Source organism: Wolffia australiana, chromosome 17 (assembly GCF_029677425.1).
Source record: "Wolffia australiana isolate 7733 chromosome 17, ASM2967742v1".
NCBI lineage: Eukaryota > Viridiplantae > Streptophyta > Magnoliopsida > Alismatales > Araceae > Wolffia > Wolffia australiana.
Genome location: NC_135851.1, coordinates 8,933,898 through 9,061,782, shown reverse-complemented (window position 1 = coordinate 9,061,782; position 127,885 = coordinate 8,933,898). Strand labels below are relative to the sequence as shown.

General features: G+C 42.3%; 7 protein-coding genes across 13 annotated transcripts; 5 read left to right on the top strand and 2 right to left on the bottom strand.

The window, feature by feature from the left end:
* The first annotated feature begins 9,373 nt into the window (after positions 1 to 9,373).
* LOC144714216 (influenza virus NS1A-binding protein) lies at positions 9,374 to 24,214 on the top strand. The gene is made up of 13 exons (XM_078588914.1): positions 9,374 to 9,554; positions 10,188 to 10,369; positions 10,428 to 10,574; positions 10,962 to 10,997; positions 11,084 to 11,140; positions 12,682 to 12,954; positions 13,042 to 13,302; positions 13,546 to 13,602; positions 13,754 to 14,174; positions 21,208 to 21,407; positions 22,402 to 22,478; positions 22,574 to 22,675; positions 22,808 to 24,214. Exons 1-13 carry the CDS (start codon positions 9,374 to 9,376, stop codon positions 23,451 to 23,453), a joined length of 2,640 nt encoding a protein of 879 aa, XP_078445040.1. The 3' UTR covers positions 23,454 to 24,214.
* A 512-nt stretch (positions 24,215 to 24,726) lies between these two features.
* Positions 24,727 to 61,912, bottom strand: LOC144714233 (Tetratricopeptide repeat (TPR)-like superfamily protein). Of its 3 annotated transcripts, XM_078588927.1 has the most exons (21): positions 61,656 to 61,912; positions 49,899 to 49,934; positions 42,300 to 42,456; positions 42,097 to 42,215; positions 41,939 to 42,013; positions 41,347 to 41,440; positions 41,131 to 41,249; positions 39,965 to 40,035; positions 39,503 to 39,647; positions 39,242 to 39,417; positions 38,530 to 38,738; positions 30,561 to 30,691; positions 29,931 to 30,007; positions 29,716 to 29,790; positions 29,426 to 29,618; positions 28,978 to 29,097; positions 27,326 to 27,464; positions 27,199 to 27,236; positions 26,831 to 27,094; positions 24,993 to 25,709; positions 24,727 to 24,901 (listed from the first exon to the last, which is right to left on the bottom strand). In XM_078588927.1, the coding sequence occupies exons 1-20, from the start codon at positions 61,800 to 61,802 to the stop codon at positions 25,038 to 25,040; spliced, it is 3,057 nt and encodes a 1,018-aa protein (XP_078445053.1). In that variant the 5' UTR covers positions 61,803 to 61,912; the 3' UTR covers positions 24,727 to 24,901; positions 24,993 to 25,037. The 3 variants fall into 3 exon arrangements, with proteins under 3 accessions (XP_078445053.1, XP_078445052.1, XP_078445054.1); XM_078588926.1 differs by lacking the exon at positions 24,727 to 24,901 and having other exon boundaries at positions 24,947 to 25,709; XM_078588928.1 differs by lacking the exons at positions 24,727 to 24,901; positions 49,899 to 49,934 and having other exon boundaries at positions 24,947 to 25,709.
* Positions 61,913 to 64,334: 2,422 nt separating this feature from the next.
* On the top strand, positions 64,335 to 70,208 carry LOC144714433 (biotin/lipoyl attachment domain-containing protein). 2 transcript variants are annotated; one of them, XM_078589177.1, is made up of 9 exons: positions 64,335 to 64,500; positions 65,275 to 65,439; positions 65,852 to 65,925; positions 66,972 to 67,025; positions 67,150 to 67,428; positions 67,505 to 67,567; positions 69,635 to 69,703; positions 69,781 to 69,826; positions 69,948 to 70,208. In XM_078589177.1, exons 1-9 carry the CDS (start codon positions 64,470 to 64,472, stop codon positions 70,010 to 70,012), a joined length of 846 nt encoding a protein of 281 aa, XP_078445303.1. In that variant the 5' UTR covers positions 64,335 to 64,469; the 3' UTR covers positions 70,013 to 70,208. The 2 variants fall into 2 exon arrangements, with proteins under 2 accessions (XP_078445303.1, XP_078445302.1); XM_078589176.1 differs by having other exon boundaries at positions 64,335 to 64,503.
* Positions 70,209 to 85,664: 15,456 nt separating this feature from the next.
* LOC144714515 (GDA1/CD39 nucleoside phosphatase family protein) lies at positions 85,665 to 95,094 on the top strand. 4 transcript variants are annotated; one of them, XR_013584372.1, is made up of 4 exons: positions 85,665 to 85,816; positions 87,099 to 88,952; positions 89,037 to 89,172; positions 90,186 to 90,322. XR_013584372.1 is itself a non-coding variant. In XM_078589263.1 (4 exons), the coding sequence occupies exons 2-3, from the start codon at positions 87,128 to 87,130 to the stop codon at positions 90,455 to 90,457; spliced, it is 2,097 nt and encodes a 698-aa protein (XP_078445389.1). In that variant the 5' UTR covers positions 85,665 to 85,816; positions 87,099 to 87,127; the 3' UTR covers positions 90,458 to 90,491; positions 94,927 to 95,094. The 4 variants fall into 4 exon arrangements, 3 of the variants coding, with proteins under 3 accessions (XP_078445389.1, XP_078445391.1, XP_078445390.1); XM_078589263.1 differs by lacking the exon at positions 89,037 to 89,172 and adding an exon at positions 94,927 to 95,094 and having other exon boundaries at positions 90,186 to 90,491; XM_078589265.1 differs by lacking the exon at positions 89,037 to 89,172 and adding an exon at positions 93,798 to 94,204 and having other exon boundaries at positions 90,186 to 90,491.
* A 21-nt stretch (positions 95,095 to 95,115) lies between these two features.
* Positions 95,116 to 101,152, bottom strand: LOC144714516 (mitochondrial import inner membrane translocase subunit TIM22-4-like). The gene is made up of 4 exons (XM_078589266.1): positions 100,897 to 101,152; positions 97,244 to 97,434; positions 95,978 to 96,050; positions 95,116 to 95,389 (listed from the first exon to the last, which is right to left on the bottom strand). Exons 1-4 carry the CDS (start codon positions 101,048 to 101,050, stop codon positions 95,304 to 95,306), a joined length of 504 nt encoding a protein of 167 aa, XP_078445392.1. The 5' UTR covers positions 101,051 to 101,152; the 3' UTR covers positions 95,116 to 95,303.
* Positions 101,153 to 112,327: 11,175 nt separating this feature from the next.
* Positions 112,328 to 117,081, top strand: LOC144714512 (autophagy-like protein). Its single transcript, XM_078589261.1, has 11 exons — positions 112,328 to 112,667; positions 113,094 to 113,136; positions 113,358 to 113,411; positions 114,932 to 114,995; positions 115,059 to 115,115; positions 115,210 to 115,316; positions 115,407 to 115,445; positions 115,638 to 115,726; positions 115,905 to 115,983; positions 116,495 to 116,542; positions 116,779 to 117,081. Exons 1-11 carry the CDS (start codon positions 112,513 to 112,515, stop codon positions 116,857 to 116,859), a joined length of 816 nt encoding a protein of 271 aa, XP_078445387.1. The 5' UTR covers positions 112,328 to 112,512; the 3' UTR covers positions 116,860 to 117,081.
* Positions 117,082 to 123,881: 6,800 nt separating this feature from the next.
* On the top strand, positions 123,882 to 126,439 carry LOC144714214 (uncharacterized). The gene is made up of 3 exons (XM_078588913.1): positions 123,882 to 123,983; positions 124,080 to 124,276; positions 125,471 to 126,439. Exons 1-3 carry the CDS (start codon positions 123,882 to 123,884, stop codon positions 126,267 to 126,269), a joined length of 1,098 nt encoding a protein of 365 aa, XP_078445039.1. The 3' UTR covers positions 126,270 to 126,439.
* Positions 126,440 to 127,885: the final 1,446 nt, after the last annotated feature.

The following is a 127,885-nucleotide window of genomic DNA, read 5'->3' as shown; positions in this document are numbered from 1 at the left end:
GCCGTTTCCTACTCGATCCATGACTGCCTGGATCTTGGGATTCCACCTGTATCGCTAGCCTCCGGTCTCGTTGCACGACCTACCGGACTTGGGCAATTCTCCACTCGATTCGTCAGGTTCATTGCTGCTAGGACTCCCCCACACCAGGTTCTATTTCGACACCCCCTCTTTACTTTTACAGCAATATTACTCTATCCAGTACTGTCTCCCGCTATCATATTCCATTGCTGCTTATCCGACGATACCTGTGATAGGCTAGCCACCATCGTTGAGCGATAGGTCTCGTTGAGATAGACGGTCAGTCCATATCCGTTAGAGGTGAACTCACTTGGGCAGTCACTCGCCTTCGCGTCGTGCTTGCCGAGTGTTCTTGCGGGTCACTTGGAGTCGACCTGAGCTACTCGCCTCTCGGGATGTCCTGGATTACCGTCCCCTCGTCAGCCCGTCCTCTTCGCTCTACGAGGAACTTTGAACGTGCATCATCTTCGTAATCGCCTCGTATCGCGTATCGCGCATCGCTGTGACATAACACGAGCCGTCGGTCCTGGCGTTACCGTGTTACATCAGTTTGTTTGTTCATGAAATGTTCAAGACTATTGTTCTTCCATTGGTGTTCATGTTTTTTTTCAAACTTTCACACTTTTGGAAACATTTTTTTTTGTACCTAAATGAGAATAATTCCCATGAAGTTTGGATGTCTATGTGGGACAATTCAACGTGGACCATAGTTAAGATCTTGCAGCCTCTTTTAAGGATACTAATGGGATTCTATGTCTCTCTTATCAGAGTCTTGTGTTATCCCATCAACTAATTCCTCGTTAACCATAGGCAATGGCTTGCAAAGGGGGTAGTTCCGAGAAAGTAATCTTACCATGCACTAGCAATGGCATAGCTGTCTTGCTAATGTATTATTATTGACATCTCAAACCAAGATTCTGAACAAGAATACCTGTTGATGGTAGATTGCACCCTCTTGGAATGAAACGGGATGATAAACTCATTATTGAAACTAAGTATTTCAACACTTTGATGAGGAAAGTTCACTCAACTCTAACAAATACCTTCACCATGTCAATTAGGATAATGATTTGATTGGGTTAATTTATGAACTAAGATAATACTATTGTGGATATACTGACCCTTCACATATATGCACTGCTCAAGAGAGATGAGTCTATGTTGGAAAATGCTAAGTCATTTTGTAATGATTTTAGATACAATATAGAATATATTAGAAAACCTTATTGATTGAATGTCTCTGAATTAAACTTTGTTGCCCACTTTTTTCAATAGGTTCAGTAAAATTGGCATCCCAATTTTTTTGGAAAAAAATTGTTAAAAATGTTTCATTGATAGACTAAACTAGGTTTGTGTTGATGATACCCAGATATGATATAAAGAAGTGTCTAGAAAACCCATCAATCCCCAAGGCCTTGTTCCTACTAATTGAGAAGATCATATCTTTGATATCTGGTAATGTAGAAATGGTCATCAGAATGATATTTTCCAGGTTAGTGATTAGGTTTTGGATATAGGATAAGAAGAGTAAGTAATTGATTCCAGCATGTGAGAACTGATCTTCATCTTGATTGTAAGTCTTCAATAGGAACGTAGAGATGAGTATTTATATATCAAATTCAGGTGCAAAAGAAATGAGTATTTATATTACCCTCACTAAGATGCTAGGTATGCAATTTTTAGAGATGGTATATATCTTATCCTCACATGGTCTCATCGAATTGCTCACTATTATCATCGCAATGCATTTGGTTACTTGTCTTGAAGTTGATGCTCAATTGCAGTGATCTCCATCTTTAGGGCAATGACTCATGCAAGCACATCCCTGAATACATGCATATTTTATTACTTCAATTAGAATTTGAGATATCTTAGCTGATAATTGAATTTCTGCATACACAAGGTAGAAATCTTCTTATTGCAATTATCAGGCTCAAAGCTATGAAAAGCTACAGGTTGAAGCCACATGGTTTGAAACCATAAGGGGGAGGACTAGGGACTATAGAGCTCATCTTTGGAATGAGGAGAAATGGTGAGTGATCAGAGAAATAATGAGGTAAAAGTGTAACAAAAATATACCATTACATTGGTCAATGATTAGCTAGTTGGGGCCTATATGTACGAACATCCATATCATAATCTCACTAATAGTCGGTGGTTCAAGTAGTGATGTGTGTTGTAAAATAATATTGACCACTCACATGGATTGAGTCCTAGGAGGTTGTCCACTTTGGTGTTCACTAACTACGTGTATATAATTTGAATCTTGCTTGATAAACCAAGATTAACGAGCTAGGGGCAATCCTGGATATAATGAGTTTAACCATAAGGCCTCCGACACTAGGTGTGGATGAGAGACATAGACGATCGTGAGTGAGTTAGGCTACTAGGGCATAAAACATCAAAAGGGTCATATTGGGGGTTCCTTTGGCGAGTAACCATCAAGTAATTGATGGCCCAAAAATAACCAGGTTTTATTTAAGTAGTAAAAACAATTGTATCCAATATCCATGTTAGAGAATGTATGTTCTCTTGAGTGATCATAGATTAATTAATCCCAAATATTATTAGTTCGTGCACATTGACGAGGGATATGATGTGTGACAGAGTGAGAGGGTTTCCAAGCCCTATAAAATTTTAAATAATATTTGGAATGTTGGAACATGCTAGCTTGATTCACACATCTTGATTGGTTATTGTATATGCAACATGCTAGTGGGTTTCAAAAGTGATTCAATAAGAAACATGTCTATTGGAATTTCCTTCTCTGACAAATTTAGTTTAGTTTATTAGCTCTCCCTTAGCGAAGATTCATGAAGGATGAATTGGAGATGTGAGCTTGGATAAAGGGAGAGGGGATGTCAAAGTGGGGGTTGTTGAAGGGTGAATTGGTGGAAGGGAAAATCAACAAAATATTGGCGAGTGAACGAGTGGTGAACTGTCGGCTAAGATGACTTATTCTTCATAAAATCGCCCAAATCTAAAAATTTTCTCTGCCTCTTGTACTAAGCTATAGAGGGACTGAATGCTTAATGAGTAGAGTCAAGAGCATTTAAAAAATTCAAACCATTGCATGCAAATCTAACTTTCCACCAATCGAACTCCGTACTGTGTCTAGTGGCACTGGGTGATGCAACAATGTGCTGATAAAAGAGAGCCCATGAGTTTGTAATTGGTCCTTTTTCAAGTGCGCAAATGGGCCCTACATACTCGTTATTCATCTAATGACTGATGAGGGTGATGACGAGTCATCATTATCCTCTCATCATCATTCGCGCTGATGGTGAACCCATCTGACAATGTCAGATACTCATCATCTAAGCCCATCACCCTTCTCATGGAGCATCCCAAGATGCCATACTTTTGTAATGAAAGGGAGTTTTGGCAGTGTCTTCTTCTTTCTCATGTCCGCTCTCAATAGAAACTTATCTAGAATTCTCCACACATCTGAACTCGTCATCCATCCACGAGACATTCATCGTCGTCTCGGCATACAACTAATCTCAAAATTAAATGCCAGATGAAAATAACAATATGAGAACCAGTCATTTTACCCACAAATTACAAATTGTCTATAGTTACATATATATATTACAGATAATATTGTTGGGTTCGGTGCCTTGGTTTGTCCATGGAAAATACGTTCCATGGATGCGGAAGCACGTCGATCGATTCACAATCGATCTTTAAAACAAAATATTGAGTGTACCTTTTGGGGGAACTTATTCCACCCTTGACATACTCACTTTGAGATCGTTCTGAAGCCGTTCACGTGTCCGGCCTCTTGAAGTATCCACGTGATCACTTGGCACTTGGATCTCCACCTCTTCCTCTTCAACTCTTTTTGGAGACTCTATCCTTGGTTGATGTAGAGAATCACGAAAGGAAGGGGCTCTCAAATGAGGCTTGCATGGGTGCTTAAAATGAGGCCCCTTTCCCTCTTTCTATTTCACTTAAGGTTTTTCTCAAAAACCCTACAAAATAAAATATATCCACCAATGCCCTTATGACCATGTGTGTGTGACCCTCTAGGCCCATGTATCGTTCTAGTTAATAAATTTAATGGCCCACTAACATTTATTCATCGACCTTATTAATTAACTATATCAACATATAGATTAATTAAATAAGGATTGATTTAACCCAATCGATAGGTTAAGTTTCCAACCCGTGGGGTGCCAAGCTACACCTCGTGCTCTAGAAGATACCGAGTAGACTCGAATTCTCTCATGGAACATTTACCGTCATCAATTACCGTATATGTATAATCCATTCTCCGTAGGAGACTCTCGAACGACATTCATCAAACCCTAATCTGTCATTTTATTAGTACTGATGCGTAACCCGGATCATTGGAAAATGCCTTCACCAATATCCTCGCTACCCTGGCCAGATATTTTTCTGTATCGTCTTCCTTGAGTTAATCTCTTCTTATACCAAGGGCAGATGATCTCGTCTTGACCAATCAATCATCTCCGTAAGCTTCTTATTACATCCAATCTATAACTTATTTGAATTCCATGATTAGAGGTCTGTAAGTCATAGTCAAAATGTAGTCGTCCATCCACCATATGTTCTTCGTATCTCACGTCATTGGATCACTTATACAATTGTGACATGAATCAACATGATTGACGTTTAGGTATAATACCATTTAGGATTCGCACGGATCAATTCAGTGAACTCTTTCTTCAAAGAACGCCCACTAGATGTCCTTAGTGTCGCCACACTAATAGCTACATGATCATCTATACTTATCGTGTAAGTAGGATCAGCTAGTGCTATTATATCCGGATAATTCAATGTCTATCCCAATTATCCATCGAATATTAATATTTAGAATACATGTTTAAAGACTATTGATCACTATATTATGATCTCATCATAATTCACTAAGTCATTGCACGTATTCATGGACTTCATTAAAAATATCACATGGAATAATAATGAACCCAAATATTTTATTCAATGAGCTTTAATAAACATGGTAGTCATGGTAGTGTGATTGGCTTGACGGCCACATAATATCCATCAACTATGTCAACAGAATCTTGTCTAGAATTATTGATGAAGGAGGCCTTCAACCGATCACTCACACCAGTGATCGCCCATGGCCTCATCCGACCATATTTTACGAAAAAGGGATGCCCAATCCTCTCGCACTCCTTATTTGTAGAATACGCCATACTTTTCCTTAACGGAACTAAAAAATCAATTAAGGAATTCATGAGTGTTCTCACTATATACGAGTTGGCTTCTAGCTAGCTCATCAATGCCTCAAAGAGCAGCTTTATAGTCGGTCCATCCACCACCATAAAGTGCTCCCATATTATCCAACATTATACCCGATACACACGAGGATGCCTCCCTTTCAATTATCTTGGATACCCAATCTTTCTCAAACGGGCTAGACATCATTACTTTGATGCTTTGTTGGCCAAAATGAGAAAAAAACTAGAGGGATGAAAACTTCATTTTCTATCCCTTAGACGATGCATCTAACTTATTTGGCATGTCCTCAAGAGTATCTTGTGCATACCCTAGCGGTTCATTCACTATCGCTCACAGTCTGCTCTGTGGAGCGACTTTGTGAACTTTTCTTATGGTTTGGTCACCTCGAGGGAGAGAGTCGCCACCACTGGGTTTCTTGGGAGAAAGACATGCTTTAAAAGAAGCTCGTGTGGCATTCCGTACCACGCACTCCCCATTGGAGAGTTTCATCTCAAGCAAATATGGCGAGTAGGCTCGTAGAGAGATGGATATCCGGGGCCATTGCAGATGGCAGACTTGGCAACGACATTGGCTAGAGATAGCTAAGGTCACACGTTGGCATCTCTGCCGAGGTGCAGTTAGCGCCTGGTATGCTACATGGCTTGTAGATGAACCTTTAACCCATCAGTCCCGCTTTGTACCACATCACCTACGACTGACCGTGGCGTAGTTGCTTACGGGCAACACGCGCCACCTTTGGTAGCAGCATGGCCTCCCAATAAACATGTTATCCCAAGCTCAACGTACTCCCATTGGGACCACTCACGACAGTGCTATTTGGACGCTTACCCTAGATGGGTCCTACTCTTATAGATCTTGGGAGTATTTTTGTGAGAAATCCTCCACCCAGTCCTAGGGTCGTCGCGTTTGGCATCCGGCGATCATTACTCGCGTCTCCTTCTTTGTTTGGAGACTCTTGCATCATGGCCTCCGGATTGATGATCGAGTGACCCGTATCGATCAGTCCCTCAGTTCGCGTTGTCATTGTTGCCCCGCATCTCCCCAGGATGAGACTATGGAGCACCTTTTCTTCCATCGTGTGATATCCCTAGACTGTTGGTGCCACATCACACACCATTGGCGTCCACTCCTTGGTACCTCCTCTACTCTAACACCGTTAGAGTGTTTTGGCAAGATGTATCTCTCACCAACACGCTCTAAATGGAGCCCCTTCCTCCACGTCCTCATAGTTTACTTACTATGGGAGATATGGAAAGGACGAAATTCTTCTTGTTTTGCTAGAATTCCCATGCGCCCCTTGGATATTATGCAATGAGTCAAGCAATGGATACGGCACACCCACCATCTTTTACCACTACGTGCCCACAACTATGCCCTCGCATGCGACCTCTTTTGCTCTTGGGGTATTTCGGTGACCCTCGCCTCCATTCGCATTTGGCTACAAGTTGTTCGTTGGCATCCACCGCCAATCGGCACCCTCAAACTGAATGTGGATGGTACGGCCAAAGGGAACCCGGGGCCAACCAGGGGAGACAATATCCTTTGTGACCATACAGGGAGTGTTATCTTTACATTTTTGACTTTTTATGGCATTCAGACTAGTACAATAGCTAAGGTTATGTCGATACATGATGATTTACTCCTCTACGAGGAATAAAATCTTCACAATATCGTCGTAGAATCGGACTCGCAGGTATTAGTTGACATGCTTTGTGCAGGGAAATGCTCCCAGTGGCGGCTTGAGCATGTATGGCAAGACATCGTGCGGTGCCGCCCTCACACAACTAGTGTTCATCACCAGTTACGCGATGGAAATCAGATAGTAGATGCCCTTGCCAATCACGCGGTACACACACGAACCCCTACCTTATTTTTCCTTTCTTGGCAGGAACTCCCTCCAACAGCTCGTGGATGTTATTGCGTTGAACGACTTGGCTTGCCGGCTCTTGGCACGCGTCACACACTATCGAAGGAGGGGGGGGTAGAGGGAGTGGCGGATTGCATGGAGTGCTAGAGGCGGGAGAGCTCATCTTCTCGCCTGATAGTCCGACTTGTCGCACACCTCAGCGTTGACATCAGTGGACGGCGGGTTGGACTGCGCACACTCCAAGCATCGCATCTGCTACGCCGACTCCACCCACTCCTAGATGTACGAATGATCATCTCTTGGTGATTTCCCCCCGTGATTGGAGTATTGCATGAAGCACGGGAGGCGGGAGTGCACGCTCTCTCGCCTGACTGATGTCCTCGCCACACTCCTCATCGATGCCACCTGTCAACGGTACAGAGGTCTCCGCTATGCATCATAACCGTTGCGGGGGGATTCGGAAAGATGCTAGCATAAGCGACCTTCTCCAAGCACCTAGTAGGTATCACTTATGTATCTTCTCTTTTTCCTGCACATGGGCGTAGACGAGTGGGGTCCGAGTGTAATTGGGATATTTATGCTCGCTCCACGCCTTTGATAAACAATCTACTTATATATAAAATCCCCTTGGGTGGCATCTAGGGCGTGGCTGGATCGGTCTACGGAGACAACTGCAAGGTTGGACGTACCCAGCACCATGTTTTTTGCCAATAAAAAAAAAAGAATTCGTGTCACCATCTGAACTCGTCATCCATCCACGAGACATTCGTCGTCGTCTTGGCATACAACTTATCCCATGATTCTGGCAATCAGAAAATGTCTCAAAATTAAATGCAAGACTAAAATAACAATAGGAGAACCATTCATTTTAGACACAAATTACAAATTCTCTATAGTTACATATATATTACAAATAGATATTATGTCAATATTAACTTGTCTAGAATTCTTCACACATCTGAACTCATCATCCATCCACGAGACATTCGTCGTCGTCATTGCATACGACTAATCCCGTGATTCTGGCAGTCAGAAAATGTCTCAAAATTAAATGCCTGATTAAAATAACAATGTGAGAACCAGTTATTTTATACACAAATTACAAATCGTCTATACTTGTATATTACAGATATTGTGTGCGGTGTAAGGTGAAAAGGGTATTTCCGTCATTTTATGTCTATTTTGAAATAAAAGTAGAAACATTTGAACAAACCTCGGGTATAGTTCAAAAACTGTCGATCATACTCTCTCTGGTAACCATCTTGATTTCACGTGCTTGGTTCCGCTTGATTTCTCTGTTCCTTCCAATGTGCTACTCTTGATCGACGAAGACCTGTCGTCTTGTCGTCTGAACTCTTGTATTTGATTCTTGGGCGATCTTTAAGTTCGTATTATTTTCTGTTAGTTTGATACTCTATGTTTGTTGATTAAGAGCTTCAGTTTGATTTTCTCATTAATAATGAGGATAATCTGTCGTCTGAGCGCATGTACATTATTTTCGTGCTATCTTTAAGTTCGTGTAAGTTTGCGTTTATTGACAACGATCTTCACTTTGATACTTTCATTAATAAGGAGGAAAATCTGTCGTCCTTTCGTCTGAGCGCGTGTTTATTATTTTCGAGCGATCTTTTATTTCGTGAAAGTTTGTGTTTATTGAGTAAGGATCTTCATTACGTTTAAGTTTATTGCCATCTTTTTTAGTTCCACTAGTTCTTTATGTTTACTGATACGGATTTTCAGTTTGATGCCATCATTAGTATGGCGGAAAATCTGTCATCTTGTCGTCTGAAGGCGTCTATCTGATTTTCGTCCGATCCTTTAGTTCGCTTAAGTTTTCACTAGTTCTTTATGTTTATTGAGAACAATCTTCAGTTTGATACTTCCACTGATATTGGGGAAACTCTGTCATCTTTTCGTCTGAGGGCATATACCTTTTTTTCGTGCGATCTTTCAGATCTTTTAAGTTTGCTCTAGTTCTATATGTTTACTCAGAACTATCTTCAGCTTGACACTTTCATTAGTATTAATTTTAAGCGGAGATTGTCTGAGCCCATATATGGTATTTTCGTGCAATCTTTCAGTTCTTGTAAGTTTCCTTTAGTTCTATATGTTTACTTAGAACGATCTTCAGTTTGATACTTTCATTAATATTGATATTGAGCAGAGATTGTCTGTTGACGTGTAATTCTGTAATGGTTGGAATTTTTTTTAGTTTTATTTTGTGACACGTTTGTTATATCTTTGCTCAACAGAGAAATGAAAGCATCGAGGAATAATGCTATTTTTTTCCCGTCCGAGAAGAGTCGGTCCGCAGACGATGGCAATGCAGGAAACTCCAGCGTCGCTGCAAGAAATCTTTCAAAGTCAGATCTTGGTGGAGTTATCTTCGGCTGCAAGCACAATACCATAAACGAGTGCTTATCGAACCAGCTATTTGGTGTGTTAATCTCTGTGGTTTTTGCATTTGTGTATGCTAAGTGTTCCGTCGAGATTGTATTTATTTCTCATATGCTTTGTGGAATGTATTTACAGCATCCTCTCTCTATGTAATCCAATTTCTATTTTGGGCCTTCCTCATTCATAGATTTAAGGTTAAACTTTGATATACGTTATCATATCTTGACTATTACTTGACTTGGAGCCGTAGATGAGTAATTAGCGTTTTCAGAAAGAAGACATTGCTACATTGCTCCCGTCAACTGTTTCTAATGAGTTTGGGGATCATTATTACTGTTTTTATAATTTATTTTTAATGAAATTCTCGAATAATGTTTTTTTCCTGTAGACTGACCTAGAACATCTTTACAATTGAAATTTTGCCTTGTCACCATCAAAAAAAAAATAGTCTTTCTATTTACAGTCTGTCCAACAATCAATTGGAATATTTTTTGTAAACATAGGTTGATGTCGATTATAGTTTTTTTTTTTTGAACTATCTGATGTCGATTATAGTATAGGCTTATGAATATTGAAAGTTATTTTTGTAGTTATGGATGCCGACATCTTTTGAATATTTTTTATGCTGATTAATTCTCTTTCCTTTCTCTCTGCATTCTGCTGGGGTCCCTAGGCTTGCCTGGACCACACTTTTCCTATATTAGGAAAATCGAGCCAGGTCTTCCTTTATTCTTATTCAATTATAGTGATAGGAAACTTCACGGAATCTTCGAAGCTGCTGGCTATGGTCAGATGAACATTGACCCTTATGCGTGGACTGAGGAAGGAAATTCAAGGACTGCCTTTCCGGCCCAGGTACAAAGTCCTTCGTCTTTCATCTGTTTCATCAACTCTTGACTTCCACTTATTTCAGGTTCGCATCTTCACCACTAAATATTGCAAGCCACTTAAAGAAGCTCTTTTCCGTCCTATAATCTCAGATAATTACTACACTTCAAACCATTTCTACTTCGAGTTAGATCATTCACAAACCAGAACTTTGCTGTCTTTGTTCACGCCTGCCGATCCCAAGAATGAAGCAAGCTTATTATTTGGGGCTTCAAGCTGTAAAAAATCTCTGGATTCTAGGCAAGGTAAAACAAGAAATCCAGAATTTGATGCAATCAGAATCCCTGGGGAGCGTGAGGACACCATCTCTGAGTATGAAGCAGAAGAGGTGGTCGCATGTAGTCAAAGCAGTGACGCCAGCAGGGCCACCAAAGAAACGAAGAAAAAAGAACTGGACTTCACTCATGAAGAACTTACTTTTGAGCAGACGAATCCTTCAAGCAGCAGTCAATGCTTAGATGAAGAGAATAGACCGGCAGTGCAACTCCCTACGAATGATAATGGTCAGAGTACCAAGGAAAGGGTTTTGATGAAGCTCCAGAAACTGAAACTTGAGCAGAACTCGTCGCCTGTGTCATCAAAAGACGCTGCAAATGTAGGCGATTAATACCTTAAAAACCCAATTTCCACAGTTATTAGTTTAATTTTAATGATTTACTAGTTTTTTCTCTGTTTTTTCAGTTGGCCCAAATTGTTCAAGAGCTTAAAGAGAGAGTGACGTCGTTGGAGAAGACACAGGCATGATGATAATAATTTAACGATTATTTTTTTTGGTCCAATGTATCTTGTGCTAGTCTTGATGTGTTTCCTCACTGAATTTGTTCAGCAAGTCCAAAAATTTGAGGAGCTTGGAGAGAGAGTGACGTCATTAGAGAAGAAACAGGTATTGATGATAACTATAGGAAGAGAAAGTGCTATTATGTTCATTTTTTCTTTTTTTTTTGAATAATATAGAAGATCACCCAGCTTGGTGACCCTCCGTAACATGGACGGGTCTAGGCCAAAAAGCCCATCCTTCCGCCCCTATCCACCCCCTCATCCAGGACCAAACCAACAAAAAATCAGTCTCTCAACATCATTTTTTGCCCTTTCCACCGACATTGCCGCCCCCTTGAAAACGACCTCCTTGCGGTGAGTCCATATCGCCCAAAGCACCGCGAATCTTAGCCCCCGCTCCTTGTCAGTCCCCTGCTTGCGCCGCGGCAGTGTGGCCCATAGCTGCGAGCTCGACGTAACCTCTGCCAGCCCCTGGCTAGCCCACAGCGCCCGAGCAAGCCGACACTGGAAGAACAGATGCTCGCACTCCTCTTCCTCTTCCGTCCACACAAGGCATAGTGAGGATTCAGCAGGGAAGAACCTTCGCCGTCTCACACGGGTCATTGTCCTCTTCCTGGCGAGCAACCATACAAACACCCTAACCTTTAAGGGAATCTTTTGCCTCCAAATTGAGCGACATGCCCTTAAGATGATTGGGTCCTCATAGTGGTGTGGTCTCAAAATCTGGTAAACACCTCGGCTGGAGAACGGACGCGATGCCCATACCCACCCATCTGTCGTCCCCTCCATTGGCCTCCAGTTGCTCAGAGTTTGCTGAAGGCGTAAGAAATCCTCCACCCGTTGACTAGATAAGATGGCCGCAAAAGTTGGACACCACACTCCATCCCAACACTCTTCCACCAAGGCATGCCGGTGATGGGCAAGGGAATATAGGCGAGGGAACAGATCACAGAGTCGTCCATGCGACGACCAATTGTCCGTCCAGAACCTGAAGCCGGTGCCATTCCCCCATTGAGCCCGGAAAAACTCCTCGACCACTGTCCATACCTTCCTCAACCCTCTCCAAAAATCCGACTCCCCTCGCACATTACGCATCATCTTCTCCCAATCCAAATTGGATCCGTATCTGTCCCTCACCACCTCCTTAATCAAGTCATCCTCTGGTCCCACAATCCGTCTAACCCATTTCGTCAATAATGCCACATTTAGTGTATTTAGGTCAGGCACCCCAAGTCCCCCCTGTTTAGTTGGCGTGCATATGTCATTCCATGACACCAGAGCCATGACCCGTCCTTCCCCCGCATTTGCCCCCTTCCAAAAAAATCTCCGCATGATCCCGCTCAGGCGTTTCTCAACACCCATCGGGATTTTAAACACGGATAGATAAAAAGTTGGAATTGCTGATAATACCGATCGCAGCAGCACTAGTCTCCCCCCTCGCGACAAGACTCTTTGCTTCCAAGTGCTATTATGTTCATAATCTATCCATAATCAAATTTCAGGCAGAGTCAGAGGAAGAAGTTGAGAAGTTGAGGAAGGTAGCAAAGGAATGCTGCTTCGCAACTCAATTTCTGAAGAAGCATGCGATGGAACTCGAAGCCACGCTTCTTGAATCGGCTTCACCACCCGAGCAATTGAAAAACTCAGCAGATGTGGATGAAGTATCTACCACGCCGGGAGTTCCAACCAAGGATAGTGAAGAGAATCCCGAGATTGCATATTCCTCCTCCAATGATACAACGGAGATGATTGCTCCTGTTCTGGACACTACTGAGGTAATATTAACTACTCTAATTTTCTTTTATCTATTCATTTTCAGAAACTGCTCTCATGATCATAATCTACCCATGATCGAACTTCAGGCAGAGTTGAAGGAAGAAGTCGAGGGGTTGAGGAAGGAGGCTAAAGAATGTTGCCTCACAACTGAGTGTATGAAAACACATGCGACTGAGATCGAAGTCGTGCAACTTGAATCAGCTTTGCCGTCCAAACAATTGAAAGACTCTGCTGATGTGGAGGAAGTACCTTCTATGCCAGAAGTTCCAGCCAAGGATAGTGAAGAGATTCCAGAAATTGCATACTCCCCCTCCAATGATACTGCACCAATTCTGAGCATAGCTGAGGCAATATTGATTAATCCAAATTTCTTTTATTTATTCTATTTGTATTGCATAAAAATACTTTCATCTCAGGGGGGTTCCTTTTTGGATTCATCTCTTGATTTGAATGCCCAATGAATCAACTTGTTATTAAAGAGAACAATTAATCAGACTCTGGAGCGAAATATATGGTTACTTTTGGCATGAATTTAAATTAGAAAATTATATATTGAAATAGCATTCGTTTCTTTTGTCTCTTCGTTTCAGTTGGTCGAAATCATTGAAGAGCTTAAAGAGAGAGTGACATTACTGGAGAAGCAACAGGTATTATAGAGAGATGAAACATCAAAGGTTCATGCATTTTTATGACTTTTACCTTTGAATTTGTACAGCAAGGCCAACTAGTCGAGGAGCTTAGAGAGAGAGTGACATGCTTGGAGAAGAAACTGGTATTGATGATGACTATTTTTGAAAGAGAAAGTTTAATGTGTTAAATAATCTACCTGCATGGACCGGATTTCAGGCTGCATCGCAGAAGGAAGTTGAGGAATTGAGGAAGGTGGCAAGGGAATGCTGCCAGGCAGCTCAATATATGGAGCATGCAAAGAGAGTTGATAACAATCTCTTTAATCGGGATTCATCCTCGTCCCTGACCGAGACATCCACAAAAGAAACAACGACGGGCATGTCAGTGCTTTTGGATTCATCAGTTTATATAATAGGCGGCTTCGATGGAGATTCATGGCTGTCATCTCTTGACTCATATTCTCTCTCCCTTGACCTGATGACCCCCCTCTGCCCCATGACCTCTGCCCGTTCGTATGCCTCTGCTACTTCACTTGATGGAAGTCTATATGTTTTTGGCGGTGGGGATGGAAGCTTGTGGTATGACACAGGTAATTCTCTACTCGCTCCTTCTGGTTCTCTTTTTCATTATTTTACTTCATTTTTAGTTTTTTGTCTCTATGTTTTTTGATTTTCTCTCTGGGATTCTTCTCTGCGTTCTCCCTTTCTATGGGCTGTTTGTCCCTCTTCCTCATTTTTTCTTTTAGTTTTTTTTTCTTAAACTTTTTTAAGCCGCACCATTTTTTAGCTGATGAGTTTTCTCGGGGCAATCGACTTAATCATTTGGAGAAGCTCGTCAGCCTCATTGTTGATACTCTAGCTATTCCAGACTTTTAGAGAGTGGGATGGTGTTGATTCCAAAGCTCCTGATCTCCATCGTGACCAGTTTTGTTTTCTGGATATTGTATTTTGTGGTCCTCATCTTCAAACCTAACCCGGGGAGCCTTATTCATTGTTGACTGCCCTATCATGAACTCTATGCCACCTGGATGGCCTTGCATCTTGTGGCCCAAATCTTCATACACGGTCTGTGCAGCCCTGGCCGGTACACTTTGTGATAGAATCTGATACCTATCCCAAGGGTATTTAGGACAATGTCTTTGGTATTTCCCCTTTACAGGTAGCAGGCCTCCTGTGAGAGGGCTGAGAACAAGTGGTTTGGAAGTTAAATTAGTGTTTTAGTAGTTTAAAATGTTAGTGATTTAGCTTCTTTTCTCGTCTCTTTTGTAAATCGTCTTTCCTTCCAGATAAAAGCTTCACGCCTCTGTTTGCAATCAAGGTGGTACTTCGTTCCTCAATCTTGGGCTCAGTCTCGCAGCCTTGCCCTTCTACTACAGTCTGGCACCACTTTCCCATCAGGGCAGAATTGGTCCAACCAATCTATCATTGTATTGGATTGGTTAGATTAAATTGGGGGACTTCCCAAATTAGTCAACCATCCCTCGACTACCCCTCCCCAAGCATGCTTAACTATGAAGTTTCTTATTCCAGGTATCCATTTTGGCACTGCCGTAGTATTCTAGGTGTCTTGGACCTCTATGATACCATTCAGCATGCACCCTAATTGTATACAGGGGAACTTTCAGGGAGGTCACTGCTAAGAACCTTAAATTATTATCAGGAAGAGGACGGGAAAAGAGGGAGAGGACGGCAGTAAGAGCATCACTAAGTAGAGAGGATAGGACCTCGTGGAATGTACGTCGCCCAGGGAAGAGATTGGCAGGACTGACCTCTCATGGGAAGACAGACAGGAGAAATGACAACTTGATATTACATCCTTGCTGTCCTACTAGAGGGAGGGCTGCCCTATTCGAAGGGGAAAACATGAAGGGAAAAGGGAAAAAGTACCCCTAGATGATAAATGATGGAAAGGCCCCTGATGGACGAGAAGACTGAAACGCCCATAGATAGGACCGGAGTTGTATCAGTCACCTATCCGAGATTGTTTCCCCCTTTAGCGCCCTCAACATTGACATTCCTCACTGATTTCCAACCTTAGTTTTATCTTATTTTATATCTCCACCTATTTTCTGTCTGACATCTCTTTCGTTGGCTTCCTCTTTCTTCCTCCTTTCTTTCTCTCTTTCTATTTATCCATCGACCCGTTCATCGACCCATCAATTTATCAATTTATATATGTTAGATCATGGAAGATATGTGTTAGGATTTAAGCTAACCAATGGGCCCGAGGCCTTTGTGTAAAATGTAATAGATTAACTCTAGGATTATGAATAAAAGACTAATCTAAAATGAAGGGCCCATTAAGGGCCCACTAATTATCCACTCAGGGCCCATTAAGGGCCCATTAGTGGGAGGTCCGAGTAAGGCCAATATTAGGCCCTTTATGAGCCTAATATTTACTGGGTCTGAGATATCTCAGGCCCAGGCTCCAACGGTCAGAATTTCTGACCGTTGGACAGCTATCTCCTTCAACGGTCATATTTTTGAAAAAATATGACCGTTAAGGGGATTCTCTCTCTCTAGTTTAAGGTGTATAAAGGGGCCTGTTGAAGAAAATAATGGATGATGTTTTTTGCCCCAATTTCCTGGCTGTGTCACTCTCTCCCCTCTCTTTTCTCTTCATTACTGACATGGTATCAGAGCAGAGATCGATCTGAGCCTGCTGCAGCATTGTTTGAAGCCCTGATCGAACTCTATTGAAGCCCTGATCGAAGTCTATTGAAGCCCTGATCGCAGTCTCCATTGAAGCTTTGTTTAAGGCTCTGTTTGAGCTCAGATTTTTGTGTTCCTTTCCCTAAAATTCTATGGGAAAATCCAGAACCAGAGCAACAGCCAGAGCAGAAAAAGAAGCTGAGGAGCTAGCCTCCCTAGCTGCCTCCACTCCAGCAGCAGCTCCAGCAGTTCGTGTTTCAGCCGCTGCCATGCAGTTCACCACACCAGTCCAGGGAAGGCCTGTCCTGCCCGACCTGGACATGAAGTACAACGGCATAAATGGCCAAACATGGGTCACTATGGCGCAAAGAGCTCTCAAGGCAGCCTATCTTGGGAGACATTTGACAGGAGAAGCTCCATCAGAAGATGATGCCGGATTGGAGGTATGGGAGTCGGAAGAGGCTCTCATTACGAACTGGATGATAAAGAACATGGAGGATGAACAGAAGAAGGATTATCTTTTGATCGACAGCGTCCGAGACCTCTGGTTAGAGGTAAACAGATCGTGTGCAGAAATGCACAGCGACTTTCGTGTCTATGATCTCCGCGAGCAAGAGCGGACACTAAAGCAGGGAAATCTGACGATTTCCACCTATTCAGCAAGGCTAAAGGCGATTTGGCGGCAATTGGATCTCCTGTGGCCCACAGGGGATAAAAATTCCCCCTTGTACATCCGAGAGGTGAAGTTCAGAACTCTACAGTTCCTAATGGGCCTCAACTCCGAGTACGAGACCCTCCGGAGCCAGCTGCTACACCGAGAAAGATTTCCCACATTAGCAGAGGCAATTTCAGAACTCCAAGGAGCAGAAAGCAGGAAGAAGTTAGGTAGCAAGGGAGGAGAAACTCCCAAGCCTACCGTTGCAGCCCACCTAGCAAAAAGAGAGCCCCAGCCTGCGGCACCTCCCCAGCAACCCAAAGCCCCTCCAAAGGAAGGTAATACCTCAGAACTTATCTGCGGGTATTGCAGAAAGCCCGGGCACATCAAGCGAGACTGCCGAAGGCTGGCGTGGAAGGAGGAGCAGATCAAGAAAGGGACCTGGAACCCAGGCCAGCAGAAGAAGGCCTATGTGGCCAGCGAGGGAGACCAACCACCCTCCACCGAGAAGGAGGAAACCGGGAGCGACATCCAGAAAATGATTCAAGCGGAAGTAAGCAAAATCCTGCAGAAAATGAGCTCAACGTCCCTCGTGCAGTCTGGTAAGTGTTTTGCATTTACTACTTTTACAAATTCTCAACCTATTTCAGTATCATGGGTGTTGGATTCAGGGGCGACAGACCATATGTCACCCCACAGATCCTTATTTCGAACTTACGAGTTTGAAAAAGGAAATCTTAAAGTTTTCACTGCCAATGGAGGAGTCTTACCGGTAGAGGGAAGAGGAACAATCCTCATTAAAGGGAAAGTCCTGAAGGGGGTACTCCACGTACCTGAATTGAAGGCAAATCTTTTGTCTTTAATCCAGCTTGTGGAGAATACCGGATGGCGGTTCTCCTTGGATTCTGACTGTTGTTTTTTATGTGTAAAGGACACCGGACAGAAGATTTCATCTGTTAGCCGGAGAGGCGGTCTTCTCCTGCTAGATGAATCATGGGAAGGAGGGGGGGAGTCGATGGTCTATGCTGCCCAGAGCGAGGAGCGGTCATCCTTCTCCATAGAAGATTAGGACACCCTCATTTCATACCTTAAAACAATTGCATCCTCATTTGTTTAATGGAATTTGTTTTGAAAACTTAATTTGTGAGAGTTGCCAATTCGCTAAACTTAGCGGTTCCCATACGTCGATCTGAACCATGAGCCTCCTCGGCCTTATTGTGTTCATAGTGATGTATGGGGCCCCTGTTCCATATCTGGATTATTACACCAGAGATGGTTTGTCCTATTTGTAGATGATTTCACGAGGTATACATGGGTATACCTAATGAAATCAAAGGCAGAAGTACCGTCTATTATTCTGTTGTTTTGCGAAATGATTCAAAATCAGTTTGGAAAAAGAATTAAATGTCTGAGATCCGACAATGCCAAGGAATACTTCTGCGGAGAAGTAAACAACTACATGGAAATGAAGGGAATTGTCCATCAATCTTCATGTGTAAATACCCCTCAGCAAAACGGGCTTGCTGAGAGGAAAATTGGTCATATTATGACGTCGGCCAGGGCACTCCTGTTTCAAGGAAATTGCCCTAAACACCTTTGGACTGAGGCAGTAGCTACGTCCACACACCTCATCAACAGGACAGCATCAAAGACATTGGGACTCAAGGCCCCAATTGACATTTTATCCTCTGAATTTCCTAACATAACTTTAAAGACTAACCTGCCGGCCAAAGTATTTGGCTGTGTTGTGTATGTTTATGTCCACAATGCAGGAAAATTGGATCATCGGGCAGTGAAATGTGTGTTTTTGGGTTACTCTACCACGCAGAAAGGGTATAAATGCTATAATCCGGAGTCAAGGAAAGTGTACGTTTCTGCAGATGTGCAATTCGACGAAGTCAGAATGTTTTATGGGACAGCAGACAGATCTGGAGATTACTTGGAATCAGAGGAAGGAGATGCGGAAGGTGGGAAGTCCAGTCGATTGCTAGAATTAAGGGATAGTGAAGAGGAACGTGAAGAAAACACTGTGCCGGATACGACAGAGAAAGAGGGACCTCACCCGGTAGTGGATGCCGTAAGCGAAGAACAAATATCAGCAGAAGAAGCAAATCAAAGCAACCATGGATGGCCGATTGCAGTAAGTAAAGATACCCGGAAGTGTACGAAGACCAAACTATATCCGGTAAGCAACTGTCTCCTACAGTCGTTTTTCCCCAGAATATAATCAAGTGGTGCAGGCCTTGATAGCTGTGTCTATCCCAAAGAACGTCAGAGAAGCTCTGACATCCCCAGAATGGAGAAAGGCAATGGACGAGGAAATGGAAGCACTTGAGAAGAACGGCACCTGGGAGGTCGGTACCCTTCCAATGGGAAAAAAGGTAGTCGGTTGTTGATGGGTCTTTACGGTAAAATACCACTCAGATGGGTCAATAGCAAGGCACAAAGCCAGACTGGTGGCCCAGGGGTATACGCAGTCATATGGGATTGACTACAATGAAACGTTCGCTCATTGTGCGAAACTAAACACGGTCAGAATTCTGATTGCACTGGCAGCAATCTACAAGTGGAAGTTACACCAGTACGACGTGAAGAATGCTTTCCTACATGGAGAACTTGAAGAGGAGGTATATATGGCACAACCTCCTGGATATCAGGTGAGCGACAATCCCAGGAACGTCTGTCGCCTCAGAAAGTCTTTATATGGACTTAAGCAGTCTCCCAGAGCATGGTTCGGAAAGTTCTCTAGGGCCATGCTGACAGCAGGATACTTTCAGAGTGAAGGAGACCATACACTCTTCATAAAACATGGTAAGGAAGGTATGGTAGCAATATTAATTGTGTATGTGAATGATATAATTATAACAGGGAATGACGACAAAGAAATTCAGAAACTGGAAAGGTACCTATCGTCATCATTTGATATTAAATCACTGGGGCCTCTAACCTATTTTCTAGGAATTGAAGTTGCCTACTCAGGGACTGGGATTGTACTGTCTCAGCACAAGTACATCCTAGATCTGTTGAAAGAAACTGCAGCTGGACTGCCGCCAGCCGCCACACCGATTGACATTAATGTCAAACTAAAGGCACAGCAGCATGAGAGGGATGCTCCAGTGGACAAGACATCGTTTCAGAGACTCATTGGTAAGCTCCTGTACCTCAATCATACGAGACCTGACATTGCATTTGCAGTGAACTCCCTGAGCCAGTTCATGAACGACCCACGGGAGTCTCATCAAGGCGCAGCAGACAGAATTTTAGCCTATCTAAAAGGAACTATTGGACAGGGACTATTCTTCCGAACAGGAGGTGAGCCAAGTATTACTTTATACACTGACTCTGATTATGCAGGGTCCTTCGAAGACAGCCGCTCTACTGGGTACTGCAGCTTCCTTGGTGGTAACCTCGTTACATGGCAAAGAAGCAGAAGGAAGTTTCTCTCAAGTGCTGAAGCAGAGCTTCGAGCCTTGAAGAAGGGGGTCTGCGAAGGCATGTGGCTCAAAGGCATCTTGAAGGACCTACACTTATACAACCGTAAGGGTATGATTTTGCAGTCAGACAGCAAGTCAGCCATTGCAATGGCGAAGAACCCAGTCCAACATGAGCGCACAAAGCACGCACGGGTGGCGAGACATTACATCAAGCAGAACATTGATGAGGGGCATATCGTCCCACAATATGTACCTACGCTGGAGCAGACCGCGGACATCTTCACGAAAGGCATCCCAGGCCCTCAATTTCCGGCGTTGGTGTCCAAGTTGGGCATGATCAACATCTATACCCAACTTGCGGGGGGGTGTTAGATCATGGAAGATATGTGTTAGGATTTAAGCTAACCAATGGGCCCGAGGCCTTTGTGTAAAATGTAATAGATTAACTCTAGGATTATGAATAAAAGACTAATCTAAAATGAAGGGCCCATTAAGGGCCCACTAATTATCCACTCAGGGCCCATTAAGGGCCCATTAGTGGGAGGTCCGAGTAAGGCCAATATTAGGCCCTTTATGAGCCTAATATTTACTGGGTCTGAGATATCTCAGGCCCAGGCTCCAACGGTCAGAAATTCTGACCGTTGGACAGCTATCTCCTTCAACGGTCATATTTTTGAAAAAATATGACCGTTAAGGGGATTCTCTCTCTCTAGTTTAAGGTGTATAAAGGGGCCTGTTGAAGAAAATAATGGATGATGTTTTTTGCCCCAATTTCCTGGCTGTGTCACTCTCTCCCCTCTCTTTTCTCTTCATTACTGACAATATATGTCTGATATCTATCTCCAAGTACATCCTAACTTATGAGGTTATGGTTGTGTGAAGTGGAATGTTACGACATTGAAAGAGACGAGTGGAGGGAATGTCCTCCTCTGGTGCAGGGTAAAGGTAGCCTGGCAGGGGCGACTTTGAATGGAAAGATATTCGCCATTGGAGGAGGCAACGGATGCGATGTCTTCGCTGACTTGGAAATGATGGACCCTCTGCTTGGCAGGTGGATCAAGCACCATTCTATGCTCCAGAAGGTACACATTTCTCATCATTTTCACCTACTGTAATCATCCCCATCATCAATCCCACCTGCTTCGTCTCATCACAAACTTTCATTATCATTCTTGTTCTAGGTATCTTATTCATGGTCACAGGCTTTGCCCTCATGATTAGTGAAAAGTAGTACTTTCATACTCGGCATCTTATCACTCGATCATTATCTCACTTGCCATTAACTTCATCATATCCATGTGACAGCTTATCTTTTTCCTTCCCTTGTAATTTATCATCGACCGGGTATTATCATCTCATTATCATATTCATCTTGTCATTAATCATTATCCTCATTCTCGTTATCATCGATAGTCGTTATCATCATCAACCAGCTACCATAAAAAAATCCTCATTTGCATTTTTATCATCCTCGTCATGATTACCAATTATCTAATCAATCAGGATTGTTCTTCAAGATCATTTGTTCGTCGCCATTATCGCCATCTGCAGGGCCCCGCGAATCAGCATTACTCTTGTATTAATTATCATTTTCTCATCAATCAGGAACAGTCTTCAGTATCATTATTTACATCTAGTCACAAGCTAGCATTATCACATCATCATTCACTACCATCCTTGCGACCATAGCGATATCATCATCTGTATCCTGCTACGAGTCACAACCGCTCTGATATCATCATTGCAACATCATGGTATCTAATCAATCAGGATCAATCATCCAGATCATCCGTTCTGCAAATTTTTCTAATCCAGTCATAAGTCAGCAGCATCATTCTCCGTCATCACATTGTCATACACCCCGTACTTGCCATCATCATCACCATATCATCATTATTTTCAAAAAATCATTTTTTTAAAAATCATCACCATATCAGCATCTGTACTCCACCATGAATCATCACAACCCTGCTCAGGGTCATTTTTTTCCAGTCAATGAAAGTTCTCTCCATCATCATAATCATCAAATTTGATTCCCATGATCACACATTGCCCATGTACATCACCATCATCCAGAGAATGGCACTTGGGGCGGCAGAGCTGGGCGGCGCCCTGTACTCGGTTGGGGGATTCAACGGAGACAACTATCTTAGGTGAGTCATATGAACAATGTTATTTTAACCTTTTCAGAGAGACATCATTTTTGGGACATCTTTTTTTGAAAATGATCATGTTTGGGACATGGTAGGACGTGTGAGCGGTTCGATCCTCGAGAAGGGATCTGGACTAAGATCGCCAGCATGAAGACATCAAGAGGTTGCCATTCTATGGCCGTTCTCGATGACAAGCTGTAAGATTAAATATCTACTTTCTTCGTCTTGCATGTATTTAAAAGGAGATAGATAAATGAAGTTGGGTTAGATGATGATATCATGATATGATATGTTGCTGATATCTATCATATTATGATTGTTGTGGTCAGGTATGCGGTGGGAGGGTATGATGGGGATGGGCTGTCCTCTGGAGTGGAAGTGTACGATCCCCGAGCCGAGTCTTGGTACATTGGTGGAGACTTGAACATGGCCAGAGGATTTGCTGCTGCCGTTGTTTTCGACGGCTCTCTCTACACTTTCGGCGGGCTCACCGCTGATAACGTCGTCCTTGATGAGGTATGCGCTGTCTCTACCTCTATCTCTATACCGTGGCCTCCACCTCCAGCTCTTTCTCTTTCTCTCTCTATCTTTATCTCTACCGTTATTGCTGTCTTTATCTCTATCATTTCCTCTGTTGCTGTCTATCTCTATCGCGATCTCTGTTGTCATGACTGTTTCTATCTCTATCACTATGTCTATCGCCATCTCTATTGTTATGACTGTTTCTATCTCTATCACTATGTCTATCGCCATCTCTATTGTTATGACTGTTTCTATCTCTATCACTATGTCTATCGCCATCTCTATTGTTATGACTGTTTCTATCTCTATCACTATGTCTATCGCCATCTCTATTGTTATGACTGTTTCTATCTCTATCACTATGTCTATCGCCATCTCTATTGTTATGACTGTTTCTATCTCTATCACTATGTCTATCGCCATCTCTATTGTTATGACTGTTTCTATCTCTAGTGTTATGACTCTGTCTATACCTCTCACCATCTCTCTGTCTCTATTGGACCATATGCATGCTCTTTCTTGTCATATCTCTATCTCCAACTCTCTCTTTCACATCTGTTGCCCATCTGTACTTCTCTCCATCTGTGCCTCTCTCTTATCGCATCCACCTCCTCGCCGTCATTTATTCGCGTCCCTTAGTGTGTTGATATATCTGCCTTCATCTGTTTCTATCTGTCTCTACATCTACCATTCACAGTATCATACATCTCTACTTCCCTCAGGCTATTTATATCTTGACCCATTTGAATGCTGCTCCATTTGGTTTGCCTCACGTGTGTTCATCGCACCATCACTCTCTCTCCCTCAGATACTGCCCATCAAATGCTCTCTCTCTCTCTCTATCCCTCAGATGCTGCCTATTAGTGCGCTCTCTCCCTCTCTATCCCCAGATACTGCCTATCAATGCTCTCTCTCTCTATCCCTCAGATACTGCCTAACAGTTCTCTACTCTACTCTCTCTCTCTCTCTATATATATATATATATATGTATATCTCAGATACTGCCTATCAATACTATATACTCTCTCCCTCTGTCTTTCTCTCTCTCTCTCTCTACATATATATATCTCAGATACTGCCTATCAATGCTCTCTCTCTCTCTATATATATATCTCAGATACTTCCTATCAATGCTCCCTCTCTCTCTCTCTATCTCTCTGATACTGCCAATCAATGCCCTCTCTCTGTCTATGTATATACATCTCTCAGATACTGCCTATCAATGCTCTCTCTCTCTGTCCCTCAGATACTACCAATCAGTGCTCTCTCTCTCTACATATACATCTCAGATACTTCCTATCAATGCTCTCTCTCTATCTCTCGGATACTGACAATCAATACTCTCACCCTCTGTCTTTCTCTCTCTCTCTATATATATATCTCAGATACTGCCTACCAATGCTCTCTCTCTATATATATATATCAGATACTGCCTACCAATGCTCTCTCTCTCTCTCTCTCTCTCTCTCTATATATATATATATATATATATATATATATATATATCTCAGATCTATCAATGCTCTCTCTCTCGCTCTATATATATATCAGATACTGCCTCTCAATCCCCTCTATCTATCCCTCGACATCGTCTATGAATGCTCTCTCCATCTGGACCGTCCATCTCCTTGTTCCCATATCACCCATCCATCACATCTCTACCTCTCTCTCTCTTCTGCCAACACTGACTTTGCCCTCTCACCCTATCTTTCGACATCATCGTATTCATGCATGTCTCTATCTTATCATTATACACATACTGACTTATGTTAGCAGAGAATTTATGGTTGATGACTGTATGTTACCAGGTGGAGCGCTACATCGAAGGTGCAGGCTGGACAACAGTCCCCCGCTCCGCCATGGGAAAAAGAGCCTTCTTCTCTGCCATTGTTCTCTGATACCTGCACTCACACACACACACACTCTCTCTCACAGGGTATCAAACATTATAAAGAAAAAAAATATGAAAAAAGTCCATAAACACCTCCTCACCTCGAAAAATAAATTAAAACAAAAAAGAGTCAGCTTAAGGAATTTTCACTGCCCTGCTTCTCGGAGAGAGTCAACACTTTTCAGCCTATGCTCGCAGATCCGCTGCAGCTCGGTCAACGCACGGCGCCGGCTCTGGACAAGCTTCTTCGCCACGGCGGCGGAGTCCCACGACTGCAGTGCTCGGGAGATTGTCTCTCCCATGTTGTCGTCCCCGCCATTGGAGGCCACCTCATTCAACCGCTGAAACAGGGATAGATCTTCCCCGCCGAGACCCGACAGCGTGGCGTCCACGTCAGCTTCCAGCGTGGCGCTGAGCTGGCGGTCGAGCCACTGCTTCGCCTCGTTTAGAGCTGTGCGTAAGGCCCCGGCGGAGGCATGGACAGTGTTGGAGGCGGGAGGTGGCTCGGCGGGCAAGCTGGTTTTCTTCTTCCTCTTGCCGGAGGATGGCGGCGGCATTGACCGGAGGCGGGAGTGGATCACGAGCACGTGCCAGGAACAGGCTTCAGTGATGAGCTGGACCAGCGCTGCCACGTGAGCGCCGAGTGGGCTCCAGGTGGAGGAAATTAGACACTCGCTGATGCATCTTTGGATAAGATTGTTGACGGTGGGCCATGTCACCTTCTCAGCGACTGGTTCTCCCTTCGGACGGCGGTAGAGATTGGAAGCGTTTAGGAAAACAGCCAAGCTCACCCAGCTGGACAAGTCCGAACCCAGGCCCTGGCATTACGAGTCATCACCGCCGTCATCATTGTTACCATCATTAAAAAAATTAACATCATCTGACATCACAATAATCAGCATGGTTGTTAGAATTAGCCAGAGTTGAATCAGCATTGTTTATCAAATAATCACATAGTCAGCCATGATTGTCAGCATGATAGTAATCTTCCATCATAATCATGAATCCATTATGGATCGATCGGTAACTAAAAGATCTACTTTCATGATGATCATCATCAATGCTAGATCCATCATAGTCGAATCATGACTAGAACCAGCTACAGATACCATCATCATCGACAACATCATAAGCACCCACTATCATTTCATCTCATCACCGTCCACCATATCGACATCATCAGCATCATTATCTACCATCACCGTTATCAATATCCTGACAAGAGTCGCATACTATCGACATAATCATGAATCACTATGGTGGACTATCATCATCAGCATTGTTTCTCAGATAATCACACAGTCAGCCATGATTGTCAACATCATAATAGTCTTCTATCATAATCATGCATCCATTATGGATCGATCGGTAACTAAAAGATCTACTTTCATGATGATCATCATCAATGTCAGATACATCATAGTCGAACCGTGACTAGAACCAGCTACAGATACCATCATCATCATCAGCAACATCATAAGCACCCACTACCATTTCATCTCATCACCATCCACCATAGCGAGAGTAATCATATATCACCATCGCTGACATTGTAACTTATAATAATTTTAAGGACTCGGATTACCAAATATGACATCATCAGCATCATTACCTACCATCACCATTATCAATATCCTGACAAGAGTCGCATATTATCGACGAAATCACCGTCAGCACCACCGCTACTAATGATCGTCTACTCGGTCGCTTTGTGCGACTCTGAGCAACAATCATCATCCACCATCACCATGATAATCAGCGATATCCATACCACGAGTATGCTATCATCATACACCATCAATAGTATGATACTCCTCCAAACATCATTATAGTCTTGTTTCGCCATGATCACTAGACCATCATGGCTAAGAGAATCACCCTTGTCGCCGTTAACATAAACTTCATAAATATCACAGGAATGATCAACATGAGATAATACCTCGAGTGGCTTGCATTGTGCAGATACCGAGACAATAGTATTGATGGCCTCCTCCAAAGGTTGACCCAGAGTTGCCGAATACTGCTCCAGCAGAGAATCCAGCTCAGACGATAGCTGACCAATATCGTCCTTGCCTGACGTGGCAGCAGTTCTGCTGACATCATCCTTCTCCTTGGCGGCCGTACGAATGGATAGGTGCAGCAGCCGAGGGATCAGAGACCTCCTCTTCACGGCTTTCCTGGCCACGTCATCCCAATTTTCAGCCTGTTTTTTCAGACAAAACCGCGTGAGCCTTGCCACGTCACCCGTGACCCCACATTAAAAAAAGAGAAAGAGGGGAAAAATAAAAAATAAAAAAAATGTCTGACCGGTTTTCTACTGGAGTAGTAATTGGAATCATAAGGCTCTGCACAAGAACCAAAAGAAAGAAGCCAAGTCAATGACGTCATGTCGCATGGGTTGACCAAAAGGGAGAATGAGTATACATTGACTTACGGAGTAGGAGATTGACATCGGGGGTGGGGGACCACCAGGGCCTAGCTTCCATGTCCTCATTGAAAGTCAACGTCTTGAGCTTCTCATCGGTGGACAGATCAAGAAGCTTAGTGCCAAAATCGAAGCTCTCGAGAGTCCTCTAAAATATTGGAAATTCATCAAGAAAGATATCAGCATATATAATAGAGCTCGGAATCAACCAAGTCTGTAATCAGAAGTCTTTGTATCTCAATGCATATATTTGATTCATCCAGGGTTATTGGAGAGGGGTACCCCTTAAAGCAAATATGAGGCAGGCATAATAGCATTAATACATGGATCAAAATGTCTGACAAAACTCTGTAGAAGCAGGCCGGTCAGGTCCACACAGCGGGTCAATCCATCCCAAAGTCTACCTGAACCCTGACCACCTTTCTCAGACAGGTCCAGTTTGTAAACCCACAAGCCAATTGGGCTGAACCTGATCTGCCATCTTGGGCAGGTCGGGTTAGTCAACCTGTGGGTCTCATGGCCAGGTCTACCCAGGTAAGGTCAAGGGGTTGGGTTGGGAAGGCCAGTTGACCTTACCCAAAGTCAACCACACCGCCGACCTGCCCTCTTACATGGGCCATGTTAGTTGAACCACCGGTCTATCTTACTATTTTTTCTTTTTTTAAGAAAAAAAGTAAAAATAAAGACTAATCAAATCAAACTACCAACATTCCCTACACAATGGGTTGGGTTAGTTTACCTACGGGTTGGTGGGGCCAAATTAACACCACCCCAGGTCGACATGACCCCATTCTGCCATCTTCAACTGGTCAGGTAAGCCCAACCCACGGGTATGGTCTTCAGGTAGATACTGGTAGGGTTGGTCAATGATAGGATCCCCAGCCCTCGTGGGGGCATTCTCGTCATGTTTGGTTTTATGTTCCTTTAAATAGAACAGCCCTCCCTCTAGGGAGGGCAGTCTTGAGTGGTTCTTCTCCCTCCCCTCCTCTCGTCTTGTCCAAGCTCCATCTCCTACTACGATTCCCGTCATCGTGATCGTCTCTCCTTCACCGCGTCTTCAGGCGGCTCGTCCTCGGCCAATCCCTACCCCTCTGCTCGGCCTTCCCCCTACCATTCCCGTTCTCCCCATCACTCTGGGAACTCTCCTTATCCTCGAATCACATCGGAGACGATACGATCTTAGCGGGATCGTATCAGTCAACCCATGGGTCTGGAGATCAGCTCAACCCTGGTAGAGTTTGCGTGGGCAACCGCCGACTACTGGTTGATCTGACCCGATGTTGACTGTACCCTAGACCCGCACTCTTGGACATGCCGGGTAGTTAGTCAACCCATGGGTTGATTTGGCTAACTAAGCCCGACCCCTAACTGCCCCACTGGACAGGTCTGGTTAGTTGACCCACAGGTTTGGTTGTTAGGTTGACCCAAGTTAGGTACGTCAGTCAGATTGGGATGACCGGTAGACATGTCCCAAAGTCAACTTTACCACCAACCTACCCCTTCTGAATGGGTTAGGTTAGGCACCCCATGGGTCGGTTTGGCCGACCGGACTGCTGAACCCCAGATATGTTCATAAGGTCTAAAGCAAAGATTGGGGAACAGGATGATGATCAAGAGGAAAAGGGTAAGAAGAGAAATACGACTATGGTTTTTGAGTTGACCTCGGTTTCCTCAAGATTTCCAGCCTTTTGCTTCAGCTCCAGAATGGAGGTTTCCACCTTAGCCAACAGATACTGCACGGAGTTCTGCAGTTTTTCCTTAAATTGGACGAACTCCACGACCTGAGAGCAAAGTTTAGGTTCATTGTATGAGAAAAAATCGTTGGATGACCCAAAACAATAGAAAAAAAAAGAAATTTCACCACGAAAATAAAATAGATAACTGACAAATGGTTATTTCTAGAGAAATACGGTTCATCTTCAGGCAGCATAAAGTAAATTAACAAGGATATGAACAACAGCTTCAGAAAGAAACGGGGGATCTAATGTTGGAGAGACAAACAAACAATTGACAAAGAAAAGAAAAGGGTCCACACAGAAACTTCTGAGAGGAAAGAGGTATTCTGTAACTAAGATGTAATCACGATGTTGCGTAATTAATTGAACTTACCTTCGTGTAATTGCGATGTCTGTAGGCAAGAAAGGTGTGGTCCGCTGCCTCCCTCATGTAGTCATCCATGAACTTGAGATAATTGCTCAAGAACAGTGAGAGTTCAACCCAATGAGTCGACTTCAGCATCTGTGGTAACGCATGGTGGGACACCGTCTCTAAAAGGATGTTCTTCACATTCAGCGATCCAAATCTTTCATCCCAATTGCAGAGAAACAAAAAAAAAGGATTAACTGAAGTGAAACCGAATAAAGTAATTAAAATTCTGATACTAGATATAGCTTTTTTACCGTTCATACGCCAGAGGTAAAGCTCCCAGGTGTGAATACAGGTGGACCAGATGGATCTTGTACTGCCAAGCATGCCTGCAATTCAATATGTTCCTGATATAAATAAGTGTGTCCAAAGGTTGACCGTGGCTGAAATATAATGAAAAAAAAGAAAAAAACAGATATTATGGCAGTAAAAGTTCATAAAGAATCTCAAGCATTGACGATTGCTTGACCTCCCAATAGTTAAGCCAAATTCCAGAACGATGATGGCTTCCAGCAAGTAAGTGATCCGCCCAGTGCGCCAGAATAACTACAAAATATCAATTTAGTGGGATAAATATTCGACATCAACTCAGAGACAAGTCAGAAATAGGGCAGGAACAGTCCAATGAGCTATGACAGAAAGACTAGACTCTGACAAGGTATATCGAGATGAAAGAGATGCCCAATTTTGTAGAAGATCTTTTAGAGAATGAATTTGGAGATTTGACTAATAAAGTTTCAGCCACCATGAACAACAGTTAACTGACCGACAATTTTTGCTTTCGTATCTAAGGTTTAAATTCGTCGGTATATTTTATTGTATTTAATTGGCCTAAAACTCAATTTTCTAGAGTATTGTGCCAGGTAACCATTCTAACCATGACCCCTGCTGAATGGACGAGTGGAAATTGTAGTCATAATAAAAAGAGAAACAGATAAAAACATTTTGCGAAATATGATACATTTTCTTGATAACCGCAATTGGACGGTTAGCCTTGAAAAACTATTGGAAATATTTTCAAATCGCTCACCAAATAGGAAACTGCCATTGTTTTGCAGAGAATGGGACAGTGAATCATATAGATGAATAAGCTAGATACCTGAGACAGTGCATTGGACGCCATTGTCAGCAACTCCTCGCCGTGCACAGTTTCCTGAGGATCCAAGTCTCCTGATAAATAAAGCTTCTTGCAAAACATGTCCACCAAGTCAAAGGATGCTGCTCGGAGATCTGCAAAAATATATATTAGCATGATGCATAAGCCAAAGAGTCATCCATGCAGAAAGAAGAGAAAACATCATCTTGTGTTTGTCATCTGATACAGGTCTCCCTCAGACCTACTTGGAGAAAAGGAAGAAGAGGGGTCGTCTCGCATGTGCCACGTCAGGCAACGTGTGAGAAAACAAATAGACGGCAGTTTCCGTCCATGAATAAGAGGTGACAGACCGTCAGGACTTTTCTTGGAAGGCGGTTTTGACGGCAACTTTGGCTGAGGGGGTGATCCTCCTCCACGGAGGATAATGGGGGCAATTCGCCTGGTCACTCCATCCCATCTCCCTATCCTGTCTCTCTCCTTTTTGATCTCTATCTATCTTCATCCCTCTCATGGTCTGTTCTCATCAACTACGGTTCTTGAAGAGTATTACCGCTTTTGGAAATTCTTGGTTTTTCGTGGAACTCAAAGTACAATTTGAGTATTGTCAGTGATACATCGATATTCTCCTTGGGAGTATATCATCATCATGATGAGTTGTCATGGCCCCCATAACGTCTTGACAAGACGATGATGATTAAGTACTCATCATCATCAGACTGAGATTAACAGTGGGAGAGAGACGAGATATGATGATGAGAGAAATTTTATCATCATCCTACCTGCAAATGTGAGACAGTGACGATGATGACTTTTCAGATTGAATGATGATGATGATTTCATCATTGCCATTGTCAGCTTAGCGTCTGCGGGCAGGATGACACTGATGAAGGCGATTTTATCTCGTCATGGCCACTTGTCGCTCACCCACTGCTAACCATAATAGGATAACTGTTAGTGAGATAGGTCTCTTATATGGCCAATGGGCCCTGTTCTATTAGCCACTTACTCTCTTTCTCTCTCCTAGGGTATAAATACCCTTCTATTGTAACTTATCTATTATGAGTGTATCTTCTTCCTTACCTCATCGACCCTTCTCCTCCTCCTAACCCTAACCCTAGATTAGGGTTTCACATGGTATCAGAGCCAGTGCTCTTGATCCATTGCTGTGCCCTAGTCCCTGGCCCCTTTGCTGCCACTGTCTGCTAGCCCGACTAACCAGCCTCGCCAGAGGACCTCGCAGCCAGCCCTCTGCTAGCCGCAGCCAGTCCAGCCAGCCACAGCCAGCCAAGCCAGCCGCAGCCAGCCTTCTGCTCGCCGCAGCAGTTAAGCCAGCCGCAGCCAGTCCAGCCAGCCGCAGCCAGCCCTCGGCCAGCCTCAGCCAGCCCTACCCGCTGCTGCCAGCCTTCTGCTAGCCACCCCTAGCCGACCCAGTCTCCGTCTCCTACTATGACGACCGACTCTACCCTCTACTCAGGGAATCTCCCCCCTTGAAGCCACTCCAGCGCCGTCTCCCGTCTTCACGGCCGCCGACTTTGGGAAAGATCTACCATCCCCTAAGATTGGTCTACCTCTACTGCCTGCCCCAGACTGCTGTTGGTTGAATGCTCCGCAACTCCTTGCCTGGATCAAGTTTGTCGAGTCTACGCTGAAGGGACGTCTCCTCCACAAACACCTGATCTGTCCGCCATTGCCGTCGACCGATCCGCACTATGTTGCCTTTGACGCCGAACAGAATTTTGTACTTGTGGGCATGATCCCAAATTTCCTTCGGAGTAGTCAGATGTAGAAACTTGTCGTAGACCGAAGGGGAGAGCGTGTGGAGGATTTTCTCTCTAGTGGAGCGTGCTGGTGCCCTCCGCCAAGGAACCATGTCCATCATGGACTATAGTTTGGCCCACACTGCACTATGGCGGGAAGTTGACTACTATATGCCCGTTGGCGATCCGAACGGCGTTGACCGTCATCACACCCTTCGTCTTCGCTTTCTGTCCTTTCTTGACCGCCTCAACCCCGAGTATGCCGAGGTTCGGCGACGCACACTGCGCACCAAGGGTACACTCCCGGACTTCGAAGCCGTGGTCAAGGAATTGATAGAGCTGGAGAGCAGTCTCCGTCGTGACCGCTCTGAGGTGGAGACTCCTGCTGAATCGACTGCCCTGCTATCCCGTCCTGGTGACTCTTCTGGTCTGCTGCCTCGTCCGACTGAGCAACCCAACCCACTTGCCCCGGACCCGGCCTCGGACCCGCGGGACAAGCTGATTTGCAACTACTGTGGCAAGCGCCGTCATACTGCGAAGCGCTGCAGGAAAAAGCAGCTTGACCTTCAGGCCGCCAAAGATGCTAAAGCCCATGTCGCCGCAGCCCAAGCCACGTCCCCTTCTCCGTCCAGCAGTTCTGTGGTGACCATGGAACAGTTGCAGACTGACCTTGCCCGTTTGACTGCCCAGTTGACTGCTCTGCAGACCCAGCCTATGGCCTCCTTTGGGACGTTTGGTGCGTTACTTGCCCCTTCTCCAGATCAGTGGTACTGTGGACATACGGCTCTCACAGCCCCTCTCGTGTCGGATACAACTTGGGTGCTTGATACGGGGGCCACGGAACACATGACCCCGTTCAATCACCGCTTTGTCTCCTATGAGCGGCATGTTGGGACCCATGCTGTCCTCACCGCCGGAGGTGGACGTCTTCGAGTGGCCGGCATTGGGACAATCCACGTGGATGGTCTCGGTCTCATTCGAGACGTCCTCCATGTTCCGTCTCTCCGTGCCCTGCTTATGTCTCCGCAGCGACTTGTCGATGCGGTTCAGTGTTCCTTCCACATTCAACCTGACGGGATCTTCTTGTCTAACAAGGTGCGGAAGACTACACTGATTAGGCGGGACCGGGGGCTGCTGCTGTTCGATGATGGGGGCAGATCGTGCTTCATGGTGCAGCGAAGTCTTCGACCAGCAGATGATCCTCGCCAAGACCGCCTCCAGCTTGCTCATCAGCGCCTCGGGCATCCACCGTTCTCGACTTTACAGCGTCTGTTTCCGTCTTTATGTATGGGCCTGGACCTTAAGACCGTTGTTTGTGAGGCGTGCCAATTAGCCAAACATCGACGCTCGTCTTTTCCCCCATCTGTTTCTCATACGACAGTGCCGCTGTATCGTATTCACAATGATGTCTGGGGCCCGGCTCCGCAGCCCAGTCTGAAGGGGCACTGCTGGTTTCTGATCTTCGTCGACGAGGCCACCCGCTACACGTGGACTTACTTGCTTCCAGCTAAGTCGGCTGTAGCAGCCACTGTTCGGCAGTTTTGTGCGATGGTTCAGACCCAGTTTGGCCGTCCCATTCAGCGTTTCCGCTCTTACAACGCTCGAGACTATGTCAACAAGGAGTTGGAGTCCTACTTTGCCGAGCAGGCGTTCTCCATGAGACATCGTGCGTTGCCACCCCGGAGCAAAATGGCATGGCAGAACGTCGCATTGGCTATGTGACGTCTACTGCCCGCACACTGCTGCTGAATTATTGCGTCCCCTGGATGTATTGGGGTGAAGCCGTCTTGACGGCTACTCATCTCATCAACCGTCTGCCCTCTCAGCCTCTTCAGTTCAGCAGTCCGATTGATCGGATGTCTGCTGCCTTTCCCGCCGTGACATTGCGTACCAACCTTCTTCCTCGCGTCTTCGGTTGCACTGCGTACGTTCATGACACGGCACCCACCTTGACGAAGCTCGATGCCCGGGCCCTCAAGTGCATCTTCGTCGGCTACTCGTCACTCCAAAAAGGGTACAAATGCTAACACCCGTCCACTAGACGGTTCTTTATTTCTGTGAATGTCACCTTCGCAGAATTTCAACCCTTCTTTGGATCTTCCTCCTCGTCCGGTCCCTCGCTGGGTGAGACTTCTTCGGCTCCCCCCTTGGAGCCCTTCCCTGTCGTGGAGCCGGCTGCTCCCTTTCCTCCCACGGATGTCGCTCTTGCTCCTCCACTCGACTCTCATGATTCTCCTCCTGCGGTGGTCTCCGACCCACTTCCTCCGACGGCTCCCCTTGAGTTTTCCTCTACTCATCCTGAGCTCACCCCTGCTGTTCCTTCGTCTCCGCCATCACCTCCGTCTGAGTCCTCTGCCCCTGCTGCGACATCCTCTCCCTCCACTGCTTCCGCTCCTTCCCCGTCTGGCCATCCCTCTCCTTCGACTTCCCCCGAGGATGATGATGCCTCTCTTGGCTGGCCAATTGCTCTTCGCAAAGGGGTCCGTCAGTGCACTCGCACACCCCTTACCCACTTTCTCACTATCTTTCCTATGACAGACTGAGTACTCCCTACCGTCTGTTTTTGACCCGCATTGCTTCGGTTTCTATCCCACGCCGCCTTGCCGATGCTATCGCTTGTCCTCATTGGAAAGCGGCGATGGACGAAGAAATGCACGCCTTGATCAAGAACCACACGTGGGATGTGGTTCCTCTTCCGCCTGGTAAGAAGGCCATGGGGTGCAAGTGGGTTCATACTCCGAAGCACCGTGCTGATGGGTCCCTTGAGCGTCGCAAGTCTCGCCTTGTCGCTCGGGGCTTTTCGCAGTCCTACGGTGTTGATTATTTCGAGACCTTTTCTCCCGTGGCGAAGATGGAATCTGTCCATCTACTCTTGGCTCTTGCTGCTCATCATGGGTGGTTGATTCGACAATTTGACGTCAAGAATGCCTTTCTCCACGGCGATCTTGAGGAAGAGGTCTACATGAGCCATCCTCCCGGGTATTCTCTTGGTCCTCCGGGCACCGTCTGTCGATTGCGGAAGTCCTTGTATGGACTGAAGCAGTCTCCGCGGACGTGGTTCGGTCGCTTCTCTTCCGTTATGCGTGCTGAAGGCTACACCCAGAGCAACGGCAATGTTACCATCTTCTTCCATCATGGCCCGGCCGAGGTCGCTATCCTGGTGTGGTCTATGTCGACGATATCCTGATTACCGGTTCGGATACTGTTGAAGCTTCTCGTCTTGGACTCGCTCTTGCTCGGGAATTTGAGATTAAGGCACTCGGCCCCCTTCGTTATTTTTTGGGCCTTGAGGTCGCCTACTCGTCTCGCGGCATCTTCGTCTCCCAGCAGAAGTACACCGTTGACCTGCTGACACTGACTGGTATGACCGATTGCTCTCCCCTCCGGACGCCTATTGATCCCAATGTGAAGTTGGGTGAAGGGGGCGACTCCCCGCCGGTCAACCACTATCAGTATCAGCAGTTGGTGGGGAAGCTCCTGTATTTGACCCACATTCGCCCCGACATCAGCTTCGCCGTCAACCTCCTCAGCCAGTTCATGCATTCTCCGCATGAGATCCATCGCCAGGCAGCCAATCGGGTCCTTGCATACCTGAAAGGCTGCCCCGGGAAGGGACTCCTCTTCCCACGGAGCTCGGACACGACTGTGAAGGTATATATGGCTGCTGACTTTGCAGGGTCCATCGTCGACTATCGTTCGACCACCGGGCACTGCGCCTTCGTGTTTGGTGGACTTGTGAGCTGGAAAAGCAGTAAGCAGGACAAAGTGTCCCGCTCCAGTGCCGAGGCAGAATTTCGAGCCCTTGCTGATGGGGCTCCTGAAGGCCAGTGGATCTACGGGATTTTGCACGAACTTCGTGTCAAGTATTCCGGCCCGATCCACTTCTACTGCGACAACAAGTCGGCTATTGCTCTGGCCAAAAATCCTGGCCAGACTGGCCGGATCAAGCACATGGAGAGAGACCGATACTTCTTCAAGGAGCGGATGGACGAGGGCATCTTCGACCTCCATTTTGTGTCTTCCTCCGACCAGGCCGCCGATGTCCTGACCAAGGGCCTGTCTAATCCCCTCCTGGTGCGTGCTGTATCCAAGCTCGGCATGGACGACATCCATACCTCGCTTGCGGGGGGCTGTTAGTGAGATAGGTCGTCTCTTATATGGCCAATGGGCCCTGTTCTATTAGCCCATTAGCCACTTACTCTCTTTCTCTCTCCTAGGGTATAAATACCCTTCTAGTGTAACTTATCTATTATGAGTGTATCTTCTTCCTTACCTCATCGACCCTTCTCTTCCTCCTAACCCTAACCCTAGATTAGGGTTTCACAATAACAAAAGACGAAAAAAAAATTAATCATCATCACCCAAGCTGTGGACAATGAAGAGTTTCTTTAACAAGAGATAATGACAGGTTTTGGATGGCAACGACAATAGTGTTCATAGTCCACAAGAATAGGTTATCAATTAATTTTGGGGTTTAATGACCCCGCTTATAGAGTCCAAGAGGTTTGGATCACACAAAGATATATACAACCCCTTAGCCCAATTAGTAAAATAATAGATAGGTTTAACACTTACTCATTACACATCTCAAAAAACACGACCAAAACAAGTCCACAGCACATGCGTGACATCATGTTCGTGCAACATGCAAATTACACAAAGCTTTGGTCACGTGCACATGCCATGTACAAACCAAATGTGCACGACCTTCAGCCAGTTCTTGGAAAAGATGGAAAGACGAGAGAGAGAGAGAGAGAGAGAGAGAGAGAGAGAGAGAGAGAAAGAAGAGAGGAAGAACAGAAAGAGAACAGAGCATTGAGAGTGAAGGAAGAGAGAACGAGAAAGAAGAAGGCATAGAAAAGTGAAATAACAGCAAGGAGAGAGAGAATAGAGAGTGAAAGAACAGCAGGAAGAGAGGGAATAGAGAGTGAAATAACAGCAAGAAAAGAGGGAATAGAAAGTGAAATAAGAGAGGGAATCGAGAATGAAAGAGGAGAGAAGAAAGTGAAAGAACAGAAAGAAGAGAGGGAAAGAACAGAAAGGAGAGAGTAGAGAGTGCAATAAGAGAGAGAAAGAAGCAACAAAAAAAATGGAGGAATAGAGAGTGAAAGAGAGAGAGAGAGAAAAAAATAGAAGGATGAAGGAGACAGAGAGAAAGAAGAGAGAAAAGACCAAGACAGAGAATAGAGAGAAGATCGAGACAGAAAAAGAAGAGAGAGGCTGAAAGGTCAGACTTACAGAACTGTACCACCGCACATGCAATAAAAGTGGTCGACAACGATTAGGATTCATTCTCCAAAATTAGGAAAGGGGAGAATTTGGAGAAAAGTATCTACATTGAAGAGATAGAGATAAAAATAGAGATAGAGACAGACAGAGAGATACAGAGATAGAGAGCGAGAGATGGAAATGGGGAGTGGGGGAGGAAGGTTTGGGGACTAGAAGGGAGTGGTGGGTGATTCCTTGGGTGAAATCTTATTTTGTGAGCATCTCTCCCTCCATAAATTCCACTCGCTCATGTGGCGCTTCAGACACAGAGTGACTGGCTCTTCTGCCAGTCACTCCGCATGTGGAATTTTTTTTTTAAAAAAATCGTTTTGGTCAGATCAACACACCAGGTGATTGGGTATATGTGCACCTTTATGCTGTGCATCATGCATGAGACTGCACGACCTGTGCATTTATATGTGCCTCTGCAACCATTGTACCTCGTGATTGCGCAGAGCCTGTTGCACATGTGAATATACGTGCTGTACTCGGGGAATAACCTTTAAATCTAAAGCCATGGCATCATCCAAATCTTAGGTCTCAGAATCTCCCCTCAGGCCCTCACAGCTGCCTTGCAGTTGGATCAGTGTTTTGCCAGAAGGTACTCCACGAACTGGGTACAAAATTATTGAAGTATGTACATACAGGGAACAGAACTATCGGGCCTGACTCAATCTGGGTCTTTAAGAGTATAACTTTAAGGATCACTTCAAGGATGTGTTTACAAATATGGAGAAAACAGGGATTTTAAGAAACATTACAGTCAGAAAGAGGGACCTGTTTTAAAAAATCAGAAGGACACTGGCCCGCCCTACACTAAATATCAGTGGATAATAAATCACACGCTTAAACTCAGAGCAGACGCATAGAGCCAAAAATTGAAGCCGACAAATGCAGGGAAACTGGAGTCTGAAAGAGATGCTGCGTAAATATGATTAACATCTTACCGCTAATTGATAACTTGAAGTTTGTCTTAAAAACCTCTTTAATGCGGAAAATCGTTGCAAATTGACGCAAAGATTGTAATTCCGTATGCCGAAGTGGTAAGTCTTCAGCAGCTGTCATGAATTTAACTAAAAGCTCCTCTCTTTCAACATGACTCAGGACGTCCAAGAATATTTCTATATCTGAAGCAAAGCAAGACATATGGCTGAACCTGCAGGCATCAGAAAAATGAAACAGAATGTCAGACACCGAGTCTATCAGATCATGGGACATTAGGTAGCATTGAACCACTAAAGGGGTCAGGAGCGTAAAAAGGGGGCAGTTCAGAAGGGAGTATGGGACTCCTGTAAGAAGCTCTAAGACCGTATTAGTCTCCTGTGTGACTGTGCTCCTATTCATCTCTCTCTCTACGTACACCCTACTAGCTATGTTACTATTATTCTAGTCTCCCTGGGTCCCTCCTTGTTAAAAGATTGAAGGTTCCCCGAATGGGGTCGTGACACATAACAACAAAATAGTACAAAAGTAAAATCTAAAAGTATCCTCTGCAGATGAATTACTGTAATAAAAGTTGAATAAAGACTGAATAAGACAATTTCATCGAAGATGGAGCAGGAGATCGTCAAAGGAAGAATAAAACACTTCTGGAAAGCTATGACACTAATAAATTTACAACAAGGGTCAGCGAAATATAACTTGGGAATCACCACAAACCTGCAAAAGTATTCCAGCAAAGCCTCCAGTATTCTCCCATTTTCTACCCCACCATGCAAGCGCCGGCATTTTTCAATTTCTATAGTTGCCAAGAAAGGGCATCTCACAGAGTCACCATTGACCTTGAGCATCAACTGCCTTATAAAAGATGATGCGATTGCCAGACGCTCTTCAAACTGTAAGTAAATTAACAGTTGTCAAGCTTCAGAAATTATCAGAAAATTAAACGTTCTCACAATTTTTAAAGAAAATAAATCATACCAAATCCTCAGACAAGTGACTCCGCCTGCAGACATCCTTGTTTTTTAACACGGCTGTACTAGACACTGTATCTTGAAACCCACTCATATCTGGGTCCTCCAGCAAACAGCCTAAGTAGTGGAGGAATGACCCCCAATCATCAGGACTGCCAAGAAGGAATTAATTATTAAATTTTTTAAAAAGTCCTCAAAATATATAATTTTATGAGTTTACACGTTTGTTGACAGCCGAAATTGAAATTTCAGCATCCAACTGAAGAAAATTTTCATGAAAGAGGGAAAAAAGGACGAAATATTATCATAGACTTAGAAAACGGTTCGCATCTATGTCAAGAGTGAGGAGGCTCCACATCATATTTCTACGAAAATGTGGTATAGATGGCATGTGATTCACAAGTAGAAATCTTAGTGGAAACGAAGAAAAGGAAAGTTTTTTTTTTTGAAAAAGGAAACTAATGCATACCATATTTCTAAGACTTTGTGGAAAATCTCCACAGCGGCTGAAAAATCACCAGAACGTGCAAGAAGTCTCCCCTGTCAACTTGAAGATAAAGGAAAAATCAGTGAAATAATTGGTGCGCATTTGGGCGAAACTCTTTTCAGTATTTAGATAACACTGAAAAGGACAATTCTCAAGAAGTTCCAGTGTCTTAAACCGGTGACCAAAGCTACATTGGAACTGGAACTCAAATCCTTCTCCCTAGATGATTAGAAAAGCTTAGAGGGTCGAGATCTTTTGGTCACTTATTTGGCAGAAAAGGTCAATTTTGCATAATTTCTAGAGTTCCACAAATATAAACATAAATAATGTGGAGCACCCTCTTATGGCATTTTCTACCCTGTTGGGCTTATATCTCCTTTCATTATCAATCACAATTTCGATGCACTAAGTCCAATAGATATTTCTAGGTCCGTTTTACAACGTAGGCAAAAGCACAATAACATCAAGAAATAAATAAAAGGCACATAAGAGATGGATATTTCTTGAGTGAGGGAGATACCATTTGGAAAGAGGACTAACATATAATAAGATTTAGGAAAGACTTCAGATTAGGTAAGAACGATCAGCTGAGATGAGGTAAAACGTCGTATTTCTTATTTTCTCATTGAATACTGATAGGATCCTTGAGAGAGGATCCTCAACCTATCTAGGAGTAGTTTTGTCATGTAGCCCATAGGGGCATTTCAGTCATTTGGCAAATATGTATTTCCCTTAAATAGGGATGCCCTTCCTTTAGGAGGGCAGCCAAGAAGAAGAAGAAAGAAGTACTCTTGTCTCCCCTCTCCTTGTCTAGGTCTGGTCTCCTTCTCCCCCACAACGATCCCCTGCCCTCGTGATCGTCTCTACTTCACCGCGTCTTCAGGCGGCTCGTCCTCGGCCGATCCCTACCCCCTCTGCTCGGCCTCCTCTCTGATCCTTCCCGTTTCACCTCTCTGGCCCGGGAATTTCTACCTTATCTCGTCCTCTACCGTCCTTCCGATATGAGCCTAGATCCAGGTTCGTATCAAATACTGCATTTATTTTATTTTCGTAGCGAGTTAAAAGCACATAAATTGAAAACTTTCCTGGTCAAAATATCCAACAAAAAAACAGTCTCCAAATAAACAAAATAAGAAGAGAACTTCTACCTGTATCCGATATTTATCAACTTCAATGGGCATAAGAGACCCTAAACTTCCAGAAATGATCTCTAACGCAGCCCCATATTTACCTTGCCGCTCCAAAATGGAAATATACACGAGAAGGGCTGCACAATCATTTGGAGGAACTTATGGCACAGTTAATAACATATGAAAATTTTCTTTTCCATTGTGTCCCAAGAACTTAAAATGAAGGAACTTTACCTTCAGGTTCATGCAAACTGAATGTGGCCAAATGCTTCTTTAGTAAACCCTCTGAAAGGGCCAACAGCTTGTCACCAGCATTGCCGCATGACACCTGCTAAGAACAGAAGGAAGAATTGCCATTAGCTCGAAAATAAGCACTGAGGGAACGGATTTAACTCTTCACGAATGCTGCAAACACGCATCAGAACAAGTTTATAAGTCATCATCATAGTCATTGTCATCCAGAACTCATAATCGTCGTCATCATCCTAGTTGCAGACCAATGATGAGATCTCATAATCGTCATCATTATCCTGGCTCAGACTAATGACAAGGGTGATGACAATACACCATCATTTCATCATCTCGAACACGGAAGAGAAGCCCACAGCTGTTGGCAGAGATCTGCCTCTGCATCATCATTGTAATCGTCCACCATTAAGAAGACAATTATGAAAACGATAAAGATTTCATCATCGTCACAGACGCGTGACAATGACACTTTCATCGTCATCATCCTGTCAGAGATGAACAGCTAGGACGCTGATGACTTGTTCTCTCCTAACTAATCGGAACAGGAAGAAGGAGAAAAGAAGTAGGACGGCCTGACCTGCAACTGAATGCTGCAAACAGCCCAAAGCAAGAATCTTTCTTCACCCACAATTTTGTACATTTTGATGGCTGTCTGGCAAAACAAGTAAGGAGCTGATAGTTAAAGGTTGCATGATATTGTTCCAGCCACTGAAAAATTATTGGATATTTTCAAACCTGTTGTTGCTTGACATAGGAGTACTCGTGAACATAGCAATTAAAAAGGCCTATCATGAGGTCCAGATTATTCGGATACTTCCCACAGGCATGTTCATAACAAGAAGTCGCTAAATCCACTGAAAAAATTATACGTAGATAAGTGAAAAACTTTCGATGAGATAATAGACGGAAATTTAAAGAATATCATGGATGTCACTGACATCGATTGAGTCGTTGAAGGACCATCTGTAGAGTGCTGAGGGTGAGATCATCCATTTGGGATATGTCACTTGAAAGCAACTGCTCTCTCGCACTCACACAAGCGTTTAGTGCCTCATCAGGCTTTCCCATCCGTTCCAAAACAAGGGCTTTAAGAGCCTGAGACATTAACGCCACAGAAACCCAGCAAGGTCAAGGAAAGACGCAATGCAACTTCAATCTCAAATTAATTTGCTAGAGTCTGCGGGACAATTAGAACAAGAATGAATAGGACAAAATTGAAAAAAGCAAAAAATAACGAGCCAAAACATCCGACTCAAGAGGAAAATATAAGCCAAAAAGTACGTCTCAACTGAAATTTTAAACTTCAATCGCTCATATACTCGTTTTGTGGTACTCGTAACCATATTTTATGTTGTCAGTGACAAAACTCCACGCGACAGAAAGTCACATTAGAATTCTCACTAAAGGCTGGCCCGAAAATAGATTATAATCAAAGAAAAAATAGAACTGAGACGACTTAAGAGTCAGTTTCTTTCCAAAAAGAACGTGAGAGTCATATAGATAAGGCTCTCCTCAAGCTCTATGTTATCCTATGTCCTCCTTATTCCTATTCCTAACTCAACCCATTAGGGTTTCTACCTAAAAACACTTGTAATCCTGTTTGTTGGAATAGCAAGTTTTCTTTTCATCTTCACATGGTATCAGAGCCAGGTTTCTTGGCCCTCCTCATCGGCGTTCCTCCGGCAGACATTGGCGTTTTTCCAGCAGATATCACCCGATCCAGCAGACTTCTTCGCGCGCCGACTTCTGGCGGATTTCTTCGCACGCGGACACCCGATCCGGCAGACTTCCGGCGTTTTTTTCTGGCGGCCTTCTTCGCGCGTGGACACCCGATCCGGCAGACTTCTGGCGCGTTTCCGGTGCTTTCCGGCAGACTTCTTTGCCGGTCCTAGCTGCTTGGTCCCTTGCTGCTCGGTCGTGTGGCTTGTTTCACACGCCCTTTGCTGCTTCGTGTGGCCTTGCTGACTGGATTTTTCTGCTCGACTGGAGACCTCCTCACTTGACTGGCTGGTCGACTGGAAGTACTCCTTGCTGCCATCTACTTATTTGCGAATTCAACATTTCAGCCATCCATGGAAAATCCTGAGATTGTTGATCATCCCGAAGCGCATACCTCAGAAATCTTCACACCTCCTGCACCGGGGTCGTCTCTTGAGCCGGGAAATTGGTCTACTACGTCTGGATCTTTTTCTCTGCCCAAGATGCCTCCAGATGGGGTGTTTACTGGCTTCAACTTGCTTCAATGGCGCCAGTATGTTCAGATTACTCTCAAAGGTCGTCTGATGCGTCATTTACTTGAAGATGGACCACCCCGGACAGATTCCAAGTACTACGACTGGCTGGATGTTGAAGGGGTCGTTCACCGTTGGTTACTGGATAGTATTTCGCCTACCATTAAGGGTGAATTCTTGTCGCTCGAGTCGGCTCGGGCAGTGTGGGAAGCTGCCCTTGAAGCATAACATCGCCACGTTGTATGAGCATGTGCATCGGGCTGCCAACCTACGCCAAGGGGACAGATCTATTATGGAGTATAGCACGGAGCTTATGTCCTTATGGAATGAGATTGATCATTATATGCCACCTGATCCTCATTCCGTGGACCGAAAGTACACTCTTCAGCTTCGGGTCTTCCAGTTCTTATGGGACTTAACCCCGAGTATGAATCTCTCCAGGCTCAGCTTATTCACCGGGAGAAAGAGCTTACTTTCAAAGATGCGCTTCGTAGTGCTCGGGTTGAAGAATCCCGTTTCCGGCAGACTCAAACCCCGGGTTTGGCACTTGCTGTCCAGTCGCCGGCACTTGTTACTCGACCTCCGATGACAACTACTTCCACCGGAGCTCCACCTCGTGGTGTCCCTACTCGGACTGAGGAATATCCTAAAGGTGACCCTTCGCTCTTCTGCAATTACTGCAAGAAGCGAGGTCACTCGAAGGAACAAAGCGCATGCAACAAAGCAATCTTGCTACTGTCGCATCTTCTGCTAGTCAAGTGCCCCAGCCCGGTCAAGTACCTATGCCGTATGGTCTTCTTCCTACCAACGCCTCGGCTACCAGTTTTACACCTGAGGAAATGGAACGTCTCCGGCGTTTGCTTGACTCTCCAGTCGTGGGCTCCTGCTCCTTCGCTCACGCAGGTACGTCCACCATTCTTCCCATCCAACCGTCAACTCCTTGGAATTCTCCTTCATCCTCCACTTGGCTCCTTGACTCGGGTGCCACTGCTCACATGACACCCAATCTGCGGGCCTTTTTGACTTATGAACTTGTTTCCGGTTTTTCCAAAGTAAAAACTGCATCCGGTGATCTTCTCACTGTCGCCGGAATTGGCCGTGTCGCTCTTTCTTCTTCTCTGATTCTTCCTAAAGTCCTTCATGTTCCTCGCCTTGCTCACCATCTTCTCTCTCTATCCAGTCTTGTTCGTGATCTAAACCAAGACATTACCTTCACTCCTAATACCTGTTTTTACCGTGATAAGGTGTCGAGGAGGATGATTTCCATTGATGAGGAGCATGAGGGCCTCTACCTTGTTCGACCTCCTTCGTCCTCTCTCTCTGTTGCGGCTGCTGCTGTTTCCCTTTCGGCGTCCCATGAACGTTTGTGGCTTCTCCATCGCCGCCTCGGCCACCCATCTTTTCATACTCTTTACCGTTTATTACCAAAACTCTTTCACGGTCATTCTGTTGATCGCTTTGTTTGTGACGCTTGTAGAATTTCTAAACATCATCGTACGACGTACCCTATTTCTTCTTCTCATCCTACGTCTCCCTTCTCCCTTATTCATACCGATGTATGGGGACCAGCTCCTGTCCACAGCACCTCTGGAGCTTGCTGGTTATGCATTTTTATTGATGACGCTACTCGCTTCACGTGGGCCTATTTATTAAAACAAAAATCAGAAATATCCCTTGTGATCCCTCAGTTCTACTCTCTTATCCACACCCAGTTCTCTACTCCCATTCGTCGCTTCCGCTCCGACAATGCCCGAGACTATGTCAATTCTACGTTAACCACGTTCTTCCAATAAACAGGCATTATCCATGAAACCACTTGCCCATACACTCCCCAGCAGAATGGTGTCGCAGAACGCAAATTTCGTCACATCTTTGATACCACTCGAAGCCTTCTCTTTCACATGCATGTGCCCAAGTATTTCTGGGGCGAAGCCGTTCTTACAGCAATTCATCTCCTCAATCGTCTTCCGTCCCGGGTACTTGATCATTCTACTCCCATTGACCGTCTCCAGCAATCCTTTCCCCATCTTTCCCTTCGAACCAATCTTCTCCCGCGTGTTTTTGGGTGTGTTTGCTTTGTCCCTAACCACTATCTTGGTCGTGACAAACTCGACCCTCGTGCTATCCAATGTGTATTCGTCGGCTACTCTCCCACCCAAAAGGGTTATCGGTGTTATCATCCGCCTTCTCGTCGATTTATCGTTACCAAGGATGCCACCTTCGACGAATTTACCCCGTATTATTCGTCTTCTTCTCCCACCTTCCCTTCCTTAACCCCACCGTCGGATCCTCTTGAATTCCTTATTTTCCCCCCACCCCTCGCGTCTCCACCGACATTCCCTCCTCCCTCGCCAGTCCCTTCTAATGAGTCACCACCAGCTCCTCCCGTGGATCTGTCATCCTCTGTTCCTACTCCTTCTCCGGATTCCTCACCTGATCTTACTGAGGATCTTCCCTCCGTCCCATCAACTCATCCAGAGGATACCCCCTCTGCTCCATCCCTTCCCCCTTCTAGTGCTCCTCTCCCAATACATCGCTGCCCTCCCGAAAAACGGTATGGTCTCACTCTCGCTCGTCGCAAACCCCGTGCCCCCCCCACTCCTACAATACCCTCCTCCTCCTCCACCCCTCCAGAACAGTCCTCCTTAGCCATCTGGTCCGGTCCTCGCCCCTCGCCATTATATCCCTTAACTGCTTTTGTCTCCTCCCATCGCCTCTCCCCATCCTTCCACGCTCTTCTCACCTCCCTTGACTCCATCTCCCTCCCGAAGACGGTGGACGTTGCCTTATCGCTTCTTCATCGGCGTCGGGCCATGGAGGATGAGCTCCATGCACTCGCTATGAATGATACCTGGGATCTTGTTCCCCTCCCACCAGGCAAGCACTTGGTTGGCAGCCGCTGGGTTTATGCTGTGAAGCAGCACTCTGATGGCTCTAATGAACGGCACAAGGCCCGTGTTGTGGCGCAGGGTTTTACCCAGAAGTATGGCATCGATTATCAAGACACGTTTGCTCCCGTGGCTAAGATGAATACCGTTTGAATTCTCTTGGCCTTGGCTGCAGACCGTGGTTGGACCTTGCAACAGTATGATGTCAACTGAGGAGATCTATATGGCTCTACCTCCTGGGTATGCCTCCTTAGTTCCTGCCACCTCGAGCTCGGTTGTCTGCCGATTGAAGAAAGCTTTATATGGCTTGAAGCAATCTCCTCGTGCTTGGTTTGGTCGTTTCACTATGGCCATGCAGAACCGTGGATATCGCCAGTGTAATGGCGACAACACTCTCTTCTACCGTCATTCCACGTCAGGGGGAGTTGTTATCCTTCTCGTCTACGTGGATGACATTATTATCACGGGTGATGATAAGGACACTATCGCCCAGCTGGCTGCTTATCTGTCCTCGGAGTTTGCTATTCGTCATCTTGGTCCGTTACGGTATTTCCTTGGGATTGAAGTGGCTTACTCGTCCAGTGGGATTTTCATCTGTCAGCGTAAGTATACGATGGATCTTCTTTCTGAGCTTGGCAAGGAGGACTCCAAGCCTATCTCGACTCCAATTGATGCAAATCATCGACTTGGTGCTGATGAAAATGAAAATCTTGCTGAGCCTGGACAGTATCGAAGATTGGTGGGAAGACTGCTTTATCTCACCCACACTCGCCCTGATATCGCGTACTCGGTGGGTGTTCTTAGTCAATTTATGCAAAATCCTCGAATGAGCCATCTACATGCTGCCTATCGACTTCTCCGTTATTTGAAGGGGACGATTGGCCGTGGGCTTCTGTTCCGCCGTCACAGTGGTCTTCGACTCGAGGTATATACCGATGCGGATTATGCAGGTTCAGTGGTTGATCGCCGGTCTACCTCCGGGTACTGCACCTTCTTGGGAGGCAATCTTATTACTTGGAGGAGTAAGAAGCAGACGATGGTCTCTCGATCCAGTGCTGAAGCTGAGTTCCGTGCATTAGCGCATGGTCTTTGTGAAGCACTTTGGATCACCCAGCTCCTTAGTGAGCTACGGTGTCCAATTCCTTCCCCGGTTCAGCTGTTCTGTGGCAACAAATCAGCTATCAGCATCGCTCATGATCCCGTCCAGCATGATCGTACGAAGCACATCGAGATTGATCGACATTTCATTAAAGAGAAGCTGGAGTCGGGAAAATTCTGCACGCCATATGTACCGTCATCAGATCAGCTTGCAGACATCTTCACCAAAGGGCTTCATGCTCCTAGGTTTGAAGAACTCTGTGTCAAGCTGGGTGTGGAAAACATCCACGCCCCAGCTTGAGGGGGAGTGTGGACATTATATTTCCTATGTTATCCTATGTCCTCCTTATTCCTTTGCCTAACTCAACCCATTAGGGTTTCTACCTAAAAACACTTGTAATCCCCGTTTGTTGGAATAGCAAGTTTTCTTTTCATCTTCACAAGATAGTGAGTTTTTGAGAACAAGAACTTCCAACAAAAAGAATGTCAAATCACTACATGTCCACCAGCTGGGAAATTAAGAACCAGGGAAAGTGATAAGTACTTCAGCAGAGCCTATCAGAGAAGACGGTTCAGAAGAGCAGGAACCGTTACAACAGACGACAGCTGAAGCGTCGTCCTTCGGGTTATAAAATAATACGCAGGGGCAAAGGGGGAAGTAGAGTTGTTTTCTCTTCATCTCAAACCCAGTGCAGGCGCAGGAGCTGGAGCAGTCGGAGGGAGTTCCCGGCGGCCAGTTGGGGATCTTCGGATCTCATCTTTCCTTTCTATTATCTTCTGTTCATCAAACATTTGGGACATTTGTCTCTATTGAACTTCGACGGGAATCGTTGTCTGTTTCGGATCGTTATACTGCGGCTGTCTGATCGACGGTATTTTTCCTCCCAGTATATCAGAAAGCCTTCCACAAACTCAAACTAGGATGAAGATAGAGACAGAAATAATAAGGACACTGCCGAATTGGCCTCCTCGCTGGATTGGAGTCCCTCCAAGCTCCACCATACTTCCACTAATTCTGGTAAGAAATGCCAGATGATTTTCTTTGAGGGAAGATCACTGTTATTTATAGTGCAATGAATTCCCACCAAAATTCAATAGGGGCCTGCACGTGCCTCCCGCCACGCGCGTGCTCTAGTGAAGAACTTCTTGAGTAGGTTTGTATCACATCATCACTGATAGATGACCATCTCCAAGTGTGTCAACAATGTTATTAGGTATTAAGTACAACGTAGATGAGGTTCTTAGTCATCTTGTAGTACCTCAAAAAACATACAATGGTTCAGAGCAATGCAGAGAATACAACTTAATAGTCATATCCACTGATAGAGGAATATCCACAAGTGCTCCGGTGACATCCTTAGGTGTTAAGTATGACAGAGATGGCATTCTTCATCATATTTTTTTTTTTTGAAACAAATTCTTCATCATATTATAATTACCTCATAAACACACAATCATTCTCGTGAGGGTCTCACACATTCATACCTGGAGAAAAGGAAGAAGAAGAGAAGTCGTCATCTCGCACGTGCCACGTCAGACGACACACGAGAAGAAGAATAGGCGGGAACCATGCCAATTAATAAAGTGTTGGAAACGCTTTTTTGGTTAAATTAAGTTGTTGTTTTCTTATTCTTCTAAAACCCTAGCCACCATAGTCCATCAGCAGAAGTTCATCATGGTATCAGAGCGACCTGGGAGCTTAACGATCTGAATCTCCAGCAGATCTGTCTGGCATCTACTCGAGCTAACAATCTATTGCGACGAGGCAGAGGTGAGCAGGTCTCGTGAACCTTGAAGGGTCCAGAGTTGACTCTACAAGGTTAGTAGAGAGAGGGAAGACAGCACCAAGACAGCTAGAGCTTGGCGACGGCGATACAGAAGCGACGGCGATATAGTAGCGACCCTTTTATAGTTCAAAAAAAAAAAAAGTAGAGAGAGGAAAGACAGCACCAAGACAGCTAGAGCTTGGCGACGGCGATATAGAAGCGACCGTGACCAAGGACATTGAAGCTGACCCAGGTGAAGTGACAAGTCAGAATTGATGGAAAAATCCGAAAATCCAAGAATGGATAGAGCGGAGCTGGCGACATTCAGCCAGGTACTCTTCCCTATTGTCCCTGAGGTGGTTAAATTTAATGGCTTCAACTTACTTGATTGGAGTCAGGATATTGAACTAATCCTTGAGAGTAAGGGATTAGTCCATCATCTCAAAGAAGAGATAGACCCAGAGAGTCCAAAGTATAAAGCCTGGAAGAAGGAGGATGCAGGTGTACATGCATGGTTACTGGGCAGTATGGCTGGAGATCGGTTCAGGAAATACCTGTACCTGAAGATGGCTAAAAGCATCTGGGATCACCTGCACAAGAGTAATGTAAGAAAAAGTCATGCCTGGAGGATTTTTGAGCTAGTTACTAGAACAATCACATTGGTGCAAGGAGAAATGTCTGCTGTAGAGTTCGCAGAAGAACTTCAGGCAATCTGGCGAGAGATTGATCATCTCAGACCGACCAAGAATCCAGAGGAGTGGCAGGCTACACTACAGGATCATATGTTTAGATTCCTTATGGGACTAAACAAGGAATATGAAGGACTCCGAAGTCAGATTCTCAACTGAGAACTGTTAGTGTGGACTTATTATTATTATCACTCTCTCTCTCCTACTTACTCTCCTAGGGTATAAATACCCTCCATGTAACCCTTTGGGTCCTTATGTCATTCTGTTAGTCATCCTTCTTCTCCTCTCCCTCAACCCTTCTAGGGTTTCACATGGTATCAGAGCCCTTGGGCATCTGATACTAGGGTTTGACATCGCCCTAGTTCCGGCAGAACTCCGGTGAACCAAGGATCTGTTCGATCCTGCAGGAAGGGGAAACCCTAACTGCAATTTTGATCGACTGCTGGTTCTCCGACGAAGCTTTCTGCCAACGACCGCCAGCCGCTGCACAACCAGCCCGCACGCCAGCCGCCGCGCAAACAGCCCGCGGACCAGCCGCCCGCACAGCCAGCCCGCGGACCTGCTGCACGAACAGCCGGCCTGCACGCCAGCCGCCGAGCAGCCAGCCTGCGGACCCGCCGCCCGCACAGCCAGCGCGCGGACCAGCCGCACGAGCAGCCAGCCCGCACGCCAGCCGTCGAGCAGCTAGCCCGCGGACCAGCCGCCTGCGCAGCCAGCCCACGGACCAGCCGCCCGAGCAGCCAGCCCGCACGCCAGCCACCGAGCAGCCAGCCTGCAGACCAGCCGCCCGCACAGCCAGCGCGCGGACCAGCCGCACGAGCAGCCAGCCCGCACGCCAGCCGCCGAGCAGCTAGCCCGCGGACCAGCCGCCTGCGCAGCCAGCCCGCGGCCCAGCCGCCCGAGCGGCCAGCCCGCACGCCAGCCGCCGAGCAGCCAGCCTGCGGACCAGCCGCCCGCACGGCCAGCGCGCGGACCAGCCGCACGAGCAGCCAGCCCGCACGCCAGCCACCGAGCAGCTAGCCTGCGGACCCGCCGCTCGTGCAGCCCGCACGCGGCCCAGCCGCCCGAGCAGCCCGCCCGCACGCCAGCCGCCAAGCAGCTAGCCTGCCGACCAGCCGCCCGCGCCGCCAGCACGCGGACCAGCCGCACGAGCAGCCAGTCCGCACTCCAGCCACCGAGCAGCCAACTCTGTCGCGGCAGACGCGACGACACTCCTCCCGTCTCCGGCAACTCCACCACGGATGGGCCGCGAGTACCCCCGTCGCCAACGACGTCGACGACTGATTTTTCGGACGTTGACTTTCAGCGGGAGCTGCTGTCTCACAAAGTGGTTCATCCACTTCCGATGGTCCCGGAGTCGACACTCCTCCGCGCCCGAACATCCTCTCCTGGCGCGTTTCATCGAAACAACTCTCAAGGCCCGCCAACTGTTTAAACACGGCATTGCCGCACCGCCCACGCCGACCCATCCGTACTTCGCTGCCTGGGAAGCCGAAGAGAACTTCATCATGGGCTGGCTGTACATTCACACCCTCGCTCCCGAATTCCGTGACCGGTTCCCGCATCGGACTACTGTGAAGGGATTTTGGGACCAGGCCGCCGCCTATTGTGGTCGTGATGGCGACAACTGGCGTCTCTTCAGCCTCGTTCAGCGCGCCAACAGCCTCCGTCAAGGACAATTGTCCATTTCGACTACGCATTGGCCCACAAGAAGCTGTGGGAAGAGGTCGACTATTACCTGCCGACTGACGACCGCCCCTGCGTGTCCTATCAAAACACACCGCCTCCGGCTCCTGGGATTCCTGAACGGCCTCAACAAGGAATACGATGACATTCGTCGTCGAGCACTCCACCGACGAAGGCCTCCGTCGATTGATGATCTCGTCAAGGAACTCCAGGAGGAGGAGAGCCACTTCCAGCTGCAGGGTTCCTCTGCCGAGCCTTCTCCTGATTCGACGGCTCTTCTCACTCGGCAGTCTACTTCCTCCTCCGCCTCTACTTCCGACCCGCCGGCCTCTGCAGTGGTGTGCAACTACTGCAACAAGCCCGGTCACCGCAGTCGTTTCTGCCGGCGTCGCAAGCTAGATCAAGAGAAGAAGAAGGCAGCCGACTCGAAGGCGATGGTCGCCGCCACCTCGTCCGCTCCTGCCAGCAGTACCTCCCCGTCTCCCATGGATCAGCTTCAGGCCGACATGGCTCTTCTTCGGGAACAGCTGGCCGCTATGCAGTCCCAGTCCTCCGCTCACTTTGGTGGTTTCGGTGCGTTCTCCTCTCCGGTGTCTGATCAGTGGTACTGTGGTCATACGGCACTTCACTCACCTATCGTCTCGGATACAACCTGGGTACTTGATTCGGGGCTACCGACCATGACCCGTTCAATGACCGGTTTGTATCCTACGAGAGGCACAGTGGGCGTCGTACAGTTCTCACGGCCGGTGGCGGGCGTCTTCGCGTGGCTGGTATCGGGGCAGTCTATGTAGATGGCCTCGGTGTCGTCCGCAACGTCCTTCATGTCCCCGACCTGCGAGCTATCCTCATGTCACCACAGCGTCTGGTTGATGATGTCTTCTGTTCGTTCCATCTCCAACCTGACGGCATGTTCCTTTCTGACAAGGGGGGGCGGACTACAGCCATTAGACGGGAGCACAGGCTGCTGCTGTTGGATGATGGGGGTCGCTCGCAGTGCTTCTTGGTACCTCGTGGCCTCCGTCCGATTGATGAGCAGCGTCGTGCCCGACTTCACTTGGCCCACCAGCGCCTGGGCCATCCTCCCTTTTCTACTTTGAAGCGACTCTTTCCTTCGTTGTGTACTGGACTAGATCTTCAGACAGTGGTTTGCGAAGCTTGTCAGTTGGCCAAGCATCGCCGGTCTACGTTTTCTCCATCTACGTCCCACACCTCGACGCCGTTGTTTCGCGTTCATAGTGATGTTTGGGGACCGGCCCCGCAGGCGAGTCTGAAAGGCCATCGATATTTTCTGATCCTTGTTGACGAGGCTACCCGCTACACATGGACGTATCTGTTGGCTGCGAAGTCTGAAGTTTCGGCCTCGGTCCGGCATTTCTGCACCTTGGTCCAGACCCAGTTTGGACGCGGCATCCAGCGCTTCCGGTCGGACAACGCCCGCGACTTCATCAATGCCGATCTCACCTCCTTCTTTGCCGAACGGGGAATTCTTCACGAATCCTCGTGCGTGGCGACACCGGAGCAGAACGGCATGGCCGAACGTCGCATCGGCTATGTCACCTCGACGGCCAGAACTCTCTTGGTGAACTCTCACGTGCCATGGCCATATTGGGGCGACGCGGTGTTAACGGGTACCCAACTCGTCAACCGCATTCCCTCCGATGTCCTTGGGTTTCAGAGTCCCATCGATCGGCTGACCGCGGCATTTCCTGGTGTTCCTCTTCGGACCGGCCTCCTTCCTCGGGTCTTCGGCTGCACCGCCTATGTGCACGACACCTCCCCCACTCGCACGAAGCTCGACGCTCGTGCCCTCCGGTGCGTGTTCGTGGGTTATGCCTCCCTCCAGAAAGGCTACCGGTGTTATCATCCGCCGTCTCGCAGGTATTTCATCTCGGCAAACGTCACCTTTGCCGAACATGAGCCCTACTTCGGTGACACCTCTTCCCGCCTCCCGTTGGATGAGGTTCCTGTGGCTCCCTACTTGGAGCCCGTTCCGTGCGGAGCCCACTGCTCCCTCACCATCCACTCATGTTCCACCTCCACTTGACCTACCTCCGGCTCCCGTGGCGTCGTCTCATGAGGGGTCTTCGGAGCTCTCCTCCACTACCCCATTGCCCCTTCCGGCAGCCTTGCCACCTTCCTCCACCCCTTTGGCGGTTCTGCCACTGCCGCCCGCATTGCCTCCACCCGTGTCTCCCTCTTTCCCGGTGTGTCGTCATCCACACCTCTCGGGAGACACCCTCCATCACTCCATCTGCGGCTTCTTCTCCTTCCCCTCCCGGTGAGCTCGCTCTCTCTCCCGGAGAGGGGTCCTCTTTTCCCACGTATGCTTCCGCTCCTCCGTCGGACGAGTCCTCCCAGCCCCCTCCCGATGATGACGATCAGTTGGGTTGGCCTATCGCCCTTCGGAAAGGGGTCCGCGAGTGCACCCGCACTCCGCGGTATCCCTTGTCCCACTACATCTCCTTCGACCGGCTGAGTACTCCCTACCGGCTGTTTCTCACTCGCATCGAGTCGGATCCTATCCCACGCCGCCTAGCCGATGCTATTGCTTCTCCTCATTGGAAAGCGGCGATGGACGAGGAGATGCAGTCCCTGCTCAAGAACCACACTTGGGATCTCGTTCCCCTCCCTCCGGGCAAGAGGGCGGTGGATTGCAAGTGGATCCACACCAAGAAGCACCGTGCCGATGGCACCCTCGAGCGCTACAAGTCGCGTCTTGTGGCCCGGGGGTTCACTCAGTCTTATGGCGTGGACTACTTCGAGACGTTTTCTCCGGTGGCGAAGATGGACACCGTCCGTCTCCTCTTGGCAGTGGCCGCTCATCTTCACTGGGTCATCCGGCAGTTCGACGTGAAGAACGCCTTCCTTCATGGCGACTTGACGGAAGAAGTGTACATGCAGCAGCCTCCGGGATATGCCCTCGGCCCTCCTGGCACCGTCTGCCGACTGCGGAAGTCCCTCTATGGACTGAAGCAGTCCCCGCGGATGTGGTTCGGCCGCTTTTCTTCTGTGATGAAGGCCGAGGGCTACACCCAGAGCAACGGCGACGCTTCTCTCTTCTTCCGCCATACTCCCGCTGGTGTCTCCATCCTGGCGGTCTATGTTGACGACATTCTTATCACCGGCTCAGATTCTGCAGAGGCTGGTCGCCTTGGTGTTGCCTTGGCCAAGGAGTTCGAGATCAAGGCCCTTGGGCCTCTCCGCTACTTCCTCGGCCTTGAGGTGGCATACGCCCCACGGGGCATTTTCGTGTCTCAGCAGAAATATGCCGTTGACTTGCTGGCCCTGGCGGGCATGACGGAGTGTGCGCCAGTGAGTACTCCCATTGACCCCAACGTGAAGTTGGGCACGGGGGAGGACTCACCACCGGTGAATTCCTTCCGGTATCAGCAGCTGGTGGGGAAGCTCCTCTATTTGTCGCTCACCTGACCCGACATCAGCTTCGCCGTCAACCTCCTCAGCCAGTTCATGCACTCACCACGCGAGATCCACCGCCAGGCAGCATATCGGTACTTGCGCCTCAAAGGCTGCCCGGCAAGGGTTGTTATTTCCTTGCAGCACGGATCGACAGTGAAGGCGTACACCGACGCTGACTTTGCTGGATCAATTGTGGATTATCGTTCCACTACCGGGTGCACGCTTTCTGTTTGGCAGTCTAGTCATGTGGAAGAGCAGCAAGCAGGACAAGGTGTCCCGCTCTAGTGCCGAAGCCGAGTACCGAGCACTCGCCGATGGGGCCTCTGAGGGCCAGTGGATTTACGGGATTCTCCATGACCTTCGTGTGGAGTATTCCGGCCCGATCCACTTCTACTGCGACAACAAGTCGGCGATTGCGTTGGCCAAGAACCCTGGCCAGCAGGGAAAGATCAAGCACATGGAGCGCAACCGCTACTTTTTCAAGGAGCGTATGGACGAAGGGATCTTCGACCTTGACTTTGTTGCTTCCGCCGATCAAGCCGCGGATGTCCTCACCAAGGGACTGTCCCGGCCTCTCCTTCAACGTGCAGTGTCCAAGCTCGGCATGGACGACGTCCATACTTCGCTTGCGGGGGGGTGTTAGTGTGGACTTATTATTATTATCACTCTCTCTCTCCTACTTACTCTCCTAGGGTATAAATACCCTCCATGTAACCCTTTGGGTCCTTATGTCATTCTGTTAGTCATCCTTCTTCTCCTCTCCCTCAACCCTTGTAGGGTTTCACAAGAACATATCCCAGATTTGGAGGAAGCCATTCAACTTGTAATCGATGAGGAAAGGCAAAGGGCTTATGGAAATGACAAAGATGAAACAGGAGCAGGACTCACGGTGAAGACGAAGCAACAGCAGAAGGGCACATCAGAGGGCCAAATTATAAAATCTCAGAAAAAAAACAGGGAGATGAAGCTCCAGAGCAGAAACGGCAAGGAAGTAAGCAGCAGGGTAAATTCAACCTATATTGCTCTTATTGCAAAAGGAAGAACCATACTAAGGATAACTGCTGGATTCTGCATGGTCGTCCTCCAAAACCTGCACAAGCCTATGTCTCTGATGCTAGAGAAAGTGAATCAGATGATGAAGCAGAGCAAGAGCAAGCCCCAAAAAGGACTGCCTCTTAGATTACCGCTGAAGACTATGCTACTCTGAAGGAAGTATTTGAGAAGCTCAAGACCATGATAAGCTCTACATCCATGGCTCGAGCTGGTGAGCTACCTACCTATCCTGATCATATTTTATCTGACTGGATATTAGATACCGGTGCAACAGATCATATGACTCCCTATTGTTCTAAGTTTCATAATACTCCGTGTAAAGGAGACAGAAGGGTGTTCATGGCAGGGGGAGAGGTCCTTCCTGTCACAGGTATTGGGGGCATAAAAATAAAAGGCCTTGGGCTTATTAGACATGTTCTACATGTCCCTGGCCTCAAAGCTCAACTACTATCTCCACAGAGATTTGTCAGAGATTTGGATCTTATATTTTCCATAACACCTGACAATGTGTTTGTTTATGATAAGTGACAAATTGAAGAGAGGTCGAAGAAGAGAACGAGAGAACCAGGAAAGAAAAAATTTCTATTCAAAACAGTTAAGTTCATTTGTTACAAAACTATCGTTTTTTATAGCAGCCGTCTAACGGCTAGTTTAACGGCTAGAAATTACTAGCCATTAGACTTAGTCGGTGGGTCCCACTGACGCAATGGACTTATAATGGACCCGATAGATCTCTTCTAGTCTTGTATCACTTTTTCTTGGGCTTGGGCCACTTTCCTTATATTCCAAGTGTATCCTTAACAATAAGGCACAGAACCGAAGGACTTCACCTTTTAAAGTAAAGAATGGGCTCTTGTATGTGAGCAGTGAAGGTCGTGGAGAGCCTGCATCGTGCTACACTACACAAGAGCTAAAGGAGAGTGGACGGATGGAGCAGATCAAGTTGAAGCATTGTCGTCTTGGACATCCGTCATTTGAGTTATTAAAATATATGTTTCCAGTGTTGTTCAAAGACTTGAATGTTGTTGAGCTTTACAGTGATACATTTCAGTTTGCCAAGCATAAACGTGCAGTGTTTAATGGAAAAAGTAAGCGAAGTGAGATACCATTTGCTCTTGTTCACTGTGATGTGTGGGGTCCATCATGTACAACAGCATTAATGGGTGCAAGATACTTTATTGTATTTATTGATGATTGCACACGGCTAACATGGGTATATCTATTAAAATCCAAGTTGGATGTTGCTGCAATAATTCAAACATTCTGTCACATGGTGAAAAATCAATTTGATACTGCCATTAAACGACTGAGTTTGATAATGCAAGGGACTTCATTAATGAAACAACCTCCAAGTACTTCAAAACTCAAGGGGTAATTCATGAGAGGTACATAGGTCATGTGTATACCCCACAACAGAATGGAGTAGCTGAGAGGCGCATTGGTCATGTGACCACTACTGCCAGATCACTATTCATTCATAATGATGTGCCCAAGCGATTCTGGGGAGAAGCTGTTTTAACAGCTGTATATATAATTAATTGATTGCCATCAAAGTCATTAGGCTATAAAAGCCCTGTGGAGTTAATGATGAAATTCTTTCCCCACGCTCGGTGGAAGACAGATCTTAAACCCAGAATATTTGGCTGTGTAGCCTTCGTACATCTGCACAATCCAGAAGACAAGTTTAGTCCAAGATCAGCTAAGTGTTTTTTCTTGGATTACTAACTTACACAAAAAGGGTACAAGTGCTACCATCCTAAAACAAAGAAATTCTTTGTGTCAGCAGATGTGATGTTTCATGAGAATGAAAGTTATTTCAAGGCATTACAAGGGACTTCTACCGATATATATCAGCAGGTAACTGGAGTCAAGGACAGTGGTAGCCAACCACTGAATGATACTGAAGCAGGCGATAGATCAGTTGAAGAAAATCTGAATTCTCAGCATGAAATCTGGGAAGGACCTACAATTGACAATCAGACTTCTCAAGCTCTCCCAGTTTCTCCCAGCAGAGAGGAAGTTGTAAATGAAGCTGACAACACCATGGGAGCAACAAATGAGATTGAGAGTGAGATAATAGTGGGAGAAGAAGATGAAAGTAGTGGATGGCCAATTGCTCTGAGAAAGAGCCGAAGACAGTGCACCCAAGGAGTGAGATATCCACTTGCCAATGTGGTTGAATATTCTCATCTTGGACAGGACTATCAATCCTTTATTGCAGCCATCAATTCAATCCCAATTCCTTGGACTTATCGGGAGGCAATTAAGGATGTGAACTGGAAGACAGCAATGGACACTGAAATGGAGGCATTAATCAAGAATGACACATGGGAAATTGTTCTGACACCACCCGGCAAGCGTCCTGTAGGTTGCAGATGGGAGCTTGGAACGGTGTAAAGCCCGGCTAGTAGCGAAAGGATATACACAAGCTTATGGTATCGATTATGGAGAGACATTTGCACCAGTCGCCAAGCTAAACACAGAACGAATCCTTCTCTCACTAGCAGCAAATCTGGACTGGCCACTGTTACAGTATGATGTCAAAAATGCCTTCCTCCGTGGTGACTTAAATGAGGAGATTTATATGGAGTTAACCCCCCCCCCGATACTACGAGTCTGAATCAAGGAAGAAGGTCTGTAAGTTAAAGAAAACACTTTATGGTCTGAAGCAGTCCCCAAGAGCATGGTTTTGGAAGTTCTCATGCTGCCTGAAATCCATGGGTTATGTACAGAGTAATTGTGATCATACACTTTTTTTTTAAGCATGCTATCTCTGGTAAAGTTTCAATCTTATTAGTTTATATGGATGATATTATCATTACAGGAGATGATTATCTTGAGAATCGATTGTTGAGCACCAAGTTAGCTGAAACATTTGAAATTAAGTCGCTTGGAAAACTAAGATATTTCCTGGGCATTGAAGTTTCTTATTCTTCCAAGGGAATATTCATCTCCCAACATAAGTATATCCTGGATATCCTTCAAGAAGCAGGAATGAGTGGATGCAAACCATCACCTGTGCCTGTCGATCCTAATACGAAACTGGGCACTTGTGAAGAGGAAGTATAAGTGGATAAAGGACAATATCAGAGGTTGATCGGAAAGCTAATCTATTTGAATCATACAAAGACTAGATATAGCTTTTGAAGTTGGGTTGTTGAGCAGATTTATGGATAGTACACATCAGTCTCATTTACAGGCAGCATTCCATGTATTAGCATATTAGAAGGGTTCAGCAGGCCATGGAATTTTCTTCAGCCGAAATGGGAGTACCTATGTGGAGATGTATACTGATGCAGATTTTGGAGGATCGCTGATAGATAGACGGTCCACAACAGGATACTGTGCACTTGTGGGAGGAAATGTGGTCAAATTCCGAATCTCTAAAGGATTGATAGGCCACGCTTTTGCGGTTCATATTCGTACTGGAAATCAAAATCAAACGAGCTTTTACCCTTTTGTTCCGCACTAGATTTCTGTTCTTGTTGAGCTCATCTTAGGACACCTGCGTTATCTTTTAACAGATGCGCCGCCCCAGCCAAACTCCCCACCTGAAAATGTGTTCCGCCCAGATCGGCCCCGCCGAAGCGGGCCTTGGCTCCAAAAGGAGGGGCGACGCCCCGCCTCAGTCTCACGAAATAAGTAAAATAACGTTGGGAGTAGTGGTATTTCACATGCGCCGCAGTTCGTATTTCACATGAGTAGTGGTTAATTGGAGGAGCAAAAAACAACCAGTAATTGCATTATCTACTGCTGAAGCTGAATACAGAGCTCTAGTCAAAGGTATCAGTGAAACCCTATGGATACGAAATATTATTGCAGAGATTGGGATGGCACAAGACAAACCCACTGTAGTCTACTGCGATAGTAAAGCAGCAATCGACATTGCTCATAACCCAGTCCTACATGATAGAACAAAACATATTGAGTTGAACAAGCATAGAAGATAGACCAAGGGCATGTTTATATTCAATATGTAAAGTCGACTAACCAGACTGCAGATATACTTACCAAGGGATTGGCCAGATCCATCTTCGACCGGTTGCTGAGCAAGCTGGGAGTTCGAAGCATCTACTCACCAGCTTGAGGGGGAGTGTTGGAAGCAACCGTTGTTTTAATTTCTTTCTTTTTCTTCCTTTTTAGTTTCAGCCCCCTCTTCTTTCTTTAAGTTCGGGCCCACTTGTGTCGTAATGGGCCCTATAAGTTTGGGCCCACGTGTAACCCTATAAATGGGAGAAACGCTTTTTTGTTAAGTTAAGTTGTTGTTTTCTTATTCTTCTAAAACCCTAGCCACCATAGTCCGTCAGCAGAAGTTCATCATAAAGGAAACGAGAGATGACTTGCGATCTTGGAAAAACAGTTGCAGCAGACTGGCTGAGGGGGAGATCCTCCCCTTCAGAGGAAGATGATAGCGACTTGCCTCATCTATCGAGTTTGAGCTTTTCATTCCATCTCTCTCTCTCTCTCTCTCCCTCTGCATTATCGTTCTTCCTGCACTTTGTCCACAGTCTGTCCTCTACGTGACGTTTCTTGAACAGCATTGCTATTCTTGGATATTATTTTGAATTATCTCTACATTGATATCCTCCTGGGAGCATACCATATTCAGACCTAATCTCGACAAGACCAATGATCAGAATGCAGTAAATGAAATGGTCAATCGCTGGCCAGATTAGAATACCGTTACAAGATTGGTAAAATGCTGAGCAAAGTAGAATAAAATAGGTCAATTGCTGAGCAGATTAGAATACAGTTAACAAATAATCCAAAGGCCGAGCAGGTTAGACTACAGTTCACGTATTGATCAATGCTGAGCAGACTGGAATACAATTAATAGATTGTTCAATTTCTGAGGAGATTAGGGTACATCTAACAGATTGGTCAAACGCTGAGTAGGTTACAACACAGTAAACAGATTGGCCAAACGCTGAGCAGATTACAATACAGTTAACGGATTGGTCAAACACTGATAAAAGTACAATACAGTCAACAAATTGGTCAAATGCTGAGCATATAAGAAAAAAGTTCAGATATTGTTCAATAACCCAGCAGACCAGAATACAGTTCACAGATTGGTCAAATGCTGAGCATAGTAGAATAAAGTTCAGATATTGTTCAATAACCCAGCAGACCAGAATACAGTTCACAGATTGGTCAAATGCTGAGCATATTAGAATAAAGTTTAGATATTGTTCAATAACCCAGCAGACCAGAATACAGTTCACAGATTGGTCAAATGCTGAGCATATTAGAATAAAGTTTAGATATTGTTCAATAACCCAGCAGACCAGAATACAGTTCACAGATTGGTCAAATACTGAGCATATTAGAATAAAGTTCACAGATTGGTCAAATGCTGACCAGATTACAGTACAGTTAGCAGATTGGTCGATTGCTGAGCAGATTAGAGTAGAGTTAACAGATTACTCCAAAGGAGTGAATGAAAAAGTCAGAAAAGCTCACAAGCAGGTATGCAGAGTTCGGATATTTCGGAAGAAGCGCGCTGCAAAACTTCAGCGCCGATTTGTACTGACGAGAGTCAACCGCATCCCAAATCGGCCGGACTTTCCTTTCAGGAATTCCCCCCGCCAACCCCGCCTTGGACGCCATTAACGCCGCTCGAACGAATTCTAGAGTTCAGATTCCTCCCTCTTTTCTTCTACCTTGAGGTGAGGAGCGACGACGACGGAGAAGAAAGTCTCTACTCCAACTGCTCTGAATGAACGGAAAAGAGGCTTTTATACGATCGGTTAGCTGATCTCGTCCTCTACTTTTCTCATTGAGATTTAAATTTCTAACTTTCTCATTCATTCGAAATAATAAATTAATCGTTTCGATTGATTATATCATTAATGGGAAGTTGATTATAATGTTCTATTATGACAATTATTACTATTATTGTTATAACCATCATTAAGATCACGGTGATTCTTTTGATCCTACAGATTACATGAAAGATAACAAATACTATGTTTGGTAATATTATAAGTGCTATAATGTTTATTATGATTATAACTATTACTGGTAAGATTGTTAGGGGTATAATGACTGTTATGTGTTATAATGGTTATATCGATTATTATCATTTCCATGGTTGTTGCGATTCCAAATTGTTATTACCATTAATTATTAAGATTTATGTGTTTATCGTGCTTTTGGTTATTATGATTGTGTTAACTAATGTTTTTATAATAATTGTAACGATTTCTGTATATTTATAAAAATGTTAAGATAAAATATATTATGCTTCAAAAAGTATTGGGACTTTTATGTTTCGAATGATTATTATGATTTACATCAACTAAAGTAATTTGAATTTTAATTAACTCTATTCTGATGCATTGATTGTTATCATTGTTTTTTATGATTATTTAGGCTATAATTCTGAACACGATGACTTTAATTACAATTACTTTTATGATTATTTCGATTATATGTTGTCTATGATTCAGATGATTTCGATGATTAATTATAATTGATTATAACTATTAATTATTATTGCAACGATTCCGTTATCATGATTAGGATTATAACGTTTATGTCCGTTATAGTGTTTTAAAACCGTACCATGATTTCTATGATTATTTTAATTACAAAACAATTAGGGTAATAACGATTCTAGTGATTATCAGCTCTCTGTGTTTATATTGACTGTTGTTATTAATAATAATTATTGTGATTAGAATGATAATTAAATGTCTATTATGAATATTAATGATTTATATGATTATGATTACAGCGATTTTAATAACTATTCTTTGCAATGCAACAATTTTTAATATTATGTTTTAAGTGATTTTAACGGTTATTTCATACAATTGATTTTCATAATTATGATTACAGTTGTTTTAACTATTATTCTATGATCCGTAAGATTATGATTACAGGGATTTTAATTATTATTAATATTTTATCATCATGGTTTCCGTGATTTAACGAGTATTCTATGATTATTAATATTTTTTCCGATTATGAATACAGTGATTTTTACAATCATTTCATGATCGTTAGTGTTTTTTATGAGTGATTTTAACGATTAGCTTATGATTATGATTATACTGATTCTGACAATTATAATATAATCCTTAGCGGTTTTTATTAAATGATTACAGTTATTATAACAATTATTCTATGATTATGCTGATTTTAATAATTATTTTATGATTATTAATGATTTTTATGATTACGAGTATAATGATCTTAACTGTTATTACATGATTCTTACTGATTTTTATGATTAGGATTACAATGATTTTAAAGATTATTTCTATGTTTGTCGATGATTCTTATGATTATGATTGCATGAATTTTATAGATTGCTTCTACCATTTTTATGATTATGAATGCAACGATTTTAACAATTATTACATGATTCATAGTGATTTTTATGATTAGGATTGCAACGATTTTAACGATTATTTCTATGTTTGTTAATGATTCTTGTGATTACGAATACAAGGATTTTACCAAAACTTTTTATGATGTTCAATGGTTGTTATAATTATGATTACAGAGATTATAAATATTATTTCTAAAAGATTATTAATGATTTTTATGACTACGATTACAGAGATTTTAAATATTATTTCTATGATTATTAATGATTTTAATGACTAGGATCATAAAGATTTATAATATTATTTATATGATAAATATTTTTATGATTACGATTACATAGATTTTGAAGAATGTTTCTATGGTTATTAATGGTTTTTACGACTATGATTACAGTGATTTTAACAATTATTCCACGAGTATTAATGATTTAATAATTACGATTACAGTGATTTTAATAATTATTCCACGAGTATTAATGATTTTATGATTACGATTACAGTGATTTTAACAATTATTCCACGAGTATTAATGATTTTATGATTACGATTACCGTGATTTTAACTATTATTTTTATAATTATTAGTATTTTATTACTGCGAGTACAGTGATTTTGACGATATTATTTATATGCTGCGACCATCATGGTTTCAATCCTTACCATAATAAATAAGATCATTAATACGATCGTAAGAATAATAAAGATTGTTGTGATTATCCGATTTATAGGATAAATCCTGGCCGTCGATCTGTCTGGGGGGAGAGAGGAAACCGGTTAGTTTAAAGAGGCGAGATGCGTATCAGAACGGCCATTTTCTACGCAGTGTTAGTGGCGGAGCTACTGAGGAGCTCAAGTTTAGGGGCTGAGCGAACTTCTCAGATTCTTCGATCGGCGTTCTCAATTGAGTAGATATCTTCTTCCATTCTACCGATTCGCCTCTCATGGATGGGATTTCCGTCGTACGATCTCTCCGTGGTGATTGCTTCTCCTCAGTACTCCGCTTTTTAGTTGTTTCAGTCCGTATCATTGCAATTTGGTTTTTCGTTGGATGATTTCGTTCGATGTTTCGTTACGCGTGATTAGAAAATCTACGTGCTTTCTCAAAGTCGTTTTATTGATGTTTTAATGGTTAGATTCGTTGTGGAGCTCTGCTAATGTTATAAGGCAGAAAAGTCTGTGGAAATTAGCTTTTTAGTTCCTTGTGCGAGGCATTTTTCATATTTATTGGAGAACTGATGAAGAAGTATTCTGTGAGTCTGCGAGATTAACTTTAAACTCCTTGTTTGAGAGAAAAAAAAACGCCATCATTCCAGAATAGCGAAGGCTAAAGCTAGAACGAGTTTCAATGAAAATTTGCTGGAATGTTGATATCAAAAGAAGAAGCAGTGAGAACTTGAAATTCGTTGGTTAAAGTAGCCACCCGCCATTCAATAATGCGGGCTTCACGCTTCTGATTTCCAGTTCAAGATCTATTCTTTCAAATCTCTCTTCAGATTGGTGAGTAGAACTCAAAAATAAATTATAAAAATAGCTTGGGAGTTTAATTTCGGAATTCTTCTCCTCTACAATCATGTCCTGGCATTTTTTCATGTATATTGCGCTGCTTGTTCGACACTGCGAGGAAATAAGTTCTTTTACTGTTTCTTGGCCTTCTTGACTTCTTTTATTTGGCCATCCTTTTGACTTTTTAAATTGAAACTGGTACCTGATTCTCTTTGCATCTGGTTATGCTTGACGAATATGCAGTGGGAGCTAAACCAAATGCACGCTCTTTCCTGAAGAAGCCTAGTTCATTTAGTGCACCATCTTTCGCTTCGGGTTTTCCTCTGGCTTCAACAGCGGAGAGAAAATTGTTTCTATTGCCAAAGACACATTCTAGAAATCTCCATTCATGCATTAAGGCTGCAAAAGGTACTAGTATCCCACATTTGGTCTTTTGTCTTTTGATCTATTAATGTTTTTCTTGTCTAAATATTTTTTCAAAATTTCGACATGGATTTGTTTTTTGTAATACTGTGCTTCATTAATAAGTATTAAGTGCTGATGATGACCATCCTTTTTAGGTATATATTTATGCCTTACCTATATCTGACTGAAATCTATGAAATTTTAAGGACATAAATGGTTTAAAATGTAAATTTGGCTCTTGTTAGAAGAGAATGCTTTGGAAGATTTCAGCTTTTTTTTATGTTTCCGCTCTCTTCTATTAAAATCAACTGGTAAAAGGACATCGTACCTTTGCATTTGTTTCTCGTGAATTTAGAGCCATTGATAGCTCTGGTTGTTCTTCTGGCCTGAAGATGATTCTTGGGCTTGATTTCAGATGCTTCGGAACAAATCACTATTTCACCGGAGAAGAAACGGACAAATAGTACTGCTTTTCCAAGTGGATTTGAGGTTAGGCGTGGCATAGTTCTTTCTGATAATAATTAACCGAGCTTACTTAGTGTAGGTCACTGTGAACGTAATATTTACTTAGTGTATCATCGTTGAGGTAGTCTAGCCATTTGTGTTAATATATTTCACTTCATTGGACTTATTGCACATGCAAAGATGCGAAAGTTTTCTTGCCCATAAGTGACATATATGAAATTCAAATCTTAAATTCACTCAATCCTATATCTAGTTGTTTGGTTTATTATATGCGCAGAAATTTTCTGATCCTTCATGTGGTCATCTACGCCTCCCCAAATGATACATTAAATCTTTCAAAAATCATTTCTCATGATTAAGTGCACATAATATTTTTCCTTACGTGCATTTTGAGACGATTTCCAACCACTTTTCAGCTGTTCTGGCACTTCTGCCCAACAGTTGCAGTTCGGTATTTTCTTGTTTGTGTAGTTCCCCTTCAATTATAATAGGCAATAAAGCAGATAATAGCCTGATTCGGCAAGGAAGAAGGAAGAAGATGGCACAGTAGGAAGGGGTACCTTTTGATACGAACCTGGATCTCGGCTTGTATCGGAAGGAGGGTAGAGGACGAGGTGAGGTAGAAGTTCCCAGGTTAGAGAGGTGCAACGGGAAGGATCTGAGAGGAGGCCGAGCAGAGGGACTAGGGATCGGCCGAGGACGAGCCGCCTGAAGACGCGGTGAGGTAGAGACGATCACGAGGGCCGGGGATTGTTGAGGGGGAGAAGGAGACCAGACCTAGACGAGGAGAGGGAAGACAAGAGTACTTCTTTCTTCTTTTTCTTGGCTGCCCTCCTAAAGAGAATGCATCCCTATTTAAAGGAAATACATAATAGCCAAATGACTGAAATGCCCCTGTGGGCTAACATGACAAAACTACCCCCAGATAGGTTGAGGATCCTATCAAGGATACTATCACCTTTTTTATCATTTACCCTTGATTAGAACTTATATCACGGTCTCTGTTGTATTTCACAGTCTGCTGTCTGATATTACCACTAATCCTAACTTTCGATCTCCTCAAATCTCAGACTTTGATGTTGGATGTGTGCGATGAGACGGATATCGCGGAGCTCAAAATCAAGGTATCCTCATATTAGATCACATCAGATACATTCGATTTCAGTAATCTGGGTGGCCCACACAATGCTAAAATCAGTCTCATGATAATGAACGATCAAATCAGTAGATATGTTCACTTTGTGACAGGTGGGTGGCTTCGAAATGCATCTGAGGAGGAATGTGGAGGCTCCAAAGGCCCCGCCATCGCCACCGTCCATTGTGTCGCCGACAATGGCTCCACCAATCCCAAGTGAGCCAATGTCAGAACTGATCTCGGAATCGTCACCTGCCACCACCTCATCTCAGAAGCCAGCCACTCAAACCCCCACCTCTCCATTCTCCAACAATTTGTCTGCAAAATCAAAGAAACTCGCTGAGCTAGAGGCTTCTGGAGTAAAGACTTATGCGCTAGTTTCGTCTCCATCGGTGGGGAAAAACTGATGATTTTTGGTTTATTTTGAGATAGATAAAAAGATCTTATTCTTGGATGATTTTGCTCCAGGTTGGAATCTTCAGAACGGGGAGACTGATCAGAGGCAAGAGGCAGCCGCCGACCTTCAAGGAGGTAGAAGAATTCACTAATTTTATTATAAAAAAAAAAAAGAAGAATCTACTTACATCGATTGAACTTGAGTTTTTGTGAAATGATTGGGTTCTGGTATTCTAATTCATCGTCATCATCGTCAGCCCTTTTGGTCTTGGGGAAGAAGATGATTCTTCATCCCTGTGGAAAAATGGTGATGCACTTGAGAGGAAGATGAGTAGAGTAGACAGACAGAGTTAAGCAAGCAAAAGAACAACCCTTTATTTTTTTTTTTTGAAGGAAAGAACGACCCTTTATTTACATATCTCAAGTCTTTTTATACAGATTTCAGCCATAACGGCTAGTTTGTAACGGCTAGTTTGACTAGCCGTTACTTACCCGATTTGGCATTTAAGCAAATCGGGTAATGTTTTATTGGGCCATTGGATATTACTGATGGGCCTGATCCAAATACAATTAAAAACGTATACATTTGCAACAATCCCTAAAACTCTTCATCGCTACTCCTTAATATCATCATTATCATCATCATGCATGTTTGGGTTTTGATGAGGGACCATGATGATTCACCATCATCCTCATCGACTGCTCCTCATTGACACCAAACTACGGTTTGCAGACAATGAGAAAATTTTCATTGTCATCCTTGTATGGGATTGGACGATGGACGAAGGCTATTCATCGTCAACAAAGGACAATGACGATGTCAGCGGAGGCTCTTGGAAAGTGGATCACTGCTCTTGGAAACTGTGTGATGATGATGATAACGATGACGATTCATCATTGTCATCATCATCGGCCACTCCTCGTTTTCACCGTTGATGCTGAACCCTCGGCTAAAACTGTCGGTTATGAACTTTACATTATGACATGTTAGATGCAGAGGTTTACCTTCCATGCAGTCAACACCATTTAATGCAATCAACACCATTCATTGGAAAACCTGCCATGCAGTCTCTGCGCATATCTTTTTATGTTATTATGATCTACAATAGATAACGGTCTCACATTAGCATACGAGGAAATGAGGCTACCTCTAATAAGGTTTGATTATGGATGAGGTCGCACATTCTAATGACGCTACCTCTAATAAGGTAGCCAAGGGGGGTAGATTTGAATAAGAAGTCTGGAAACGTTCACAAAGAGTGTGTTTTTCTATTGATTACGGATGTTCTTTGAAGAATATGGATGTATAATTTTGCTGTTCTAACTATTGAAGCCCTGGGTTTTGAATAGTTTGTGTGCTTTTCTCTTTTCCATGTATCCTGAACCTGGATCGCCCATCTCTGTGGCATTTCTCTCTCTTTTTCTGGGTCTCTCTCTCACTGTATTTCTATAACTATCTCTCTCTACATATATTTCTCTTACTCATTCTCTCTTTTATATGTCTTCTATTCGTTCTCCCTTCTGTATCTATCTCTGGCTCTCTATCTTTGTCTATCTCTTACTCATTTTCTCTGCTATATCAATCTCTCACTCTCCATTTATTTCTATCTCTTACTCGTTCTCTCTCTTCTATATCTATCTCTCACTCTATCTCTATCTTCTATACCTATCTCTCACTATCTATCTATGTCTATCTCTCACTCTCTATCTCTATCTTCTATATCTATCTCTCACTTTCTATTTATGTCTATCTCTCACTCTCTATCTCTATCTTCTATATCTATCTCTCACTGTCTATTTATGTCTATCTCTCACTCTCTATCTCTATCTTCTATATCTATCTCTCACTGTCTATTTATGTCTATCTCTCACTCTCTATCTCTATCTTCTATATCTATCTCTCACTGTCTATTTATGTCTATCTCTCACTCTCTATCTCTATCTTCTATATCTATCTCTCACTGTCTATTTATGTCTATCTCTCTCTATCTATCTATGTCTATCTCTCACTCTCTATCTCTATCTTCTATATCTATCTCTCACTGTAAAATTTATGTCTATCTCTCTCTATCTATCTATGTGTATCTCTTACTCGCTCTCTCTATTTTTCTATCTATCTTTCTATCTATTTTTTTATCTATCTCCCTATCTTCTTCTGGGTGGCTAACTTTTCTCATCCTTTTGTATTCTTTAACTTACCAGGGAGATCTTATCAGCGAGGGGCACGTGATTGGATGCTTGGACCAACTGGGGAATGAACTCCTGATCAAGGTGAGCCTTCCTCTCCATCCTCTCCATTGCTGTCACTTTCAGCTCTCCAATACCTCTCTATCTCTCTCTCTTTGCAGTCTGATGTAGCTGGAGAAGTCCTTAAGATCCTTTACAAAGATGGAGGTATCTTTATATCTCTCTCTAAACCTCTGTTTCTCTCTCTATCCATCCAGCTCTGTCTATCTATATCTCTCTCTCTCTCTATCTATTCTACTTAACATTCTATATAATATATTATATGCAGATGCAGTCGGATTTGGTGACCCGCTTGTGGCCGTCCTGCCGTCATTCCACGACATCAAGTTGTGATGTCTCTCAACTTAACAAGTTCTTCCCTAATTTTATTTATCCTAAGATATGCGATTTAGTTTTATTTGCCTAGTCTGACAGTAGCTGATCTAACTATTATTTCCAAGTTGTGTTTGCTCTTTCTTTTCGCAGATGTGTTTAAGATTGTGAATCAAGTATCATCATGAGTTTTAATCATCTAGTGACATTTGTATCTCATCGTGTCCGGAACGGCTGGATGTTCTTTCTTAGAGAATAAACAAAGATGGAGGTCATATAGATGGGTTAAATATATGATGCAAGGTATAAACATAACTTGAAATAAACATGTTAAATGTGGACTTCAAAGAAGGTTTTGTAGGTAAGTAGTGGAGTAATTATTTTAGGTTTAGTTTGGGTAGATTTGTTTGTTTTTGGATTTATTCCTTGGGTTGTTTTATCGGTCTTAATCTTCTTTCTGGATATAATTTATTCCTTGGAACTCAAATATAACAATATTAAATACTTCTAAAAAAATATCTTTCACTTCATACCTCAAACCTATGTAAACTATTAAAATGAATAGTCTGCGTGGTGGTAAACTTTTCCTTGTTATGTTTCTCAGGTCCGTTTTTTATTTAGTCAGAGTGCCAAGCTAAGTTTTGATACCTCAAATACCCACTATCAAGGTATAATTAATTACATTCTCCTCGCATGCCCTTTAACTTTTTCTAAAATACTTTACAAAAGTAATAAAAAAAGTTTGCAACTTTCAGTCATGTCTAAAGACTGCCCCACCAAATATAAAAGTGATCAGTGCCTAGAGTGAGTTTAAAGTGAATTGAAAGGCAACCTCAAAAATAAAATCCAGAGAAAACATATATTTTTTATGTGATTTTTAAAGTGAAGCCTCAGTATGTATGCAGCTGAATTAAATCTTGCATTTAACTTTATTATTCTTCAAATATAGGACAATGGGTTTCAATATGATCAGTCAAGTAAAGTTTCAGAGTGACATGGAATTATCCTCTTCAAAAGATTAGACATGATTTCATCTGAAATTATTCCAAAGTTTCTCCTTAAAATTTCTTTAAGATAATTCCTTAAAATGGTTACTTTAATCAATCAATACAAATTTTACATTCACTACAAGTGGGTGCACGTATAATCACATCACACAAGGAAAAAGTATTGCTATATACTCTGCCATATTAACACACATGTGGTTAGTGGTTCGGCTGATAAAGGATAAAAACCAAAAAATGTTATGACCAATAATTTAACCCCTAATCCTATTACTCAATACTCCACTTTGTCATGCCTAGTCTGGTGGCTCCACATTTGCCAAGGTTGACCTTTTGTCACTATTTCCAAAACTTTCAACAGATTAATTCCAATATTTGTAACAATTACAGCACTTTACGGTGGAATTTTCATGACGCTTCTTGTATCCCTCATTTCCATGTCTTTTATCTCATTAGTGCATTCTTCACAAAAAATCACATTACTTCCTCTTGAAATGGGCACGAGCCAAGTGGACTTATTGTTCATTCTTTGATTCATGATCTTGGAGATATTCTTCATGTATCTTGAGAGATCCATCGGATTCATCAAAAGTCATCACATAATATCCCCAATCTGCTTGGACCATCGGATTATACTTTATCAGTTATTTCTTCAACTCCTTGGAAGATGTTTCATTGTTAAGTTGTGCTAACAGATCCTCAGTCTCAGCTCCATAGTTCACTAGCATCACACATTGATCTTTCTTGCTCTTCCATAAATCATATTTTGTTTGGAGAGCGATTGGACAAAAGTGTAAATCATTCTAAGAACTCCAGTCTTGGAGATGTTATTATCTTCTTATCTTTGTTTGCATGAAAAACCTCTGATTCCAAATGCACAAAAAATATCTCGCTCTTCATTGGCTCATATAGAGATAAAATGAGACATCCCGCCAAATTCACTCTAAACGCGAATGAGATAAGAGAGATCAGCCACTTGAGGAAGGAGGTAGACAGACACACTACACACATTTATTTACTAGGTGTCACATTTATAGGTTCAGACTTGTAACTTCCATCGCATAAGGAACAGCTATGTACACGCATGTTGGGTGGTGGGGCTATGGTTTTTGTGGATAAAATGAATTTCCATTCATTGAAGTACCTTGTGGGGAACTCGTGAAGAATCCCTAAAACATATTACATAGTGTAACTTTTGGGGAATTTTTTCTACCGTTGACTTGATTCTTGGGAGAGATTCTTCAAGCTGCTCAATTGCCCGACCTCTAGAAGTATCCACGTGACTAGTAGGTTGTTGGATCTCTTCTCCTTCTTCACCACTCCTTGATATCTTGTGGATCTTCCAACCATCAAGGAGGACTTGCGGAGAGGGAGAAACCATGGAAGAAGAAACAATGGGTAGATCCAGCTATCACGGGAACCTAAAATGGGTGCCCCCTTACTAATTTTTTCATAAAAATCCTTATGAATAAAGTATATCTTCTAACGCCCTTTGGTCTTATGTGTGTGGTCCTCTAGTTAAAAACATTTAAGGTCCAATAATATTTATTGACCAACCTTACTCATTAACTATACCAAAATATAGATTAATTAATCAAAAATTGATTTAATCTAATTGATAGGTTATGTTTCCAGTTTGTGGGGTGCCAAGTTACACCTCGTATGGTTCATCGTCAAACCCTAATCTGTCATTATGTTATAAATTATGCATAAGAGGGATCATTTGATAAATGCCTTCTGCAATATCCTCTGGTGTCGCAGAGGACCACACACCATCATCGGACGTGACACCACTACCGCAAGAGACGTTCGTTTCATGACACATCGTCAACATGGACTTTGGACCCCAGATCTGAGCGTCATTTAAACTTAGATTTGAATTTTACAGTTATTTGAAGTTCTATCTTTCCTCCAAGGACTATAAATAGGCCAATGCTGTACTGACCTTCTTGGTGATTATCTTTGGAATTGAAGTTTTCTTCTAAATAAATTGCCCTAGTTTTCTCTCTAATGTCGCTGTCGCAGTTGTTGCCGTTGCCGCTGCTGCTGAGAGGAGGGTATCCTCCCCCTATTCCCTGGTCTGATCGCAAGCCTTCCCATGCCCAAATGTCTTCACAACACCGTCGTTGTTTCCCCGCGCGTGCAACCGCCCACGCCGTCATCTGCCGCCCACAATCGCCCGCGATGTCGTCCATCACGTGCAAATGCCCACGTCATCCCCAACTGTGAGCAGCCGCCTGTGCCATCATCCCCGGCTGTGCACAGCCACCTCCGCCGTCACCCCCCACGCGCAGCCTCCCACCTACACGGCCGCTGCTCGCAGCCGCACAACCCACGAATGCTGCATGCAGTCACCTAGCTAGCAGCCACCGCACATAGCCGCCCACCTCACATGGCTGCCGCTCGCAACCGCCCCCCTCCCACGCCCTATTGCCATCGCGCGCGGTCACCCGGCCTACCGTTTGGGCAGCCACACGATTGCGCAGCCACGCGGTCATCTGGGCAACCAACAGTCGCCGCCCCTATCGTTTAGTTTTTGGGGCTCTGCCCCAAACCCTGCAAGGAGCGACTCCCCCCTTGACCCCCCCCCCTAAAACTGACCGCACTGTTGGATCTGCGTCCACCCTGTCGAAGCACACTTGCTCCCGCCAACGATGCGTCGACAACTTTCCGCATCGCCCCTTGGCACTACACCCATACTAAAGGTCCATTCTTCCATCTTTGGTGTCGGTATTGCTTCCTCCAGTGTTTCTCATGTGTTTTTTCCACCGCCGTCAGACTTAGTAGAATTGGTGTTTGTCTTGTCATAATTGACCGTTCGGAATACTACCTTTGGAGCTTTGTTTTCACTGCGATGGTTGAAAGACAGTCCTCCCGCCCTCGACCAAGGAAAGGGAATGCATCATTGATAACTTGCAAATTATAATGTTAAAATGATGAATATTACATACATATATGTGTTTTACTTGCCATATTTGCATGTTATCATAATTAAATGGACATAAATGACTTGCACTCCTGTTTTATATTTTTTAAAATTTTTAGTATTTTTTACATGATATTTAACCTCAGTACATTGAAGAATTATTTTTTGTAGGACATAAAATACTTGGCTAGTGGTTGGCAAGGGTTTTACTAATTTTTCTCGAATTTTTCAATATTGTTTAATAATTTTTTGACCATTATATAGCCAAGAGATGATTTTTAGAATTTAAAGAATATATTTTTTATTTGTCATTTCAAAAAGTATTTTAAAAAAAAAATTCACGTGACATCCACGTCATTTGGCCAAAATTCGGGTTAATGATTGGATGCATTAAAAGAGAACATAAAAACGTGGCAGCGCACAATCTGAGGGCGGAGAAAACAAGGAAAATGCGTCAGCCAATCAGAGAAGGGGCATTTTATTACCGCTTGGAGGAGAGATAAAATATCCAACGGCCAGAATTAATCGCCAGTAAAGTGGTGATATCTTGAGATCTAGTCGTCCAATTGTGCTCAAATTTTGAGGGTAGGTTTGTCCCTTTTTCCTGCTGTAATCCATACGATGGATCTTGAAATAGAGATCGGGAACGTGGAAAAATTGACTTTTGGAAGCTCTCCCCTAAGAAATTGGCCAGGAAGGACACATGTGCTGTTTCTGATGTCGACAGATCTTTGTTCATTCTTCAAAGTTGTATGTTTTTTTAAACGAATCTAGAATGCCAAGGCATATGCGAAATGTACATGCCCTTGGAGTTGATTTGAATGGTGATTAGCATGGCAGTTTGATTTTGATTCAAGATCTGATTCTTAATCCTTAGTTCTACATTAATTTTAATCTCATATTGTATCTTATATCTCTAGATTAGGGTAGAATTTCATCTTTAATTCAATTTCCCCCAAATTCTTCTAATTTCTCTCTCTAGGTTAATTCGTCTAATTTCTCCGTCTAGATTTAGAAATTGATTGCTTGAAAATTCAATTCAATATACAAAAAACCTAAAACCAAAATTTCATCAAAAAATTCGTCCATCTGAAAGTCCAACTTTAAAAATCCCTTTCTTGATTAATAATTCTCAATTTTAATAGATGAAAAATTATCTTAATAAATCATCTTGATTGGAATATTGGTAATCCAAATTAATCTGATATAAGAATAAAAATTATCCTATCTCGAGTGTCTTGATCGAAAATATTAAGATAAAAATTAAGCTTTTGCTTGATTTTGATTAATTACAAACAAATTTTACACAATTAAGGCCATTGAATGCAAAATTAATTCATTCTTAAATTAATTCATTTGAATTAGGATAAAAATTCTTGCGGAGTGCCTCCCTGTGGTTTGACTCCTTAATTTCTACATACATAATATTTACTGATAAGAGTTATTATAAATTTTATTGCATAAGTCTAAAAGCGAAAATAACGATATATTTTACATACCAATTTTAGGCTTATAAGCCATGAATATTTTGCTGGATTTAAATGATCGACGATTGGTCAATTTGATTCTATGGTCTATTTTATCCATCCTTAGTTGATCCTTAGTCTATCTTATCCGCGTCAGTCCTAGTCGTCCTGTATCATCCTCGCTTCCCTAGACATGGATTTATCTACATCATATTCCTTGAGTCGATCTTCTCTTATACTGAGAGAGGTCGATCCCGACTTAACCTCTCAATTACCTTTGTGTACTTCTTACTAGATTCGAGATGAGACTTATTTGAATCCCATGATTAAATATTCGTAAGCTGTAGGCAAAACATAGTCATCAATAAAGGAGAGGTCCTTGGTGTCTCAAGTCAATGTATCACTTATACAACCATGACATGAAACTGATTGACTTTTAGGTAATATACTATATACGGATTGATATAGATCAATTCAATGAATTCTTTCTCAAAAGAGCACCCACCATCTGTCCTTAGTGTCTCCATAGGAACGACCAAACGACCAATCATATTAAACATTCAAGTAGGGTCATATAGTGCTATTCTATCCCTATAGTTATGTTCATCTTAATTATCCATTGAATAGGAATATAGAGGATACATGTTTAAAGCTTAGTGCTCATTGTATTATGATATCATCATAATTCACTGGGTCATTGCTTTTTTTCGTAAACTTCATTATAAACATGACACAAGAATAATAATGAATTTATTTTTTTAATAAACTTGCATAAATATGGTGGTGTCATTGGCTTGACTATCACATAATATCCATCAAAACCTAGCCTCATGGATACATTTTTACTACAAATTGACCACATTGATGGAAAGATGCATGTCTGCCAAGCTGATCACTCACTCCACATGTTGTTGGATATTGATTTATATGACATGTTCATATAATGCACACGTGATGCTTATGATAAAGTCCATGAATGTATGCTACTATAATGAGAATTATGAAGAGATTATAATTAGATATCATTAATCTTTCAATATGTTTTCTAAGTATTCAAATTCAATTTTAATAAAAAAGTTATCAAAATATCCATATATATGACACTCTCTAGTCCCACTCATATGATGAATATGGTCATAAATATGGAGACACTAAGGGCATATCATGGCTGCCCCTTAAGGGACATTATGAATATTTTGGCCATCCTGCCAATCCCACTTCCACGTTATGTCCAAGTTTGCTGAATGAATATTTAATCATCATTATAATCCAATCATGTTTATAAAGATGTATCTAAATAAATTAAATAGCCTAGTGAATTATGATGAAATTCTTATTCACAAGTATTTAAACATGTATTCTAGATATTCTTGTTCTATGAATCCTCGAGACGGGCATCAAACTATTAAAAAGAATGCCATTATCTTGTCTAACTTTTATGACGTGTATGGCTATCTTGTGGACATTGTTGTAGAGACACTAATTAAAAATTGTGGATGAGCTTTAGGGAAACAGTTCACTGAAACAATTCGTACAAATCCATAAATGGTATATACCTAAATGTTAGTTTGGGAGATTCATGTCATTGTAGTATAAGTGGTTCTTAGACTTGAGACACCAAAGACACTTGATGGAGGACCATCATGAAGATCAAGCCCCGACTCATCAACAGCCACGTTGCGGAGCCTAAGCCGACGTGAAGAACCCGAACTTCTAATATCAAGTTTGACGACAACATCCTACCTGCACTTCTTTTCTTTTGACTGTATAAAGGCCCCTTCCCCCGTGTATGTGCCTCCCATGTTCGTTTGTTTTTGTTTTGCTCAGTCCTTGGGGGATTATCCTTGTTTCAGATATCTCCCTTAAGGTGGCCCATTAGGGCAACCACACCCCCCTATTATATAAGGGGGTGGGGAACGAATGTTCTAGATTGGGGATCAATTTGAAGAAGAAAAAAGGCATCGTTGCACCAAAGTGGTCTACGCCAACTTCTCTTCCCTTAGAGGAGAAGAGTTCCACGTTCTCTTTTTTTAGGTTATCGCTGAAGATCAAAGTTTCCAAATGACACCACCTTCGAGCCTCCTACGGTCAACGCCACTCACCACCGATGGCTTGCACCATCAGTGAACGAGTCGTTGACAACCAGAACCCCGCTACCAACGGTCTACACCATCATAAGTTGATTCTTCACAGGTTGGGGTCGCCGTCAGTATGTGTCGCCTGAAGTTGAGTCACTTATAGTTTTAGCCGTCCTCGTCCTTCTTGCTTGCATCGCCCAACCATCCTCTGCATCCGCTCGAGCCCTGCATTCGCCTGGCCTTCCTTAGCATTCGCTCGAGCCCTGCATTCTTCTTCTCGCCGCGATAGTCTTTGCCACGGTCCCGCACGATTTTCGTTGCACCATTCTGATCCTCCTACCGCACGTCGTGCGCTCTCATCCGTTCCTGTGCCATATACCGGTGGTGCCATCGCCCTGCTATGCTACCCCTTCTTTGTCGCTGCCGTTCCCCATAATATCCATGATATACCATTGGTGGCTCCTGCCCTAGTGAGCGTTAGCTCTGATGGAAATATATGTGTCCAGCAAGCCAATCACACATTCTACATCTCGTTCCATGTTCATTAATAGAACATATTCATTATAGTGCACGTGTGATGCGTATAATGAAGTCCATGAATACATGATCGGACTTAGTAAATTATGATGACATCATTATACGAAGATCACTAGTCTTTAAGCATGTGTTCTAAACATTCATATTCAAAGGATACGGGTGAAGGACATCAAAGTATTCAGATAAAATAGCACTATCTAGCCTCACTCATATGATGAGTATGGCCGATCCCGTAGCCATTAGTGTGGAGACACTAAGGACAGATAGTGGGTGCTCTTTAGTGAAAAAAGTTCACTGAATTGATCCGTACGAATCCCTAAATAGTGTTATACCGAACTGTCAATCAGGTTGATTCACATCACGGTTGTGTAAGTGGTCCTTAGACCTAAGACACCAAAGACGTCTTGTGGACGGACGGTTGTACTTTGGCTATGGCCAACGAGTCTCTAATCATGTGATTCTAAACAGTCTTAGTTTGGGTGCATCAAGAAGTTCACGAAGGCGATTGAGTGGTCAAGATGGGATCGTCTCCCCTCGGTATAAGAGGTGACAGCTCAAGGAAGATGATGTAATGAAGTCCTTGGCCAAGGCAGTGAAATATCGGAGAAGAGTTCTCACATGATTTCCAAATGCATCAGTACTAACTCGGATGATCGATTAGGGTTTGACAGTTGACCATACCCTAAGTCATCCAAGGAGCGTCAAGGGGATAGGGATTATAAATACACGGTAACTGATGACGATACACACTCCTTTGTATCTTCTAGGACACGCGGTGTAGCTTGGCAACCCACGTGCCGAAGTCTCGACCTATCGATTGGGTTAAATCAATCTGACATTAATTAATCTATATGATGATATCGTTAATTAATTTGGAAGGCCAATAAAGGTTATTGGGCCTCTGGAGTCATTAACTAGACTGATACATGGGCCTAGGGGGTCACACACAAATGGTCTTTTGGACGTCGGAAGATATACTTAAGTTTTGGGGTTTTTATGAAAAATACCCACTTAGTATAAATAGGGGAAGACATTGAACGAAATTCACCCAGGCCAGAATTGTTCAGGGGTCTTTCCCCTTCTTCTCCCGTCTTCCAAACCCCCTCCATCCCCGATGCGATCGGGACGACGTAACAACGATGATGGAGATTGAATGGGGCTTGTCAACGAGAAGGAGGATATTTGACGTGCCGAGGATCGTGTGGATACATCTAGAGGCTGCACACGTGAGCAGCTCGACTCGTCTCACTCCAGGATCCAAGAAATCACGGATGCAATCCGTGTAAAGGTACATCGTTTTAATGTTCTTGTTGATGTCTTTCGATTCGTTCAAGTCTTCCGCGGCGAATCATTTTGTTTTGTTCATCCATGTCATAGCCTCTAGAACCCAACAAGCTCCATGTGCATTGACGACTTCAACCCACGACCATCCCGGTGTTACTTACCGCAAGCGCCATTCTGCACGTGCCCTGCAGATACTGCCCTGTTTGATCGCGTCTACACAGACACTACCCATCTCAGCCGTTGCCCCAACATGAGGAACACTTGTCTTGCCTTTGCACGTGCTTGAGGTCCCTCGCCGTGATGCCGCTGAATTGCGTGTTGTTTCGTTGAAGCTCCAGCCATGTCCAAAAATCCCACAGTGCAGGGTAGTGTTTGTCCAACCGATATCCGTCTGATATCCGGTATGGGACAACCGATATCCGATATCCAGAAAAAAACCGGGACGGTGTCCGATATCGGATATCGGACGATATCCGTCTGTTAGGTGTAGACAGATATCAAAGATGGATATAAGAGGGGTAAGGACGATCATAATATAGTATACCGGGTATCGAATTTTGACATCCGGATGTCGGAACCGGTATCTAGATATCAATATTCGATATCCGGATCTCGATATCCGGTATCAACAGAAAAAAATATACTATTCATCACCTTCAATGATATATATAAATCCAACAACATAAGTTTTTGATATGTTATCAACCTCGGTTGATATATACAATCCATGATTTTTATTTTCTTCCATATGGGATAACAGGATTCGGAGTTTACGTTAAACTTCAAATTTTGTTATCCCATATGGAAGAAAGTAGAAATCGTGCGCTGTATATACTAAACAAGATATAATATTTATTAAATGATATAGTAACATATTAATAAAAATTCAGTATTTTTAAAGCCGATTATATTTTTAATATATAAAAAATATTAATGACTTGTCCAATAAATAGAGCGCAAAATTTCTATTTTCTTCCATATGGGATAAAGGATTCCTAGTTTGATGTTAAACTCGGAACCCTACTGTCATCCCATATCGGAGAAAAAAAAGTTCAAGCTCTATATATTAAATGTGTCACTTAATAATTAAAAAGCTCATAACTACCCTCTTCCGCATGATGATTCGTCTAACTTCTGCTTAATAATAATTAAGTCAGATATTGGAATCCGATATCCAACACCGATATTCGATATTGTCATCCTCCCCCCTGAGACGGAGGCGGATGGTGACATCGAGACGGATATCGATATCGGATATCGGCACTATAGCAACTGATATCTGATACCGATATCCGATATTCGGATATCAAAAAAAAAGGATACCCGAAATTCCCTTTTCGGTATTCGATACAGCATCTGGCTCGATACTGTCATCCGGTATCGGTATCACGGTGGGCCAACACTAGTGGAGGAGCTCCTTGATCCTCCCACGATGGTCATGACATGCCTCGAGCGATCGGGTCCAAACCCGCAGGTCACATTCTCTTTCCCGCTTTACAATATTATTACGTTCTTTAGTGTCGTCCTTGTCTGTTCCACTACTTAAGAGTTTTTGAGTCATAGGAGTAGCCATCGAGTTCGTGTTAGGGACATTTATTCGTTGGTGTTGGATCTGTATCGTTCTCGGCGACAGACGTGGAAACTCGCAGACGGTGATCGTCCCCCCCCTGTCGGCCTTCGAACCGATCATTCGGGTCATTGGGAGCCTATCTGTTGTCAAGACCCCTCGTGTAAACTATTGGTACTACCGTCTTGGGTCAGTCGGTTTTTCGTCGTTCTTCTCGTTGATTTTCAAACAAACGCATCATTTGCTCTCGTCGCCTTCACACTTCATCGCTCGTTCGTTGTGGTGTAACATGATGATGGAGAGTGCCAGCCCAAGATCACTACCACATCTTCGAAGCCATCGTCGTCGTCGTTATCGACTCTTGCTGGCTTGCGTCCCCCCTGACCGGCACGGCAAGGCCACGGTGAAGAAATCCCGAGTTTAACACCCCAGGAGAGAAGCATGACTGCACCATAGACTGAATCAAATTTCTCACCGGCTCATGCTCATTTTATTCGCCAATTTATCATATTTTCATTTTCGTCGCATCTGTGCTCGATGTGTTGCGTCCGTATTTCCATACTCGTCTATGTCATTTTATTTTTGTGTTGTTTAATTTCCCTAGTCTCTAATATTTATGTTGTAGAAGGGGTCCCTTATTGGACCCCCTTATTGGACTCATTATAAAGGGCCCATCATGCCCTATATAAGGCCATTTTGGCACCACCACGTTACAGATCTGGAGTTTCATTTGTGGCAGTTACGCCTTTTCGTTCAGCTCTCACCAAGAGGGAAAGAAGGAGGAGGAAGAAGAAGAAGGAGAGGGAAAAGAAGGAAAAAAGAGAGGAAAAGGGAAGAAGAACGATCGGCGTCGGCCCATCGACGATGATGTCGTGATGTTTTCTATCCTCGTTGGGTTGCACAGCGCGTCGCTCGTGACCTGAGTGCCGTCCAGATTCCAGCCGCTGTGGTCGTGGTTATCCAGCATCTACAGAAGTCCTCCACGTCCTCGATGCCCTTGCTCACCGTCGGGTGGCACCGCATGCTCGATCGCAAGACTGCACATCATCCACTCTTCAGCCGCTACGGGCGCAGCTACCCGACGGTCAACAGGAATCTCTTTGCATCCGCTTGTCGATCAGCGATCCCATTACCGCAATCGTTCGTCCGTCCGCTTGTCGGTCAGTGATCCCATTACCGCTCGCTGGATGTCGTCGCACGGGACCCGCGACGCGATCCACATTCAAGAAGATCGAATCTGCGCAATTCGCAAACTGATCTGTCTCGGTCGCGCGGATTGTTGCCTTGAACCAGAGCATCTCTGCACCGTGAACAAGCGGTGTACCAACCCCTCGGTATCCTTCTGGTGCTTCCAGAACGAATGGCTCCACCCCTACATGTTGTTGATCGCAACTCTATCCCTGCTAGCGGTCAACACGTTGCACGAACAACGGACGTCGCTACCCATGCAGTTTGATCGCACCATGATGAATCGGCTTCATCCTTCGTGCTGAACGAGAGTGGCGTCATCAACTCTCAAAACACTACGCAAACCCCCATCGTGACACCCGATGATCACACCGTTGTCCTCAATCACCCTCTACAAGATGAGTTCGTGAGTGCGCCTCCCCACGTGCCACCGGTTGTTGCCTCCGCCACTGCTCTTAGTTGTCGCTGCCTGTGGCCGCCTTGTTCACCAGGCAAAGGCATCTGCATTGGCGACGCCACCTGCCCCACTCCGGTTGCTCCCGAACCATTGATACGATCGACCCGTTGAGTATCACCCATATGCTCGTGCCGCTTCGTCGCTGCTCCTTTCGCCTCCCCCCCTCCGTTCTCCAATCCCACTCCAGCGTCACATTTCTGTCTCCTGTTGAGCTCAACACCGTTGTCGTGCCCTCCGGCACACCGCCACATCTGCCCGTGCCTGTTGATGCACCGAAGAAGATGTTAGCGACGAGTGTTACTAACACTGAGGTACACCATTTCCCCTTGCTCGCTCGTTACTTTACTTTCTTCAGTATATTTTCGACTGCACTCCACTGCGCTCGGGTTAGTTTAGGTGAGTAAGATTTTCTATCGAAAACTACGAATTGAGTGATTCCCTAGGTACGGGTCGAGCCTGTCTGTTAAGTGTGAGCGCCAACAGTATTATATCGTTCGACACCATAGTCGCCATCATCGCTCTGACAAGGGTCAGAAGGTCACTGTTATCATCATCAAGTGTCCACCCAGGAGCTTGAAACTCGGTGAATTCTCACGTGTCGGCCGTGTACATACACTTCGCCTAGGACATTGCACTCACGTAGATACATCCTGTTAGGGAAATCACCCGTCGGGCAACGTCATTGAAAACGTCTGACATTAACTTGGGCAATGAAGTACATGAAGGTGATTGAGCAGTGAAGACGGGAAAGTACGTCCTCGCTATATGAGGAGATTAACTTAGTGAAGAAGATGAATTAAATCCCAAGGTGGTGGGGGTATTAGAGAAGGGAACATCTACTAATGTCTATTACATAGCAGTACTAACTGGAATGATTGATAAGGATTTGATGGTTAATCATTTCCTAAGTCATTTAGGAATCTCACATAAAATAATGATTATATATAAATCGTAACTGATGAGGGAAAGGTTCCAAGAGAGAGTTTATTTAATGTTAATTATCCTCTAGAGTAAGAGATGAATCTTAGAACCCCCCACAAGCTGGAAACTTAACCTATCTATTTAAATATATCATTGATTAATTAATCTATATGTCAAAATACTTAATTGATAGTGGTTGGCCAATAAGTATTATTGGACCGTTAAAGTTATTAGCTATAATGATACATGGTCTTAGAGGGCCATAGCATAAGATTTATGGGTGTTTTTGGATATTCTTGAATTTATAAGGAATTTTCTGAAAATATGCTATATAAGTATAACTATGGGGGCATCCATTTTAGATGCCATCTAGACTTAGGCGCCCCCGTGACTTTTCTCTCTTAAAATCACTCCTTTCACTATTGGGAATTGATGGTTATTTTGCATCACGTTTTTGTAGATCAGGATACAACACTTCCTATAATGCTGTCTAACCATTGGTGATCATCACCATCTTCAGCCTTTTTTTCTCTGAATTTTCTTCTACTATTTCTCCTTACTGATATTGCTCTTCTTTTTATTTATTTTCCTTCATCAATTTTCACTTTTTCTTCTTCATTATCATATCGACCATATTCTTCTTTTGCTTCTTCTTCCTCTCAATTAACTTTTGAATGCGGGCCAAACTTTAAAATGACTTCTATTGTTGACTTTTCAATAAGAAAATAAGGGAAGTCAAAATCTTCTTATTTGTATTCTTCATCTTTGACTGGACCAAAATCTGGCTCGCTACAGATGGCCTCTCAAAAATAAAACTTTGATATGAGGGCCAAAATAAAAAATGGTTGATGAAGGCGAGGGAAGGAATGGATGATGAATCATCCCTTATTGTCATTTTTGTTCAGTTAATTAATAAAAGTTCAAAAGAGGGCAAACTTACAAATATACATTAGAGTTGTCCTTTCAATGAGAAAGGCAAGTCAACTTCGCAAGTCAATGTTGAGACGGTCTCAACAGTCTCTCAAAAGCTTCCTGGGCTGGAAAGAAAACTTCAGACGGCCTCTAAAAAAAACAAGAATTTGAAATAGAGGCCTAAATTACAGATGGCTGATGACAGATTATCCTCACTACTGTCCTTTTTGTCCTGTTGTCCAATAAAACTTCAAAAAGAGGGCTAACTGACAAAATGACATCCTCGTTGACTTTTCAATAAGAAGAAATGCAAGTTAACGTCAGGATCCAACGTTGTAAGACAGTCTCAACAGTCACTCAAAGTCTGGCAGGGAAAACTACGGACAGTCTCTCAAAAATAAAACTATGAAACAAGGGCCAAACTACAAGACATCAAGGAGGATGATGAAAGGGTTAAATTACAAAATGACACCTGGTTGACTTTTCAATGAGAAGAAAGACACGTCAACTTCACAACTCAGCGTTGGTAGACGGTCTCAACAGTCTCCCAAAATCTGGCTGGACTGCAAGGAAACATACATACAGCCTGTAAAAATAAAACTTTGAAGTGGGGTAAACGACAAAGTGGCTGGTGATGGATCATCCCTCACTATTTTGTCCTATTATCCAATTAAATTTCAAAACCAGGGCTAAATTACAAAATGACAGCCGCGTTGACTTCTCAATGGAAGAAAGACAAGTCAACTTCAAGAGTGACTATTATCCAATAAAATTTTTAAAAAAGGGCTAAATTACAAAATGACAGCTGCATTGACTTCTCAACGAGAAGAAAGACAAGTCAACTTCACAAGTCACTATTATATATTTTGTCCTATTATCCAATATAATTTCAAAACAAGGGCTAAATTACAAAATGACATCCACGTTGACTGTTCAACAAGAAGAAATATAATTCAACTTCACGGCTCACTATTATCCAATATAATTTCAAAACAAGGGCTAAATTACAAAATGACATCTGCGTTGACTTCTCAACGAGAAGTAATACAATTTAACTTCATGAGTCACTATTATCCAATATAATTTCAAAACAAGGGCTAAATTACAAAATGACATCCGCGTTGACTTTTCAACGTGAAGAAATACAATTTAACTTCACGAGTCACTATTATCCATGTTGTCCTATTATCCAAATAATTTCAAAACAAGGGCTAAATTAGAAAATGACATCCGCGTTGACTTCTCGACGAGATGAAAGACAAGTCAACTTTGTGAGTCAGCGTTGTAAGACTGTGTCAACAGTCTTAATAATTAATTTCAGATTTACGGGAGAGAAGAAGAGGGAAAAAAAGCTGTTAAAAAGAGAGAGGGAGCAGCGAGACGAGATCCATGACCGAACAACCGACGGGAAGGGGGTCGATTCGCGCTCCTCTTCTTCCCCCCTTCCCTCAGGAAATGCTTCTCAATCACTGCCGGATCGCATAGGTGAAGATAGTTTGCTCGGATTTTGTATTCGATCTTTACTTTTCCGCTCTTGAATCGTGGTTTAATTTGTTCTGGGACGGAAATGGGGGGAGATTCGTCCTGGTGATGAATCTGAGAAGCGTGGAGTGTGAAATTAATTGTTTCTTTCTCAATCTCTACTTTTCACCTCTTAAATCGTGGTTTGATTTGTTCTAGAGTGTAAATTGGGGGGGAGATTCATCCGGTGGTGAATCTTAGCATTGTGTGGGAAATTGCTCGCATTGGGTTTTCGATCGTTTAATTCCCCTCTTGAATCGTGGTTTAATTTGGTATGGGGCGTAAGTGGGAAGTGATTCATCTGGTGATGGAGCTGAGTAGCGTTGTGAGGGAAATTGATCGATTTGCATTGTCGATCATTAGTTTCCCCTCTTGAATCTTGGTCTAATTTGTTCGGGGGTGTAAATAAGGGGAGATTCATCTGGTGAGGGATGTCGATCGCATTGGATTGTCAATCTTTAATTTTCCCCTTTGTAATCGTCGTCTGATTTGGTCTAGGGCGTAAATGGTGCGAGATTCAACCTGTTCATGAATCTGAGTAGCATTGTGAAGGATTGACCGAATTTTACTGCCAATTTTTACTTAAATCTCGGTCTAATTTATTCGAGGCATAAATTCATCCGGTGACGATTGGAGATGGGAAAAATTCATCCGGTGACGATTTGAGATGGGAAAATCTTCGGGTGATCAATCCGAGCAGCATTGTGAGAGAAATTAATCGAACTGTATTGTCGATCATTAGTTTCTCCTCTTGAATCGCAGTCTAGTTTTATATAGAGTGCTACTGATTCGGGGGGCGGGGGGAGATTCATCCGGTGATGAATCAGAATATCTTTGCGAGGAAAATTGTTCGAAATGGATTTTCTATGATTAATTTCCCCTCTTAAATCGTGGTCTGATTTGTTATAGGGTGAAATTAGGGGGAGATTCATCCGGTGATGAATCTGAATATTGTGAGGGAAATTGCTCAAACTGCATTGTCGATCTTTAGTTTCCCCGCTTGAATCGTGGTCTAATTTGTTCTAGGGTGTAAATGTGGGGAGATTCTTGCGGCAATGAATCTGAGTAGCAATATGAGGGTAATTTATCAAATTGCCTCTGGAATCGTAGTCTGATTTGTTCTTGGGTGAAAATGGAGGGAAGATTCATCTGGTGTTGAATCTGATTAACATTCTTAGTAAAATTGATCAAATTGCATGTCAATCTTTATTTTTCCCCTCTTAATGCGTGGTCTAATTTCTTCTAGGGCGTAAATGGGGAAGAATTCATCAGGCGATGAATCTGAGTAGCTTCATAGCAAGGATTCAGATCATGATGATGCATAATTCCACGACAAGACTATCAGATTTGCTTCCATCTGCCACCCAGAAAAACGGCCGACTTCGACTTTCCTCATCTCTCCAAGATCTGCCATCCTTCTCTAACCCTGTTGTGTTTGAGATCGAAGGAACTTACAGCCGACTACAGGACGCAGGCGGATCAAGCTTCTCCAAGGAGAAGCCCTTGGTAGAAACTTCTAGAAGGCGATGGACACGCTATCTGCTGTACGTTCTCGCGCTTGCATTGCTTCTCTCTCTAGTCTACGCATTCTGGAACAAGAACCCATCAAAGTACTACGTGGTTCTTGATTGTGGAAGCACGGGGACTCGAGCCTTTGTCTATGAGAGCTCAATAAACAGTAGAACGGACATTCATCATCTTCCCATAACCTTGAAATCGCTTCCAGAGCTTGTAAACAAGCAGAAATCCATGACTAAGACTGGAAGAGCTTACCAGAGAATGGAGACTGAGCCGGGATTTGATAAGCTGGTGAGAAACGAGTCAGGCTTGAGAGCTGCCATTGACCCTCTTCTTCGTTGGGCAGAGAAGCAGATTCCAAAGAATGCTTACAAGAGCACTTCCGTCTTCGTCTATGCTACTGCTGGAGTCCGAAGACTGCCAAGTTCAGACTCTGAGTGGCTTCTAGAAACTGTTTGGAGAATTGTAAAGGGATACTCGTTCTTGTGTCAGAGAGAGTGGATTCAGACTATCAGCGGCATGGAGGAAGCCTTCTATGGGTGGATCGCTTTGAATTATAAACTGGGAACTTTGGGTTCTTCTCCATTAAATCCAACCGTTGGTTCTCTTGATCTTGGAGGGTCTTCTCTGCAAGTCACCTTCCAGACTGGGAAAGTGATACCTGGAAAGACTAACCTGAATCTAAGTATAGGTGATGTTAGGCATCATCTAAGTGCCTACTCTCTCTCTGGGTACGGGTTAAATGATGCCTTTGATAAGTCTGTGGTTCATCTTCTCAGAATGAATTCTCAGAAAGAGAGAATAAAGGGTGGAAAGATTGAGCTCAGTCACCCTTGCCTCCAGGAGGGTTATAAAGAGACTTATGTGTGCAGACAATGCGAAGAGTCTTCTCCCGTGCCAGTTTTCTTAACGGGTAAACCCAAGTGGGAAGAGTGCAGGACACTAGCTAAAGCGACAGTTAATCAGTCTGAGTGGTCAAAGTTAACTCCTGTGAAGGACTGCGAAAGCCAGCCTTGCGCTCTACCTGACAGTCTACCTCTGCCAATGGGGAAGTTCCATGCAATGTCTGGGTTCTATGTGGTTTATAACTTCTTTGGATTGCGCTCGGATGCCTCTTTTGGTAAGCTTCTAGAAAAGGGTAAGAGCTTCTGTGAAAAGAAGTGGGAGGTTGCTAAGAACAGTGTTGCTCCTCAGCCATTTATCGATCAGTACTGCTTCAGGGCGCCGTATGTTGTGTCTTTGCTGAGAGATGGACTACAAATTGATGATAATCGAATATCCATTGGGTCTGGAAGTATAACATGGACTTTGGGGGTGGCTTTGTTGGGGGCTAGCAAGGTTCATCATGTCTATGGATATGGGCTGCCGGATTATCAGGCATTAAGTGGGCCTGCGCTGTATATTTTCCTGTTCTTGTCGCTTATTCTGCTGTTTTTTGCTGTCTCTTATGTGGTGAATTGCATGCCAAGATTCTTCCAAAGGTCATATCTTCCACTGTTTAGGCAGGGCAGCGGGGGCTCTGGTTTGATTCTAAATTTTCCTTACCCTTTTGCCCGTCAAAGGTGGAATCCTATTAATGCAGGTAATTCATGGTAGATTTCACATTAGTTAAAACTAATTGATTTGGTCCTTTGGTAATATTCTTATATTTCCAATCTTCCTTCAGGGAGAGGCAGCGTCTGAAATTCAGATTGATTTTTAAAAATACATTACAGAATATCTCGGCTTCATGGATGAAATGAAAGAACCAAAATAATTGTAGACTCTTACAAATTCCTGTGCTGATTACACTACCTTTTCAGGTATTCGATTAAATTTTATGAGAGTGTCCAATCTAACGTCAGTTAGAGGAAGAGCTGCATTCCTTATGCTTTTGTTTTGCTCCAGAATTCGAGAGAGAGATTATGCGAGGATATCTATTTTGTTTCTCGATAATTTGCCTCAGGCTTCTAATCCTTGCTTTCTTTGGGTCGAGTGATATTTTTAGTGTTCTTTCCTTGTGCCTTAAATTCGAAATCACGTGGGAATATGCTTTATTTTTTAACAAGCTTGTCTAGTTATTCTATCATAATGATAAGATTCTTCTAAGGACTCAATCATAAAGGAGTATGTCTGGGCCTGCCAGGTTGGGCTGCGATAACTGTTTGGCCTGTCCCAGCTTAAAGGGCCAGTATCTCTCTATCTTTCTATTTTCTGATGAGTATCATGCAATGGATAATTAGGGTTCCTATGACGAATTTGGCTGTTCTTTGGATTTCCTGAGTTGCGTCTGGAAACCATCATTATCTTCATCCTCTCTCTTCCTTCTCAATCTCTTCCCTGTAGGGTTCCTCCTTGTGATCATATCACACACCTAAGAAAAACCTTGTCGCTAATATCTTTTCTTTATTCTTCTTCTTAGTGTTCCCTGTCATCAATGATGATTACTGGAGCATGGTGAGCTGTCATCACCCTCATCATTTTTCCTCACCTGGATGACAATGACGATGAGAAAATAGTCTCCGTCATCGTCTCTCTTCCTTCCCAGTATGACAATGAAGATTCCGTCTCATCATTGCCTCTGGTCATCTTCCTTTTGTTAACCTTACTCAGATTACTAGAGATTACGACTAAATCATTGTCATCATTGTTCTCGTTCTTCTGCAGCAGGATGACTGTGATGATGACAAAATCGTCACTGTCACTCTAACTGTGAACGGTGCTAATGAAGAGTTTTGCCATTATCCATAAAAATTATACTGTTTTCTACTTCAAGTCTATCCAAATATCAGAGGGCCAAAGAGGGTGGAGACATGAACTATTTGATTATTGGCAGGTGAATCAAGGATTAAGATGCCACTAAGTCCCAGGACATCAGCAACAGGGCAGGCTCGCCCGTTTGCTGAGGCTTCTCTGCTTGCCGATACTTCTCTGCACATATCTGGTGGCGTCTCGCACAGTTACTCGTCAGGCAGTTTGGGCCAGGTTGACGGTGTGATTGGTCCATTTTGGTCTTCCCATCGGAGCCAAACACAGCTTCAGAGCAGAAGGTCTCAGTCAAGAGAAGATCTCTCCGCTTCTTTAGCGGAGATCCACTTGAAGGGCTGATGACGCCCTCTTTCTTTTACCCCTTACAATCCTGGTATGGAATTTTCTGCTGACACAAATTATTTTGATGCCTTTTCGAAATTTTAATTTATTGGGCAACACTGGGGTTGGCCAAAAGCCATGTCGTTGGCTTTTAATTCTCAAAGTTTTTTTCGGAATCTGTTTCCATGATTTTTGCATTTAAGATTAATATCAAGCCGGCTGTGCTCATTGATATCAAATTTTCTGTTGACCCAAAAGTTATTTGTATACCCTTGCATAATTTTAATTTGGGGAGGAACCCTAGAGTTGGCTAAATGTGATACTAATGTCTTCTGATTTGCTATCTCTTTTTAGAAAACTGGTTTTCTGATATCACATTCATTATTAATTTCTTGCTGGTTTTGCTCATTGGCATGTAAATTTTGTTGACCACGGAATTAATTTGTTGCCTATGTAGTATTTTTCATTTTTTTGTAAAGTTTGAGGTTGGCTTAGTGTCATACCTTTGGTCGAAGTCAACTCAAATCGGATAGAAAGCGGAAGCGAGAAATTAATCCAAACCCCAAACACCCTGAGGATTTTTTTATCATTTCAGTTTCTTATGACCTCCTCTAAATGATGTAACCCTCCTCGTTGGAGGGCAGGAGGAAAGTTGGTGGTAACATTAACCTTGCACCATGATAAGAACCTGTGAGTCCATATTGATGAGAGGAAGGAAAGGGAGGAAGAAGATGCTGGAATGGTTGTTGGCAGAGAGTCAGGAGATGCTGGGATGGTCGTCAATGGAGGGTCAGGAGATGCCGGGTCGGCTGTTGGAAAGAGACAGGAGATGCGGGGATGGACTTTGGCGATAGGAGAGGAGAGGTCCTGGCAGAATGGATGTCGCTCAGGAACGGATTATCGGCACGATGAACATTGCACAGAGGAGACAGAAAGGAGCCAACTTGATGGTACTTGCATGTCTGCCTTCCTAAAGGGAGGGCTGCCCAACTTGACAATTTGTATCTTTTGCACGCAAGGAGAAGAGGACTGTGACCATCTGTTCTTCGCATGCCCTTTTGCACGATCAACTTGGGCTGCTCAAATGCATCTGGGAATCAATACGACATCAGCTGAGGCCTTTTGGGAATCCATGCAAATAAATGGAAATAGACGAAAAGAGGAAAGGGGCCGCGCACTGACAGTGCTCTAGGGAATATGGCTACATTGAAACGATGTGGTTTTCAGGGGGAGGCAGGCCTCACTGGACGAACTCACCCATGAGGTCGACAACCTCATTGCGGCATGGTTCCCGCGAGGGGGGAACAGAGAGAGGAGTGGTTAAGCATGTATCACACGGGCTCTGGGGCCCATGTACTTCTCGGGTGGTTACCGTTGCATGTACATTCACCTAGGAGTCTTCGCATCACGTAGTCGCATCTCCGTAGATCCATACCCGATGGACGACGTCCCCGACGATGCCCTCTATCACCCCGGTACTTGAGCATCACCTTGATACCTGACATGATGAGATTCGACATCAAACCAGTATCTACGCATCGACTCGGTACCCTCGGGTTGACGTCACCAACGTTGTCCTACATCAGTATACAATTAAGATTGGGTCTACGGCTGTGATTTAATCGCAGTCGTTGGACCCATTCAATGGGGGGATCGAACGGCCGGGGGGCAGTCACGTCCTTATTCACCCCCAACCACCATCCTCATCGGCAGATCAACGAAGGCTGATGACGAGAGGATCGCACAACAATCCAATGGCTCTAGGAGCCATTGGATCAATCCTGATGCATTATAGAGTTGAGAGATCCTATCTCAACCCTTTAAAATGATCTAATTTCTATCTATCATCGTAGGAAGGAAGACGATGTCCGAGGTCCCTTTCAGAGATTAGAGAGCTTGATGGGGTCATGACAACTCCGTCTTGGTGCAAACAGCTCAAGGAGGATTCATAGAAGAGTTAGGGAGGCTCAGATCTGCACCAGCACGGATAAGGACAAGCAAGAAGGGACACTGACATTTGAAGGCGACGATTGGTGCCACTAATCTTGCTCACCCGCATCAGGGCAGATACAGTACTTTGTTAGCTCGATATGGTTTATGCACACCAGTAAAATACTATAAAATTGATTCAAATAGCTTAGTCTTGTATCCAGCTCAATTTGGTCAGATTCAATACTATCTTGATTGAGGCATTGCATCAAGCACCTTGTGTGCATTAGAAGATATCAATCGATTTATCTAAGTTCATGATGATTTTACCTTATATAAAGTCTAAGAAATATACATATTAAACTTACTTATGTCTTGCGGCCTTGTTGAGGCATTCTGTCGAACACCTTCAAGGTGTAGAAATACCCACATTTCTTGTGATTCTCTCCTATAAATTCTAAAAAATATTTCTGAAATGTATTTCCTATCTAAACCTTATTATAACCTACCTAGGGTAACCAAAAATAGAAAAATCATAATTGCAGATTAATATCTATATTCTCTTAATCTCTCTCTGCCTATCTAGTTATATTATAAACTAGATAACACCTATTTTCTTTTTCCAAACTCACTTGAGCTTAAACTCTTAGGGTATATAAAAGTATTTCTCTATCCCTCTCATCTGCATATTAATAAATATGTAATTCCTTATTTCTCCTATCTTTATAAGATTTTATTCTTCTTCCTACCTCTTACTAAACAAAATACCTCTATGAACTTACTACTTACATCTTATTACTATAACCTCTTATTCCCTATATAACTAAAATATTAATATCATTTTGCATATATCCACTTTCTATTTTTGATATAGCTCACTACTAATTAAATAAGTAATATCCTAGCTCCTATTAATAGTATTTTACCACTCTATCTATCTTATTAATCTTCTTTTCTTCCTCCACTACCTATATTAACATCACCTATAAGTATTACTCTATTTTAAATCTCTTAATCCTTTATTATTTCTAGTCTCTATAAAAGATATAAATAATATCTGATATTCTTTCTCTCATATATAGTCTCTCATCCATCTAATATTCCCTCCACTTAATAACTATTTATCCCTTCTTACATTCTTTATCTTTAGTACTATTATTACTGCTCCTTAACTATAACTCAATAAATAAATTCACATCTAAAGACCAGTCCCTGATGGAGAAGTTGGTCAAGTATCAATCTCGGTCAGCAAAAAAACCTATGTTTTATTTGTTTTAAAAAAAAAAGTATAGTGGAAATGACTAAAATGCCCATACTGGGCCGAAACGATGATCTCAGACTTCTGTTAGTTTGTCAGCTTGTGGGGTTTTCTTCATTCAGTGATTTGGCATCTTCTTCCCTAATAACTATGGTTCTTATTACAACCCAGGAGTTGACCTATTACTATACCGTTGACTTTACTCCGAGGGGGACAAGAACCAGCTGCTGACAACTGAGGACTTCCCTTAGACTTGCCGATGTCTCACTATTGTATCTCTTTACTTTGTGCCGTGGGAGTGGGAGAATGGGGTCGATTCTAATTGAGATATGTACTCTTGCTCCACGCCACAAAACTAGTGCAAACACTAAACCTTTACATTTATAAAACCCTCCTGGGTGGTTTACAGGGCACGACTGGTTGGTCTACAAGCACGAGCCTTGAATCAGTCGTATTCGGCACCGTGTTTTGGAGAATAATAGAATTTTTTTAATCCAAGTCCTGCAAGTTATCGAATAGTAGAGTCCTGTAAGTTACCGAAGAAAGAAACGGTATAACACTGAATTGGAAGGTATGACTGGATTGCTCAACCTCCTGATGTATGCCGAAGACGAGCTAGATCGGGCGGCCTTGTCCTGCAAGCTGAGGATCTTGAGCTCCCGCAGCTGTAACTATCCTGAAAAGAAAATACGGACTGCCACCTCCGTTCTTATTAATAATCTTCGTGCTCTGCCGTACTCATTTAAATACACAGGTGACCCGCACGCGACTGGTTGTTCTTGACCCTGCTCTTCCCATGATAAGTCCTACATATGAGCTTATCTAATTTCGAACGGGTTCTTCTCATCAGTATGTAGTAGTTTTTCAAAAATTCAAAAAAAAAAGTAGTTTTTCATTTCTTGGGCAGCCATACCCTTGTAACATTAATGCCATAATGCCATACCCTTGTAACATTATTTAAGAAAACTGGTTTCTGATTTCGCAAACATGAGTAATTTCAAGCTGGTTGTGCTCATAGATCTGAAATTTTCCATTCACCCAAAAATTATCAGGATACCCACGTAGTGTTTTTATTATATTTGGTGTACAGTTCACCAAATGCCATACCGATGCCCTTTGATTCGTTAAACATTATTAATCAAGCTGGTTATGTTCATCGGTATGAATTTATTCGTTGACCCATAAAATACTAGCATATCCATGCCATATTTTCATTCGTTGACCCTGGGCTTTTTAATATTTCTTAAAATTGAAGATATTTCAAGCTGGCTGTGCTCATCTGTTGTCATTACTGTTCCAGGGATCTATAAGAATGGACAAAACTTGACGAAGAATCACTGATTTCTCTCATCTCTCTCTCTCTCTCTCTTATCTTCGAGTGGATCACCAAATGTTTAAGGTACAATCTTCATATAATGACATTCTTTATAGGAATTTTGGGGGCTGTATTCTGCCCACATAGTTGATCTACCACCACTAACTCTGTGAAAAACTGACAAAGTTTTATCGTTTTTACTGATATGAGAGAAAAATATTTCAATCTGGGGGGAGGAATATTCCAGAATGATGGGTTAAAAATTAATGTTACTACCTCTGACAATAATCAATGATTTCCATGGAGTACGGATTTGAATGTTCTTCCCATCACAAGAACATCTGAAAAATTCCTGGAATTTCTCAGTTTTGCCTGTCCAGGAACTTCTCGATGAGGACTGAAAAAGCAGCAAAACCAGCGCAACCGGCGCATGCTGCCTTTGGACCACCTGAAGATCATGAACAACAAAGTATAGTTGCTGAAGAATGCATAAACCCTAACAGAAAAATGGAGAACAGAAATCCAAAAAAGAATGCAGAAGAATGGAGGTTTTCATGTTTGATACAACCAATTAGCATCATTCATGCAGAAAGATTCTGGAATTCCCAGGTTGATCACCGATTTCGCGTGATCTTCCCTCTTTTTCTTCAAAACAAAATTCTGGAATTCCAGATATTGTTAAATCTGAGTTCACAAGTCCGAAGAAAAACAAAAATATAGAGTTCCAGGAATTTAGTTGAGAACATTCCAGAAGCCCTTTCTTTGATATTGTTCTCTGACACTAGACCCAGAAGGGGTATTTTAGTCTTTTTTCTTATGGGTAATCCTAATTCAAACTAAGACCGCGGGATGTTTTAATACTAATTCGCATGTAAAAGTTCTGTGGTCCTTTTTAAAATAGCACTTCACACGATGTTCAAATGGGTAATCCTAATTTGTAGCCTTACCCTAATTTATAGTAGATCTCCATTATCTCGCATTAATATCAGGAGATGCAAGCTTGAATCATGCTTTCATGACGATTAAGATGAGTTACCTTTTGCCGATATCGCTCCCCCGGTAAAACACCCCGCAGCCATCGTATTTGTCAAATCATGTTTTGCTCGTGCCTGCACAGTTGAACATGAATGAATGAGATACAGATAGATAGATAGATATAAAGATATTTATCAGCTTGGCTTGCCAAAGCGGATACCATGAGAAATTGGACTTAATAATTAAGTGTACTGTGGTGGGAGCAATTTGGGACAGGTGATCACGCAGGGAATTGGTCGATTTCATTACCCCGGATGTAAAAAATTGGATAAAAATTTGGATTACATGATGTTTTAATACCACTTCACTTGTAAAAGTTCTGGGCAAAATGAATATCTTCAAGAACGCCAGAATTTTTTTTTAAAAAAGAGTTATGAAGAGAGATAGATATATAGACTGAGGAAGCGAAGTTAGGTACAAAAAGAACGAGGGAGATGAAAAAATTTGGAAAAAAACGTAAGTTATACGATGCTTTAATACCATTTCACATGTAAAAGTTCAGGGCACAAAGAATATCTTCAAGAAAGCCAGTTTTTTTTCAAAAAGAATTGATACAAAGAGATAGATAGAGGAAGAGAAGTTATTAACAAAATGAATGAGGGATATGTAAAAGTTAGGAAAAAGTTCTGGCTTTTTTTTTCAAAATTTTAAGATATATTTATATGGATTATACAATGTTTTAATACCATTTCACATGTTAAAGTTCTGGGCAAAAAGAATATCTTCAAGAAAGCCAGAACTTTTTCCAACTTTTTGCCCAGAACTTTTACATGTGAAATGGTATTAAACATTGTATAATCCATATCAATATATATAAATATATCTACATAAATATATATATATATATAATCCATATAAATATATATGGATTATACCTTTTTCAACTTTCTACAAGTGAAATGGTATCAAAACATTGTATAATCCATATAAATATATATATATAATAAATATAATCCATATAAATATATATGGATTATAACTTTTTCAACTTTCTACATGGGAAATGGAATCAAAACATTGTATAATCCATATAAATATATCTATAAAAATATAATCCACATAAATATATATGGATTATACTTTTTTCAACTTTTTGCCCAGAACTTTTACATGTGAAATGGTATTAAAACATTGTATAATCCATTTAAATATATATGGATTATATGTATGTATATATATATATACAGAGAGAGAGAGAGAGAGAGAGAGAGAGAGAGAGAGAGAGAGAGAGAGAGAGAGAGAGAGAGAGAGAGAGAGAGTTATGTACCTTCTCCACTACGCATTCGGCAGCGGAGAAAAGAAGACCCATGACAGCAAAAGTCTTTGCAGAGCTCCAACTTCTTCTCCCCATCTGCTTAGCAGTGTGAATAAATTGCTGCTTTGCAGACATTTCCTCTTGTAGAAGGGGATTATCCAAGGCTCCAAGAAGCATGCCCATGAAAAAACCAAATCCCCCTCCTGAAAAGTTACCCAATTTCAGGTCATCTAAACAATGGCATTTTGAGATTCCTAAAAAAATATGAAGTCAGATGATTTATCATATTTTTGGCTTAGAAAAGGCAGCATTTCATACTTTTTATAAGATCCAGCTTAAAATAATTGAAACTAGACATTATAGTTCATTGCAGAGTGGTTCAAGGTTTAATGTCATCCAAACAATTTTGTAAAATTTGAGATTCTTAACACGAATATGAGAGAACAAATGACTTATTGAAACTTCTTGGACTTAGATCTCAGCTCATGATCAAATAGATCACTGAGACAGAATGCCATGATGCAAGGAAGAGGAGAAAATCTAGCAATTGTATGATTCAGACTGTTCGCCAAGATTAATTAACTGGAAGTCATTATCAAATCGATCAAAGTTGAGAAATAGGCAATCCATAAAGAATAGGTTTGAGATTCTTCTTCATCTTTTCATAAATCCTAAACATAGGCGTCTTTTACAGCATAAATTGGACTCAATCGATATAATTTATACTTCCACTTTAAATGCAATAAGTTATGTAAACAAAACAGGACCATAGAGCAGGCAAAAAATTTATTATTTGATTTTTCAAACATAAATTAGAGATCAACGGTTGGGTTTAAGTTAGGTGGAGCAGGTTACGAGTGACAGAAAATGCCATTTGTTAAGTCCAGTTTGTAATATGACGAAAAAAACATCATGTTAGATCACGCAGTACTAACTTATGGGCCAGAGGCCATGTATATGCAATAGAATAACCCTAGGGGATAATGGAAAACCTAACTGAGAGCAGCTGACTGAGAGGGCCCAATAGAGGCCCAATAAGAGCCCACTAAGGGCCCATTAAGGGTCCAATAGTGGGGAGCCCATTGGGGCGAAATATTAGGTCCAATAAGGACCTAATATTTACTGGGCCTGATGAACATCAGGCCCAGTCTCCAACGGTCAGGAAACTGACCGTTGGACATCCAGCTGCGAAAAGCAGCTGGATGTAACCTTTCCAACGGACATATTTTTCAAAAATATGACCGTTGGAAAGGCTGTTCGCTCTCTTGTTTAAAGTATATAAAAGGGGGCACTGGTGAAGTAAATATATGATCCATTTTTTCTGCCCAATCTTCTGTGCATCTTTCTCTCTATCTCTCTCCTCTCCCATCCTCTCTCCCATCGGTACATCGATTTCGTAATAGGACAAGAGAAGATGCATAAATCGTTTTATTATTTAGTTTCTCACGATCACATAATGCAAAAAAATGTTTTACATCGAATCCGGAATCATCACTCTGTGATTTCTTTTTTCATCGTATTAAAAGATAAAATAGGACCAGATAATAAGCCTAAAGATCCATGGTTATGTTTAACTCCGCGAATTTCATCAGGTAATAGGAAAAAATATCAATGTAAAACTATGTTCGTCATAGGAAAAACATTCATAGGACCAGAGAATATGCACACATCTTATCACTCATTTGTTCAACAACACATTAAAGATTAATGGATATAATCTAATTCAATGGAGAAGGTTAAAAATTCTATTTCCAACGCAGTAGAAACCTTCCATTTCCACTATAATTGAAAATTCAGACAAGAAAAGAGTAACAATCAAACGTTCTCGAGGGATAGAGTCCGACATGAATAGTAAATATGCACACATTTTATTGCTCGATTGTTCAACGACACAAAAGATCAATAGATATAATTTAATTCGCTGGAGAAGGTTAGACCATCTGTCTATCACAGTAGAAAAATCCAATCGCTATCTCTATCACTGGAGAAGGAGAAGCCTTCCATTTCCACTTAAATTAAAAATCAGGCAAAAAAGCATAACAATCATACCTATGTCCATCTCTATCTCTATCGCAATCTTTATCGCTATCCCTATCTATATCTATCTCTTTATATGTTTCTATCTCTATCTCAATCTACATCTCTCTCTCCCTATCTCTAAATCTATCCATCTCAATTGCTATTACTTTTTCTATTTATTTCAACCGCTATCTCTTTCTCTATCCCTTACCTCTATATCTATCCATCTCAACCGCTATCTCTTTCTCCATCTATCTCAACCGCTATCTCTTTCTCAATCCCTATCTCAATATCTATCTATCTCAATCGCTATCTCTTTCTTAATCCCTATCTCTAAATCTATCTATCTCAATCGCTATCTCTTTCTTTCTCTATCTCTCTCCTTATCTCTATAGCTATCTATCTATCTATTTATCTCAATTGCTATCTCTTTCTCTATCTCTATCTCTCTCCTTCTCTCTAAATTTAACTCAATCGCTCTCATTTTATATCCCTATATCGATCTATCTATTTCAATCGCAATCTCTTTTTCTATCCTCATTTCTATATCTATCTATCTAATATCTCAATTGCTATCTCTATCTCTATCCCTATCTCTATATCTACCCATCTCTATATGTACTTCTATAACTTTCTCTATCTATATCTCTATCCCGATCTCTACATATATCTATCTCAATTACAATCTCGTTCTCTATATCTTTCTCTCTCCCCATCTCTATGTTTATCTATCTCAATCGCTCTCTCTTTCTGTACCTCTATCTCTATTTCTATCTCTAACTCTATCTATATCCCTATCTCTATCCCTATCTCTAACTCTATCTCTATCTCTATCCCTATCTCTAACTCTATCTCTATCTCTGTCCCTATCTCCATCTCTATCTCTAAGTCTCTGTCCCAACCTCTATATCTATATCTATCAATATCAATCCCCATCTCTTTTATCATTCCGTTGCTCAACGACACACTAAAAAGATCAACCGATACAATTGAATTCGGCGCGGAATATTAAAACATCTATATTCAACACAGTTGAATCCTATAATGTCCACTAGAATTGAAAAATCAGAAAAGAAAGGAGTAACAATCATACATGTAATCACTCCGTTGTCCAATAACACATTAAAGATTCATCTTTCAAAAAGAAAAAACACACCAAAAATCAATCGATAAAATTGAATCCGACGGAGAATGTTAAAACAACTCATTTCAACACAGTAGAAGCCTTCCGTGTCCACAAGAATTGAAAAATCAGACAAGAAAAGCGGAGCAATCAAACGTCTCGAGGGATAAGAGTCGGACACGAAGGATCAATATGAATACATTTCATCACTCCATTGTTCAACAACACAATAAAGACCAATATTATATAATTAAATTCGATGGAAAAGGTAAAAAGATTTATTCTCAACATAGTAGAAGCCTTCGACTTCCGCAAGGATTGAAAAATCGGACAGAAAAGCGTAATAATCTCACATTTTATCTCTCCGTCATTCAACAACACATTAAAGATCAACCAACGAAATTGAATTCGACGGATAGTGTAAAAAAAAACTATTTTCAACATAAAATTGAAAAAATCAGACAATCAAACGTTTTCGAGGGATAAGAGTCGGACATGAAGGATCAATAAACGGGGAAGGTACCCATGATTCCACTGAAGGCGCTCCGGATCGCGCAGTTGTTCCATATCTCCTGACCACGGATTTCTTCAATCGTAGGGAGTTTCAGAGGCTCAATCTTCGGCGTCGGCTCCTCCTTGGCCGTTGTCACCGGCCCAGCTTCGGAATCCGACGCCATGAACAGAGATTTGAGACGGATGAACGTGTTCTACCCTGGATTTTGCAGAAGCAGAAGAGAATTTGGGGAGAGTGAAGTCACTCGAGCTAGGAGACTGTTGAATAAAAGACTTAAAATGAAGAACAGAGGATGAGGCTTTTATAATGTCTTTCTCATAATTTGTTTTTTTCCAATATGGTATAACACTCAGTCAGCAATGAAAATTTTCTGGTTAATGGTTATGCCTAGACTTTGGATAATTAATTAGATTAAATTTTTGGAACCAGCTGACAAGAAATGATTTTATGGAGTTGCTTCATTGGTCTCTAGGGGTCATTATACTTGATTTCTAATTAATTAAGGCATGGATTCTGTCACTCAAATTGGTTTAATTTGCAAAAACTTATGGACTTGTCAATTCTTTCAGTGGCTTCTATGGTTCCCAATGGACATAAATATTTTCTTCACTTGTCGATATTGATTCTTAATTTTTTTTTTCTCTTTTATGATGTGTCTAAGGAATCTCTTAACTACAGTCTTTATTGCTGGCTCACGTTCCTAGTTCTGCTATGTATGATACACACCAGATGTTATTTTGTTTGGTAAATTATTTATAAAAGTACAGGCCAAAAGTTTTTGATCTTTATCCAGTTATGGATTACTTCTTGAGTTATTATTGCGATAAGAGGTATTAAACTGCACTTCTTTTTGTTAATTTGTTTTCTGGTTAACAGATTGATGAAGAGGAAATTTATCTTCAAATGAAACTTTGTGGTCATGAGGCAAATTTTAGCACATTGATATGTCAAAGGAGTGCATATGTTTGCTCTCTGTATCATGAAAATCACCAACCAATCATCAGCAATGATGTTGATTCAAATGGAGAATAAAATTAGTAATCTTAAGTAACCCAACTTCGAGGCTTGATATCTGATAACCTAGGAGTTTTCAACCCAAAATATTGAAGACTGATTTGCCTGTAAATTCCATAATGTGTTCCCTCAAGTATCGGCTGAAAGAAACAATTAATTTTGAGATCCATAATGTTTTTGGTGAATCAACTTGAATGTTGGCATTGATCAAATCACGATCTTGGAAAAAGATACGAATCCATAGAGAGTTCCTCGATTGGAGCTAACATAGATAGACTGTTTCAACCTGGTTATCTCTAAACTATATCAACAAGTTTTTTCATCCGAGTTTTAATTTTTAATACACTATTTTTCCTTTTATTCATGGAAATATGAATTTTCTAAGTCAAAAATTGTATATTTATTAAAATTTTATGACTTAATATTTATTTAGAACAATTTATGATGTAGTTTTGCCTTAAAAATCAATCCCAACATGTGTCGCCATTCGATATGATCAAATGACAATTAATAAAAAGCGTATGCAATGATTATCTGCATCAATCCATCTAAAAAGGTACAATTATGACATTACGACTCACGATGTCATTGTGCACCAATCAGTAACTGACCAATAGAAAAATGAGAGATTTAAATCAAAATAACTATGATTTTTAGATTGAGGAGAGAAATAATAAAAAATGGAAAAATAACAAGTCAAAAAATTGTGATGGCACACGTGTGTGCCACTTGTACTGCAACAATTAATTAAAACATATCCTTTACGTGGCACGTGATAATATGCATTTTTTTACCTTAACATGACCGTATTTACATGTTTATTTTCTATAATTCAACTATATATGCATGTTATCAAGCTTAAAATGGTTAAATTTATGTTCAGAACAAAATTATGATTTTTTGGTATTTTTTTGTATTTTTTGAGATCTTTCTGGCAACAAATTCTGAAAGAATATATATATGTGAGTCCAAGTAAGATTTTTATGGATTTTTTTGACATTAAAATTGAAAAGATATAATTTTTCTAAGTCAAAATATATTTTTATTTTTTGGCCTTTATTTTATTAAATATGAATTTTTGAATATATTTTAAGTCCTTTATTTCGCAACACCATGTGTTGACACTTGATTCGTTGAACGACGACGAGGCAAGACTAAATATAATGATTGGTGACAGTCAATCATTAAGCTCAATTAATGATTGGCGTCAGCCAATCATTTAACTAAGTTGTTTTGGCATCGTGATTAGCGATGCCATAATACCATTTAAGATTGAAGAATCATTTTTCATAATTTTTTCTGCCACATGGCACCATGGACCAATTAAAAAGTCCTTTTTAATATTATAAAATTGGAAAGATTGAAGAGTCCTTTTTTCATAATAAATGCTGACGTGAATTGAGAAAGGTGAATATTATAAAATTGGAAAAAGTCGGGTTCAAAAAGTATGGTGGTACATGTTGTGCGTGTTGAGTTCAATGCCTTGGTTCGTCCACGAAAACACGTTCCATGGATGTGAAGCGTGTAGGTCGATTCACAATCGATCTTTAAAATAAACATATTGAATGTACCTTTTGGGGAGCTCGTTCCACCCTTGACTTTGCCACTTCGAGATCGTTCTGAAGCCATTCACGCATCCGGCCTCTGGAAGTATCCACGCGATCACTCGGTGTTTAGATATCCACGTCTTCTTCTTCAACTCTTCTTGAAAATCTAGAAGATATCCTCACCATGAAGACACTCTTCCTTGGATGAATGGAGAAGAGAGTAGAGAAAGGGAGGGGCTCTCAAATCAGGCTTGCATGGGTGCTTAAGTTGAGATCCCTTTCTCTCTTTATAGTTCACTTAAGGTTTTTCTCTAAACCCTACAAAGTAAAATATATCCACCAATGCCCTTATGACCTTGTGCTTGTGACCCTCTAGGCCCATGTATCATTCTAGTTAATAACTTTAGTTGACCCAATAATATTTATTGACCCACCTTATTAATTAATGATATCAACATATAGATTAATTAAATAAGGATCGATTTAACCCAATCGATAGATAAAGTTTCCAGCCCGTGGGGTGCCAAGCTAGACCTCGTGCTCTAGAAGATACCGAGGAGTCTAAAACTCTCTCATGGCACCTTTACTGTTATCGGTTAACGTATACGTATAATCCATCATCCACGGGAGACTCTCGAACGACTTAGGGTATGGTTTATCGTCAAACCCTAATCCGTCATTTGATTAGTAATGATGGGTAACGTGGATCATTGGAGAATGCCTTCTCTAATATCCTCACTACCTTGGCCAGGGATTTTTCTGCATCCTCTTCCTTGAGTCAATCTCCTCTTATACCGAGGGCAGATGATTCCGTCTTGACCACTCAATCATCTTCGTAAGCTTCTTAATACATCCGACCTATAACTTATTTGAATCCCATGATTACAGGCTCATAAGTCATAGTCAAAACTTAGTTGTCCACTCACGAGATGTCCTTGGTGTCTCAGGTTAGTGGATCACTTATACAACCATGACATGAATCAACCTGATTGACGTTTAGGTATAAAATTATTCACGGATTCGTATGGATCAATTCAGTGAACTCTTTCTCCAAAGAACACCCACTATTTGTCCTTAGTGTCGCGGATCAGCTATACTTATCGTACAAGTAGAATCAGCTAATGCTATTCTATCCGGATAATTCGATGTCCGATTCAATTACCCATCCAATAGGAATATTTAGAATACATGTTTAAAGACTAGTGATCTCTGTATTATGATCTCATCATAATTCACTAGGTCATTGCACGTATTCATGAACTTCATTATAAACATCACATGGAATAATAATGAATGCAAATATTTTATTCAATGAACTTAAATAAACATGGTAGTGTGATTGGCTTGACAGCCACATAATATGCATCAGTGCGCACATGTAACCCCGTAATCATTAAACAAAAAAAAACAAAAATATCCTAACGTGGCACAGGGAAACATGTGCGACGTCAGACTAACACAAGAATCTTCCCCTTTTTCTCTGTCATAAAAGACGTGCATTAGTGCGTCATTCACTTAAAATGAGAAAAAGGGAGAATATTCCATGATGTGGCACGGCAACGCGACGCCACATCATGGAATATCAATTATGAAATAAAAAAGTAGAAAATGCTTTTTTTTCTTTTTCCACTTGCAGGTACACATGGCTGCTTTGAAAGACGCGAGCACACAAGAGGATGAGACGTGGAATTTGAATGACTTGACAGTTCAACATAAACAAAAAAGAGGAAGTTTCAACGCCGTAAATGAGGAGAGAGAAAAATCAAGGCCTAGGATTGGTCCAAATTCAAAGCATGATATCTGATGATCCACAAGTCTGATTGAGCTGAAAATTTCTGGATTGCTTTGTCTCCCACTCTTCTTTCCATTCATACCCTTTAATATATAAATAGAGCCATTGGTCACTGTTAAATTCATCTTGAACTTGCTTTGCTACTCATACGGGCTGATTGAAAGATAATAAGTTTTGAAATCCATCTAGTGTGTTCTTGGTGTCTTAGGTGTGCTGGGAAGAAGCATTGGTGAAGAGGGGGAGCTTACCGGCACTTGTAAATTGCCATGATTCTAGAAAAATGTAAGGATCTATGGTAAACGTCTTTGCCTTATGTTGTGGTTTTCCGACATTGTCATTAGCTTAATTAGATTCTATTACACCTTTCTCACTATCGCACCACCTCCTTACATCCCTGTAATCTCGTCTCTCTATCGTCATACTGTTGATTCACTTTATCATTCTTGTATCCGACACATTCTCTACCTCATTCACATAACGCTTCACATAATTATACATTCATTTCCTATTTTCTTTGCTAATTGCAAGCTTGAATTATAGATATTTAGAAACTTTTACTCCATATCACTACCTCGCCAAGTAAACTTCTTATCTTTATCTATTCTCAAATCAATAAACACTATAGTAAGAAAATTGAATCCTTAATCAGTGTTCCCTACTCATCATTAGCTAAATATTCATAGGCAAGTACTTATATATATTTATTGAATAATCTCAATTACCGAAGTCAAGTTAAAACCCTGAAACTGAGATTATCATCATGCGTAAACTAGTGAGACATCGAGCAATCGTTGGGGGATCTTTCCCCTCTTCTTATGTGAACCTTTCCCCTTCACTAGAATGGACCAAAAAAGGAGAATATTGTGATGTGGCATGCGGCAACGCGCTGCCACATCACAAGGATTGAATAATGATGATTCAAATATTTTTTTGTCTTTTTCTTTCACAGTTACACGTGGCATCCTTGGAGTTGATGTTCACAAAAGAGGAGAAGATTCAACCAATAAAAAAATGAGGAATATTTAAGGACTTTAACTACCAATGAAAAATGAGGAAGCGTCAGCACTGCTGACATTGAGAGAAAAAATGAAAGGCCAAGATTTATTCAACTTCAAAGCGTGATATTTGATGATCCAAAAGGCTGATCGAGCTGAAATTTTTAGGGGCACTTCATCTTTACCTCTCTTTCCATCCTTATCCTCTGATCTATAAATAGAGATGTGGATTATTGTCAACTTAATTTGTAAACTTGCTGATGTCGGACGTCGTCCGTTCGACACCAAATATGATGGTTTGGTGCTGGTGAATGATAATAGTCTCAGACTACGACGGCGGTGTCGTATGACCGAAAATCCTAAAATGGAAAATAGGCTACAATGCAATGCAGGATGCGACTAATTTGGTACGTGCAAGTGCCGACTAGCTGGGAATACCGATTCTCGAGATCGACGGAGTCGAGCTTCGTCCAAAGGGGCGAGGATGATTACAGTGCCGAACAGAGTAACTCCACTAGGGTTTTCCCACACGTGACGGGCGAACTCGACTCGTACCCAGGAGAGACGCTCAAGCTTGCCGTAATTTTCACTCAACCTGTCCCTCCTAACCTATATCTAACCTGAGCCCCAAGGAACATCTTCAGAGATGTCACCTTCGCCAACGACACCACCGCCGACTCGCGGTCAGCCTGCCCGGCAAGCCAAGGTGACGGCGCGAACGCGCGGATTCAAATATCCGGGGTTAGGGGCATATCATCTTCATTTTTCCATTGTTTTCATCTGATTCTTTATCCGTGTTTTCTCGCATTTTCCGCCATCAGTGTTCGTCTTTTATATCATCGTCCCCTTCTTTTGTCTTTTATATCATCTTCATTTTAGTGAGGGGAAGTCCATTCTAAAAGGACTTTCCCCTCATCTTCTCCCTTAAATGGGCCTTAACCCTTTGTTTCTTCCCCTTGGTATTGCTAGGGGCCCATTCATATCCTTCCCCTATAAAAGGAAAGGATGGGTACCCTAGCTCGTTGGACTTGTCATTTTTTCCTCCTTAAGAATTTGCTTTGTTGAAGAAAGACAGGTCCCATCCAGAGGAAGAAGAAGAAGGCGAGAGGGAAACAGAATAGAGGAGGATCACGGTGGGAAGAACGGGATCTGGGCGGATGCTCAAGTGGCGCTACCTTTCCCCTTCGCCCCTCACCCTCCATACCTCTAGCGCCTCGCCCCGTAGCCGTCGGTGCAATGTCGCGCCGCGGTGGTTCTTCGCATATCCATGTCACCTGGCGTCGAGAAAGCAGCAGCCAGATGCACCCGATCGTTTCCCACCGCTCGGGAAGCCCCCCCCCCCTTGGGTGCGCCTAACGCCCAGCCGAGCGAGAAGTGTTGTCACGCCCTAGGCCCCCCGTGCGGGACCTCCTGGTCTTTTGTGGACCAGTGTCGGCCGACCAAGGCACCCGATCGCCAGCGAGTGCGTTGACCTGGGTCGCATTGACCGTGATCCCCGGCCAATGCTTGGAGGGCCTATCGCCCGCACCTAGGTGCGTGAGTCAGGGAGCGGCGACCGTCGATCCCCTTTGACCAATCATCATGCACGCGGAACCTGTGGGAGCGATCCCCTTCTACAGCGGGAACATCTGTTCAAGTACTGCTGCCTCCTTCGAGTCTTCCCACTCATTCGCCCCAGCCCCACGGCTGTTACGTCTCTCCGGTCCACCTACCCCCGCAGCCCTCGGCATCGCCATTGCCGCTCCAGGCCAGAATGTACAAAGCAAAAGGAGATCAGCTCAGAGACACCGACGATGTATGTCATCTCTCTGCTCGCTCGTCTCTTATTTTCTGCAGTGCATTTTTGTATTGCCTCCTCCGCGCTCGGGTTAGATATAGGTGAGGAGGGACAGGTTGAGTGAAAATTACGACAAGCTTGAGCGTCTCTCCTTGGTACGAGTCGGGTTCGCCCGTCATGTGTGGCCAAACCCTAGTGGAGTTACTCCGTTCGGTGCCGTAACCATCCTCGCCCCTTCGGACGAGGCTCGAGAGGTCTACCCCTTCCACCACCAAGTGACTCTGTCGATCCCGAGAGTCGGTATTCCCAGCTAGTCGGCACTTGCACGTACCAAATTAGTCGCATCCTGCATTGCGTCGTAGCCTATTTTCCATTTTAGGATTTTTGATCGGATGACGCCACCGTCGTAGTCCGATATCATTATCATTCATCGGCACCGAACCATCATATTCGGTGTCGACCGGATGACATCTCCGACGATGTCCGACATCAAATTGGTATCAGAGCCAGGTTGCGGTCGCTCACAGCACGTCTCTGACGCATCATCAATATCATCCGCATCGCATCGCATTTCAAAAACTCATATAGGTGCCCTAGGAATGGCCATAGAAATGCGATCGAGCCGGAAGGCCCAACACAGAGGTTCTACCTTCCCGCGACGTTCCAAATCGTCGCACGATGAGAGAGGCAACCCCACAGCCCTCTCAGAAACCTGTCCCGCGATGCCCGTGGCTAGTCCGGCACAACCACCTACGGAGCCCGCGCGAAAACCCAAAGAGTTCATCGACTGGGAGTTGAGTATGAACTCCTACTTTTGGTGGTACCGCATGGATGATGACTTGTGCGTCGAATATGCGGAGACAAGACTTGGCAGGTAGGCCAAGATCTTCTGGGAGAACGAGTGTGTCGCCACCGAGCGACGAGGATGGCCCATCGTATCATGGGCCAATATGGCGCAGAAGCTGAGGAGCAAGTACGTTCCTCGATAGTACCAGATGTCTCTATTCCTCGCATGGCTCAACCTTAGGCAATGTTGGCTTACTGTGACGGAGTATATAGAGGCATTTGAGGAGTGTCGGATGCGCTGTCAACTCGTGGAGGAACCGCAAGTCATCATCGGATTGTTTGCCCACAGACTAAGGCCGGCCCTGCGCAACGAGGTTCTACTCAACCACCTATTCTACACATGTATAGTCTGTCAAGAATGAAGATCTGTCGGATGAACCATTGATAGAACTCAGGCATCACCTACAGTCTACGATCTGCATAACTATGTAGAGTCAAGATCTGCATAACTATGTAGAGTCTGTCAAGAATCAAGATCTTTCAGATGAACCATTGCTGCAAATGCCGAGGTGAACTGTCTAAAGCTCACAAGTCATGCATAGAGACTTGGTTCAAATCTTGAGGTTCAAATAAATGCGAGATATGCCAGTAAGTTCATCCGATCTTTATCTAGATTTCTCATGACATTAATTGCTGAATATTTTTTGCCCATTTTGTTATTCGCTGCAGGCAGATTGCTGTAAATGTCACGCCTTCCAAGTCTTGGTCTGGCATAAGATATTCGAATACTTTTCATCTGATAAACATGAAAGCAATCCTTTTTGTTTTTTATGTGAGATTTTAAGATTATAATAAAAAGATTGATTATTATTATTATTTTCTTCAGCAGAGAAATTAAACGGTTTGGACGTTGGAGGGTTGACCAGGCCCACCATGGGTCAGAAGTGCGATAAGAAGCTTTAGTCTGACAATTCAGAAATGATCTCCTTTGGGTCACATTCCATGTAAACAAGATCAAGGCCTTTTGAAGTAGAGATGAGCAATCCCTTTCTAGATTGAATCCGAGAAACCTTTTTAGGATGTCTTTCTGAAATAAAAATAGTCCAAAGCAGTACCCAGATGAGACCATATCATTACATATTAAACACAAAATAACATGCATTTACAAAATGCTCTAAGCAGCATGTTCTTAATGGGTTTTTCCAAAGAACATGGGTGTAGCACGAGAAGACTAGAAATTGGGGGTTTACAGACAATGAATTTCTTTGCCATAAATATTATTCAATGCCAGTGGTGATGGCAAGATGAAGATTGGTGATCATGATAGCTTGAGGTACAGAATTTAATTAAAAAAACCATCAGCATTTCTTATGTGTTGGAAATACCAATGAGATAAGATGACAATGAGAGTTTTAAAGAATTAAACATGCGTTGTGGCATCTTACGGCTCTCATCATTGTGTCTTTGGTGTACTAGGCGTCCACCCCAACTCCCTTGTGCAGACTTCATAAAATCTCATTGCCCTCATATATGATGCCCTTCCATCCTGTTTTGAGAAAACCACATCAATCAATGAGATAATTTGGTATTAATAATCTTCCTGACGAAGATCAATAGATGAAATATATAAACTTAATTGACTAGGCAGAAGTAAAATCTTAAGTAGCTCAATTTATCTCTCTCAGATATTTCTACGTTTTCTAATCAAAGTTTAAATCACTTTCTTCACAAATCAAAGAAGAAAATTAAGACAAGGCAGAGAAGAAACCAAAGAAGAAAATGAAGACAAATTGAAAAAAGAGGAATAAAAGCAAAAGAAATGAAGCGGGTTGCACTTACGATTGCACTCTCTTCCTCCAAGACTTGACCGTCACAAGTGGGCCGTCCTTCCTCCAAGACTTCGCTCCTTCAAGACTTCGTTCAGTCTTCCTTCCTCAAACCCCTTCGTCGTCACTAGTCGGGCCACGTGTTGTGCCTTGTGAGAGAAAGAACAGATACACGTTATTTGTGAATTGCAAATCACGATTTCCAGGCTTTTTTCCGTTACACATGGCAGTGACGCCGTCCGGTGATGGGGGCATGATGGGACGCCACAAAGAGTGACGCGTGACGCAAATGTGACGGATTTTCTAAAATCCTAGGATGTGTGATGGGACAGTGACATGACGAAACTTCGGTCACATCACTGTCCGTCACGTATCATCATCCATCCCGTCATGTTCGGCGTCACGTCCACGACTTGCTGTTCCCTAGGAGGGAGATAGAAGAGTAGGAGAGAGAGAGAGGAGCTGGAGAGAGATGTGTAGGAGGGAGATAGAAGAGTAGGAGAGAGAGAGAGGAGCTGGAGAGAGATGTGTAGGAGGGAGATAGAAGAGTAGGAGAGAGAGAGAGAGGAGCTGGAGAAAGAGATGAGTAGGAGGGAGATAGAAGAGTAGGAGAGAGAGAGGAGCTGGAGAGAGAGATGAGTAGGAGGGAGATATAGATGTGTAGGAGAGAGAGAGAGAGGAGCTGGAGAAAGAGATGAGAGAGGAGAGAGAGAGAGAGAGAGAGGAGAAGAGGAGAGAGAGAGAGGAGAGAGAGAGAGAGAGAGAGAGAGAGAGAGAGAGAGGAGAGAGAGAGAGGGGGGAGAGAGAGAGAGAAAGAGGAGAGAGAGAGAGAGAGAGTGAAAGAGAGAGAGGGAGAATGAGAGTGTGAAAGAGAGAGAGAGAGAGAGAGAGAGAGAGAGAGAGAGAGAGAGGGTGAGAGAGAGGGAGAGAGAGGGTGAGGGGGAGAGAGAGAGGGAGAGAGAGAGAGAGAGAGAGAGAGAGAGAGAGAGAGAGAGAGAGAGAGAGAGAGAGAGAGAGAGAGAGAGAGAGAGAGAGAGAGAGAGAGAGAGAGAGAGAGAGAGAGAGAGAGAGGGAGAGAGAGAGAGAGAGAGAGAGAGAGAGAGAGAGAGAGAGAGAGAGAGAGAGAGAGAGAGAGAGAGAGAGAGAGAGAGAGAGAGAGAGAGAGAGAGAGAGAGAGAGAGAGAGAGAGAGAGAGAGAGAGAGAGAGAGAGAGAGAGAGAGAGAGAGAGAGAGAGAGAGAGAGAGAGAGAGAGAGAGAGAGAGAGAGAGAGAGAGAGAGAGAGAGAGAGAGAGAGAGAGAGAGAGAGAGAGAGAGAGAGACAGAGAGACAGAGAGAGAGAGAGACAGAGAGACAGAGAGAGAGACAGAGAGAGAGAGAGACAGAGAGACAGAGAGAGAGACAGAGAGAGAGACAGAGAGAGAGAGAGACAGAGAGACAGAGAGAGAGACAGAGAGAGAGAGAGACAGAGAGACAGAGAGAGAGAGAGAGAGACAGAGAGAGAGAGAGAGAGAGAGACAGAGAGAGAGACAGAGAGACAGAGAGAGAGACAGAGAGACAGAGAGACAGAGAGACAGAGAGAGACAGACAGACAGAGAGAGAGAGGGAGAGACAAAATGTATGAGAGATGAATATATGTCAATATTTAAAGCTTAAATATTTCACCCCTGCCGAAGAAGTGAATATAAATCTAAGACACTCCCGAATAAAACGATTCTATGAATAATACCTTGGTTTGTAGTAGTTTTAAGTAGCTGGAGGAAACCTAATTGGTATGAATTAGGACTTGATGAAAATTTGATCTGTTAAAGAATCAAAACTCGCTTCAAGAATGAGGATCGGCGTGCTTGGTTCGATTTGTTGATTGCGGAGAGGATTGTTGTGAACAAGATGCAGATTCTCCTGTTTTTGATTTTATTCAGTTTTCTATATAGCTTTGCCGTCCACGGTTGTGAGCTGAGCGTAGTCCAGAACGGTAAACTTTATAACTTCAGCTTGGAGTCGCCTTCGGCCCAAAATCCCCATGGCGTCCTCAGTGAAGATGGGTATTCCTCTCTCCTTTCTTGTACAGTTCTGAAGCTTTTAATTTGCTGAAACGATGTATAAACATGACGCCAAAGTTATGATTCAGACTTTCCTATTTAGCAAGGTGATCGAAGGCCGTGTCTCTTCATTATGAAACGTTTTTTTATTCTTCTTGTATTGAATCTTTAATATGTTTGTGAAAACCTTTTTAAACTTGTTGATTTTTTCTGATGACATCCTCCATGTTGAGCGAATCTTCAACACCGTGGATGCTCAATGAGCTGGTTCTACTTCATGGATTATAAACCACACTTGTTCGTTTTTGAATTGTGCTCGTATGCATCTGACATTTACTGCATTGATTCAAACGACGGCATCTGACGAAATGTCTCTATTTTCGTTATTTTTGGGAGTTAATATTTATTTGTCAATTATTTTGTCTGTAGGTTTTACAAGATAGTTGTAAATGACACTTCACTTTGGTTTCAGGTTAGTTTCTTGGGTTTACTTTGTATTTGTTCATTCGTAATTAGTTTAATTTCATTTTCCTATTATATCAGTTTAATTTCATTTGTGCCGGATCGCTGTTCCCCTTTTGCCACTACTGAGTCAAATGCTCATGATGTTATTAATTCACAAGCAAATATCTTTTTAATTTTATCTAGCTTGAATTCGGGTCTAATATTTTTATTTTTATTTCCATTTGCCAGCTATGCAGTCAGATGATATTCAACCATGACCCTCCACGATGCTTAGACTGTGAGGTATCTGGCACCTCTGAACCTAAATATTTCCCATTAGATTCTCTTTCCATCTGTTTGATTTTGGATCTTCGGTGAGGCTATGTGTTTGAATTTAAAGGAAGGTTTTTGATCTCGATCATCCCCTTACTGGTGGTAAAAGTACTTGGGAAATTGAACTTCTTATGATTTGAGTTGTATTTTCAGTAAATCCTAAGGCGTGGCAATTGATTAAAAAGCTGCTCTTGATGATATCTGCGGCATTTGAAAAAATTAGGTTTAAGAAGATTGAAGCCTCGATTATCCTCAAATTTTTCTTACTTGTCTGCCTCTTTAAATTTTAGATGATTGAAACCATAAATCTTCTTTAGTGCCAAATACAATGTAAAACTAAAAGAGAACTTTTTCTGCAAAAAAAAAAAGAACACTATATATAATTTTGGGTCCATGCTTTCAGACTGTTGGATGTCTTTTGAAAATTGCCTCATTCTGACATTTGGTTTGGATTACTTCATTAGCCACCATGTTTCAGAAAAAGAATTCCTTCATTCGCCGCCAGAAAAAGAATTCCTTCAAGGCCGAATTAGAAGGTGTAGCTTATAGGACACTTGCTCATTTTTTTATATAATTGAATATGAGCCAAAATCTCTAGGTTTCGCTGTTAAGTACTGCATTTTTAGGGTCTGGTTTTGAGATCCACAACTTGCTCTTCCATGGATTCCAGGCAGGCCAGGGTGAGACCTTTCACCAGTAAATCCAGAGGGAGAGAGAGAAGAGTGATAGGTGGTAAGACTGTCACAGGGCTTGCAGGAAAGATCATCATCTGCAAGTGAGGACTTAACATAATGTAAGTCACCAGTTGGGAGAGTGAACTCGATAATTTCTTGGCTGCTTTTACCAACTTAAAAAGGAGAAACAAATACCAAGGAAAATTACCAAAATGCCCCCTAACTGTTTAAATGACAAGCATACCCCTAGTGGGCTATTAGATGGAAATGCCCTTGATATGAGGGGGATCGTATCAGTTTGCCATTGATGAATCCATGAGTTGAGAAGAAATTTTCAAGAGTTGATGGCTAATAGTCCTGACAATCAAGTTATGGAGCTCGTATCACATCAACTTATAGTCAGAGCCGCTCAGATGGTGACACAATATACTGACTAGAAAAAAATCTAAACCTGTCCATAAACTAATTTACCAAACATGAAGCTACGTCACAACTGTAGAAATACACGATGATTAGCCACTACATTTTAAAGCTATGTTGCCTGGTCTAAGGCCCATAACTTTATTTCCTACTCCATGAGTTTCACTAAGTTTATTCTATTGGCTTGTTTCCTACTCCTTAATTTTGCTATGGTAGAAAATCGTTGACCTTCATGCATATCTTGTTTGGCTAAGTTTTGATCAAATCACATGTAAATAGAGCCTTCTTTTATTGACTTAATCTCAACATAAGTTGACTCTACATGAAAGGGCTTAAGCATCATCATGTTTAAGAGGTCGTGTAAAATATCATTATATAAATAATTGGCATTTGTAGGACTGTGGGGGGCCATCACACTGTGGTATGGAATGCAGCGCTCTGGTGTCAAATTTTGTACAAGGTATGTGGATTTCTTAACAATCGAATACTATTCCATTATCTTATTTGAGGCAATTATTTGCAGGTTATCCTGTATGCACTACAATTGGACAAACTTCTAGTCTCGAAGTTGAACTTCTGGGTCTGTTGTTTTTTCCTTCAAGCCGATTTCAATTTCATTATTTCCCTTATTTGTTGAATATTTTCTCATTCACTTGCTTTGAATTCTCCGTCAGAAAGCAGAAATCCTAGCAAAGGTGTGACTATTAAGACAAGGGCTTTTGGTTCCAAGAAGAATTGTTCCCTTTCTGTTGGTGTTCATTGTGACGTGAATGGTGTAGGAGTGGGTATTCCTCTAGATCCGTTTTATTACTGAAATTATTTATGATAATTTATTTTGTTTCCTAAGCATTCTCAATTGATTTGATTTCAGGATCCTGAATTATTAGAAGTTCAGGGGTTCTGTGATTATGTAAGTTCTACGACTGCCATCCAATTTCACTTAACTGTATATTATATGATGAATATTTGAAAGTGAAAACCTTAAATTTGACGTTATTTAGATCTTAGATTAGAGTTTCCTCAAATGGGCTGGTCTACCTTTTTCTATTCCATATTTCAGTGTTTTCCATTTGGGTTTTTGTTTCTGAAAATTTGCTGACAGGGAGTTGTACTGCGGCATCCCGCTGGCTGCCCAAAGATCTTACCTTTTCATGGAAGGGGCCTTGGATGGTTTGGTACACTCTTGGTTACGTAAGTTGCGTGTCAGAGCTATCCATTCCCATTGCACTGATATTTTATTGAACTTTGTTAAACGCATAAATATCCATTCCCATCTCACAGATATGTTATTGTACTTTGTTAAACGCATAAATATTCTGTTTACTGAATCGTAGTAAATTAATGAATAAACTCGTTGTCTTTCTTACAGAGCACTGTGCCTACTGGGAGCATACTTCGGGATTGGCATAATCTATAGATTCTTTTTCCTCAGAGTTCGTGGTGCCGATGTATGCTTTTAAGTCCCTTTGAATGGTTCTATATCTTGTTTATTTTTCTGGCCGGAAATAACATTGGATTCTGATGGGTTACCCAATATCTGTCGGGGGTATTTCCGACTTTTGACCTTCGAGTAGTTTCCCTTTAAATACCTGGAGCCCCCCCTGAAGAGGGCCGTCAAGAAAGTGTTGATTATTTGGCTATCATCCCGGAGAGAATTCTAATGTTTTCTCTCTCAACCCTTAGATCTTTCCCCAATAGATTCCTACGCCAGGTCTTTATCAGATTTTTTTCCTCAGATCCTAGCTTAAGTTTTCCTACAAACATGGAATTATCAGGTGGGTGCTCTCCGTCGTTCATGATAAATTACATATTTATCATAGAAATACTTGGTCTTATTAATAGGGCTAACATCATCAACTTCTTCATCATTGCGTGAAGAGTTTAATCTCTCACCCAACGATCAGAGGATTATACCATTTATTGACCATCGATAATTTTTTAATTTGTTCTGGATTTCAGGTTATTCCTCATCTGCAGTTTTGGTCAAGCTTACCGCAAAGACTCCGGGTTGATTTCTATGCCTAATGCTTCGTGCTTTCAGTTCGACATACATAGATTTCTCTTGAGGAAGTTGCTTGTTACTGCTTTTTTAACCTCAAAACTCTCTTAATTTAATCCACATTTTCTGAAGTGTATTCCCTTAGTTTTGAATTTTGCTAAATATTTATTTGGGTTAGTGATGAATATTTTTTTTATTTTTTCATTTTATTCCAAGCATATTATGGCTGACGGTGTTGTTTCAGGTTTTTCTTGGGTCTTTGGCAAGAAGCTTTAGAGGCCAACGCCTGGGTAGTCGAACTTCATATTCCCCCATGAATTTCTGACTCTTACGAACGTCCAAGCTCATGGGATGGGCCAAATAAATCATTATTGACAGTAAACGTCAGTAAAAATTTTCCTTCAACTTGAATTTTTATATAGTATTCTGTTCTTGTTGTTTTTGCTGTTGAGCCACTAGTTCTCCCATTTGACATCTGATAAAACGACACAATTTTCATCATTTCATGTATTTTTGGCTTGTTTCAATGCTATCCACATTTCTGAAACTATGAATCTGGTATATTAATTTATAATTCTTTCCTAGATCCTGATTGACAAGTTGTGGAGATAAGCTTATGAAATGACTGCATTAATTCTTTTATTTCGCTCAACCAATTGACCCTTACATCGATGAGATTTTAATGTGATGTTCTTTTTTGGAAACAAAAGATAAAATTGATATTGACGTCACCACTTTTAATGTTTGATTCTGTAAAAATCGAGACATCAACGTCCTGTCACAGTCTATGTCAACTGGACGTGTACTTACCTTGAAGAAATAGTCTTTGGTGTAGAGAGAATATCTAATAGTATATCATGTTTCTAGTCACATTTATAACGGATCTATAATTGCAAAAATACTTGACAATTTTCACTGGAAGTAAAATGGGGTTAAAACCACCCAATTTTTAAATTTTAAATCCAAACATAACATAAATGTATAATATTATCAATCTAGTATATAAAGAAGGTTTAATGAAAGATATAGCTAGCACATCAAAACGAATGGAAAGTAAGCATGCGACATTATTTTTTAAAAATTTAAAGGTAATATAAGAGTCTTAAAGTCATCGGTTCAACTAAATTTAGTAAATAATAATGTTACGATTGACCTTAGATGCACTATATGTACTATTGGGGGCATCAGGGATGTTTCCCCAGGGAAATGGTTCTTGAAATTATTAAATTTATTTTGGAGTTAATATAACCATGCTACTGGTAGAGGACTGAAATAGAAAGAAAAAAATCAACAAAAAGGTGGATCAACATTACCAACCATGTGTCATCGGTTAGGTTAGCCACTTATATGGATTAAATCTTCATTAATTTGAATCTTTATCATTTTTAAATATTTTTTAAAATTTCAATACATTGATTTCTTCATCAAAATGCCTTATCTCATATTATAAGCACTCGGGTCCTCCCTTGATAACATACATATCTATCAAGCATTTAAATGTCATTGTTATCATTTTTATGCATCATAACAGTAACTTAATACAATTTATTATTCATTTTATATATTTCAAGCTATTCCTACCTAGACAATTGTATGTTAATTTATACCATTGGAAGATAATAAAATGAATTACAATCATCAAAACAAAGCCTAAAATGAATCGGGACTTTGACATTCTATTGTGATTTTCCTATATTTTGAAGATTTTACGATGAATTATATATATTTTCTGATACCCTTAGATTTCCATTATGCTGATATACTGTGATTCATATGTACCTTGGAGGCAGTCTATGCCATGACAATGCTTTCATGTCTTCAATGGAAATCCAAGATTGAAACTTTTCATATGCAAGCGATTTCACACGAACTAGTGCTCCAAGGGAGAAAATTGACATTGAATCACAATCTTTGTTGTGGAAAAGAATTAGTGAAAAGTTAAGATCTGACATTTATCCATCAATTTTTTTGTGAGCGTCTAGGTTAGTTTTTTCTTTTTCACTGTCGAAAAAATTAATTTCTAAATTAGATTAAAACCTATTAATTAAGTAGATTAATATACTATTTTCCACATTCTCATCTTCTTGTTGTTTCAAGCTTTTTGATGATTAAAACGATTTTAGTTAATAATTTTCTTATAATTTTGTTCTTATTATCTTCTTCATTCATTCAGAATCCATCCCACCTGAAAATTACGTTAATGGTTAAAATGAACCATTCTTCAAAAGGATTCACCTTGCGTCTCTGATACAAATTATTTGTATAAGCTATTTAAGATTATCATTTAATGTCGGACTAAAAACAAAGACAATATCAAAAAAAATTTATTTGTCTTCTGGCACTGTTGTCTGGTATTTTCAATTTAAGAATACAAAACATTGATTGAATTAACTCTTTACGAATTTAGTTGTTTTGAATTGTTTTGGCCTGCGTTTCAGGGAAATTTTCACTTAAAAAGACCATTTCACAAATTATAATTGGGTCAAATATTTAGAAATGAAGAATATTAAAATGTATTGGAGGAAGCTATTAAGTTTCAATTGATAAAAAATATATTTATCTTTTTATTGCTTTATATTCATTATTAAATTTATGTGGATATATGTTTATCCCTGAAGTGAAATTTGATGTTTCACATTTTAGAGATGAGTAACTATCAAATAGTTTGTACATGTGAACCATTCAATTTTTTTTTTAGAATTCATAATCTTTGGTGAGATAATTCCCATGACATCTGGAATGGAAATATTATTTATTAATTTTAGTTATTTTTTATTTTATTATTATATATAATTTAATAATTTTACTTATTTCTCCTTTAAATGAATTTTCCCAAATAAACTATCAATTATTTAAAATAATTTGATTTTGCTTGTTTAAAATCCTCCTCATGATCAAAATTTTTGTTGAATGATGTTTCACTATGTTACTTTTACGAGATGGGGTTTGTTTCCTCACAGTATTTTTGGTTCAATTACCAGTCTAATCATGGCCATCACTCTATATCTTAAGAGTACCATAAAATGTAGTATTTTTTTCAAATTTCCTGTATTCTAAAATTTTAAGTTAGTATTAAATTGTATCAATAAATAGATAACTTATGGAATTATATTGGTGCACATTAAAAGTTTATTTAAAACACTAAAATGGAATAATTTTAGTAAAATATGAGTTTTAGGTATGGGTTTTTAGCCTCCAGTAAATATAATTTAAAATTTTAAGAATTGCTGATGAGTTGTTACCAATAATGTTTCTACATTAGATGTCACTAGACAAAAAATGCGAAGGACTTTGTACACCATGAATCCTTTTGGCCAGTAAATTGTTTAAGCACATTAATTATTTCATATTAACATCTAATTTTTAACCCAAATTATTTTATGCAGAGGAAACATAGAAATAATTTATGCCCCATAAACTTATTTCTATCATAAAGAATAATGTATTCTATCACCAATAATAAATCACAATTACTTATTGAATGAACACTCTTATGTCAAAGACAAAAAATACCTAATGATACGGAAAAAAAGAATGAATTAGTAGGTGAAGGTCGCACCTTAGATGGGTGTACCAGTTAAAGCAGTCATGGAAGAAATACTGTTGGCATGCACAACACAAATATCTTTGGCAGTTCAATGCTCTTAGAGCCTGTGGGTTTGTATTAACGTTTTTCCACTGAGGCTGAGGGTTTTCAGAATATCAAGATATAAGGTGTAATCAATGGATTACCTTCATGGTTCCATGGGACATGACGCTTGGTTTCCCAAAAGATGGTTATTAGTTCAAAGATATTAGGTGACCTTGGTATTCAGGTGTAATACAGAGTAAAGAAAACACCAAGAGCCAATGTCATTGTGCAAATATGAAGTAATTTACGCTGTAATCCTTGTATATTTTCTTAAGACATTCAACTAGAGAATATCGATGTTGATAATGCCTCAATTACCATCATAAAACATGAAAATTTGCATGTTTTATTTAATCATAAGGGGAATATAGTTTTAACTTAAATGTATTTAATATTTTATTTAGTAACTGAAATTTAATTCTAAAAATTCATCTGATAGTTATTTTACCAAAAACACCACAATCTCCCCCCTTGGATCAACTCAAAGGCCAACCCTCCGAGGTCATTAATCCTTTATTGCTGAAGGATAGGCCTCATGGAGACCTTGAGAATTTACAGAGAGGCATAGGTGATTATCTGTCCTATTATTACCCAGTGACTGGTTGACCCTGGGTGCAAGAGAGCATGACTTCAAGTAAATTATTCACCTGTATTAAAGTCATTTGTACTTTATACACAATATTTTCTAAAAATCTTCATTTTAAGAACTAATTACTTGTTTGTTTAAAAAATAACATTGGGATTGGCAGGTTATAAACCATCAAATACGGAAAAAATAATAAACTTCAACAAAAATTGTTATCCATGACATCAATAATTGAACAGTAACAAAATGACAGTCTTCATAATTAACAAAATAAACCTGGCCAACCGTTCATCAATTCTTTTTTGAATTTCTCAAGGAAGTATATTGAATTATCTAAGTCCAAAAAAATCGGATCTCATTTTCTCTTCACACTGAAGGGTACTTGAGATCTACTAATAGCAATACTGTGGCATCTGGATCATTACAAGCACATATCTTTCAGCTCGTGGATGTCAGAGACAAAAATAAAGTCCAATATGCACGAGGGTTAAAAATTATCTCTGCAATGTGACTGACGGGATTTCTTTGATTTATTTAAAATTTTATTTTTAATTGATTATTGGGCTCTTTAGTTTGATGAAAATGTCTTTAGATTATCTTGAAAATAACAACTAAAAAACAACCAACACCACCACCAACTAATGATCGCATGTCCCGATACCGACATCGGATTACGGTATCAGGACAGATGCTGTACCGGATATCGGAAATCAAATTTTTGGTATCCGTTTTTACCAATATCTGGATATCCTATAATGATATCGGATATCGGTTGCTACAGTACCAATATCAGACAACGTGATCCGTCTCAATGTCGTCATCCGCCTTCGTCTCTCGGGAAGGATGGCGATATCGGATATTGAAGTTTGATTTCGGATTTTGATATCCAACATAGAATGGTTGTAAAAATAAATTTAATTTGTTAAATATATATCCTACCTCGTTTAATATGTACAACTCAAAAATTTTGTTTCATCCATATGGGACTATTGGATTCACAGTTTAACATTAAACTCTGAATCTTATTATCCCATATGGAAGAAAACAAAAATTATGAGGTGTATATAATATACAAGCAAATATTATAGTAAAAAATATATGTATTACATATATATAATTCATTATTAATTAATTAAATATTTATCGTACCCTGTTTAATATAGTAAAAACATATGTTGTTATGAATGTAAATCATCTTAAATCATGGTAATTATCGATTGTTCGTCTTGATACTGTATATCGATATCTGGATAACGGTTCTGATATCCGGATATCAAAATCCAATATCTGGTATCCGATATCCACCTCGTCCTTACCCATTTGATATCCGTCCCCGATATCCATTTTCAACAGCCACACTAAATCCGTCCGATATCAGACCTCGTCCCAATTTTTTTCGGATGTCAGATATCAAATGCCCGATAACGGATATCGGACGGACATTCCCTACCACAAAATAATAATAATAATAATAATAATAATAATAATAATAATAATAATAATAATAAGCTTTAATAGATCTATGAATCTGGCCCCAAAATTATCCAAACAACTTTAAGCTGTCTCTTCCATGTGGGATGATGTCAGCCACCCTTAACTATTATTTTGAATTTTAAATTAGATGCAATTTCTCTGCTATTTTTCATCAAAACTTAAAAAATGTGTTATGTATGAAAAAATACAATATTTTTAAACATATATTATTTTCCTCAGTTTGACCTTGAGAATCCCAGAATTTTAAGCTAAATTTCATTTAGTAACAACTATTTGTTTAATGAAGTCTCAACTATGATGACATGCGTATCTCCTTCAACTATAATCTCACAAGTTATTTCTCAAATATGAAGTATGAAGTGTCTATTAACCGTCTATTTGAGCAATGCCATCTAATATGATACTTATGATGCTATCTAAGCAATGCCAGAAGATCCTTATACTCTTTCAATACCCTCTCAATAGTCTAGGATGCTTAGACCTTAACCGTAAAATATAAAATAATTTTACCTTGTTTCACCAATGAAATTAACTTTCTAGCCTCTCCCACCTAGGCTTTCGCATCTGAGTGAAGTTTTTTTTCTCTTTGCTCAGCCAACAAGGCGGCCTAAGGTTCTCATCTGTCAAGGAACTACTTCTAATTCAACTTTCTTTGAGTCTCTTCTACAATTATTAAACTCTAAGAAAAAATATAATCTCACAAGTTTTCAAGTATCTCTCTCAACCTTTAAAAAGTATTCAAAGTCCATCAGATTAACAGTTTTTATTTGTACTACCCCAATTTTAGTCTACTTCCATACTCCTCTCTTTCTACCAATCTCTCTATCTGAATTCCAAATTCCAATTTTGAGATTCAGAATCTTCTACCTTATTAATCTCTAGATTTATCTATCTTTTAATTTCCCTCCTGATTAACCCCAGTCAATTTCAAATCAATAAACCATAGCCCATTTCAGCTCTTATCTGCTCCCCACCATTCCCTGTTTTCCCTCTCTCCCTTCCTCTCTCTTGGGCAGTAATAATCCGTCGGCTTCTCCCTGCCCTACACCATTCCATGTTTTCTCTCTTCCCTTCTCTCTCTAGAGCAGTAATAATCCGTCGGCTTCTCTCTGCCTTTTCTCTCTGATCAACACCACTCCCTGTTTTCTCTCGCTTCCCTTTCTCTCTCTTGGGTAGTAATAATCCGTCAGCTTCTCTCTGCCTTTTCTCTCTTATCTACGCCATTCCCTGTTTTCTCTCTCTTCCTGTCTCTCTCTTGGGCAGTAATAATCCGTCGGCTTCTCTTTCTTTCTCTCTCATCTACACCGGTCCCTGTTTTCTCTCTCTTCCCTTCCTCTCTCTTGGGCAGTAATAACTAATAATCCGTCGGCTTCTCTCTGCCTTTCTCTCTCATCTACACCAGTCCCTTTCATTCCAGTCGCTATCACCTCATTGATAGATCCTCCCTATCTTTCCCTTCGCACAATCCATCAGAAGATCTCAACAAGATAACGTCGAAGTCAGCGACAGCCTCTCTCTTCTCCGACGACACTACGTGATTGCTAACGTCACTTCTCTCTCCTCTCTCTCTCTCCATCTCTCTCTCTCTCGATAATCCCCATCTCTCGCTCTAGATAATCTCTATCTCTCTCTCTAGATGTCTCTGTGTCTCTCTAGGGAGGAAACGCGGAAAGCCCATTTGCGTACAGGCGAAGTAAGCGATAAGGACGCGGGTCCTGTCGGCTCTCGAACATTCTCGGTGAGTCGTGGCGACTTCATGGACACGTGGTAACATGCGTGCTACTCTAATCTCTAGAAATATCCAGAGCCCTTCGAAACCCTTAAATAATCCCCACTTCCCTCCTCCCGCCTGGTTTCTTGCGGACGAAGATTTCCACACCCCTACAAGAAGATCAAGAACAGGAAGAACAGGAAGAACAGGAAGAACAGGAAGAAGCAGAAGAATCGGAAGAAAAAGAAAGATAAAACGAAGAAGAAGCAGATTACTCACCGTGGCGATCCCCGGCGAATCCCTCACTCCCATGCTCCAAGGTGAAAGGTTTGTCTCTCTCTCTCTCTCTCTCTCCCTCTCTCTTTCTATCTCTATCTGTTCAGTCTTATCTCTTTATCTCTAGTCTTATCTCTTTGTTTCTCTCTCTATCTGTGTAGTCTTATCTCTTCCTTTCTCTCTCTCTGATTTTGGATTGTGACGAGGTGTCTGAGCTTCTCTCTCGTTCATCTTCGTAGTCTTGCTCAGAAAGTTGATTGGTTGTTCTTTAGTTCTTTCTCCATCTAGTTCTAGCATTACTATGTGTCACCGATGTTTCTAGTTGTTCTTATCTCTCAAAATTTCTTTGCTCATTTACTAACCCTTCCATGCTAAACCTTTGCTGATGGAATAACCAGATCTAGGGCTAGTTTTCTCGTCAGATGAATTTTCTTGAGCGAGTGAGATAACATACTGCAATCACGTGTATCTCTACATTTATCACTTCATTCATTTTTAGGTAGATATAGCTCTGGTGGGACCCTAGTATTCCTTTTTTAGATAGATATAATTCTGGTAGAGAAGCTAGAGAATCAGATGAGATAACATACTTGCCAGAATCACGTATATCTCTGCATACTCGCCAGAGTAGAGAAGCTAGAGAAAATTACATCTTGGGCTCGTTTTCGCGTCAGATTATACTTGAAATAATACCGAAAACATCGATAAAGAGCCAGATCTAGGGCTGGTTTTTTCGTTAGATTATACTGAAATAACAACAACAGTAGCGAGAGAGAAGCAGATTTGGGCTAGTTTTCTCGTTAGATTGTTCTTGAAATAAGAACAACAATAGCGAGAAAGAAACATGTCTTGAGATAGTTTTCTCGTCAGATTATACTTGAAATAATAACAACAGCAGCAAGATAGAACCAGTTTTCTAGTCAGACTACACTTGAAATAGTAACAACAACAGCAAGATAGAACTAGTTTAATTTTCTCGTTTGATTGTTCTTGAAATAATAACAACGACAGCAAGAAAGAACCAGTTTTCTAGTCAGTTTATACTTGAAATAGTGGCAACAACCGCAAGATAGAACCAGTTTAGTTTTCTCGTTAGATTGTCCTTGAAATAATAACAACAACAGCGAGAGAGAGCCAGATTTTGGGATAGTTTTCTCGTCAGATTACACTGAAACAACAACAAAAACAGCGAGAACAAGAACAAGCTTCTAACAAAAGATTTCCTTACGATCTCGCAGGAAGAGGAGACCAAGGAGAAGGCGCAACGGGCCCAACTCCATAGCCGAAACCCTAAGAAGATGGAAAGAAGCGAATGAGCGACAGACCCTCCAAGCACACGGCGAGAAGCCAGCGGGGGCGAGGAAAGTCCCCGCGAAGGGATCAAAGAAGGGTTGCATGAAGGGCAAGGGAGGCCCGGAAAACCCTAACTGCCACTTCCGCGGAGTGAGGCAGCGTACGTGGGGCAAGTGGGTGGCCGAGATACGAGAGCCGAGCGGCGGCAGTCGCCTCTGGCTCGGCACGTACCCCACCGCGGTCGCCGCGGCTCGCGCCTACGACGAGGCCGCCGTCGCCATCTACGGACCCGCCGCGCGCCTCAACTTAGCCCACCGCGCCGCGGCCACCTCCGAAGACTCCTCCCTCACTTGCGAAGACGAACATCTCCGCCTCGTTAAACCCCGCAAGCGAGAAGAAGAAGAAGAAGAAGAAGAAGAAGAAGAAGAAGAAGAAGAAGAAGAAGAAGTGGAAGAAGAGTTGCGGTCTCGCGGCGGAGAGATGGCGGGGATTACGGATAAGATGCTGGATATCGACGAGATGTTGCGATTGATGGAGACGGAGCCCGTCGGAGGGAACGGGCCGGAGAGGAGCGCCGCTGGCTCGGTCTTCTCTTTGGGAGGTTGGGCGGAGCTCCGTCCCGTCGGCGGGGAGGAGTTCTCTGAAGAGCTGTTCTTCAAGCCTTTGGTGGAGGAGGATGGGCTGAGTTTTAGCCTCTTGGACGCGAGCAGCCTCTCTGAGTTGGGCTCTGACCCGCTCTGGTAGGGATTTTGAGGCGATTTTATGCCCGCCTGCTCGGATGGGAAGGACTACCGGTTATTTATTCCTGTACATTCTCTGTACTCTCTTCTTCTTCTCTTACCCCTATTGTTTTGGTTGGGTTCTCCCTTGACCGTGATATGATAGAAGAAGAATATAGATAGGAGTTTCTGGTGTTTTTGGGTGTTATTATGGTTCGGTTGTGTTATGGTTGATGGGTAAGTGAGAGGATACATCAAGAGCTGGTCACTGAATTCAGATGCGAGGCTGAGTGAAAATATGTTGTTTTATGTTATTATCTGGAGCCTGTTTGAAACCTGGTTCCTCTGATGGGTAAGTGAAAGAATACATCAAGAGCTAGTCTCTGAATTCAGATGCAATGCGGTAAGAAAATAATGTTGTTTTGTGTTGTCCGGAGCCTGTTTAAAACCTGGTTTCGCTGATGGGTAAGGGAAATAATACATCAGGAGCTGGACACTACCCTTTTCAGATTCAAGGCTGAGTGAAAATAAAGTTATTTTATGTTATCCAAAGCCTGTTTAAAACCTGATTCCTCTGCTGGATAAGGGAAAGAATACACGAAGGACATGTCACTACCCTTAGACGAGGATTTCAGATGCAAGACTAAGTGAAAATAATGTTATTTTATGTTATTAAAAAAAACTACCCTTGAACAAGGAATTCAGATGCAAGGCTGTGTGAAAATAATGATATTTTAGGTTACCCAGAGCCCGTTTAAAATCTGGTTCCTCTGATGGGTAAGTGAAATAATACATTAAGAGCTGGCCAATACCCGTGAACAAGGAATTCAGATGCAAGGCTGTGTGAAAATAATGTTATTTTATGTTATCCAGAGCCTCTTTAAAACCTGGTTCCTCTGATAGAAGTACAGCTCTGTTACTCAGTTTCGTTCTCTTACGTGGGGTCGTGAAGGTGAAGTTCACAGGGTCTGTTCGGATTTTAATATATAAAACTATCGTTTTTGTGTTTTAGAATTTCTGAGATTCTTGGCGTTATTTAAATCTTTGTTGTGCGTCATCCCATATATTCATCCTCCTTATGTCATTGTGGTCAGATGTCCTTGTCATACGTCTTATCCAATCTTCAGAGATTGGTCTTTTTGGAAGTATTCTGCGTCACTTGAGATTTACCTACTCTATTTTTATGTTGGAACCGGTTTCGTGCCGTACGTGCATGTGCTGCATAATTATTTCCCTCCGAGAAAACCATTTCTGTATTAACAAGACAAGATAATTACCACTGGGTTAACTAATAGCCTAGTACCTGGCTTGACGAATGTAGGAGGAAGTGTTTGATTAGCCATTGTGGTTTTGAAAATAGACGGCCATTAACAGGGCTTCATTCTTTTCTTGTGCATCCAGTGGAAAAATTGACAACTTCAAATCGGAATTTCTTTATTTTACTGACAGAGTGATTCTGTCTCCGTTGAAATATTTGACTTCATATTTGTCTTCCCTCATTTATTTTCACATATTTTCATCATCCATATATTATAGTCTACATCACCTTCTTACATAATCACATCTGGAGAAAGAGCACATATTTATTTATTTTAATGTTATTTCTGAAGTTTGAATGTTAAGGGATTGATGTATAATGTC

What these genes read in the sequence shown, in the direction of transcription:
- LOC144714233 (XM_078588927.1), bottom strand. Translation starts at nt 61,802, where the DNA reads ATGGCGTCCAAGGCGGGGTTGGCGGGGGGAATTCCTGAAAGGAAAGTC. An exon ending in GTCACTTGTCTGAGGATTTG is followed by an intron (nt 39,418 to 39,502) that starts GTATGATTTATT and finishes ATTTACTTACAG; the next exon opens with TTTGAAGAGCGTCTGGCAAT. An exon ending in TTTGGCTTAACTATTGGGAG is followed by an intron (nt 29,791 to 29,930) that starts GTCAAGCAATCG and finishes ATTGAATTGCAG; the next exon opens with GCATGCTTGGCAGTACAAGA.
- LOC144714214 (XM_078588913.1), top strand. Translation starts at nt 123,882, where the DNA reads ATGTCTCTGTGTCTCTCTAGGGAGGAAACGCGGAAAGCCCATTTGCGT. An exon ending in TCGGCTCTCGAACATTCTCG is followed by an intron (nt 123,984 to 124,079) that starts GTGAGTCGTGGC and finishes AAATAATCCCCA; the next exon opens with CTTCCCTCCTCCCGCCTGGT. An exon ending in CCTCACTCCCATGCTCCAAG is followed by an intron (nt 124,277 to 125,470) that starts GTGAAAGGTTTG and finishes ACGATCTCGCAG; the next exon opens with GAAGAGGAGACCAAGGAGAA.
- LOC144714515 (XM_078589263.1), top strand. Translation starts at nt 87,128, where the DNA reads ATGAATCTGAGTAGCTTCATAGCAAGGATTCAGATCATGATGATGCAT. An exon ending in GTGGAATCCTATTAATGCAG is followed by an intron (nt 88,953 to 90,185) that starts GTAATTCATGGT and finishes GATTATTGGCAG; the next exon opens with GTGAATCAAGGATTAAGATG.
- LOC144714433 (XM_078589176.1), top strand. Translation starts at nt 64,470, where the DNA reads ATGGATGGGATTTCCGTCGTACGATCTCTCCGTG. An exon ending in CTTTTCCAAGTGGATTTGAG is followed by an intron (nt 65,926 to 66,971) that starts GTTAGGCGTGGC and finishes CTCAAATCTCAG; the next exon opens with ACTTTGATGTTGGATGTGTG. An exon ending in GATCCTTTACAAAGATGGAG is followed by an intron (nt 69,827 to 69,947) that starts GTATCTTTATAT and finishes TATTATATGCAG; the next exon opens with ATGCAGTCGGATTTGGTGAC.
- LOC144714216 (XM_078588914.1), top strand. Translation starts at nt 9,374, where the DNA reads ATGAAAGCATCGAGGAATAATGCTATTTTTTTCCCGTCCGAGAAGAGT. An exon ending in GGACTGCCTTTCCGGCCCAG is followed by an intron (nt 10,370 to 10,427) that starts GTACAAAGTCCT and finishes CACTTATTTCAG; the next exon opens with GTTCGCATCTTCACCACTAA. An exon ending in CAATTCTGAGCATAGCTGAG is followed by an intron (nt 13,303 to 13,545) that starts GCAATATTGATT and finishes TCTTCGTTTCAG; the next exon opens with TTGGTCGAAATCATTGAAGA.
- LOC144714516 (XM_078589266.1), bottom strand. Translation starts at nt 101,050, where the DNA reads ATGGCGTCGGATTCCGAAGCTGGGCCGGTGACAACGGCCAAGGAGGAG. An exon ending in CGCCTTCAGTGGAATCATGG is followed by an intron (nt 97,435 to 100,896) that starts GTACCTTCCCCG and finishes GTAACTTTTCAG; the next exon opens with GAGGGGGATTTGGTTTTTTC. An exon ending in CCGAATGCGTAGTGGAGAAG is followed by an intron (nt 96,051 to 97,243) that starts GTACATAACTCT and finishes TCAACTGTGCAG; the next exon opens with GCACGAGCAAAACATGATTT.
- LOC144714512 (XM_078589261.1), top strand. Translation starts at nt 112,513, where the DNA reads ATGCAGATTCTCCTGTTTTTGATTTTATTCAGTTTTCTATATAGCTTT. An exon ending in CACGATGCTTAGACTGTGAG is followed by an intron (nt 113,412 to 114,931) that starts GTATCTGGCACC and finishes TGGCATTTGTAG; the next exon opens with GACTGTGGGGGGCCATCACA. An exon ending in TCAGAGTTCGTGGTGCCGAT is followed by an intron (nt 115,984 to 116,494) that starts GTATGCTTTTAA and finishes TCTGGATTTCAG; the next exon opens with GTTATTCCTCATCTGCAGTT.